Source organism: Colius striatus, chromosome 2, assembly GCF_028858725.1.
Source record: "Colius striatus isolate bColStr4 chromosome 2, bColStr4.1.hap1, whole genome shotgun sequence".
Taxonomy (NCBI): Eukaryota; Metazoa; Chordata; class Aves; order Coliiformes; family Coliidae; genus Colius; species Colius striatus.
The window spans coordinates 66,878,857-67,013,791 of record NC_084760.1 but is presented as its reverse complement, the minus strand read 5'-3'; the positions used below and the strand labels follow the sequence as shown (position 1 = coordinate 67,013,791).

The window sequence follows — 134,935 nt, the reverse complement described above, 5'->3', positions numbered from 1 at the left end:
TTTGAGTTCAACAGCCTCAGCACTTGCAACCAGTGCTCAGTTCCAAAGCCCTTTTACCTACAGCTGCTCCATTTTTGTGTGGCACATGGTTTCTTCCCATGCGTAGTCACTGAAGGAGACAGCAGGGTTCAGAATCAGTGGTGGTTGTAGGGAAAGGGTGTTCGTGGTCCTCAAGGGCAGCAAGGGTTGGCTGGATGCAAACAAATAGATATGTATTTTGTTTTAAATTCAAGAAATTGGGGCTTAGAAAAGCTCACCCTTGGTAACAGCAGTTGAAACACTGGAAATCTGCCAGTGTTTCCCCTTTCTACAAAACTCTGAGGGTCTAGGCCAGCTCCATCTGTCACGTTGTTTCCAGAACAGACTGCAGCACAGGCCTTTTGGCAGCAGGGCTCAGCTTCCACCCTGAAGCGCTTCCTCCTGCTCCACTGCCAAAAGGGTGAGCTGGGATGCGAGAGGCAGACAGCCAAGCTGCAGCAGTTGAGGCATTGCTGAGGGATACCTCTCCTCAAGGCTTTGCCTGCAAACTCAGTGTGACCTCAGATCACTCGCTTCACCTCGAGATGCCCTCATGGGTTGTCCTGCGAGGATACCGGTCCTCTTGTGTGTAGAGCACATATGAGCCTAAGGACAGTTGACATTTCATGTCATCTTCTGAGGACCCGCTAGATGAAGACCATGGGTGAGTTTGCATATGAAATAGCAAATGGAAATAGAAAATGAAAACTTCCTGCCCAAAGGAGTTGGAAATAATCATTATTAGTTGTGGAATCTCCTTCCTTGGAGGTCTTCAAGACCTGCCTGGACACGTTCCTATGCGACCTGATCTAGGTGGACCTGCTTCTGCAGGGGTGTTGGACTAAATGATCTCTAAAGGTCCCTTCCAACCCCTACCATTCTATGATGCTATGATTCTATGATAGGTATTGCTCATGTCCCTCATGGCCCACCTCAGCCTCAGTGAGACTGGTGATAATGGCATTTTCCCTTTCCAAATTACTCGCAGCCCACAGTTCTTTACCATGAAGAGCGCCCCTTTCTCTGTTAACTGTGTGAGCTGTAACCCAATGAAAGAACTCACAAATCTTGTTATTACAGGACATCATCTTGTTCAGTGTTTAAGTTATTCCAAAGAGCTTTTCTACACTGAGGATATTCTCTTGATAACAGGAAGTACATTGAGACTCCTGTTCTGAGACTTCCAATGGAAGCAGGAGGCTCTGATCATGGTATCAAGTGGTGTCATTCACCTCAGGTTGAATCATGGAATCATAGAATGTGAGCACACAGCTCAAAGCATCATTTTAACCTCCTGAAAAGCTGCAAAAAGCATCAGCTGAAGTCACTTGGAAGCAGCATCATGGTGAGAAGTGCAAGAAACAGATCTACGTAAGTCACTTGAGATGTTGGCAAAGACGTCAGTGTGTCCACTTGCCAAAGGCATGGGCTAGCAGTGGAGTAAATGGTCCCACACTTTGATAGGCTTCATGGTGGGGCCTTCACAGGGATGCTGCCATGGGACAGTGTTGCAGCCAGACAGTTTACCACCAGCAATCCATAAGGGTTTCCTATGCTGAGGTGTCCTGCAGAGGTGGCACCCACCAGTACACAACAGTGTTTGCTGGAGCAAGTAATTCCCAGTGCAGTTTCTGGAGAAACTTAAGTTCAAAATACATTAACAAACAGAAAACACCTTCTCCATTGCCAAACATGCCTGGAAAGGAGCGTTCTGCAGCCCACAGGTGTTTCAGGACACTCACACATAACCGGAACAGGATTGATGGGGGATGGGACACATCCCAGCTGTGCGTATGTGAGCTTCCTGACTCTCAGCAAGGGCAGCAACAGGGAGCTTCTCTTGCTGGTATTTCTGTGCATGGTGTTCCTGGCAGGTGGCTGCTGCTCTGAGATCCTGCCCTTGGACCACAGGAAGGCAGACACCATGTTTCATCTGTGCTCATGCTGATGGCTGACAGGAGGATGCAGCACTTACCAAATGCCTGCCACAGTGCACGCCTGGGGACAGCCTTAGAGCTGGTTTGGAATGCACTTTCTGTTCATGGATCTACAGCTTTTTGTTGGTTTCATTTTTCACTTCTTTTGGAAATGTAGCTAAATATCCCACCTCCATCCCCAGAGAGGGGCATGAGGCTTCTTCGCTGATGATGTCCCACCGAAGGCTAGTTTTGTGGCTTCCCAGGTCACTTGCAGGGCAGACCCACTTAATTCAAGGGGCACTGCTGGGCTCTGGGAGTCACCTCCCAGCCAAGCATCCCGCTCCGGTGTGACAGCTGGAGGGGCCAGCTGGAGCAGAGGAGGGCACCAAGCACTGCCAATGTCGAGACACAGCTGGCACCCTGAGGAGCACTGAAAGCCCTCTTGAGTCACAACATCCCGTGATAAGTCACCTCAATGGACGCTATTCAGCCTAAAGCTGGCTCTCAGATGGGAAAAGCTAAATGCTGAATTTTAAACACAATTTTTACTGAAGCTGAAGGCATCTGCAAGTTACACAGGGTGTCTGAGGGACTGGGAATCAAGGGAGATAGAAAGAAGAGGCAAATATGCCTGCAGCATTTTTGTTTTGCTGTCTAATGCAAATCTGAGGATATATCTGCACACACAATGTATAGGCAAGATGAAAGCTAGAAGCATGGAAATAAGCACCCTTCAGGTCTATGGATGGGCACCAGAGGCAGCTGGTTCCTTGTTCCAGGAAGGCCAAGCACATTGTAGAGTTTTCATCAAACTACACAGGTGTCCAACTGGAAAAAAAAAAAAAGAGGCATTTTTGCTCTAAGTTCTGTGTTTGCTATTGCCTGCTTGCCCAAGCCACTTGGCCAATATTTAGAGTTTCAAAGGCTGGCTCACATTTAGAGGCCAAAGAGGTGATGTAAGTTTGATAGGGCCTTTAGAATAAAGGGGTTTGTTGATGGAGAATACCCACAACATCCAGCTCCCCACTTGCCGTAGGCACAGGCCACAATGGGCTCCCCTTCATAGCCACCATGTCCAAGTTCCCCATGTAGGCTGTATGTGCCTACATCTTTCCCTTCAGGGATCCATGAAACACATGGAGTATTTTTGTTGGCTTTTCAAGCTCAAGATGTTACTGTCTGGAGAAACTCAACTCTTCCCCTGGGACAGAGGTGGGTCTGTGGTCATAGGCAATTGTCTGTACAGAGCAGGCTTAGGTCTTTGATACTCTTTCCCAGTTAACTGTGAAACTGGCCAATCCATGCATGGCAAATCAAAAGCTGTCTGTCAGTACCTTCAGGGGATCCACTGCTACACCAACAGTTGTTACAGAAGCCTAGTACACAAGCTGTCCTATATGAATATCTATAAAAGAATCATTATATATTTTACATATTGTATATAAAAATATATACACGTAACAATCTACATATTAATATGCCTCTGAAATGGTGTTTTTCTACATCTCCCTTTTTTGGGCATCTCAGAGATGCTCAAGAACATAGAGGCTATGGGAAGTAAAGGAATACTGCTTAGTTGAACAATGCAGCATTAGAAAAATGATGTTAAGTCTTCAAAGGTCTTTAAACCACTAATTCTTGCTCTTGCGGTAGTTTGGTGTTAATGTTTTTCAAGAGCTGTTTGTTAGTGATCAGGGAAACTACTAAATTAACAACTCTGGAGACTTAATTATCTGAACACTTTCAATCATTTATTAGGGAAGGAAATCCCTGCCTGTAAACAAAGCCAGCATAGGGTTATTTCATGTCAGGAGCAGGAACAACACATCCAGACATTCACAAGCCAAGAGTTAGGGCCGCTAAAATTATCCACAGGGTTTAGACTTAAAAGAAATAATAAATTGGGGTTGATCTTTATTTGTATGCTGGTTTCTGAACTTCCAAGGCCTGCTCAAATGTCATTTTCTACATATTCTCTGTAATCATAAAAGCTGAAACTTCCAGTCAAAAAGCTGGCAGTTCTCACTTTCTCAGAGGCTTCTGGAGAATGTGAAATTCTGTGACACCAACAGTGCAGCAGTAAAGGCTGACAGCAGGGAAGGTGCCTTTCTCATGCAGATTGACATTCTGAGCAACAGTGGAGTGATTTCCACCCCACATGAGGCACAGAGCATCTTTTCAGTGAGCCCATAAGACGAGCCATGTCCTCCTACCTCAACCAAGACAGGGAAGTGCCTTGTCTGGTGCCTCCTGACCTGTTTTAGGTCCCAGGTGTTGTGTGGCAATGGTACTTTGTTGGAGAGATTTCCTGTGGTCTCTGAAGGGAGATAAGAACAGGGATATGTTTGCCTTACACAGGTGTAGTGTCCCTGCATATATTGTGGGTTCATCCCTGTGTCTTCCCACAGCAGAGAGGCCCAGCCACTGCCTATCTGGCCCCTCCTGACAATGCCATCGCGGCCTTCGAGGTGCAACCTGGCTGCAAAGCTGCTCTGTGTGCACAGCTCTTCAAATGGTCTTGGACATCATGAGAGGGATTTTTTTTACTCCCAGATAGGCATTTGGTTCTAGGTAGTGCAGAAGTTAGATGACTGCCCTCTAGGATATGCCTGGGAGAGCGTGAGGTCAGCTTGAATGCAAAATGTACACACAACTGGGAAAATTTCTTTCCAGTGCTGTCCTTATGTGTTTGATTATTCATGTTAAATGGTTTTACTGGAGATCTTTATAGGCTAAAATAACAGACAAGTGTCCCATCCTCAGCAACTGCATAAAGCCTCTCCTTTTCCCAGGAGGACTCTTCCCATCTGTGGTTCCTCAATGTCCATGGGCTCTGTAAGACCCTCAGTTCCCCTGACAAACAGATTCCTTTTCCTCAGGCCCTACAGGGTGGGGGATAGAGCCTTTGCTTCTTGTTCCCAAGATCCACTGTTGTGGCTGTTTATAGCTCACTTTCATTGCACTGGCAGAAGGGAGCAGCACATCTACTCCTTAGCAGGCAAACTGGACTGCCACCCAGTTAAGCCAGACTCGAAATGACATGTCTGTGGACCACTATGTGAGCTGCTGATGGAGCCACAGCTCCCCAGCTCCTCACAGGCTCGCCATGTCACACAACCACTTATAGGCTTTTCCTCACATAGAGCACGTGCCATTGCCCCAGGGGTTATGCAAAAAGCACTGTGACTCTTTTTCTCAGCTAGTCAGCCAGCTGTGCACCTGTTTTCCATCAAAATTTTTCTACTGTAGCTCTTGTTGGCTCAGAAAAGTGCTTTGACAAGCTTGAAGTTTCCTGCCTCAGGAAGGAATAACACCTTGCTGAAAGAGCTCCAATGGTTCCATTGACAAGTCGTTACCCATGAGCTGCAGAGAAAGTTGCACTTAAAAGGATCTGAAATTGAAGAAACCCTTGTGGTATCAGTACTAAAGTTGACCCAGAGCTCTTGGCTCCGGCGTAGGACATAGCTTGGGTCACTGCCACTGTAGCACCTTATTCATAAAGACACTTCTCAACCTCTGTGTGTTGTGCTCAAATGTTTGCCTACCGCAGTTCCAGAAAATGAAATACAGCATATATGATGTCCTTGTGAGGAACAAAGGCAGACACCCTTCATCTGAGCCTGGTGGAGCTGAAAACTGAGCTGAGGCTGTACCTGATTACGATTCACTCACTCCCCTTTCTCCCATGACATGAAGAAACCCTCTCTGACACAAGAGAAGTGGTTTTGCATGTTGTCACACTGGAGAAGAAATCTGTGAGGGTGGTAGTTTCTACACAACAGCCCCTTGAGTTTTATCTCCACTCTCCTTGACCTGTGTCCTGCTAAAACTTTCAGTAAGCTATTTATCAGGTAAATATGTAAACCAGCCATCATCATATCAACATACGGTGACAGTGGCTGAGAGCTACCCTGTTAATTGCTGACCCCATTTCTATTTCAATCCCTTGGCACGTCCTCTAGGAAATGAATGGCAGTGGTCATGATAAATCCACTCTCTGCAGCACCAGATAATCCGTTTTCAAGCTGGAGCAGATGCTGAGGCTCCCATCCTGGCAGCTTGCTGCTAGATGACTAAAGGGGTTGTGTCTGCATCTCTAAAGGGGTTGGTGCTCCCTTGTACAATATATGGTTTTGCTACACATTATTGCCTGCTCAAATGTCCTCTGAGGCAGGGCACATCCCACTCTTGCATCTTGCACAGAGAGAGGCTGCATCTTTCTAAAGATCCCACAGATGAATTCCTGGATGGTTGACAGCCTTTGATTTGGGTATTAAACTGATGCAGAAAGGCCGAATGTCTGACAACTAGAGGACATGAGAAAAAGGTAAATGTTATTTGAATTGCTCAAGGGTTTAGAGCTCAGACCTCCTGTTTCTGCTCTAACCATTGTCATAAAAAATGGGCATAAGCTGGAACACAAAAAGTTGCACTTAAACACAAGGAAAAACTTCTTTGGTGTTGAGGTGAGGGAGCCCTGGTACAGGCTGCCCAAGGAGGGTGTGGAGTCTCCTCCTCTGGAGGTTTCCAAACCTGCCTGGACATGTTCCTGTGTGACCTGATGGAGGGGAACCTGCTTTAGCAGGGGGATTGGACTAGATGAACTCTGGAGGTCCCTTCCAACCCCTACCATTCTGTGATTTTATGATTCTGTGATATGAGACATTGTGGTATGATGTAGGGGTCTTTTCAGCTCCCTTTGCACTAAAACAAAGTAGTCCTTTGAGAGGTCAGGGATGGTGAAGTACGTAAGTATTTATGATTTTCTGGTCCTGTGAAGCACTAACCATCGAGAGGAGCAGAAGCAGCATCCCAGCAGTGGGTGCTGTGAGTGCTGGGCTGGAGAGTTGGACACAGCTTTGCCCTCTGGCCCTAGCATTGCTTAATGCTGCCCTGGTCAGGCACAGCCACAGTGAGACAGGAAGGCTGGAAGAACCAGGTCTGTGTCCTCAGCGTTCTGCAGGCAACCCCTTGAGCAGAGAAGACAGCTCAGTTTGGATCCTGAGTGCCAAAGCCCCTTCCCAAAGCCTTGCACATGCCATCAGCCTTGCTCGGGTCCTGGGACAGACCCCAGCACAGAAGACACGGTGTTGGAAGCAGGGAGTGGCCTCCCAAAGCAGTGCAGTCCTTTTCCCTTGGGACAGTTTGTTTTCACTATATTTGTGTCCCTGTGACCCAGCTGCTTAGCAACTGGATAAAATTGTCACCAAATGCTGGCAGTGCCCTCCTTACCACTGCAAGCAAGGTATGGAGGCAGCTCCTTCCTGCCCCAGGGAGCAGATGGAACACGGACACTCCTGATCACCGTACCTTGTTGGATCTGAGTGGAAAAGTGCTTCTTCCTCTCTGAAAGACCAGGGGAAAAAAATTGCACTTGGAGTATTCTCATGAAAGATCTGAAAATGAAAATGTTCACCATTCCTGACTGTTTTGGGGGAAGGTGGAGATGAATACACTGACTTACTTCAGTTCAGAGCTCGTTAAATAAAAACCAAATTTAAAATGATACTGAAGAGCTATGGCTATCTATGAATTGGTCTGGAAGAAGAACAAGCGTGTAGCTGGTGCCTGCTGCTGCCCTTGCCCTGTTTGAACCACACAAAGGGCAAGGGATGAAAATAAATTAGAGCTTTTAGGAGAGCAGTTTGTAACACACTTGCCCTTATAAGTGGCTGACGTGCAAAGGACAGTTGTTGGCAATTGCTGACAGCTTGTGTGTTTACCTCAATCAGCAAGTATTTGTAATTAATTTTTTAAATGTTGAAGTTCCAGCCTCGCTGGGAACACTATGAACTGCCCTCAGCACTCTGATGTGCTTCCAAAACAGATGCTGCCACAAGACAGAAAGCACGAAGGCTCGGATATTCCGGGGGAGAAGTGGGGAGATGATGCAGTTGAAATGAAAATGTTTCTGATAACTTGGTATCTATTCACAAGTATTTAATTTTCATGTGAAAGCAACTACAGCTGTTATAAATGGGGTGAAATGCCACATCACTGGAAGCATCTCCCCTGCCTGATGCCACAGCACCTCAATATGGGGGCTTTGTCAGCAGCAGGGCGGCTACACTACACTTTTTTTCCTTTCTCCCTTTCTCTACCCCTACAATGCCTCATGCACCCCCTATGCTGACACACGAGTCTGTGGGCCTCCCCAAAAGTCTAGTGAGGATTAAAATAGGCCTGTGGGGAAAAAAAGAAAAAAAATAACTATTGTCTGAGGTAAGTCTTGCTGTTGAAGACTCAGCATTGCTGAGCCACTCTCAAGGAGCTTTTTGAAGAAGCATGAGATACTTCTGGCCACATTTGTGCTCAAAATGTTTACTGACAGTTTCTGTCTCTGTTCACACTGAGAAATGGCAGAATGCAATTTCATTATTTTTCAATTTCTTGAAGTTTTGATGGCAGTTGTTCAGGGTAGTTTTCCCTGATTATATCCCTTCTGGTCTCAGCAACATGTTGGGAGGGAAATTTTCTTCATGACAAGGAAAATGCCATTGCCAAATCTAACATCAGGTTGGTGGAGGTGGCTGAGCTTGGGACCAATTGAAAACCTCAGGCTCTCAAAAGGCTGACTCCTTGAGTTGATTTGTTCCTTTAAACTCAGCACTGAGCACTGCCTAACATCTTGGGGAGCTGAGGCTGCTGAGAGGACACAGAGGAGACACCATCAACACCAGGGCAGCAGCCATTCCCTGCTAACATCTGGCTTAAGGCTTCGGCAGCAGGTTTCAGAGAGTGATTTTGGGTTCTGTAATGGGGTGGGAGAGCACAGACAGATCGCAGCTAAGAGGTTTGTGGTTTTTTGTTTCCAGAGGTATAATTACGAAAAATGCCTCCCATGTTCCACATTAACATCGCTATTAGCTGACAGGCTCCCAGCATAAGCCAGTTCTTGCTAACAAGACCTGTGTGTAGCACAACAGGGAGTGTACCACTCACACAGCTTTCAGAGCACTGTGATTGACTAGAGCTCCTGTAATAATACAGAGGCAAATATATCTACATCTCATGTCAGAGAAGACAGCAAGGTCCAGCTTTAAATTCAAGATCTTTGATTAAAAGCAGACCAGCAAGCCCAAAACCCTGCTCCTGGTCACTGAGTTGCCCTCCCGCTCAAACATTGAGTGGATGCAGTGGTGAGGAGGACTATCATATTTGGATGGGCCTGTGAAGTCAAATGTCTCTCACTCACTCAGTCACCCACAGGAGCAGTATAATAGATTAAAAAAAACATTACCAGGGATCATATAATCCTCCACCTTCACATCTGCTTACTTCTGATGTTAGTTTACCCCTTATTTTTCAGATGGGCCTTATTCCAAAGCTGAAAGAAAAGGGTGTAGCAGATAGGAAAAGGGGAAGCAGCTGCTGTCCTTCACCTTGATTTTAGCAGGGCTTTCAGGACAGGCACCCATAATATCCTTAGACCCAAAGTGATGAGATAGACTGTGCTACACCCATCTTGATCTCTCCAGGTAGATGAGGATGTGGGGTGGGTATGCTGCTGTCCTGGAGGCTGAGGCACCATGGGTGCTGGCAATCACCTCTCCCAGCCTTGTGAGAGCCACTGGACCCTGTGTGTTTCTGTCAAGTGCTGGTCAGGTTGGGCTGTATGTCCTAGGAGTGTTCAAAGAGCCAAAGCTCCAGGTGGTGTTACTGACGCAGGGAAAAGCTGCAGAGGGGATGGGATGGACAGGCACTGCTGGTTGTGTGTGGCAGCATGGCCCAGCAGCTGCTCCAGAGTCTCCCCATGCTGAACATAGATGGGAGATGGCTCCTGAAATGCTGAGTGCAATGTGCTACAAAAACATGGGTTTTAATTGGAAGTTTAATAATTTCTTCCCTAAGTATTTCTACTGCCTGGCCAAAAATGGTGTCTAAAATTAGCTTCTCCAGATAAAGACATTTTTGTCATATTTGGTGCATTCCTGTCTGAACACGGAAAGCCAGCTGTTTTGGGCTGGGTTACCAAGTCAAATCTGTTTGTAACTGTACTGATCTGGCATTGTAAGTTCTGGAATTAATGGCTTTTTTTATCTGTCCACATCCTATGCTCATTTTTTCCATCCTAAGAGAGCGCCAGAGGAAGCATTATAAGGCCTATATAATTAAAACCAGAAGTGCCTCCCTGTGAACTGAACAGTAAACGCTAATGGCATTTCTAGCAAAAGTAATGTCCTAGGGGACTCATTGCAAATGAACTAAGAAGGACTCAGTGTTGCTGCTTTTATGGGTCTTAACTGAATCTGTATGGTTGAAAGGAGTTGGGATTTGGATTTTTATCCTGTCAGTTGGAGTCGTCTGTAACTGCGGTTACCGACTGCTGGGTAAAACCTGTGAGACCACATTCAGAAGCCACCTCTGATTCTGTTGCTTATCATGGCATAACTTCCCTTGCTAGGACATGGCCATCACAACCCAGTTTTTCCATCTGCTTTTCTGGCTCTACACTGGTGAAAGTCGTTTGACTTCAAGGAGCGATGATGGAGCTGAGCTCTGGCAGACAGAAAGGGCAGTGGGAGGCTGGTGACCTTGAGCTCCCTAATGTCCACTTCTGGGCTGATGCCAGCAAAGGGACCAAGGGCTGGCTCTGCACATTTCAGGGCCCTGCACCTTTTAGGGTGGAAAAAGTGATCTTGACTGAGACAAAAATAACACGTTTAAAGAATGCCCACAAAAATCCAGCGGTTTCATAATGGCCATGCTTTGCAAATACTTCTGTGTTTGATTTTCCAGGCATGTGTGAGAGGTTTGCACAGGGAGTTTTAAACTGAGTGTTCTAGGAGACTCTACTGTGACTGGTGAAGCCTTCCTGTAGCCTGGCCACCAAGGTAATTGCTGCAGGGATGGGGGCTTCAGCAGAAAGAAAATTGGGAAGTGGATAACAGCTCAAGACGAAGTGCTTTTCTGCACTGAGGGTCATGAGGTGGGCTGAAAACAGGCTCTGGCTTACATGAGAGTGAAGTGCCTCAAAGGGAGAGCGTCCAGGCCTGGCACAGGGCCTTTCACTAAGCTGCTTCTGCACTAACAAACCATGCTGCTGGGGAGCAAGCTGGCAGCCCAGGAGGGCAAACCTGCCTTTTAAAAGGGCAAGCCCAGTGCTGGAGTAGGCTGGGCTGGAGGACGACAAGCTAGAGCCCACCTTGCTAACTCCCAGTTTCTGCTCCGTCAACACCAACACTCCCCCATGAGCCCTGGAGAGCCCAGGCAGCTGGGTTGCCTGCTAGAAGTGACCAAAACCAGTGACTGTCTGGGCAGGGAGAGATCTCAGTCACTGGAGCACAGTTGTAGGACTGAGGAATCTGGCTTGGTGCTTGGGCAAGTTTGTGCCATGCTGGGAATGGGGGGAGCAAAAAGACGCTGGACACATCAGTGATGAGGGACCAAATGGGTCTACAGGGCAGAAGCTGATTCATTTAGGTCATAAGCAAGCTTTGCTTGCTCCCAGCCAGCATAGGTTTTGAACCAGATAGTGGAAGGACCATACAAGAGTGTATGGTCCCTCTTTGCTAAGCTGGATCATTATCATCCGTGCTTGTGCAAAACTTAGTGATAAGAAGCTTCCCTGGGGCTGTTTTGGGACTTCCACACAGTCAGTTGAGCAGATACCACAATTAAAGGGTTGACCTAAAGCTGAGTCAAGGCCAGTGGGAGAGATACGGTTTTACTTGACCAAAGATTGGGCACTGAAAATGGTTTATCTGGGACTTCTTTTCCTCCTTCCTCAACTCCTTTTAGCAGTTTCTGGAGGAAACACAGCCAGGATCTGCATGAAATTTAATACACCAGGAGTGTGTCAGTGAAAGCAAGTACCTGACACCTAGCTATGTTATTAAAGTATCTTGCAACTTTACATCTTCTTGCTAAGATGACACTGCCTAACTTCAGTGACAAAAAGACCACTCTCTCAGTGAAATGAGAGCCAGAGAGCACATGATAGAGGACAAGCAATAAGCAGTACCCCTATGTTGGCAGGGCAGGGGGCCAAGAAACTCTCATCTATTGGTATTTTTGCTGTGACTTTGGGCAGACTCAGTTTCTGGAGGCAGCTCAGTGTGTCTCAGACTGCAGGTCTCAGAGGCAGCTGTGCAGCCCTTTCCACCACCGCCAGTCCTGCTTGCACTGCTGCCAGCCTGGCAGGAGATCCCAGCTTGCCCTGAATCACCAGCAGCATCTCAGTTTCTCCAGGAGAGAGAGGTAAAAATAAAGTTGTAATTACTGGCCACAAGCGTTTGCAGCATTCTGTGCTCTAGAGGGACTGCGCTGTAGCCAAATAGGGGTGAAAGCCAAAGAGCTGGGTACAATGTGTGGGTCAGAGCAGTTTCTTAAACATAAGCTTGTAGGCACACACCAAAATTTTCCTTTTTGGCAGATATAAGCTCTGAAAAAAATGTGGCAAGGAGAGCAAGATGTTCAGTCAATCCTTTAATTAAAAAACAGCTGTAACAGCTGTAACAAAGTCTGGTCTTCCCACAAGTCCAAGTAAAATTTGCCACTGAGCTAAGTGGAGCCAGTGCTTGACTTCATGTAGCTCGGAAATGTGAGGGTGGAGAGGGCCCACGCCATGAATCTTTTCCTCTCATTTGAACTTTGTTCCTTCTTCTGTTGCCTTTCTTTCCTCTCCTATCTCAGTTGCAATGCATAAATCACAGAATCACAGAATGGTAGGAGTTGGAAGGGACCTCTAGAGATCATTCAGTCCAACCTTCCTGCTAAAGCAGGTTCCCCTCCATCAGGTCACACAGGAACGTGTGCAGGTGGGTTTGGAAACCTCCAGAGAAGGAGACTCCACACCCTCCCTGTGCAGCCTGTGCCAGGGCTCCCTCACCTGAACAGTGAAATAGTTTTTCCTTATGTTTAGAGTGGAACTTTTTGTGTTTCAGCTTCTTTCCATTACCCCTTGTCCTGTCACTAAGGACAACAGGAAAAAGGGATGCCCCAACCTCCTGACACCCACCATTTGATATTTATAAATGTTAATAGGATCTCCCCTCAGTCTCCCCTTCTCCAGACTAAACAGCCCCAGTTCCCGCAGCCTTTTCTCGTTTGAAAGATGTTCCAGTCCCCTGATCATCTTGGTGGCCCTGTGCTGGACTCTCTCCAGAAGTTCTCTGTCCCTCTTGAGCTGAGGAGCCCAGAACTGGACACAGGGCTCCAGATGAGGCCTCACCAGGGCAGAGTAGAGGGGAAGCAGAACCTCCCTTGACCTGTTGCCCACATTCTTGATGCATCCCAGGATGCCATTGGCCTTCTTGGCCACGAGGGCACATTGCTGGCTCATGTTTAGCTTATTATCAACCAGCACTCCCAGGTCTCTCTGCAGAGCTGCTCTCCAGCAAGTCAATCCCCAGCCTGTACTGGTGCATGGGGTTGTTCCTCCCCAGGTGCAGGACTCTGTGATTGCCCTTGCTTAACCTCATGAGGTTCCTCTGTGCCCAATTCTCAAGCCGGTCGAGATCCTGCTGGATGGCAGCACAGCCTTCTGGGGAATCAGCCAGTCCTCCCAGCTTTGTGTCATCTGCCTCTTTCCATAGCAGCTGGTATTTTACAGCAACAAAACCAATCCTTGTAACACACTTTGTATCTAGCTACAAGCAGGCTATTTCCCAAGGCTGCCTTCACTCTGGTTGGTGGACTTGAGAGAATAAGCCCAAGAGATGGATGGCTGCTGAACTTCAAGGTCACTGGCACTCTTGCTACTTTTGGTAAGGAGGGAAGCTAAGGCCGAGGTCAGGCCCTTGTGTAAACCACTGGTTGGTCATTGAAATCATCAAAAGATCCAAAACCCACAAAACTCTCTTCCTCCTCCACCATTTTTTTTTCATTCCCTCATTCGTTTTGGAGACAAGCATTATAGGAAAATTGCAGTAAGCTATTTTCAGGGCAGCTACATGTTTTTTGATCTGTTAGCATCCCAGTAAAATCCTGATCTGCCAAGTGCATTTAGGCCTGTAGCTTGGTCCAAATTTTGCAGCCATTAGGCAGCAGAGCTGATAAATGCTATGATTTAGAGGTTGCCTAATATATTTTTTTTGTCCCCAAAAGACATTCAGAGTGAAAATCCACAGTGATGCTTACAGAAAAATGGTAAGCTTTAAAAGTAATGTGTTGGGCTGCAGATGAGCAGAGACAGAGCTGCCAGGCTTCAGCCCCACCCAGCTCTGGGGTAACAGGTGGATGTCCACCCTAGCAGCAGCCCTAAGAGAAGGTGCTTTTATTGTGCTGAACACATGAACTTGTGCTGGTGAGATCATCAGGCTGCTGAGGAGCAGGATAAACTGCAGCCTGTCCCTTAGCGTCTTCTGCTCAAAGAGCAGTGAGGAGAACAGGAAGGAGCAACACCCCTGGGGAGAGGATCCTGGGGTGTATTGAAGGAGAGAGATGAGCTAATTGTGAGATTTCCTTCTCTGCTCCATTGGAATGGAATAAAAAAAAGGATCAGCATCCTTCAGGTAGAGTTCAGTACCCCTGGGAAAGTGCTGGATTAGGGATGCAAACAAATCTTGTGATCATCTCCCACCTCACATTCCTTGCTGGCTGGGCTTAAATCCTGACAGGCAGCTTTCCAATATTGATCCAGATACTGCTTTGAATTACCTGCAGATATTGATTGTAGACCAGATCATTCTTGGCTGCCTCTCAGGGAGATGCAGGATGCTCCAAACAACTCCAAAGGCACTGAGGAAAAAAGGGTATAAAGGACACTACACAAAGCGGCATTGAACGTTGTATTTAAAGTGACTTTATTAAAACATTGTTAATATAAAATGTGGCCAAGTACAATTTTTTTTTTTCCTGTAAGAATGTTTAATAAAAACATATTAAAGAAAGAAGGAGCATCAACTCTTGTCAAAGCACAGAAAAAACCTACCAGGATAAGTAAAAAGTTCTGCAGCATGTTCTACCAGCTGGTCCCAATGTGTACTAGGGTCGAGTTAGCTGATGGAAGAGACAGGCAGCCCAGGTTCTTCCCTAAGAAGCTTTAAGGTATTTAGCAGAGGTTTAAAATAACACTCCTCAACAGTAGGAGACTTTGCTTTCAGATCTCCCCATATCAAAGTAAGATTAGAAAGTGCAACTTCACACTGGATTTGTAACTTTTCAGCAGCTGGATGTACAGAAAATTAGATTCACTGGGGACTGTAGCACCCAGGGTTAACATTTGTCAGCTTTGGAAAGAAGGTGCAAGTCAATACTAATTCTACACCTGAAGAATTTGTGCTCAAGTTGTTCTAAGCTGTATTACTGCTGGATGCCTGGAGCAAATGCTAAAAAAGGTCAGCTAAGAAAAAAACTAGCAGTAAAGTCCAAGCTGGTAGAAAAACCAACTATTTTCTGAAGTGCTGAATGCAGAGACAATATCCACAAACTGCAGGAGTTTGTACATCTCAGGAAGCTTACAAAGAAGCTTTCAGAAGTCTATAAATAAGGCTACACAATGACTTGCACTCTGGCAATCTTCTCCTTTAGCTAAGAAAACTTTTAAGAAAATGCTAGAAAAACTGGAGGTTTAGGGCTTGGTGGTTCTATTTTTTGTAGCACACTTGGAGGTGGGGGGAAGGGGGCAGCTTACAAGCGTTTCCCTTGAAAGGGAAAGAAGTTTTAATGCTCTGTCAGCATCCCCTGCAAGCATCACACTAATTAGATAGTCAGGGGTTCTTCTGGGACAACTCCCAGCTCTTCCTGTGACAGGAGAGGAAAATCCTGCAGCATCCAGTTCTGCACATTGAACTGCCCCTGGCACTGAACCAAATGTCAAGTGCTGATCCATGAGAAGCCTAGCACAGTTACGGCCTAGGAGATGGTGACCTTCTTACAGCCTTGGCTGGGACCCTTTAGACCCATTAGAGCCCTACGTTTTGCCTTCTACCCCAAACAAATGCTATGGGACTATTGCTGAGGTAAAGGGAAAGGTCAAACCTTTGGCATTGGAGTAGAGCAGCCACTGGCTGCGTGTAGGGGGAGTTAAGGCTTCAAGGTGAGGTAAACACAGTGAGAGTCAGTGTGTAAATCATGCTGCATTTCAGAGACGACAGGTTCAAACGACAGCTACTCTTGTTCTCTACATTTTAAACACCAAACAAAGGTCATTCGAAAGCAGAATGAGAAGCAGGTCTGCTGAGGGCCACCTTGAGATGCCTCTCTGCACCTCGGGAACAAACGTAACCCAGATGCTGAACACCGAAAAGAACGTACCCACCAAGGAGGAGAAAAAAGCACCAAAGTTGATGAGTCCTTGAGACGATAAGCTGCTTTAAAAATCAAAGAAGCCTTACACTGCTGTGACCTCTCATGAACATAGTGGTTTCCTGAGAGAGGTGATCCATACTCCAGCAATTCCCAGTGCTGTACTTCCAGCACTGCTACTATGAAGAGTTATGGAGGCAGTGAAATCCTTAGGCTTGTGTTCCCTGAAGACGGTTTCTCCCATTCATGAGGTGTTGGCCCATTCTCCTCCACACACCCCCAAGTCTTTAATCCAAAGACCAGAAATACTTGTAAATTCCCCAGGTCCTTTTTCTAACGCTCTCAGGTTATTTTAGCAGATTTGTAGGATACAAACACAAGTGCTTCTCTGGATCCATCATTTTGGCAATGCCTTTGCCCTCTTCAAAAGAACAGTGTTTTCGAATAAGTGGTACAAAAGTTACTGTCAAACTAAATGAAACACAGAAATCAATGGAATTCTTCTGTATGCATATTTTCCATACTGTTTTTTTGCTAGTTATCTGAAGGAAGGAACTATTTGCTTACTTGGAACCATTGCATGTGCAATGCTATTTCTTACAAGCCATGCTAGCAAGGTTTCAGTTGAGAATAGCAACCTGGTCCAGTAGGTTCCATTTCTAGGATATGGAGACTCTCCTTTGTTTTTAATTTCACACATGTATGGTAATTTCTCCCACCCTCTTGATACAGTAGCTACCAAAAATGTTAACAGATATTAAAAGAAATACCCAAATGAAACCACACTTCTATCACTGTTTAAAAACCAAAACCACTTACAGTATTACAAAAGTTTATACAAAGGCAACATTTAAGAGTCTGAAAGTTACTTCTAGAAAAGACACAAATGCTAGTAAATTAACATACAAGGAGAAAAGGTAATTCCACTCCTTCCCCAAAATTGGTTTGCTCTGTTGTGAAGTATCTTTTACCAGTTGTCTAGAAAATCAAACCCAGTCTTCAAGATAATGTTGCTTGTACTCGTCTGCAAGGATAAAGAAAGAAATAAGATGTCATGTGGTTGTGAATTATAGTATTACAGACTCAGTAACTGACTGTATAGCTACACAAAGAAAGTTTAAAATCTTGTCTGCCAATGTTTCAAGTTCTTCACCTTCCCTCTAGGATACTGAAGAAGCAATCCCAGGAAAAGCTAGACATGAAGAAATACTCACAATGGCCAAAAAGACAGCTCCAGATAAAAAAGAAAAGTCTTGCAGTGTTCTGCAGGCAAAATGTTCTCTTTTTTTTTTTCCCCATCATAAAGGTCAAGTTTTAGACTGAGGTGAGAGTTGCAGAGAATGAAACAGAATGTGAGCATCACTGATTCAATCGACTGGCTGTTGCAATGACAGTCAGCTGTTTGCAGACAACTACATAGTTTTAGACTTTGTTGACGAGTTATTTACTAGGGTGTCAAGAACAGTCTCACTCCCACAGTGCTGCCCCTCTAGTCAGGATGTTTTAAGGTGATTTTAGTGTTCAGAAAGACTAGCCAAGGGACACAGCTGAGTCTCTGCATTATTTTCCTGGAGCACAGTTCCCTTCTCCAGAAAAGAGGACACAAAAAAATCCTATCATACTATTTCCTCTGAGGCTGTGTTGACAATTTGATGTGGGAGGCTTGTTTCTCCACTGAGAGAAAAATCAGATTTTTCAAACTGCTTCAGTTAGCCAGAAAATATTCACAATGGAATTAAAATTGTAACAAGCTATTCATTTGTAGGAAAACATAAGGCCTTTAACTAAAACTGAAGGACTACTGCATTCACAATTTGTAGCTTAACAGCTCAAGAAGCATTATGTCTCAGCTTCAGAAAAAAAGTAACTGAACACGGGGCTCCAAATACTGAAGTGCCCTAAGAACTGTTTCCTCCTAAGTGCTACCACTTACTTCTCTTGCAAGTATTTACTTCATCCTGCATCCTTCTGATCTTACATCATTTTTTTTTTTTAAATTTAAAACAGTCAGTGTTGGGAAAATATGGTAGAGAAAAAGCTGTGTGATGTGCTCAAGGCACACCATAAAATACCAGGGTTATGCCAGAGCAATGCTACAGATGCCAAACAGAACTGCACAGCTCTGTGTGAAGAAAAACCCTCTTCTCTACTTCACAGCTTTCAGATCTCTTCCTTTTCTTTCGCTCACCATGTCATATCCTGTTGTTCCCTTTCTCTTCTCACAGATCAGCATCTGCTTTTTAAATAGCCTCAACTGGCTACTGAACTGCTTATGGTTATTTTTTGTCGTTGGGTTGTTTGGATTTTTTAATGAAATAAAAACATTGAGAAGGCTAATTCTGGAAGCTCATTCCATTTCCATTTTGGACTTTTAAGAAAAAACACATCCGAAAGTAGCCCAGCTGCCTGGGACAAAGCACTGGGAAGTGGTGTTTCTGGTGCTCTATTTAAATTATGCCTTTATCCTACACACTATACTATATCCAAAACCACTTGACTGAAACAAACAATAGCAGGTAACATGTTGGTTAAATAGACTTCTTTAAATTTGCATGAGCTATGGCTTAATGCTTTAGGGAGTTCCTAATCTTCCAGAGCAGCCTTGTCAGATTTGAACGTGCCATATAGTTTTTAAATCTAAGGACAGTGGATATCGCAGTCCTTACCTGTCCAGGCATTTGTGCATCTGTAAGTATAGTACCATCGGTATCTTCCTTGTTTGTCCTAGAAGATGCCAGGTCCTGTGATGGATCAGGAAGAAAGAATTCATCTAGAGAACTAGCAGGGAGTTGAGTGGGTCGAGGTTTCTCCCATTCGAGAGATACAGCAGGTAGGCTGGGGGTAACAGACTTCTCTGGTTTAGTTACGCTGGGCTTCTCAGCTTTTGCCATCTCCTTTGGAGTAGACTCTTGTCTGTAAAAGGAGGGAAGGGGTTTCTCTCCTTTCTCCATGGACTTGATCTGGCTGGGGGTCAGGGACTGGAACTCAGACTTGTCTCCTTCAAACTTTGAGCGCTCTGCATTTATCTTCCAGAAAGAGGACTCCTCTTCCTTTCTGGATGCTATCAACCCATCTGAGATGGGGTTCTTATTGGCCTGAGAAGATTTAGGGACTTGGATACCAGATGCTGCTTTAACAGGCTGCCTCTGTTCATTTTGCAACTGGGCACCACCTTGCTCTTGTATGGATAGAGATGCAACGCTGAACTCCATCTGACTCTGTTCGGGGTTAAAGAAAAACAGGATTTCAAACCCCTTCACAAAGACACAGTTTTGAACTTTGGATCTTGATGCACATAGATAATGCCTCTGCCCAAGGCTAGGCACCTCCCTGACAGCAGATACCACAGCTAAGCTCACATTTGCTCTAAAAATATCTGTCATCTTTGTAGCTACATAAAAATAATACATTTTAAAAGGCTGAACTGCAAGCAAACCTAAGAGACCCAGACCTGCTGCAGAAGAGTCAGAGAAAGCCATTGTATTTGAGTTACTCAGTGCCATCCAAGATGGCAATGCACAGCACACACAGCACTGAAACATTAGAACAGTAGACACATTTTGTAATCCATAGATGTTTTCCATGAAAATATAAAGCAATAAAAACAGTTTTACAGTGCAGTTTAAAAGGCAACCTTCCATTAGAGTCTTTGGAATTCTGCTTCCAAGATAAAGGATTAGATGTAATGGGTATGCATAGATAAGTGCTTTTTGCAACTCTAATGGCCCTTCTCTGAAGGAAGGGAAGCAACTCCAGCAGGCCCGTGTCTTCACTTACCCCAGAGCCTTGTTTTGTTTTCCCTTGCAATGCAGATAGCTCTTATTTCTGAGAAGTAGCAGTGGGTCAAGGAAGCAAGTCACCAGTTAAAGCATAACACAGATCTTGTGAAAGCCATCCAAAAGTCAACAGTACTTCAAAACGTTCATTTTACTTACCACCACTTCAGTCATCTTGATTGTCAATGAGCTGGACACTTCTGGGCTAATGAAATTATAGAATCACAGAATGGTTTGGGTTGGAAGGGACCTTTAAAGATTGCCTAGTTCCAATCCCTTTGCCACGGAGAGGGCCATCTTCCTCTAGAGCAGGTTGCTCAATGTCCCATCCAGCCTGGCCTTGAACACTTCCAAGGATGAGGCATCCACAACTCCTCTGGACAACCTGTGCCTCACCACCCTCACACGGAAGAACTTCTAATACCTAACCTAAATCTACCCTCTCTCAGTTTAAAGTTAAGCCTTACTTCCCTTTGAGGAACACAGAAGTGTTATGTTATGTAGGAGCACAGCACCATATCAAGTGTCAGAAAACAACAACCGAATGTCTAGACTTTTGTTTGTAAAATAGAACAAACAACAACAATAATTTTAAAACTGTCTCTCCTGTTAGAGCTCTGCTGTCAACACGTTGGGCCTGATTAGTTCTGAAAGACTTCCAAGGACATTTCAAATGCCAGCATTTGCCACAAGAAGTTAATAGATACCTTTGAAGTGCGTTACAGATTGGTGATGTTTTCCCCATTCCACTTCATTACCTGGCCTTTCCTGAATAAAAGTGCAACAGCATCTGCGGGCCTGAGCGTAAACCATATCCTACTTGCATTTCATCTTCACCAGAAGTGTTTGATCTTGAATCCCACATTATTGAGCATGTTAAGTTCAAAGGGACTCTAGATCTAGGAGGTCTCGCATGCCTGGTATTTAATATGCAGATGCTTCTCATCAAAGTGCAAATGTTAACTCAGCAACTGATTATTTATAAAGCTTTCCCACATATATAAACTTTTATATTTATAAAACAGTTAGCAGCTGACTACACAGAATTTGATTCATGGACTAACACCTGGCCTTTCTAAAGATTAGATATTTATTAAAGATTAGATATTTTCCCAAGGTCATGTGCTAGTAAGCACCAAGTTCCGTGTTTTCCTTACGAATATTCTGTGTTATCCAAAGACAGAGAAGAGAATATAAACACCGCGTAAGTAATCAGAGCTCAGCTGGAATAAGGTGAGTGCAAGGATACAAGCAACTCTTACCAAACAGCTCAACATCCCACCTTGCCTGTACAAATCTAAGGCAAAACCTTAGTGCTCCAATTTGGGTGTTGTTTTTTTTAAAACCAACCAAAAGTCATGACATAAAGTTAAGAGCAGGAGATTTTTCCTTTAATAGATTCTGAATAAACTAACTATAGAGGCAACAGTGTTAAGGATTATTTAGTGACTGCCAATCCCTATATTAAAATACAGGGATTTATTTCCCTAAGCTCATTTGGCAATACCTGAATAGAGATTTACCACCCTCAAGGTTAAGATGCTTTAAGAACTGGTAAAATCCCTGATTAAAAAATCCACAACACAATATAAAATAGACCTGCTCTTCCCCAATATCCCAGGGGGAAAGGGGAAGAAGAAAGAAAAATTCCATTTTGGAAGACTTCAGTAACTTCTCATGTAGGAATTAAAACACTACTACTTTCTATCCTTCAGTATTCTTCCATCTTCTGAGTAGCCTGTCCCAGGGCTCACACTAGAGATGACAGTAGCTAAAGGCCACCACACAGTAGAAGTCAGTTTCAGTGAAATGATTCCTTTACCCTCCAGCCCAAGAGAGAGGGAAGGTCAGTGCCCAGAAGGGCCATCACAGCCCTAGATCCACCAGAACACTGTTGGAAACAAAATCCAGGACAAATACTGATTGAAGGGAAGCAGGGGTCTGTTAGAACAAAGGTTAGAAAAAGGAAAACTAACAAGATGGCTCTGCCTTTCAATGGCACCAAGACAGACAAGCAAAGCCAGGCTTCCTGGGAAGTTCTTCTGCTGTGGAGCAAAAGCTACTGCTGTGGTCCTGTTCTTTTGCGTGAGTCCAACTATCAACTGGTTCTGGCGTGGAAGAAGCAAACTGCTTCTAATGCAGAGAAGAGCGTGGCACTGCAGTACAACTTCAGGCAGTCGAACCCTTTCCAACCCACTCGTGGGTGTATGTGCTGGAGAGGACGCCCTCTTTGTCCTTTTAGGACAGAGACCATGAAGTGTACCTTTCCATTTCAGTAGACATGACTATCTGACATTTATGATTACATATTTGTATCATGGTATGCCTTGGAGATCAAACAGTTCATAATCTGACATTAAATAATCAGAATGAAAATTCTTCTTCAGGAGTTTGCTTACTCCACTTGAGAAGGCAAAGAAGATAAGAGTACCCTGACAGGTTCTGAAAGCACTTCATCTTAGCATGATGTAAACACAGCCCCAAGAGGCCAGATTCTGCTTCTGGCATTTAGCTCAAGAAGTCAAGAACTTCTGTAGACCAGTCACAAGTTACTCTCTTTTCCTTGAAATATATAATGCTTCTATTTGAGTTTCAAGGTTACTTGAGACATCTGAACTCCTAAGCTATGGAGCTCGTGAAAAAAATGATTCCTAAGCAATATCTTTCAAGTCACAAAATTGTCAATAAAATACTACAAACCCTCTCCCCACCCCTCATCCTGAAAAAAACCTCAACAGAGCAGCAGTGTAAGCAGGCAGACAATTTTACATGAAGATGGAAGATGCGTGGAACATTCCATGACGACAAGTAAGTTTTGATAAGTCATTAGACACTAGAAATGTGAGTTTTATTAGTGATCTCCTCTCAATTTCTTACATCAGTTTGCAAATTGGCAATTGATTGGATCAGCAGGAGAGAGAAGAAAACTACAGTTAAAAGAGAATTATTCCCCCCTCAAAGCATTTCCTTTTCCTTTATATTTGTCAGCCATGAGAATACCTTGATGCACACCAGGCAGCAGTGTGTGCTCACGTTCCTCAGGATGAGGCAAAGCTGCCATGAGCTGCAGTCATGCACTTGGGCATTCAGCAGCAGGACCACACTTGAGGCACTCCACAGGCTGTTGTCTCAGGGAAGGAAACACTGAACGTGGAAGTAGGATAGGACAGTCCAAAGTGAATTGCCATTTAGGCACAGTTTGGGATTCTAGAGATAGGGTTCCAGTCCCCAGCTGCTTTCATAGACTTTGCATGACTTTGAAGGAAGTGTAGGTTCTGTACCTTCAATTCCCTATCTAAAGGACTAAAATAAAACCACTTTCTTTTTCCTATAATTTGGCCAAATTGTATTTCTGGGAACTGTTCAGCCCATAAAAGCCTCAGACAGAAGGTTTACAGACTAGTACAGTCTCAACTGCAATTTCTAGAAGTTGTCAGGATTCAAATAAAAGCTATCAACAGCAGTAGTATTTTCAAGGTATTCCAGGAACAATCATTGTCAACACATTAAGCAGGGGTAGGTGCAGAGAAAGCATGTGAAAGCAGGCACACAGCAGTAGCAAACTTACAAGTCTCTGTTCTTTTCAGTCTTATCCCTCTGGTTCCAAACCACTGCAAGGGTTAAAATACAGGAGGACTAGGTCTCATCTTTCTATCTAATACAAGGAACATCTAAAATTGCAGGTTTAAGGAAGTTGTGTGACCATCTTTCCATAAAAACACAACATTAAGGTATTTAGGAGTTTTATTTATTGGGTTAAAAAATTTAGACTAAATTGAGTCTTAAGAAAGGGATAATACAGGGAATCATACTACTGGCTGTAGGTACCCATGGAAAACAATGTATTAAACTTAACAATACTGTATAGAAATCTGGTCTCAGTCCATAAGTCTGTATTAAAAACAAGATGACCACAAAAGAACCTCGTTTGGTTTTTTTTAAAGCATCTTATTCACTCATCAGGAATGTGTAGTATTTTACTAAACAGTCAAGCAAACACAGCCAAAACAAATTGTTTTGCTTGGCAGTCTAAAAAAATCTAAATTGTTGAGACAAAGATTGCAAAAACAATGTCAAAAGCAACTTGTTTTAAGCCCGGACTGATATATGCAGAGGTAAGAAAGCCAAGTTTAAAATGATTTAGAAGATGACTTTGCTTTGCTGAATGGACAAACTCAAAATAAATATGGGCCCCAAAGTAGCTGCAGTTTTTGCTTTGTTTCCTGTGCACACTGTGGAGTGTTTTCAGGATGCTTTCAGAGTTAGAAAGAAACCCTTAGGTCAGCAGAGACCAATTGGAAGGGCAAAATTAGAGCCAAGCACTCATACACAACCTAAGTCATCCCGGTCCATGCAGAAAGACAATGCCAAAGAGATACATAGCTTGGAGCTCCAGAGGAAATTTCCCAAGTTACTTTTTGGTGTATGAACACCATTTCAGTTTGCCAGAGTTACTGGTTAGCCTGAGCAAACTCACACTGACAGTATCCGGTATGTGCATGGTTTTACACTCAAAACCAGCTGTCTAAAGATTGACGCATCCTTAGCTGATGAATCCTTAGCTGGGAACATCTGACCATACAGATTAAAATAAAACTTGAACACAAGTACTGGTACAACTTGAGGGGTTTTTTCTGAACAACTAATAGTTAACAGTAGTCTTACAGCACTGTGTTTTAAACATCTGTAGCCTAGATGAAAATGGGAAGGGAAAACCCAAACCCTCAGGCATGGCTCTTCTTTCCTTCCAAGGAAGCACTGCCGTTTCTGCTAGCTTGATGAGAACAATCACACTGAAATAGTTTCTAACAAATAATTCTAGTACCAGGCTGCTAAGCAAGGAGAAGGCTTTGCTGCCACTTTCTTCCTATTTTAATAAACCACCACCACAACTAGGACTTGTACAAAGAAGGATATTGATGACTCTTCTTTTACTTTTAGATAAAGGAAACAGTTCACAAACCACATGTTTTAAATGCAATATTATTTTCTTTCTAAATCATAGCTGGGATTAGATCACTTCTGTAGCAGTATAACTAAGGAATTCAGACAAGGAGGCAGCAATATGACTGTTGAAAGGATTGAATCTCAACAGTTTTGCTTTTTGTTTTTTGAGGACTTGTTTTTAAGCACACCTCAAAAGCTTCTTTTTAACTCCTGGCTTTTTCCTCCTTCAGCTCTCTCCTGCTTCCATCAAGTCCTCAGATATTTGTTGAAAAGATAAAAAAAGTAGAAAAAGGAAAAATCAAAGCTACCTTCACAACTGTTCTACCTGTATGAAGATTTTTAGATAAGCATGTGTCAATTTAAAGCATTTGGATTAAGACATGTTTTAGTTAACAGAATGAATTCGAAACAGATTCCAATCTATTTCCATGCTGCCCTGTGTTTTCTGCCCACTACAAAATTAATTTAAAAAAAAAACCAAAACCACCAAGAACTAAAACCAAACCCACACCAAAACCACAAAGTTCTGAGTTCAGGAGGAGTTGCAGGGAAATTTCATTTCCAAACCCAGTCATGATTCTTGTTTTCCGTTTATATCTCAAGGTCCGTGCTGAGATTCCCTGAATTTGTTCTTCAAACAAACCAAGAAACCTCAAAGGCTAACTCAGCCAAAATATCAGCTTTCATCTCACTTAAACCTGAAGCCATAAATAGAATGCCCTGAATTCGTAAACCTGGCTTTAGCTCCAGTTAAAAACGTAACTCATGCTTCAGGATGTGTTATATTCATGAGGGCTCCACCCATGGCACAAGTCATTCCCTCTAATTTAATCTCTGGTTTTAAAATGTCAGCTTATTTGCAGTGCCATGAGAACTTGTTGCTTCTTGAGCAGGTTTTCTTCCTACGGTTTTCTATCAAAAATATTGGCATTTTAAATGCTAACAGCTAACTGTGATTTACACTGTACTTTGCATTGTTTGCCTTGCTCGAGAGTTTAAAAATAAAGGGGTGAGAGAAGAATTCTAAATATACTTCAAACAGCTATAATGGTTGAGAGATTCATGCAAGTGTTTGGTGCGATGTGAGTGATTTCAGCCATATCACATGTTTGTGTTAAATACAGGAAGGCAGGCAGCTCCCTTCTGATAGAGGTGAGGTTATCAAGCCTTTCAACAGTGTTCTGCCCAAAACGACAGCAATTCAGTGCACTGTTCTCTGGGTAAGTTTGGCAGCCATGGAATTAGGGCATCCATTGCCCTAGCTACCATGAGAAAAAACTTGTCCATACCTAATCAACTGAATCAACATTGGCATCACTGAAACAGTTAAGAGATGCTCCAGCTTGCAGAAGATACATCCTCCCTTCAACTCTTCTTACCACCCTTTCAGTTTTCCTGAAGTTAGTTACAGACAAATACTGATTTTGCTGCTTTATTTTTCTCAGTCTCAATGTTAAAAAAAAACCCTACAAATCACCATCCCATTGGGTTTTACCGATTTACATCTCTACTACTTCCTTCTCTGCAAAAGCAGAAAGTGAACACCACAACCCCTTCCTTCAGTAAGTCACAGCCTATTCGTGCAATGCTGCAAAAGAACAAAGGAATTTCCTCATCACAGCAGTAACACACAAAAAACCAAACCAAATCAAAAACTCTGCATTGAAGGGAGATCAGGGAAAAGAATATTATGGAAAGAATAACCCGTTGTGGGGTAGAGCTCATGGAATGGAAACAGTCTGACAGTCTGAAATCACAATAGAACAGATCTGGCTCACAAGACACTCAACGTGCATTACAACGTGTCAACCTTATTAAACAGCTCATTTAGGTGTCTTCATTGTTTCCCCACGCTGGATTGACTGGGCAAGGACACTTATTCCTCAGCTAATACCTCATGGAGTAATTGCCTTCCAACAGTACTTTAATAAAGTAAGAGTTAGGAAGGAGATTAAAGAGTAAGCACGAAGTAACATCTCCACCTTTAGAAATGGAAGACTCAGCAGCTGAAGGATTTGGCCGAAAGGCTGACAGAACATGAGGCACTGTCGAAAAACCAAAAGGAAGAACTCACACAGATGAATCAACTCACATCTGGCAAAGCTGGAAAACAGGGATTCTTCAGAGTCCTGCTAATGGAAAATATCACACAACTTTTCAACCTACAGCCGAGGTATAGCTTTTATCTCTGGTTAGCAAGAAGGGAAGGGAGCAAAGAGGAAAGCACAGCTTGATTGGCTGAGACAATAATTTGTAAAGCAATTTCCTGCCCACCTGACTTTTCTTCAGCAGTCACACGAGTATCCCCATATCTATGATCCTCCATTCATTACAGAAGAGCATGAAACAAGAGCATCTATCCATTGCAGTCCCTCATTTTGAGACACTAGTTAGGCAAAATTCTGAGGCAAAACCTTAGTGCTCTAATCTTAATCAGCAAGGCATAAACCACAGGTTGGGTTGAAAAATCACTTCACTAGACATGCAAGGATTTAAAAAAAAGACAACTATCAGTTAGAGAGAAAAATCCATTTGAGTGCAGATGCATCTCATCATGGATCACTAGTCAGTGCACTACATGAAGCACTATCTCCAGAAAGTTCAAGCATTCAGAATTTATAAAATCCTATCATGACAGAGCTTAGAAACAGAATTACGTGTTCCCAAAACTGAGCTTTAGGGTTTGAAGCAAAAAATAGGGGAGACACAACACTGTTGCCTCCAACATAGGATTTATTTTGTCTTAACATCAATGAGGCCCACACTCTTGTAGCTACTTTTCTTGACAGCTTCACTCAAGTACACCCATGCTAAAAGCCACTTTAGTATTATGCTAAAAGTCACTTTAGTATCATACTAAAAGCCAGTGGCTTCTTCTGAGACTGCTGAAAGACAGGAGGGCTCGTCTGAGCTACCAGGCTTCCACTGCAGGAAATCCTGCACTGGATCCTGAAGCTTATAGGGGGTGTTTAAGAAAGTGAAAACAGGCAAAGGTTTCTCTTAAGCACTGTAGGATGCAGGGACTCAGGAGTCAGATCAAGCTATAGGTTAATCAGCATCTGTAAAGCACAGATGGGATTCTGGCTACAGGCAGTGACCTTGAGCAGAGTAGGCTGACAACAAGTCTAAGGTCAACCAGATTAATTTAGTATTCACTGGCATTTCCAAATAATTACTTGGCATTAGGCTAAGATTATATTCATAAGCTCATACATGAGTATCTCCATAGTTCAAGGGCAAAAAATGGACAAAACCAGGGAGAAGCAGCTTTCTCTGGCAGACAAAGCCTGAAAACAGGACATCTGAAACGTGACTAAATTAACGTACCCACTGTACCCAGTTGAGAAAGGCAACCATCCATGTTTTAGCTCCCAGATTTTCTTCAACATGAATAATTAAACTTGATTTCCCACCACAAATATGGAGCAACTGTATTTCCTCACGTTGCAGATCATAAAGATAATTAAACAGAGCTCTGGCTCTGTTTTAGCCTCATGAGAAGCCCATTGTAAGCAACACTTGAACAAAATACTAGAGGTAAGGTGCAGCAAAAACCCAACCCAACTCAAAATCGATCCACCGCAGAAAAATATGGGTTTTTTTGAAGGAGATGGTTTTTGGAGATAAAATAACACAATGCTCTAGCATAGCCCCAGGTTAACAAATTTCATTACATTCTAGTACATAACAAAAAAATAAAGTATAAGACAGGCTTTAAGAAACAATTCAGTGAGATTACTAGAAATCTGTACCTTTCACACCCCATTTCCTACCTACTTTACTCCTGTCTTCAAAAGTCAAATATACTCACGTCTATCTAATATCTGAGACACTCACCTTGTTAAACATGGAAAGTGATTTTAAAAGTTTACAGTGAAAAAGGATTTGCAATGAATCAGTTTTACACCTTCACCTGAAGCCAGAACATTTTGTACTTCTGGAGATGTAAATCGAAGCACACCAGTCCCATTTCATTTGCAGGACGGTCACTTTACAGTCCTCTCATAGAATAAAGGTGACGCTAGTCTATCACGTCTCAAAATGAAGAAAATATCAAGGCACTAGGAAGAGTATAAAATGACAAACCAATATTAAAAATAGAATTGCTGCATATTTACCTTTGTTTCCCAGGAGAACGGAGCCGAGTGTTCATCTTGCCAAGTTATGTCCTGAAATAAAATTAAAAAATGACTAAAAATCAGAAGAGCTGCTTGATACCTGGAGTATCATACAGGTGACATGATACAGGAGTATCATACAAGTGACATTATGTTGCACTCACAGGAGGCATAACAACCACTACCACTGTAGGATTTGCTAAGAAGTGAGAGGACTACTTAGAGATGGCACTCATTACTTTTTAAGGCTGACTGAAAGCAAGTCCTCTGAAGGGAAGATTATCAATTAGTATACCAATTTAACCTACAAATTACATAAAGGTTTAACCTGATCTAAACGTCTTTAAACAGTTTTTCTATACAGAGCTTTAACTTTTGTTATATTTTCAGTTTTCTAGTAGGCATTTTCTTTGGTAGCCACTAGCAACAGTGACAGAAACAAGAAGAGGAGCAAGTGCCTTAGGGAAACGAAGTCTCACTTCCTTCCCTCCACAGACCAAAGAGCACACGTGTCACCAGGCAGTCATGTGGCAGTGGAACTGCTGGGCATCCATCGAGCCAAGCCACGACTGGAGCCAGCCCTGACAAGACACAACATTTTGCCACTTCAGTGACCATCAGGCTGAAATAAGCACACAGTGCTGTTGAAAGAACCACATGATGTAAAATCCCAACCCACTGCTTGGTGACTCCAATGTATCAGAGAGGAACTGTAGTCAGAAAGGCGAGTGGAAGGAGAAAGGCCAGGAGTAACCATGAACAGAGAAGGAAAGGAGAGCACAAGGCCCAGAGCACGTCTCACGCTCCTGCTGTTCAAAGAACAACAGAACTAAATCATGGGTTTACCTAACACAGGAACTTCACATCTTACGACTGCCCTTTTCCTCTTATTTCTGGCCTCCACCTTTATAGAAATACTTTTCTCAGGCATCTGATAGCATTGTCCCAATCTGCCATTTCTTGTTTCAACCCTAGGCAGATTTTGCTTGCCAAGGGTTATGAAATCACAACTACTGAAACCATCTCCTAAAGATGAAAACATGTCATTCTGCAACTATTACTCATCTGTGAAACATGGTTTCTAGCAGTAAAGTATTTGTGGTATACATGAGGGTGATCCCACGGTCTGAGATAGAACTGGTCTGACAGAGACCATCTAAAAGGAAAAGTCTGGGCTCTGCTGAACCATACATTCTAGAGAAAAAGGAAATGTGGTACAGTAAACTTTTGCCAAGAACACAAGTGTAATACCAGGTTCCCTCATCGCAGGAAATTGATACTCCTATTTATAAACATTTAAAGGAAACAAAGGGAGTAAAAGTGTACCTTTTAGTATCTGCTGTACTTCTATCAGTATTTGCACTGAGGAGCACTGCTGACCACATGGGAATGCCACACCACTTAGGTGGGATGCCTCGCAGCAAGTGAGTGTCAGATTATTTCAAAATCATTTTAGGACCATATCCTTTCCCTCTGAAACACTCCTACATGCTGTCACAGCACTTTAAAGCTTCAGACACATAGGTATAGCTGTCACGAGGAAGGCAGAGTGAAGGTATGAGGTTGTCTTGCACCAGGATACATCATTCCCTACTAGACAAAGCAAGTTAAGTTTCCCACTTGGTAGAATCTGATGTCTCCACAATCACCACTGCACTTGTTGACACCTCAACCTGTAACTTCAACCTCCAGCTCAGGCACACGAAAAGCTCATGAAATTAATTAACGGTATTATGTGGTGCCAGTCATTAAAAAGTTCTTGTCAGAGGCAAAATCTAAGCCTTTCATAGATGATTTCAAAAGATGAAACTAGTAGACACTTGTTTGGCAAGAGTAGTTCCCTGAAAGACAAGGCTATAGATTTTTTTCTTCTTAAAAGGATGGCTCATGGTATCTCAGGCTGCAGAGCTCACCAAACCTCAGAGTCAGTTAAGTCTGAGGAGCTTTGCCTTCAGACTTCAAGTTTCAAGAGATCTCCCATGGGATCAATCAAAGGATAAAATGGGATAAGATGTGGTTTGAGGATACAAAACTTCAAGGAGTTGATGCCTGTGGTTATTTGAAGTATACTAGAATCCAAGATGAAGCAGACAGTTGTCAGGTTCTGTTTGCTGTCAGAGAAGGGAAGGAAGTTTGTGGCTTCAGCCAGTCCCTTGTGCCCTCACACGGACGACGTGCAGAGGACCAAGTGAGAAGCAGGACAATAACACAGTTCTACAGTTTCCTGTCTGATGTGCCTGATTCACGTTTAACACCGACAAAATCTGAGATATAACTCTGCTTTCTGGATAATAAACAAGTTCTCACACGCTTGAAAAAACGGGAGCAAAAGCATCAAGTATTTCAACATTCACAAAAGTTATGAGTGGAAATTCTAGAGAGAAAAGCTTCAAGGCTATTTATCATCAACACAGACTAGAAGAGATCCATATCTGATCAGCTTTTGTCTTCAGCACACAACAAAGCCTTCTTCCAGAAAGAAGGCAAATACACAAACTTTTGTTCACCAGAGTTAAAGAACCTATTTGTAAGAAACGAGGCCTCACACAACATATTCCATAGCTAAAAGAAAAAAAGAGGCAAAAATCTGGCCATCAACAACCAGCTGCAGAATACATAAAAAAAGAACCACAAACTACATTTGGTTTATGTAGGCAGCTTGATGCAAAACAGCATCTGACTTTCAAAATGGAAGTCACTGGTAGAAACATGCCAGAGTATCTGACAATGGCATTGCTCAGAGCAGCTGAAAGTACCCAGGCAGTCACAAATTCATCTCAGAAGTGTTACCTGAACAAGACTTGCTGGTTACTGGGGTTGAACCGCACTCAAAAGCTGCCCTGCCTTTTGCATTCTTTAAAACAACACAAATCTGCAGCAGGCTCAACGTAAAAGTTACTGCTGTAGAGTATTCGTTGCTTTAAAGCATTTTTAAGCAGGAGATAAAAGGGTTGAACCTTTGGCTTGGTGTCAAAGTTCTTAAGGCTAAACAAATTAAATACCACATGTGGCTTCAGGTAGGTAAGTCAAGCTTCCTTATTAAAAGATGATGAATGAAGCTAACTGACCTCTTTTACCTGTCTCTCCTCCACATAACATGTTTACCACTTCCTAAAGCACATGCCTTCTTCTTCAATGGAAAGTTTAGTTACTTGAAGCCCAATTCTTTGACCTGCTGACTACCACTCACATACTCAACACACCTTAAAAAAAGAATAAAAAGAACCTAAAAAAGGAGAAAAATCAGCCCTTAATGCCACGTGTATGTCACATTATGTCACACACTTGTGGATAAAGAAGGCAGTATTAAGAGATGAGAACTTGTTGAAAACCTCATATCAATCTTTCGTTGAACCAAACAAGGAGTATCCAGTGGCATCAATTAACATCAAATCAGATGCTTAACATGAGCTGACCACTACAGTGGTCAAATGGTGGTAGCCTCTCAGGCACTGCTGGCTTTCCACCTATTCCCCTCATGATGGGTCACAATTTATGGCTATTCCAAAAAAAACCCCAAACCATTTATATTACTTTTATATTACATCTTGGATTCTGTTTCCAGATTTTCCTCTGCTCAACTAACCTTATTTTCTGCCACTACGAGCATTAGCCATAAATGGAGAAATGCCAGCAATTGGAGGCTTGTTGGGAAAGACAAAGCTCTGCTTGAAGGCTGAAGCCTCCAGAAGCCCTCAGCCAGATGGCCTAAGCTATCTAGACACAGAAAATGGTGGTGAAGCAACAAATAGTACTGGGTCCATGTGCCATGATAACTAGCCAATCTTCAGCAAACAGGACTAAACTTCTTTCATGTGGGTGCTAAAGGGCCCTGTTAGCCTGGGAAGAGATGAAAAATATGTGCGTGACCTAGACCACATAACTTCAGAAAACAGAACAAGATAAGAGAGGCAAAAGATGTTGAGTTTTGCTAAAAGGAAGTGTTGGAAAACACCAAGGCTTACGATATCATCAAGATTATTGAGCCTTGGAGTCTGTTCCAACTAGAAAATCAACTTGACACCGTGAGGCTGACAGTGGACATGGAATGGTTGGTGTTAGCAGCTGTGTGCATCCTCACCATGACATCTAGCAGAGGGGCACACTGCTAGATGCCAAGTGAGCTGGGTGCCATCCAACCCAACTCCATGCTTCTAGAGAAAAATGCTGTTTTGGGGAATCAAGGAGCTCGATCCCTATACTTTCACTTATTTCATCAAGCTTTTTGAGACTTTTCAAAATACCTTCAGTTCTTTAAGAGCAAAATGGGAGATCAAAAAAGCAGCTTGACATCCTGGCACAGATCCTCTTTAGGAACTGCATTCACAGTGCATGTACAGCTTTAGTTATTAACTCCATGTCTGGCAATGCTCCAGTGAGGATAAGAGAAGGAGCAGTGGCACTCAGCTGACTCCAGGCGTTTGCTAAGAGTCACACATGGTGCTGCAGTGCTCTAGCACTACGAAATGACAGCTACAGGATGCCATGGTCCTGCTACTGCACATCTACTTTCTGTCACAGTCTTCCCACACAGCTAACATACTGAAAGGTGTTTTGAAAATGTTTTTAGATGCTTATGCTTTGAGAACTTACAGTCCTGGGCTACAAGTCTGGGAGACGAGTTTGGTGTTAGAAAAGAGATCTGGGAAACTGTGGGGGTAAGAAGGAGGGAACCAATTGCTCAGAAATACAAGAGCATTATATATATCCTCTGGATCAATCACCTTATCAAAGTGGTCACATCCATGAAAGTGGGACTGAAACCGTGAGGGTCCTGCCTAAGTAAATCAGTACCTTCAACATTCATCCTTGTTTTGCTTTCTCTCAAGTCCTCCAAGCAACATGAGGTGAAAGAGATCAACTTTCCATGCTTAAGCACAGGTAGATCACTACAGATTTCAACATCAGCTAACAGGGAAGATGAGCTGTGGCTGGAAACATGATGCTTTTGGAGCAGGTGTCAGCAAGAACATCATCAGACCAAAACACTCACACTGGAAGTGCTGCAACATCAACAAGTACTTCTGAGGTAGGCAGACTACTGTTTCCTTGACTCAGGATACCATACACTGTGAGATGGAGAGCAGCCAGGACCGACCTTATTGCCCTGAGCAAGGGCTGGGTGACCATGGTGTGTGCAGCAGTCATGTCTCACAAAGGCAATAGTAGTACAGCTCAGTAAGCTGGCAGACCAGAAGACAGCAAGACAATAAAGCTCTGTAGGCAAAGCGTTTGCAAGTCTGGAAAGTTGAACCAAAATGGCAAAAAAACTGGCGTCAGTGGCTCTGTAAAAGCAGGACAAGGAGAAACAATTAAGTGAGCCAGGGAAAGTGTCCAAGAATCAGGTTGAATGCCAGCAAGGGAATGGAGGGAGAGGAAGCTATCAGATAGGGAGCCAGGAAAGACTCCAAGGCTCTATAGTGCAGTTGGAAGAACTAAAATGGAAATGCAGGATGCCAAAATGAGTGGAATCACTTTTCCTCAAAATACAATTTATATTAACTTCAGAGGGGAAGGCAAGGAGGAAGTCAGGTGAGGCAGATGCGTCCAAAATTAAACACTTTGCATCAGTATTTTGATGAACCATGCTTTTTTGGGTTAATGGCTACACAAATGCTAATGACAACATTATTTATATCATAGCTGTATTTTGGGGGAAGAGGGGAAAGAAAACAACTTGCCAAATTTCAAATGGACTCTCTAGCTGTTTTGTCGAGTAGGAAATGATTATTTCCACACAGCACAGCACGACAACCTACAATGTGCTTGCTCTCCCTCTAGATCCACACAGTTCAAAGTAGAAAGCACAGCAGAGCTGTCTGAAACTGGTAAAGCTGAACACATTCACTTTCCACAGCCATTAACCTAAATCCTTCTGCAACTTCAGGTTTAGGTTTCCTTACAGACTGCTTGCACATTTGCTCTCTTACGTCCTCCTATATCGCTTTTTCCACCAGGAGTTAAGCTCTTTTGGTAGCAAATATTTACCCAGAATTTAGGGTATCACAGACTAAACAAAACTGAATTTGACCATATGTTTTCTACCTCCAGACAGATCTGTGCACAGCATATGGTCACACCTTCCTGACAGGTGTGACACAGGCAGGCAGTCCTCTAGCTCAAAGATGGTCAGGAACCATGATGCTGAGTGTCTATGTGCTTCAGATACTTCTTACAAATCCCACTGTGTGGGGTATTGGTGAGGAGGCTAAAAGCAGCACTGTTCTCTCTAAATTGCATTGATGACTACAAATGCAGAACCAGATTTTTTTTTTTTCCAGTAGAAGCCACATAAGTCAGTTATAGGTAACTTCAAGATATTACATGAACACAGCAAAAGCTATCTGCTCTGTAATCACACTAGGATATAAAAGAAAACAAAACAAAGGGAAACTTCATACACGGAATGAGTGATCCAATATCTGAAGAGCACCATCAGGTCTTTGAAAGCATCATTAGACCTTCCTCTGAAGGGATCACGCTCAGTAACACGATCCACTGCTCTGGACCAGGTACCCTTATACGTAAGGATTTCTACAAAGGCTGTCATGCTTTGCCATTAGATAGCTAGCTCTCAGTAGCTTAAAAATCTATACATCTGTCTTTCCACACCCTTGTTTTTCCTGGCATGTGACACAGAACAGGCTGCATTTTTTTAAGGTGTCAAAAATACCAGGAGCTGGAATGTCTTCAGTGTTTTATTTTTAACTGTGTCTAAAAATAGAAACAAAAGGAAGAGATTTAACGCAGTGTAAACATTCTCTACAGCCTATTTTCAGCGAGGGGCTATTTCCAGAGCTAGCCACAGCCATGCCTCACTTTTAGGGGCAGCTGCTACCGGCCACTTCTGTAAGTCTCCTTTTTACAGCATCCCCTCCAGTTACTTCAGCTCTATGTCTAGACGCAGATGCGCTTGGTGCCTTTGCCACTTTTACGCTCTGACCAGGTCTTCTTGCTTACAGCGTAACCCCCCGCACGATCACGCACGGAGGGAAATAAATCAATCTCATCACCAGGGCAACTCCTGCCCCCGCCCCCCCCGCCCTGTTGCCAACGTCTAGACGCGCCCGCTACTCTTCACGGTCGAGCACCGTCTCGAGAAGCAGCAGCCACGAAGCCGGAGCAAGGCTACGGCCACCCCACCCGCCCCGACTGCGCGGTGGCGGCGCCGGCAAGCGCCCGCCGCCCCCAGGCTCCCCTTTAGGCCGAGCCTCCTCAGCCGGCCGCACCCCCGCCGCTCGGTACCTCGTCGCCGAAGTGCACCACCTTCTGTCCCGTGTTGAGGCGGAGGCTGGGGTAGGAGGCGGGCGGCGCGGCGGGCCGGGAGGCACCGCGGTGGGCGGCGTAGCGGGCCTGAATGTGCGGCTCCACCAGGCACTTGTCGATGATCTCGTCCTGCTGGCGGGGCGGCAGCCGCTCCCACTCCGGGCCGTAGCGCTCGCGGATCCGCTCCTTCTCCGCCATGATCTTCCGTGCCATAGGGCTCAGCGAGGAGAAGTAGCTGAACCGCTTGCGCTCCCGCTCGTCCAGCGGCCGGTTGCCGTTCATCACCGCCGTACGGGAGGCGGCGATTGCCGCCGCCATGGAGGCCATGGCCACCCCGCCGCGGCCAGCCCCGCACACACCGAGCTGGGCGCTCTCGCACGGCGGGAATGGGAACCGCCTTCTCCGCCCTCCTCCTTTCCCTTCCCTCCCCTCGCTCCCTATAAAGGAGCCGCCACCCCGCCTCCCGCACGCCCAGCGCCCGCCGCAGCCCCCGCCGGCCTCCCTCGCGGCGCCGCCCGCCGCTCTCGGGCTGGAGGAGGCGACGGCCGCCCCGCGTCTGGGACCCGCTACTGAGAGAAGGAGGGAGGGAGGGAGGCCGCCGCCCCCCTTCGCTTCGGTGTCGCCACCGGGGGTAGCGTGCGGCCGACCCACGCAGCCATAGCCATCTCCGCGGCCCTCAGCACCCCTGTCCCTGCCGCTCCTCTCTCCTCCTTCAGCCCTTCCCCTCCTGCCCAGAAGAGGCAAGCAATACTGTCCCCACGGAGCCGGGGCCAGAAGCACCAAAAAGAACGTCCTGGAGCTAGTTGAGAAGCACGGGAACCCAGAGCCTGCCTTGCCTAACTCCTAAATAAGTGTTTCTTAACAGAGTCAGAAGGTCCGTCAGCTCCTGGCAGAAGAGACTGCCTGTCCCAAACACCAGTGTCTGAGGAAATGTAAGGGCTCTGTATTTTGGTAAAGTGAAACTATTGCACCCGTGCTGTAACAAGTTCATGCAGTAGTAAAACAGTTATTTCAGCCTTTAGAAAGGTAGGAGGGGGGCTGTAGGAGAAGGTTTTCTTCGCAATGGTCATTTCATTACAAAAGTGAGGAGGAGAAAGTAAGTTGCAATTATTCTTCACCAGCTAACACCAGCTTCCTGAAATCAAGGCGCCAGCTTTAGGACCAGCTTGGGCACAGAGCTGGGTTCACTTCAGCCTTAATTAGTTTCTTTAGTTTTCTGACTAATGTACGCAGAGGGAGAAATTAAATTAACTTTCCCTCCAGAACCCTGCTCCTTCTCTCGGCCCTTCTTGCCTGGTGCTATCCAAAGTCATCTTTATGGGCCACGGGTGGCTGGAGTTGTCAGAACTCACCCGCCGCAGTAATGCAGAGATCAGCCCAACAGTGCTGTGCAACACCTGAAAAAACGTTGACTAAGACTACCCTTCAGGCCTAGGTGAGGGTTTCTAGCTGCCCTTTCCACAGGCACCTGAGCATAGCAAATGTTACTAGTTGCAACCCAAACTTGCCACACAGTATTCGAAAATCACAAGATACTTGGGATGAAGTTGTATTCAATAAAGTAATTTCTGTCCCTTTCCAGTGCTGAGTTCTCCCTGCTTGCTTTTCTGTGCCTCATGTATACACCTAAACCTTCCGTAGCCTGCAAATTTTGTTGACAATTGCACTAACCTTAGCATGCCTGGCAGCCCACCACCTTGTTTCTCCCTTCCAGATAACTCCTCCTTCACCATACAAACGCTCTCCTCTCCCAGATCAAGACCTAACTTTGTGTGACACCTCAGCAAACTCTTTGCCAAATTCCCAAAAGACTGCCAAAGCCTCCTGGCGGAGTGGGGAGAGGAAAGCATAGTTCCTTTCCCCCAAAACAAAGCAAGTTTTGCCAAGGACAGGTAAGTATGTCAGAAGATTTATCTGAGACAAAAGCTGTTTTGCCTTTTGTCCTAGGTAGTCGCATGGGAATTTTTATCTTCAAAAATATATTACACACAAAGATCAAGGCTCAGATTAATGGGTTTTCTTGGCTTAGACTATTTCTTCCTCGCTTTCTGCTTTAATATTATTCTGAATAGATAAAATGGTTGGAGCTGCGATATATATATGTTCCCATTTGAGTTCAAATGGTATCACTAGACCAGCTGTCTCAGATGACAGAGAAGAGGATGGAAAATGATAATTAGATTCCTCCACATATTTGGTTCTTAGGAGGTAATTGCAGTTCTCCAAGTCATCGCATACCAGCCCAGTTATATAATCCTGTTTTGTTTGTTAAACTTGTTTGAGAGCATTCGACTTGAGCTTGCTTTCTTAGTCATCTGTATCACGCCCAGAGAAAGCAGCTTTTGAAATGTACACACACTCTCAAAGAGATGCAATATATGATATTAATGGGAGATCAAGGGAGGGAAGGAGTAACATCTTTTTGTCTCTCAGCAGGGGGATGGGCATGAAGTCAGTCACAGGAGTAAGAGAAATGAGGAGAATGAAATCCAGACAGTTTGTATATGGTTGGTTTGTCCAGGGAATCTTCTCCTCCAGCACCCTTGCTTCACTGCCCCTCATCTAAATCCTACAACAAGAAGCCTCTGATTTCACAGTTGCAAGAATGGTCTTGGCCAGTGCCAAAATCGGTTTCCCCTTTCTCAGCAAATAATACAAGGTATGACAAAACTTACAAGCTTAAAGGGAAGATCATAATATTAGAACACAATTAAGGCATAAAAAGTTAGGCATCTCCTCCTGGCTACTGTACCTGTCTCTCCATTAGGGAGGCAGAAAGTAACAACTCCTTTGCTCAATACTGAAATCTAGTAGAGGTTTGCAAAATTTGTAAAGCTTTAAATAGAAGACATCATAGAAGCAAATAATGTTTCCTTCTAGTGGGATAGGGAAAAGCACTCAAGGAAGAGGATGGTGGGAAAATAACTTTGTCGCAATCGGACAGCAACTTGATTCTTTCAATGAAAACTCACAAGCCTCCTTTATCCTTACTTGGAAAGAAACAAAGCCTGCTTTCATCCTTTACAAAAATTCAGATCAAGAAAGTTTAAAATGCATGTTCGTTCATACCAGCCAGACAGGTGGTCAAATTTGCCTTCATGATGAAGTTAATGAACCTTAGGTCTGTATATGAAAGAATTATTTTTTTCTGATGAATTGTATGTACTTAGAATGACCTTAACTATCCTTCAAATGCTTAGCAACATTACAAAGTGTATTGGTCCTCACTAATGGCTAACAACTTGGAATCCAAACAGGTGTTTCCCCAGCTTCCTAGATTTTCTTGCACTTTGGGCACTCATCTGTTATGCATTCCCTGATTGGACATATGTACCTGAAGTTGTTGCATAATTTACCCTGCTAACAAGCAAAAGAGAAAAACTGGCTTTAAGGGAAAAAGGCCCAGGCAGTGGGCATGCCATTTGCTTTCTGGTATTTGCAAAACAAACATTGCTCACTACATTCAAAATATTACACATAGGTCATTCTCCTCTGGTCTGGCACTTGGGTCACTTTTTTTTTTAATCAAATCTAACCGTGTTATCACTGTAGCTCCAGTACAGTCCATGCAAATATTGAAACAGATTCTCAACCTACTCTCAGACATACCAGAATTAGGACTTAAAGCATCTAACAACAACAAAAGATCTGCTTCCTATTCTTTTCCCTGCTTTCGTACATACATAACTTCTGCTGTGCTTACAAGTCTGGTAACAGTACCATAAGTTAATATTCCGACTTCTTGCTATACTAACAGCTTTTTTTCTTAGGGAGGAAGACACAGACAGCAACAGTTTTTTCAGCAATAGATTGCAAAAGGTATTCCATGGAAGGCAGGCACATCCTTTCCCTACCCATGAATTTTCAACATACAATCTTAGAATATAAAAAAAGTTCATGAAAAAAAGTTCCCATGGGTATATGTATGCACCACTGGCTTAATCTGAATTGGGAACACACCGTTGGAGTGACTCTGCTCATATTCACCACTTACAACATTGTGGTTCACAGCACAGAGGTTTCACAATACAAGTTGTTGCACCCAAAAGACATCCAAACTGGAAGATGCATTGCTAACACACACTCCAAACACAGTAATGGCCAGTTCATGAACTAGACAAGCAGACAGAAGTAAAACCTCTGAAATGAGTATAATGTGGGAAGTGAGCTACTCATCCTGGGAGGATGCACTGATTGTTAAGGTAGATATCGTATGCATCTGCTTTCTGGGGTTCATCTTCTGTGCTTCTGAAAATCCTTCATATATAGAAACACTTGGGTCTCTAGCTACCCAGCTGTCCTGTTCTGCTAGTGATCAAGGTAATAAATAGTGAAATCTAACGTTCAATCAACAGGGCTTTTCTTATAATGGATGTCAGTATATGCAGCAGCTTCTAACTTACCTTGTGGCACTTCCCTACCCCCCAAACTTAAAAGACACGCATGCAGAGTTCACTTTGAATCTGATAATTACTTGTGGGGAATAATGAAGAAAAGACCCTCCATTCAATAAATTCACTCTGTTTTCAGTGCCACTATTACAGCAGGTCACCTGTATCAATATTCCTGGTGCTTTGCTGTACTTCCGTCTTCAAAAAAGAAGACAATTGTGCTGCACTCGGAGAAAAACAACCACACCATTGCTACTCATGTGCTTGGGGTATGCAGGATGTCTTCCCCTGTAGTTGACAGCTAAGGTTAAACAAATCAGTATAGTTCAGCTAGGTCTCACCAGGAACAATACCCTGTCTTTCCAGAATGCTGCCAGGCCCTTCAACAAAAACAGCCCAAGGAGCCCTAGCTGGCTCTTCCCAATATACTGTCAATCCGTGGATAGCTTTTGCAAAGAGGTATTTGGAAAAGAAGACTGATGCAGAGTCACTGCGTGAGTCTGTCACGTCAAACATTTACTCACCAGGAGCCAAACTCCAAATATGTCACTCGTTTGTTTTTCTTTCCAAATGATATTTTCCTGAAACTCCTTTTTTAAAGCTGACATCTGTTCCTTCATTGGATTGCATTACATGAAATGCCTGTGTATTTACCAATCAGTCACACATGGACAGCTTATGAAGTTTTCCAGGCAGAAGACAAAGGCTTTGAAAAAAAAAACCACAAAGGGGAAGTAACATAGTGGTATTTGCAATACATATTACCTTTTCTCTCTTTTTTTTTTTTAAATAAATTTTCACTTGCAGTATGTTCAGATCATAACTGTAATCAGGTTTCTTAATGCTCTTTGGTTTGGCCTTTGAACACCTATATTTCCTGTTAGAGTATATCTCAAGATAATAAATCAGCTGTTCTGCTTTTTTTTCCTTTTCAATAATATTTGTGACTGAAAGATTCCGTTTATTCTGATGACAACTAGTCAATTAAGTTTTAAAAAAAATCCCAACCAAACCATTTTGACCATAACTTCCCCTTCAAAATAATTTATGAAGCAGTACCTCTTGGCCTTTTATTTACATAAATTATACAACAACTATAGTTTTTTTTAGACAATGAGATGAGTCTGTATTTAGTACTTCAATCATTGTTCTCAGCGTTGGAAAAGTCTCTGATACTGACGGTAGGCTCTTGTAAGCAGGTGAAATACTGAAAGAGGAGAAAACAAAGAAAAATTGTCTTTTGCTGAGTTTTATGATTTACCTGGAAGTTAACACATTAGCTTTTACTTCTCCATCCAATTCTCCCAAAAATTTGGGAACTGAAGAATCTGTTTCCTACAACCAGTTCTTGCTTCTCATGACTCCCCACTCACTTTACAGAATGAAAATAATGACTACTTAAAAAAGCCTTCAGAAGGGGCTGAAGTTAAAGCAAAATTTTATTGCTCTAAGTCTTCAAGCCTTATTTACCTTACTCACTATTATTATTCTACCATAGACAAATTAGCCGCTTCCGTTAATCACCTTGATGTTACAAGTTCTTTAGGCTGTGGTTCTACAGATACTTTTCTCTTGCTTCATCAAGCAACGCTAACTTCAGCATCTTCTCCACTCTGGCTCATTCCTCACCCATTATTTATCTCTCATTTGAGCCAGCAGTATTATTGGTGGGACTCTGCTACAACACGGTCTCAGTTAAAAAAATTAGTTTGGGTTTTGGCAAGGTTATTTTTAACACAAATGATTTCTCTGCTATGGATCCCCACAAATTTCCACAGTACACAGAAGGGTTAGAAACAAATAGGTAGAGTTGAAAAGGCTTAAGCTAACTTTGCTCCCAAGAGAGGAATTCCCTTGGCAAATTCCTTTGGTAAAGATATATCTTAAAGGAAAAAAAAGAAAGACATGAGCAGAGGATTAAGAAGTAAGCTGAGTATGTAAATCTGGATATTTACAGTTAAAAATTGTGGGTTCCATAAATATTTTATATTTCCAAGACAACCAAGTCACGGTATTTGTGCAGACTACTTTTAATAAAAGCCACAACGTGCTACACTAGTTTAAAAATGTCACTCTAAGAAATGCTGAATATGACTGCATTTACATGTAGATTTTTAGCCTAATAAAGATGTCCTTGAGTCTTCTTAATAGCCTTCTTCATTTAGGAAGAGATTTTAGAATCTAATGAAATTTGCCAGGCTGAGAACCACTGATAATGAAGTTAAACAACACTAATCAGTATAAGATACTAATCGCTAACAACTGCTGCAGAGTTCCTCAGGATCTCAGAATAACTCAGGTTGCACCAGACCTCCGGAGGTCTGTGATCTTACACTCTGCTCAAAGCAAGGTCAACTGTAAAGTCAAACCAGGGTTTCAGGCCTTTATCCTGTCAGGTCCTGAAAATCTGCAAGGAAGGAGCCTGCACAGCCTCTCTGGGCAGCCTGCTGTGCTGTTTGATAACCCTCAGGGTGAAAAAACTATGCTAAGTATGAGCCTTGTGTCAACTCATGTTGCCTTATACCCTCCCACTGCCCAGCTCTATTTTTGAAATACTCACAGGAGCTACAAAGCTGCTCTTAGGTTAAAGCCTTCTCTTCTCCAGGCTCCCGTTAAAGGGACATGCTCCAGTCTCCTGACCATCTTGGTGGCTTGCTACTGAATTTGCTTCAGTTTATCATAGTCTTTATGGCAGCTGCCCCTAAACTGGATGCAGTAATCTAGGTATGGTCTGAAGTGCTGAGTAACCCCCTAAATCCGATTACCCAAACAGCTTTTTACTCGTCTATCTGTCCATAATGTAACATCTTGTGCAGCTGTGGGAGTCCTTGCTGCAGTAAAAATAAACAGCATCAACTGCTGTCTTTACATCCCAAAATCTAGTCATTTTATCACAGAAAGCAAACATCTTGGGTCATGCAACATTTGCTAAACCCACATTGACTGTCCCCAGTCACCTCCTCCATATACCCTGAAATGTATTCCTAGAGGACTCACTTCATGACTTTCCCAAATACCAAAATAGTTTCCCTGGGTTGTCCTTCTGGCCTTGAAGATGGATGCAAGACTTCCTTTCCTGCAGTCACTAAGAACGTTCCCTGATGTACAACCTTTCAGAGATTACAGACGGCCCTTGTAAGGGCATCAGCCAGTTCTCTCAGGACCCTTTAAAGTCTATTGATCCTGACTTGAAGGATCCTATAACTGACTTTGTCTCTAGCCCAGTTCTTAATTTTGTATGGAGAATAACCATTAAGGGACACAAATGCACCAGATTAATAATATTGATGAGGAATTAACATGTTTTGTATTAAAAAATAAACTAATATGAAAATCAAAACTTTTAAATGTTACACAAAAATTACACAATTATACTAAGTAATAAACCTGTATATTCAAAACTTCAATATATTATGAAATACATGTTCTCCAAATTAAAATAGCACTAAAGAGTAAGTAATGACTCAAAATATATAGCTTGAAGAGATCTATAATAATGGAAAAAAATCCCTCACCAACCAAGTTAAAATTTTCCTCTGCTTTGTTCACTCAATCACCAGATTTACTAATGATTTTTAAAAAAGCAATAAAAAGGCAGATTTGACAACTGGACCAAAGAAAGAAAATAGTAACCCATTTAATTTTCTCAGAGGACAACACTCACATAACTAAATGCTGGTAGTCTGTTGGACTAGAAATACACTACTGTGCATCTAAGTTCAAATCTTGTCTTATCAATTCCTAAACCGTGCTAAAGAACACTGAATCATACTCAACTAATAATTTCTAAGTAACACTTTTCATAACAGTTTAAATTTTACACAAAGTCTTGAATGTTTGATTTTCCCATCCCCGATCAACAAAAAGACTTACCTTTTTAGATTCATCCAGCTCCTTGCTATTTTGCTAAAAGCTTCAGACCCTGGTGCTGTCATTGCTTCAAAATCAACCAGCTGAAAAGGCAACAAAATAAAAAAGATCTTAAGAAATTATTGAAACTGAAATTCTCCACTTTTAGGAAATTAATCCTCCAATATTCTTAACATATAAATTCAACTTTGAAAACATATCCCTTCCTTTTGTGACAACATCCAGTTATCCATTTTTTTATCTCTTAACAGGATGTTTATAGTAATGAGTCAGTATCAGAAAATATTGTATTCAGTCCTTTGTTACAATGTCCAAATAAAAGGGTGACAGTTCTCATTTCTACATACTGTCTTCTGCAAATTATTGTATCACCTGATAGGTAGATTTATATTGGACTTCTTAGACGTTCTGTATTACTTCTTTCCACAGTGGGTCTTCAGACAAATTTGACTACAGATTGCCAAGAACTGTGTGCAACTTTGCCTGAATTCAAGGAGGGGTTCTGAGAAAATGCTGCCTGTATTCTTGGTAAGAAACAAGTATGCTTACTGTGCCCAGAATACTTCATCACTCTTTACCAGTGTGGAAGTCAGCATGCGTGCCAGGCACTAAAACACTCTGTGGGTTTGCACATCCCACCACAACCAATACTGAAAGATACAAGGGCTGTGGCTACTAACTGCCTTACACTATCAGGACTCTTGACTACTGAGCATCTTTGTTTTCACAACAATTTTATAATGCATGCTATCATAAGCTTGGGACTAGAAATGCCCTTCTAAGCAATCTGGCAAAAAAAACCCAAACAACCCAAAAATAAAAATCGCTGTTTCATTCAACTGGGGAAAACAATTTGCTTCAATTGGTGAAAACTTTTCTAAAACATATGGTTTGTTCCAACTCAGGTATTCTGTTTCAGGGAAAACCCCTCAAAATGTGTCCCCAAAGCTTCCTGTTAAATCAGAAATCCTGCTTTTTAGTAATCCTGAAACTGTGTTTGCCTGTATAAAAATCAGTCAACAAAATATACTGCACTGTTAAAGTCTTACAAAGATGCATAAGAAAACCCATATGAGTCTTTTGGCTTAGCTTGAACTCCCACAGAATGGTGACATACCAGCTTAATGGCATACCAAAAAGAAAGCTTTCTTGCTACTAGGCAAGTGCAGTTTGCTCTTAAAAGCTACTGGGAGTTCATTGTACTGAAAGGACAAACTTCATTGTTTTCAGAGCTTTCTAGAACAAAAGAGAAAGTTGCTCTTCTGTTATCTATGCAGAATATTTTCTACAACAGCTTTGATTCTCACTGGAATTTCACTGATTCTTTTTCCAATACATTGAAGAGGGTTGCTGTCACTCCTTTCTTACTGAAAAGGTACCACAGCTAACAGATCAACAGTTAATAAAGGGTTTCCCTTTCATTATTGGTATAATGCTGAAATGTAGTCACTTAAAACCTAGGACTTATTTTAAATTCAACAGAATATTGAGGGAAAGGAGAAATCAAGAGAAGTTGCAAATCTATTTCTACTTACCAAGCCCTAAATGCTCTAGAATACTTTGAGAGCAAACATGGAAAGTTTCTGCTGGATGCCAGAAGAGCCATTAATTCTGCCCAAGGATTCTCTGAATCCTTCTTAAAAGAAAGCTGGAAAGACCAGCGCAGCACACTAGAAATGCTTCAGTTACAAATATGGAATTACTATGGAACAAAACCTGCTACAATATGACTAACAGAATTATTGTACATACTACCTCTATACCTCACTTGCTGCCAGAACAGCAATGAAATTTTCAAAACTCTCAGGCTGCAAGACCTCATAGTTTACTGAAGACATGTTAGCTGTATACAAGTGTGCAACTTCTCATTATTCTACAGCTCCTTCCTCACATTTACAAGTATTACTTCCTCCATTGAAGCCAAACTACTGTTATTTTCATACTTGCCTTGCCTTTAGGGATTTTTCCTGCTACTTCTTTTCCACTTGCCATTAGTGCTCCCATGACCACTGAATAAGCTATCACACTATGAAAAACAAAAAGAAAAAAAAAACCAAACCAAATAAAGTCTTTCCATAATGCTATTTTAAACCACTAACAGAATATAGTATTGTTTTTCACAGAACACTAGTAAAAATTACTGTTCTAGTTATAAGCAGAAACAAGAATCAAACACTTGAAAGGTGAAAACACTTATTTTCCAACACCACTGACATGAAGTTATGATGCTATGGAGTTTAACTATTGAAGAGCACCGTTCCTGAACAGAATCATAATTTAAGGCTTACAAATTCTTACAGACTCCAGGGAGCTTAAAAGAAAGCAAACTCTTGTTCCCAAGAAGCTTAACTGTGGCCCAGAAGAGTTGCAGCAGAACTAGAGGCATTGTAAAGCTGTCCAATTACTATCAAATTTAATTAACTCAGAATTTCTGTTAATTTTTACACTGAGAAAAAGGCAAAGTCTGATTATAAAAATGAAGTCTCAGGATGTATTAAATTTTGTTTTCCACTGAACTGTGTTTAATAATAAGCTTAAGATCTTTAAGTGCTTTGTGGAACGGAGATTCATGGTAATCTTAGATGGAGCCAAGCATGAATTCAACTAGAATTTAGGTTCAAGAGACCTTTGAAATACAGGGTTTCATGTGATGTCCCTAACAGTTGCAGTAACTAAATAAAATAATATTGACGTTATCTTAAAGTATATTTAAATCTTAAATACATGTTTCAGTGAAGTTTCTTGAATGAAGCTAGAGTGGTTAACATAATATGCATTAGGAACTCAAACAGTACAGCTTTTAAATTGACACTCTTCAATCCGTAAGCTGAAGGCTCTAAAGAGACAACTCATCAGCTATAAATAGTTACAATCAGCAATTATAATCTAGCTTTTAAAACAGTACTAAGTCAGTATCCATTGTCATGGCAGCACAAAATGAGACTGTGCAGGACACACAGCTCAACCTAGAGCTTTTTTAGCTTTTCTATATTAAAAATACTGCAACTCATTTTACACCATCGCATCCAATACAGGCATGACAATCACTAACCTAGATCCTCTTGAAAGTGGCATTAAGTTATAGAAGTAATAAACTAAGGACAGGATCAAGTTGCAAACAGCATCTACTTCCTAAGCAAGAGAAAAAAAAAAAAAGTGAGTTAAAGATAATTTAATAGCCAGGTAGTATCATATAAAGGAGATAAAGGAGCACATTATTGGAAAGTCTTACGATATTGTCATTAGAAGTTTATTAAAAGAGCCATTTCAAATGTGAGAAATGTCAAGCTGAGAAGTAGAAGTCTGATTAACAGATGTTTAAGCAAATTATTTTGTTATATCTTTAAATTTTAAGTGAAACATAGTTCATCTACTCCGTGTTAAAAGATGAAAAATTAGAAGCAAACACTCATAGTCAGGTTCTCTTTGCAATATGAATCAACACAAACTAGTGCTTCTTATGACCTTGTGTTAGTTCTCCTCTTGATGTGTATCTGCCATAAGCCAAATCCTAAGCACTGCTTATGAAGTTAGTCAAGGGGATGGGACAGTCCTTTTTTCTGTAGTGTCTAGTGATAGGACTAGGGGTAAGGGACAAAAGCTGGAACACAAAAAGTTCCATTTAAACACAAGGAGAAACTTCTTTGCTGTTCAGGTGAGGGGGTCCTGGCACAGGCTGCCCAGGGAGAGTGTGGAGTCTCCTTCTCTGGAGGTTTCCAAACCCTCCTGGACATGTTCCTGTGTGACCTGATCTAGGTGGACCTGCTTTATCAGGGGAGTTGGACTGGATAATCCCTAGAGGTCCCTTCTAACCCCTACCATTCTGTGATTTTGTGAAACAGTTAACACAGACCCATGAGAAAACATCAAGAAAATAAGAAGGGGAAAAAAGAAAACAAACAAACAAAAACCTAATGCACGGATATTGAGACTGTGTCCAGACTATCTCTGTTACTGCAGCAAATCATAGCAAATTTTAATGTAACAAATTGAATTACGGCATCTTATTATGGTATTTGTCATAACTGTGTTGAAGTAATAAAAATGACTACCTACTTAAGATCTCTGTCAAAAATTACTAGAACAGTTTCTGTTAAACAAAAGGTATAAAAACATAACAGAATCTTATCAAGGAATATTTTCCACTAAAACAGTCTTACCCCCAGTTCTGCAGACAGAATTAGAATTTTTCCTTTAGCTGTTAGGTCCTTATATAGTGCATCTATTTCTGCATGATACAGCTGTGTTCTCTCTTCTGTTGTCTGAGTTTCTACTGAAAATAGTATGTTCCCCACTCTATCAAGCAGGTGAAAGAAAAAAGACAGTTTTTGAACAGAACTTGATACATAATGTAATATCCAGTGTAAATTACATATGTACTACAGTTAAATATCACATCATAACCTTTTTGCTATAATTTTTCCTTAAGCAGAAGATTATGTGCATTTCCCCTCTTTTAGTTAAAAATAATGCCAAAATTTTTAAAATATATAAGTCGCTGAATGAAGAACATTTGGACATGTTATAAGTTTGCCTGAAACAATGTCCTCAAATGTGCAAATTATTTACAAAAATGCCACTAGTGAAAACCAAAACCCACTTTACTCCAGGAGAAATTACATCTGTGATTAATTGTTAATGCTTCACCATCCCTTAATCTATCTGAACCCCTGAAAATGGCAAACATACTTATCTCCCGTTATGGTAATTGTGAATCCATCATATTCTTTCCCTTGGTCTTTGAGGCTGGGGACTTTTGTGTTCACAGTAAACCCATCTCTTGTTTTACTGTTAAACTGCTTTCAAAAGGAAAAAAAAGTTAGAGTGAACAGAGGCCTAGCTATTGTTTTGAAACACTTAAATGGTGCAGAATTGAAGACAGACAAATTAAGAAAACAGGAGAAAGTTGTACAGATCTCTCCCCAAGTTGCACGTTGATAGTAACCTCCTGGTGTAACAATGGGAAATGCAAAAATGGCAATTTGAGAGCCCGTTTTACGTTTAGATTAAGACGTGGCTGCACTAATCTAAGTGTGGATTCAAGAACACAGCTCATGACAATAGCTTCTTAACTGTCATCCAGTTCAAATGAAAGTTTATCCTCATCAGAAAGAAAAATATGACAAAGTTAAAATAATGTAGCTTTGTAAGATTCTTAAAGTGCAATACTATAGCCAACTCATTGTATAAACTAGGCAAAACTGTATTTAAGCAAAGTCAAAAATCCCTGCTTTTGACATACAACATTCCCCAGCTACCCGAATAACCAAACTACACTGATCTTAGCAGACATTCATTTTATGCAGGCACTATTAACAACTATTTTGCAACAGTGTTGAATAAATTACTTGAGCAATTATTTAAGATAGAACTTTTGATTCAGGAGGTTTTGTTTAAAGAGACTCTGCATTTATTTTAAAGAAACCAATACAAATGCCTCTAATGAGAAACAGCATTGCACTTCAATACAATTCAGAACATGATACAGGAGACTGAAATCAGAGCTAAATATACAGGTTATAAAAACCAGGAAGAATATTTGCTGCCAGTTGAGACATTTATTTTTATCTAAGTCACATATAGTCCACTATGTTTATATATTTTTATCATCCTCTTGGAGGAACTTAACACTTTTAGGTCCACTAATAGCACTTTTTCTGGCCTAGAATTCACCCACCAGTAGTCAGGTTATCTACAGGGCCCTATTTGCATATTTGTGTGTCAGTAGGCAACTTACTATCATCTTAAGTTTAAAATTCTGAAACTTGACTGTCTCTTCACCCAAATATCTACTACTTCTTCATCACAAGTTTTTGTTTAAGTTCAAGGCCAAGAACAACAGGATATGTGAAGGACCTCCAAAATTGTAGTGTGTTCTTTGAAGACATTTATATTAGTACTGCATATTAAAAACACCATGGAAAAGTTTAGTGCTTGAGTCATGTAGCTTCTGTACAGATGTCTACAGTACACAAGTGAGTGCTACTACTGTTAACAAATCCAAACCCAGACAGTCTATTAGCAGCAGCAATATATCTTCAAAGAGCTCTGTTCTAAAGCAATTCATCAGCTTTTCTTAGATATGGAATTGCAACGTGGACATATACAATAACAAACAAATGAGTTAGTCTTTATTTACAGTGATTGCTTCTTCCCAAATGTTATTCTACTGTAAATAAAATCCAGTCCAATTCTTTAAAAAAGAAATACTTTGTAACGGTGCTTCCCCAAACCCAAATACTTAAATGCTGCTCATCCTTGATTAATTTGAGGCAGAGGGGGAAGACCTTTTACTTAAGCCCAGGTGAACCCTTATTACTTAAATTGAGGTAAGGCCACAAATAATTTTGCATGCCACATAACCAAAGCATTTCTACAAAGACCACCACCAGCACCACTAGTTTCCCCAGTCCTTCTCTGACAGTCTTCCAAAGCACAAGAATATAAACCAACATTTCATTTTGGATTAGCTGTCAGTCACTAAGGGTAACTATTCACTGTTTCCCCGTGCCAGCCCTACCACCTACTGACCTGTACCAATAAACATAAGGTAAAGAAAGCTTCCATGTTCCTAATCTTTCAGACATGCATTCTCAATTTTTTCCTTCATAATGTATAGGCCTACTGTGAGCCCATTATGGTGGATCTGACCGTACACCCTTGCAGGTCCTAAGGCCAGCTTCAAAGAATTACATATCATACATCAGTAGATATCAAAGGGAAGGCCATACCCTACGTATCCAGTTTTTAAATAGCATGAGTTTGTGTGTCCAGTTATTCATTTTAAGCTTATATACAATGGTTATATTCTGAGGAACTGTACACACGTCCCAGAATGTATTTTAATATTTTTATCATATTTTGAAGTTTTTCTTTAATTTACCTTCATTATGGGAAGAAGATCTTCTACTTTATGCACCTTTTCCAAAGCTTCTCGAACCTCTAGTAGTCCTTTTGGATTATTGGCACTGGGAAAATAAAAAAGGAATCAAAATGGCTGAACACATGTAGCAATTCTGGATATCCATCTACCTTTAACCTAATGGAACAAAGTTTTGAAGGTTTAGTTATTTCTTCTGAAAATGAGTTCCTTCAGACTTGGCCATATGCTCTCCTGTTCTTCAAAAAGCAATTTCCTCCTATATCAGCTCGGCTTATTTTTGTTAGCTGAAAAACCTCAAACATTAGGTTTATTTTATTCATTTGCCGTAGGCCACTCTAAAGCATTCAGCGGTGTTTGGCTGAGAGGCTGTGGGCATGGGGAGGCTGGTGAGGAAAGATGGAAGAATAGAATTAGTGTTAAACTATTCTTCTCAAAATATAAGCATCTGTGTAGCCTCAAAAATATGTGAATACTACAGACGTAGGCACAGCTGGAGAGTGAATTGTTTGAATGATAGTTCGAATCTGTTGAACTAATGTTCTAATATTTATTAGTTAGTTTAAGAGCAGATTTTAAAAATCATAGCAGAAATTGCTCAGGTTTAATGTCAAATGCTTCTTGTTTTGCTTTGAAGAAACTTTCTCCTAATAGAAGATAGACTTCCCAATTACTACAGAACTTATATGTCGTCAAAACTACCATACGTTTTCTAAAACCTAAGTGTTTTCAACTGTTTTAAGGGATATTTAGGTAGCATAATGCGAATGAAAAACAGAACTTGGTATTTACTAATTGTTACCAGACCAAAGAAAAAATAGAAGGTTTAAAGCTAGAAGAGTTTCTTAATTGACATTGTCAGAATACTGTTGCCCCAAGTAAGCCACAAGTTTGAAAGAGATGCCAAGATCAATTTTCAGATTACATTGAGTTGCATTTTTTCATTCAAGATTCTACAAATGTCTTCTGTTCCATGACAAAGTCTACCAACCTATAAACACAACAGGTAGTAAAGCTACTCTGTTCCCTTAAAACTACTTGTCAAACCACAGTTTCAGTTAAAATTACCTTCCATATCTTCTCTTTTTTTCCTCACTCCTACTACCTAATAAATGAATCTCAATATTCAGAGAAACTGTACTCTACCAGGAGGAAACCCAACAACTTTAATAAATCATATATTTAGAATTAATTGAGACTCCCTCTTGCCAAAACTGTGGGTACAAATTCAACACCATTACTAGTTTCTATGTATACTGCAATTCACAATGTTTTTTCCTATTTAAGTTTCTTTATCTGGCAACGAATACAGTTTTGCATTTCTGATAGGAAACAAGACAACAATAAATACTAAGAAAACTAGACCTTACTGAAGTGAAAATATTCCTTCCCAAAATGAAGATTGTGTAAATTTCAAATCAGTATTACCAGGTAAGTGAAGTAGGGAAAAAAAAAAGTTAGTAGTTTACCCATGGTAAACAAGGATCCTGTCTTTGATGAAATGAAGAATTTTCTCAAAATATTCCAGGTACCGCATGTTAATGACCTGTCCCCTACAAAGAAAATAAAAGGTTTTTTAAAGCTTTGGTTTTCAATATACCATTCCTGGGCTGAGAAAAAAAATATTACTCATTAATATTTGACAGAATTTTATCCACAAATCTTTTGTAAGTTAAAGGAATGACCTAGAGGTTTGCCTGAAGTGGTGAATTGCCCATCCTCTATTTTGAGTATAGAGTCCACAGTGAAATCGCAAAAGCTCATGTATTGTTAGCATTTTGTTCTCTGATAAAACTACATTTCATGCCTGTTTCCACATTTTGATTGTGTCCATGTCCAGTAAACCTTATCTATAAGATAAGTTTGTACAAGGATATCATCTTAGACAGTTATTTATACTCATAGCTATTGCAGAAGTAGGAGAGAATTCTCAGTCTGCACACTGATTTACTTTGAGAACCAACACTCTCCAGTTCGCATATTTACCTATATATGCTGATATGCTCTGACAGTCTACATATGTTTTTCTTTATTCATCTACGTCCTTCTATATTGAATAATTTTGCTTTGACTCCTAAAAGTTACAAGTAGCAACTGAAAGGATCAAAAAGGTGGTGGTTTTTCCCCTTGGACTACTAAGGAAAAAAAAAAAACCAAACATTAAAAACATGGTAGAAACCTGCTAGGATTATAACCACTCATAGGAAAAATTACATACCATTATTGCATTTGTAGGAGTCCTCCTTCTTCTCCCAGTCTACAAAACAAGATTTTATAAAGCAAACGTTATCGCTCTCTGAGGAAGCAAAACCACTGTCAATCACAGGAAGGTGTGTACACCTAGCTTTTTTCCATTCTAAGTGATTTTTGGCAGCTTAAGTACCTGTCTAATGTCTCACTCAGCCTCACGCTTTAATAACCCTAGTCTCAAAATAGCAGCAGAATTGGTCTTTTAAAAAATGAACAGGTTTAGAACACATTTACATATCTCTACATAGGAAAGGGAGGTAGGGAAAGCAGAAGGATAAAGACAAATCTGTATAACGTTATTTGCCCTTGTTGTACGTCCCATCATTTTCCATCTGTATTAAAATAGTATCTGTACAACAGGCAGAAGCCATCTAGAAACACTAGGACCAAGAAAGGCTTTTGGTGGGTGGTCAGAAGTGATTTTTTGTTTACTCCCACTCTTTCTCCTTGTTTAATAAACACTACCACCAAGAATTCAAAGTAGAGGTGTTCCAGAGAGTATCTTCATTTCTTGGTAAAAATATTAGGCAGTGCAGTTATGTTTAGCCGATTCCAAATCCTTGCTTTGCCTACGAAAATAACTTAAGTTTCCAAAAACATTTCTGCACTTTAAATGAAACTCAGTAGCTCTTTACCATTTAAGCCATAAAGAAGATAAGCCAAAGTCACACTTGTCTATAGACCAACGAAGAAGTAGTGACAGCTGATGTATCTGCATCTTGAGAACATTAAGATTCAGCAATCTATTGAACACAGCTCAGTGTAAGATGTTTCTTATATAACTTTTAACAAAAGCTTTCCAGACTGACTCAAAACAAAGAATGTTTTTGTTTTCTCACAATCGCTAAACATTTTGCCACTCTGGAAAAGAATCTGTAATTCAGCAATCACTGAATGCTAGTGCCTCTAGCCTAAGACACATTTGACAGGAGTCACTGAACAACATGGACTTCAAATGCAAAGAATTCTCAGTAAAGAAGACAGTTATGTTAACAGATGCCTAATCCAAATGTTTTTGCACACAGAAATTACTGATACACAATTCATAGCAAACAAAATCCAGAGACACCTTGAGTTCAGCATGTCTAGATCCTTTACAAATACTCAGAGAAGACCCAAATGCTACTGTTAAATTTCTTATTTGTCTGAACAGCTTATGTCTTTGTATACTGAATAACCATGAGGCTGCCGTTTCTCAGCCTAAACAATGTTACACCTGGTTTTCAGGTAGCCATGCTATAGAAAAAATTCAGCCTTAGTCATTCAGTTACAAGAATAACTTTCAAATCATAAGCCAAATATACAGCAATATATGCCTTCCTGAAAATAGTCAAAGGACCATAAAGTGATCTCAGTTATCAGTGAAAAGGTGTTAGCTCTGCAGCCTATTAACATCTTTAATCAGTAGCTGTTTTACAGTTGAGTAATGCAAGATTATGCATATCTGCATGATCCATTAGTATAATCCATTAAGAGTAAATTGTCCTTTAGAAATCATAATGGACTAGAACATGCTTCAGAAGAAAAAGAAAATCAATTTAAACCCCCAAACTATTACCAGTTAATACATTAATTTATTTTATCTTGCATCTCACATGAAATCATCAGGAGGGAATCCAAAAGCAGAAAAAAAACTTCTTTGGAAAGCTAACCAACACAAGCAGCTATTTCTTGAGATGCAGAATGATTGAACAAATATAGGCTTTGAGTATCAAAAAGGATGCAATCACCATCCAGTACTGAAGTATGGTCAACATTTAGGCTGCTTCAAGTCTATTATTAATTCCAAATTAGTTGCCAAATCAGTTTTCAGAAAACCACTACTGAGCTATCAAGAGCATGACCAAAATGCTGATGACATCCCAAAAGTCAAGACTGAGCTAAATACAAAGTGGTTAGAATTAGGTTCCCAGTGAGCCTACTATTCTGAATGTTTGTCAAGCTTGTTTTAGATTTCTGTTCAATAACCAAAACAGCAAGTCAAAAGTTTTGCTAGTATTCTCTAATGAGAAGAAAATAATTAAAGTACTTTGGCCAGTGAAAAACAGAATTGCTGACAAAGAGGTCCCGTACAGGGACACATTTCCCCAGATTAAATATTCAATGTTACTTTCAGCATGGCAACCAAGTGTTGTTACATGAAAGCCCTTCTGCCAGCAGAGAGCACCTAGAAATTAAGTTTTTACTCTCTTATTTAAAATAAACACAGGAAGAAACAGATGAAGTATGGAACACATTCTTGTCTTGAAGTACAGATGGTTGTAGTTTCTGCTGCGTTGTACACGTGAGAAAATGCAGTAACAGCAAAAAATGGACAGAGCTTGGAGGCCAAGTGTACCACATGAGTAGCAAGAAGATAGATGCCTGAGCGTAAAAGTGTTCAAGAAGCAGCACATCCAGTAAGCCAACTACTCATCTGCATTGCAGTGTTAATACTGCATTGTAACCACTCCTTAAAGCAAGGCAGAGGCTGACAGGGTCCATTCTGTAGAACAGAAGGAAGAGTGTGGACAAATTCTCATTAGCCTCTGTATGTTTCTCTCTGCCTGAAATAATTCTTGACAAGGTTTCGGTTCCCTTCCCTTCCTTCTTGTTCCACATAGCTTCTTAAAAAAGAAAAGAATAGAGATGAAGGCAGAATGACAGATCAAAGACTCAATGCCTCACATAGGGGGCAGAAATAAGATGAAATCTGGCTAAATATTTACTTACACAAACACACTCTGCTCCTGTGATTGACAGTGATGTTGCCACATTGAGTTTCTCACATTTCTACCATTTCATGGAAGGTAGCACTGTCACGACTACAATACAAGTCTTGCAGCATGGGAGAAGATGGAACGTACAACAGTGGTTGAATGTTTTAAATTTTACCTTTGTTGAAAGTGCAACTGTTACCTTTGACAAGTTACTCATCTTGTAATTTTTGCTTTACTTTGTCCTGCTTTGAAAATAACTAAAAGAACCGTGATTTTCCTCTCTATTGTAAATTAATATTAAAGCTAATAAATCAATATTATTTCAGTACTGCTGGCATTATCTTTGAGAAGCAGCATTTGCAAAAATTACTGTGATGTACTTGATCTAGTTTAAGGTAATTTGACAATTAGAGCACATAAAAATATGCATCTTCTGGATCCTAGTTAAATCTCGTATAGTTCAGTTGTACAAGTGAGATTCAGGAAAAAGAGGAAATGTCACAAGGGAAAAATTTTGCACATGCCCCAAATGTTCCATTATAAAATATAAAATGAACATTAAAGCAAAAACTATAAGCACATATGCATTCAATAGTGTAACATGCTGCTTCATGAACAGCTAGTCAGTTTTGGTAAAATCTTTTAGTACATAGGGGAAAGGCTATTTGGTAAAACTCACATACCTGATTAAGTTAATGTGATTATTGAAACCTCTGCTAAGGCTTCGGGCAGGCATTTGGTCCAACCAAAGCACAGGCTGGTCAGGATCTGCTATCCTACAAAGACAAAGGACATTAACACTGGCACACACTTCAGTCCATGTAATATTTTTAACTGAGCTTTGCTCACACAGAGAATAATTTTAGGCAAAAGCTGAAATTCAGAGGTCCCAAAAAAGAACTTTTCATTAAAATGCATGGATGATTTTCATAAGAAAAAAACCCATCTTATAAGCATTTAATGTTGCTTGAGTTCAAAACTGTTAGGTTTTTTTAGCTTATGCTGCAATGTGTCCTATGGTCCTTCACTGCTTTGCCTCAAGCAGAAAATGCTATTCCTAACTCTTTCTGTCTTTTAAAAAAGAAGAAACGTGGAGTCTTTTCAGAAGCGTGCTCTTTGTACCTGAATCATTCTTTTATCACAACTCTTTCTAGTCACAGAGTGGGAGCAAGCACCATTTTCTCCTCTGACTTCAGCCCTTTGGTTAAGTAAAGCATGCATCATTATTCCAAACAACAAAAAGTTTGTTCTCTCTCTTCTTTTACCATTACCTTCGCCACTTCACAGCAATGTCAAACATATCTCTCCACTGCATCAGTCTGGTTTTCCCATTCATCCGAACTTTTGAGTTTGCCCAAGTCCGCTGCACTGCCTGCATTACCTCCAGAGTGGCCAATCCCATTGCTGAGGAGGGGTGAGGAGGAGAGAGGAACACAACAGAAACAGAAAACCAATTGAAGCCAAACACTCTTTTTGTGGCTAAGAAAACTGAAGCAGAGAAGTGATATATTTCTAGGAAAACAATTGCCCATATCAATAAAGTCTGGGAGATCATGATTTCCTCTCCCACATTAGGTCAAGAAACTGCTGACATCATGATTATTTTCATTTCAAACCTTTTGTCTGATTTGAAAGGGACAGAGTATAAACCTAATTTGCAGATAGCAAAAGTATAGCGTTAAATTATCACCACATTGATTCCCCCTATCCCCCAAATTTACAGAGCATTTTCAGTGTACCTCTATGTATTCTTTTATTTGGAAGAAATCCTGGTGTCTCATACTGCATCATGGAACCCAGATGATCAGCTACACATATGAGTTCTTGCACATCAGGCTTATAGCTTTCAAAATTCTGAAATAACACATCCCTTACAGAAGAGAGAAGACATGTATTAGACATCACTTGGCAACAACAGTCCTGAAAGTTGGAAAACACTTTTTTTTTGTCGATAATCAAACATTGTTCCTGTGAGAAATACTCAGAAGCAGTAAAAAGAATACTTCAAAAAAAAAGTTCACCCTGCTGAACATACATTCAGTATCTCAAATGAAATCCTGGTCTTGTTACTTATTACTGTCACAATCAGTATTTCACTTTCAGACTTGTTTATAATAAATGACAGCAAATAAAGTTCACAGTATTACACCACTACATTACACTCACTCTGAGGAACTTCAACACTAAGGAAGAACTGAGGATGTATAGAAATTGGAAGCCTTATTCTGTCACTTTTCTCATAGTTTCTGTAAAAGCTTCTTGTGCTAAAAGGGTCAATTCTATTCCATAGAAACAAAAGTCAGAAATTTTTAACTCAGTTGGCTTTTTACATAGATATACATATAGATATGTATATCTACAGACATATAGATATATAAAAAATATATATATTTACATCTAGAAACTAGTTTGGAGCAGGAGAATTTGCTGTCTTTCATTTAGCTACATATTTTTGAAGCCTGTTCTAATAAATCCCCTGCTTTGAGTGGCATCACCCTTCCTCTGAAGTATTGGTTATCTAAATTACTCTAGGAAATATTTTTCCCCAGTGAAAGCCACCTGCAATTAAAAAAAAAAAGTCAACTACCTGCTAAATTACACCTATAAACAAAATTAAAACCTAGCACACCACAAAAAACTGTAGTAAGGGTGCCACAGAGTGCTAACACTGAGCATCTCAAAGAGCAGTGGATCAGTATGGCCATAGAACATAAAACAACATTATGGGACTATTATTATGTGAAAACAGAAGTGAAGAAAATCAACTTAAGTTTCATTCTTCCTTTTATGAGCTAAACCAACTCCAACTCCTGGGATTTTGAAAAGGATTTACACACTGAGTGGAAATCCACTTTCGTATAGCATTAAACATTTATGCCATTATTATGCCTTGGGATAGCACTTTGACTTTTTAAAGTGAGAAAACGTTTGGAGCAGGCTTTAAAAAAAAAACCAAATTACTCACTTTATATGTGGTTGTAACCCTGGCTGTTCTTCATAATTTTCTATAAGAAAAGGAAGATTTTTGGCCCAGTGGTCTTTGAAATTTCCAGGAAGATCTATATCAATATTATACTCTGTCAGAGGGATATCCAAGTGCGCATGCAAGTATCTAGAATACTCTGGAGGAAAGAAAGAAAATTAAATACTGTTTGCATAAGCAGCCTACTTATTTAATTACATAAAACCAAATACCAAATTATACCTTTGTCAGTTATCCAATATGACTTTAAGGAAAAATTATTCTTAGATAATTTCATTTTGATATTAGCTAATTTCCAAGACAGAAATAGTTGAAATACAACTGAGTATCACAACACCCTTTACCATTGTACAGAAATGTACAATGTATACGTACATGCCCTAGTTTTTAAGTCTATGAACAAATAAGAATTAGTATACATTTCTTTAAACAGATATACTCAACAATGCTCATGAGAATGTACAACCATTTCTCTAAAATGGCTACAACTACAGGCATGCTTGTACTTTTAGGGTTCTCAAAGGACTTAAGGAAAATAAAACCAATTCCAACTTACCTCGGAGGTATTTCACTTTCAGATATTCCGGGCTGGCCTTTTGACCTGGTAGTGGATCATTTAACATAACTTTAGTCTGAGCTTTTATGCCTTCATAAAACTGTCCCATTGCAACATGGCTGAGACCTTTCATGTATTGGCATACTTCATTGTATGGTTCTAGCTGTAGACATCTCTAGGAGATTAAAGGAACAAAACATCCATAAATCAAGAGAAAATGTGTCTTCAAATCTAACCTGTTTGTGCAGAAGATGTCATGAAAAACATTTACTCATCATTAAAATCCACTTCCATCACAACTTTCTTTCAAATGATGCTGAGAACTGAAATTGCTCAGAAAAAACAAATTTCAGCTTCATTAAAGGTAAAAAAAAAAGAACTGTAATTAAAAATAGACTTTTGATCACAATTTAATTGTTATTAAAATAGATCACATTTGCTCTAATGATACTAGCACTACAGAAGTTTCAGTGCTAGTTGAGTGTAGTTAGACAAGACGTAACAATATTAGTAACAAATCATTTTTAGCTAAACATGTATTTCTTCCATCAATATCTTCACTAGTTCATGCATTAGTTCACTTCGTTAGTCAGCTATGTACGTAAATAGCAAATTCATATTTATCATTTAAAAATTACTGCTCTGATTCTTCTAGCAATTACATATCTTCAGAAGAGCATCTTCATCTTAAAAACTGGAATATCTTTTCAATTATACCAGTATCTACAAAATGTGTTATAGGCGGTGAATAAGTAATAATGCACATGAAGTGTTCTCCTTCGGATAAGCACAGAAAAGTATGTAAACATTTCCATATCTTAATTCATTCTTTGTTTTCAGGATACAGACATACAATTTAAACACGTGCCTTTCATGTTCTGTCACAAAATGAGGCTGCTTTCTAATGCCAGTGAAGAGAGATTTTTGTGGAGTTGTCTATGCAAACATTTTCACTTTTACAAGCTCAAGGAATTGCAACATATTTTCTTTTGAAGAAAACCTCGGAATATCTCAGAAAAAAGTAGATCCATGTTGGAACTTTTTATGCTTATTTTAAAATTGCAAAGGAGAATATGTTACTACTTTTGTCAGATGTGAGAAAAAACTTTAGGTTTCGACCCAAACTAAAATATTAGCAAGAACGTAATTATCATTTAAAACAACAAACAAATAACACAGAGAAAACATTTCAACTATAGCTTGGTTTCAGAAATTCATAAAACAGAGAAACTACTTTACTTTTGGCAAAATTCCATTGTTAATTAAAAACCTATGATGTTAAGATAGACTTCACCAAAAAATTGTAGCTCAAATGCACATACACATTCCAAATTAAATCCTTTGACATTTGTCTATTTTTTTGCACTTGTTGAATACTAGTCTTTATTAGGATACTTTAATTTTGTACTTATACTTAGGTCCTGCTTACCTTAAAATTCTTTAGTGCTTCATCTAAGCTACCGTGATGATAAAGCATCATTCCTTTGAGCTGCAACGTCTGAACGTGATTTTGATTTAGCATCAAAGCCTTCTGGAAGCTCTCTGTAGCAGCATCAAAGTTGCCAAGTTCTCTAGGAAAGTGAAGAATACATAAGGCAACAGTGACAATGGAATTACTCACTAAAAGTTGTTTAAATGTGTCCAAAGGGGATATCATTCAAGAGAAACAAAGTACTAATGGATTTTTTTTTTTAACAAAAGCAGTGGTAATAACAAAACAGCTGCAAAAAATTTTTCACTCCCAACAAGTGTGTACTCTAAAATACCAACCCACACGAACCCAAACCTTTGCAATCCCCAGTGGACATGAACCATAAAGAACATATACCTAAGGTATTTCTTCAGAAAGTAAAAGAAACAAAATTCCACCAGAAACATTCTTGGAAAACAATATCTATGACAAGTCTTTTTAAATTCTAAATGTAAACAAGTTCTTTGAAAAACATACTAACTGCTTAAGTGTTGAATATGAAGAAATCATGTGGTGTTTGAAAGCTGAAACTAACTAAAAACGTATTGACTGGAAACACTCCATGTGCAAGACATCTTTCAGTAAAAATGAAAATAGAAATAGGACACTTTTTTTCTTTTTTTAATTCCAGTAAGCTAATCTTAAATTAAGATCATCAAATTCTTTCCACATAAAATAATTAGATGAAATTAATATGAACAATGACAGAAAAAAACAAACAAGACTTACTAGTTTTGAAGACATTTGCCAAAAAGAAATTTTAGACAGAACAGTGATTAACTGCAGCTCTTCAGTTTCAAATAAATGCCCAGTCACTAAAGTCACTAGATTTTAAGCAGGAGTTAATAGGTAAAGTGCTACAACTCACACTGTACAGAAAGATAAATCAGACTGAGAACTGACTACTTCCACTAGAAAAATAATTATTTCAAAGGCATTTTTGAGAATTGTATTTGAAACTTATTTGATGCAGAAGAAAGCAAGCATCAGTTTACAACACCAGATTTTCAAAAGAAGGAAGATTTTCATAGCTGAAGTTAACAGTGTCCTGGAGAACTGAGATTATTTCTGCCTGTTTTAAGACCTGAGTGTTCATGGGGAAGTAATTCAGACTTCTCATAGCTGATCACTAGCTACAGTGTCCTCAGTTGTTAAGCAATATTTCAAAAGCTCCTGGACTTTGAAATAATGTCTACATTAAAAATATGCTTAACAGGAAATTAAATTCTCAGAAATGTAAGTCTCTCTGCTGAGATTAATTGATATAGGATCTAGTAGTTCTATAAAATGATACACACGATGCAATGAGTTCTTAGTAAATTTAAGCTGCGCAGTAACTTCAGATAGCAACTAATGAGTATGTTAACCAACAGCTTATATTAAACATTTCCATTATTTAACAGACATATAGCATATCTGAAACATGTCTTACTGAAAACTGCCATTTACCTAACCTTTGAGTCTGTGATACTCCAAGAGCAACTAGAGAGTGATTTAAAAATAAAAAAGAAACCTAGACATTATTTATATTGAATATATCCTGACATAACCATACTGGCTGTAAGAGCTAACAAACACACATATTCTGCACAGTTTTGTAACAAATAAGTGAAACTTAAAGAGTGCATTTTAAAGAAGCGAGAGAGATAAAAACTTCAAACCTGCTTCTGAATGCAATTACCTGTAGGCCTGTCCCAGACTTTTATATGCATCTATGAAGTCTGCTTTCTGCTTCAGAGCTTCTTTGAACGATTCAATGGCTTCCTATAGAAGGACACCAAGAGAAAAAACTGTCACCTACTGATTTGGTTTAACTGTAACACTCTCAGGAGTTACTAGCCATGGATTTACAGTTATTTGTCAAAACCTTTAGAAGGAACAAACAAGGCATGAATTTATTACAAGATCTATAGAGTAATAACCATCATATAACAAAAGAAAAATTGCAATATTTTTACATTCATGACAGATTTAGCTGGAATTCCTTTGTCTAATATGCTATGGGAATAAGTTATTCTTTTAGCATTTTAATAGAATTCTAAATGAAAGCCCTTCAGAGTTTTCTTTCATAGCTCAGTCTAGTCTTTATGGCAAAGAAGTCTCTCCTTACAGTCTTGCTTTTTCATAGACAATACACCTCCACTTCTGCAATCCAAAAGACTCCTTCAAATCTGTACTCTGTCTTTCATTGTTTTATTGTGCTCTGTTAGTTACGCAGGTAGCATACACCCTCTTGGTGGATTATGAAGTAAGGGATCATTTTCACACAGTAGCATGTGTTGCTGTCATGATGAATATAATGTAATAAAAATGAAATAGCTAGAATAATCATATGCATATGTTCAAACAAATCTTCCTCTTGAAAGGATGGGATTAAGAACTCAAGTTTCTACACTGGAATAGCTATATAAATTAGCAAATGCAATACTGAAATGTAGAATTTAAGGACAGAATGCTGTAAGACAAGAATCATAAATACCCTCAGTCAATTGAGAGATTCTTATTCAGAAAAACTATCAAGTACATTCTGTGCACTACACTATGCACAAAAACATAAGACAATCATCTATCATTACTGACAGGTCCATGGCCTCTAGGTAAGTTTTAAATACAAGAAGATTATTCTCAAAAGCAATGATCCAAAAGCAAAAATCTCTTTTCACTCAAAAATTAACACTGCCACACTCACTCCAAATCTCAAGTTTTCAGCAAGTCTAGTAGAACCTAACAGATGACATGTATAGTCTTCCTTTAAGAGGCAGTCCTTTTAAACATAAGAAAAAACTATTTTACTGTGAGGGTGAGGGAGCAGTGGCACAGGCTGCCCAGGGAGTGTGTGGAGTCTCCTTCCTCAGAGGCCTTCAAGACCTGCCTGGACACGTTTCTGTGCGACCTGATCTAGGTGAACTTGCTTCTGCAGGGGTGTTGGACTAGATGATCTCTAAAGGTCTCTTCCAACCCTACCATTCTATGATTCTGATTTCCACCATCACCTTCTGGGCTCTCTGCTGCCTACACTCAAAATCATAAATTCAAAACAGACTATCATCTGCCAGTAACTGATTTGACTGCAATAAGATACAGACAGTAAGTTCAATGACAGCCTGAAGTTCTCCCAGAATGCACTAAGAGTGTGGGCCCAAAAAAAACCCCAAAAAATCCACAGTACTTTGGGTGCCAAGAAAGTGGAGAACTAGTCTGTTACTGTAAAAAACATCCCCAAAATATGCAGTGATTGACTATGAAAGATACTAGTCTGAAACTCAGGAGTCCTGGGTTCTGTCACGATTTCTTCATACAACCCTTAGTGAATTACAAACTGTTGACAGAAGTTAAAAAAAACCCTTCCATATTCTTGGAATTAAAGAATCACACAGTTGCATCCTTTTCAAATTGAAGATGTTTGTCATCTTGTCTAATTACTCCTCCCTCAGGAAGAAAAAAAAACCCGCATCAGAATTTCCAAATACAATACAAATAAGAAACAGGTGCAATATTACTACACCTAGACAAAGTTTAGAGACAGAAGACAGTGAAACATTAAAGAAGGCATAGGAAGAACTTGCTTCCCTGCTGATTTTATAATCTGAGGGAGCAAGTATATTCCCTCAATTTAGATATGAGCACTTCAGAATCAACATATAACTGAAATACACAGATGCAGGGCTCTCTATCAGCAGCTTCCTTGATTATCTTCCAGCTCATTTGAGGAATAATCTGAAGTTATTTCCTCTTCCTTCTCTTCCCTGTCACAAAACCTAGGGAGCCTCCATTTCATGCAAAGCAATTTTTAATATAACCATATAAACAGAGGTGCCAAATACAAACACTTTTCAAAACACTTCATTAACACATCAGCTATCACTGATTTACCAGGATCAAGCAACATCAGCAGTATTTACATGTCATACCGTGAAGTATTACAGTCAACAATGGCACCTTTTCATTTTACTTGCACTCTTTTACCTTAAAAACTTTTCCTTTACGCAAGAGAAAATATGGATATCAACATCTATATTTCTACTACTTCACAGAAGCAACTTCAAATAGAGGGTACTGCTTTACATGAACTATTACTTAACATAACTTTACCTTCAAAAGTCCTCTATGAAAAAAGGTCAAGCCTTTATAAAGCATAGCTATAGGCTGATTTTTGTTCAGTTCCAAAGAGTGCTGAAAATCTTCATGGGCTGTTGCATAATCCTGTGATAAAGCAGATTTTAGATGACAGAGGAAACATCATACATACAAAGAGGAATACATACATACTTCTATTTTCATAAAAGTAATCCACAAAATTTTGTTTAATATATGAAGTCACTCTCATGGCTAAACAGCAATGATTCTTATGTGTCAGTCAGAATACCAAAGAACATGGAACACACAATATACTTCCAACTTTGACAGCACATGCTATACATAACATATCAGTAAGTGGGAAAATAGCTGAAAACATAGTAACATCAAAAGAATAAAGCATGAGATAACTATTTAGTATTGACACAATCTTTGAAGATAAGTTACTTGTTTTACATTTAAGTGTAAGATCACTACACACAGATTACATAGCAAAAGAGGATGTTAGCATTTTTGTAGTTTTTTTGGTATGCTGTGGTGTAGTGTGGGTTTTTTAAGTATATGGGGCAGTTACTGTCTTGGCCATAACTGTTTTCCTTTTTAGACTGGCATTTAATAAGATTACTTAAATGCCGTTGTAGATTATAAATCAAGACAAATTCTTTATCCATTTACTACCCCTTAAACACGCAAAACAATCAGACTTGCATGCAAGGTACTTGCCCTCAGGGTCTCTGCATTAAATAGATATGCAGAGGAAATACTTGAAGAATACCTTTGAACTGTCAGGTCAACTACAGGAAAAATCATGTCTTTCATTGTTATTTTTTTATTTAAACAGGAAAGAAGCTCTTGAACAAAAGTAACAAACTGGCAAAAACAACAACAAAAGGAATCAATGTCATTGACACAACCAAAACCAAACAGAATCCCCCAAATCCACTAACCTCAGATATGAAGTAAAGAGTACCTCTGTGCCTGTAGAGCCGTGCTGATGGTTGTAGCTGAATAGCTTTGGTGAGATCAGATAATGCTTCACTGATTCGTCCTAGTGGGGACAATATCTGAGTATAAAAAAAAAAAACACAGCTTGGAGCAAACAAGTCAAACAGATTTGTTTTACAAACACAAAGTTTATTCTTTTTCATGTTCAGCTGTAAGAGTAACTGTTATTTGCTAAAACATCCTAGAAAGTTCTACTATCAATTTCAGTCCTTATTGCTTTTAAATACCACTAATAGGAAAATCTGAAAGCATTTTTCTCATAAAAAACAGTGTACCTAAACATCACCAGAATATCTGCAGATATGCAGCATTTCAAATAAAATCTAGTCAAACAAAGCAAAATACTCTTATTTCAACACATGCAACTGAAAATGTAATTAAGGTATTCTCATAAACCTTTTTTACAAAATACTCCCCCCAATAGAAAATGGTCTATTTTCCAATTATTTGAACATCTTTCATATTTTTAGGTCATGACTATTAACAAATTATTAAAATCAGGAAAATAGTGAATTATAATTTCATATTATGGCAATTATTATACAACGTGATGACATGAATAAATATTCATGCTTTTGATTTGTCTGAAAATTTGCTGCTTGAAATCCATTTTCTGTAATGTAATTGGCAAAGTGTTACAGGATTTTCAAAATTAAAAGTATCTCTGTATCTGAATTATATTTAACTTATATGCATTATTATAAACAAAAATATTTGATTAAAAACTCCTTCTTTAAGTTTGGCTTATTACCAGCTAGTTCCAACAATAAATTTATCAAAGTGATGCTAAGTGCAAAGAGCAAGGTTGAAGTGATACATTCATTCCTTATATTAAAAACATATCAAAACCATCCACTGTCTTGATATATAGTATGTCAAAACCTAACCACTTAGACACAACATACGCTATTCTACTGGCTGTAATAAATCCATACTGTGTATGTTTTATTTAAAAAAATAAACAGTAAATTACATTGTTTGAGAGCAAATACGTGTGTTTTGGCAGAAGGGAGGAATGTTCACAGAGAAACACAGGTAAGAGCTTTAGTCATTAGATCAGTGAAGCAATACTTGAAAACACTGTATAATAACTGCAACTTGTCAAAACATCTGAAGAGACAAAAAATACTCACTTCTGCTCGCTGTTCAAATACTTCAGGATGGTCTGGTTCTAGACTAATCACCCTGCTGAGCTCAAAGAGAGCAAGCTCAGCATTTTTCATGTCCTGAAAAGAAGAAAAATAAACAAGGTAACTGTACATACATAGTGTAATATACTCTGAAGAATGAAAGACAACTGGATTGGCCAGGTTCCTGAAAGTGTATCGGTTTATATTAAAAGCCCTTCACATCTTTGCTAGTAACATTTAAGATGCAGTGTTCAACAAATAGCTGAAAGAAACACCATCAATCTGCTACAAACAAGAAAAATAAACTTTGCTTGTACATATCAGCTTTGTGCTGTACCTGTTAATAATTGATGAATAGAACTTTGTGAATAAACATTAAGTTTACAGCTCCATAGGCATCTTTCTTGCCAGCAAAGCTGGCTCAAGTTCTCATGTGAACTCCAATACACACATATGCCCTAAGCCACCAGTGTTTTCATTGTCTGTAGCTTAATCCAAGTAGCACTGGTGAATGTGTTGATGCCATCAGTATCTTGTCTATCTATCTACATTTTTATCTTGTCCTCAATAAATTGTAGAGTGGAAGCAGTTAATTTAAAAAAAGAAAACAAACTAAACTGGTTATACAGAAAGTTTTGGTTAGATTTCATTGAACTTTTTCTTGAATATGCTTAACATCATCTTTGTGTCTTGAAAACGTCACTCACAGAAGCTTTTATGAAGTGAAGCTGTCTCAACATCTAGTAAAAATGAGAAAACAAACTCATGCTAGTGTTACAAACATGCAAATATGAGGGATTTCAAGCTCCTGTCCACTAGAGAAGTAAATATTCTGCACAAAAGAAATTTTCAGGGAGTTATTTAACTATTATTTCTCTAGAATTCCAGCAATCATTCAATCAAAATTCAACAGGCTACAAACTCAAACCAGAAAGACTATAGTCTACTTTTAAACTTACATTTCCTCAGGAAATTGCTTAAGCAGTCACCTGTAACTGTAAGTAATTTAACTTCAGTGGTTTTTTAACATATAACATTAACATGTATCATGAAGCATGGGCAATCAAAAAAGCTATATAAAGCTTACTGGACTGCAAGAGTTGATGATGTTTCTAAGCTGTAATAAAAGACTTTTTCATTTTCCAATACAGACTGGATACGGAGATAAGTTAAATAAGACTTCACACACTTGCCTCTCAGAGGCAAGATACTACCTCTTATCTTATTGGATAACAATTGTGCCTATGCTCTCCTATGGCACTTTTGTTTCATACTCTTTACTTCCAGTTCCCCAAAGCAAATGTACCCATGGCTTGAGCAGTATGATCCACTAGATTTTTTCTATGTTATGGAGCACCTACCAAGGGATGGACACATCATTATAGTAGCGTAGCACAAAGACTTTGGGACATATCTATCAAATTCTAATCAGTCTAGCTTCTCCTGTTAACAGGCCTTAATTCAGTCAGATATTAAATTAATAATCTACTCACATGTAGTCCTTTTTTTCCATATGCTATCCCTCGTCCGTAAATTGCGCTAACCAGCTCTGGTTCTTCCTGTTAAGATTAAAAAATGAAAACAATAATCAGTTGTGGTTTGATTTGGGGCATTTGTGATGAAATCGATCTTTCTTCAATATGCATTTAGTTCTTGCTGATCCTAAGTGGTAAACAATGAAAAATCACAGTTGTCAGTCAAATATATTGATTATATTATAGTCCATGCTTCCACATGCTCCCAACTTACAACTCAATTTACTGGAATTGTTCTGCAGTATTTGTCTAGAAAATGAGCTAAGCAGAGTGCAGTTATAGTGTCAGTGTCCACCTGTCAGAACCTTTGTACACATTAGTATAGTCTGTTGTCCAAACTTCACTACCTGTAACCTTCTTGGTAGTTACATGATTTTTTGTCTAGCATTGCTAAAGTAATAATAAGCAAACACAATTCAGCCATTCAAAGCTTGGTTTTTTTGCAATTGAAAATTTAAAATTAGGAAGCAAGAAATTATGACATCCTGATGAAATTTGTGTTCAGGCAGCAACTAAAACTAGAGGTATTCTGCCAAAATAGTTCTGTAAATCTCAAACCTTCCTTGGGTTAGATTTAAGTCCCTGGCTTTCCAACTTAGGCACTTCAGGAGATACAACTTACATAGTGAATCTACTTCTGGTTCAATGTTATTTACTCCAAATTTGGATGGGAAACCATGGTTGAAGAACTACAACAACAAAACCATTTTTCTTGGCATAACAATGCCTATGCAATCAGTTTCCTTGAAACTCAGTTAGGAATTGAGCATCTTCACACCTGCAACCAGCACAGCTGTGCCTCAGAAGTGTGTAGCATAGGACTGGTCTCATTTAATTGGGACAACTGCCAAGAAACAAAATTATTTCCTTGACAAAATAACAGATACAAGGGCACACCAGTGCTGGCAGCTTACCAGACTTGAGCTGATTCCAAGTGTACACCTACCAATGTCAACTTCAGGTAGCTTCCCTGTTTTTAGTACAGTGGCTAAGCAAGGCTGCTTTGTTCAGTTAAATGTTAAATACATACTAAGTGAGCATTAAAAAGTTGTCTTACAGAAGACAGAGTGAACGATCATAATTACTTGACAGCCTTTAAAGCATGAAATAAGCATGATAATCATTTGAAACAAGACGTGTGCATTGGAAAGGTATTCTATTATATACAGACTCCCACAGTGTCTTTCCTACAGTCACCATGTTTAGCTTATCTTCACTTATATTAAGCTTCCTTCTTAAAAACAAGAAGGTAGGAAACATTATGTAAAGTCCACTGGCCTTTGAAGCAGGGTTTCTCATTAGGATTAAAAAAAAAAAAATAAACCACTACTCACATTAAAAACTTTAAATCAAATACAGAACACTAAACACCTAAAACCAATCAAAAAAACCCCACCAAAACATAAACTGAAACCAAAAACCATTGTTGTCCTCTAACCTACTTATTCCAGGAAATTTATCATATTGCCACACTTTCACTCAAGTAAAAGCCATATGACACTTCAATTAGAAAAGATAGATGCTAATATTTGCAGTATTACTTTCAGCTTACATTTGTGGACTACAACTTGTTTAGACCAAAAAACAGGGGCATGCTTCTAGTAATCCCAGGTTCTCAGGCATAAAAATACAGTACATTGAAATCAGCTTTAGTTGAAGATTTATAGAATCTCAAGAGCTGGAAGGGACTTCAAAAGACCATTTAGTCCAACCCCCCCCACCAGAGCAGGATCACCTAGAATAGGTCACACAGGAACTCTTCCAGGTGGGTTTTGAATGTCCCCGGAGAAGGAGACTCCACAGCCCATCTGGGCAGCCTGTTCCAGTGCTCCATCACCTGAACAGTGAAGAAATTCTTCCTTGTATTTCTTTGGAACCTCTTATGTTCCAGGTTATACCCATCACCTCTTATCCTACCATTGGACACCACTGAGAAGATCCTGGCTCCATCCTCCTGACACCTGCCCTTTACATATTTATAAACATTAATGAGGCCACCACTCAGTCTCCTCCAATCTCAAGAGTCCCAGCTCCCTCAGCCTTTCATCATCAGGGAGATATTCCACTCCATCATCCTTATTGCTCTGTGCTGAACACTCTGCAGCAGCTCCCTGTCCTTCTTGAGCTGAGGGGCCCAGAACTGGACACAATATTCCAGGTATGGTCTCATGAGGGCAGAGTAGATGAGGAGAACTGCTCTTGACCTATTGCCCACAACCCTTCTAATGCCATTGGCCTTCTTGGCCACAAGGGCACATTGCTGGCTCATGCTTATCCTGCTGTCCACCAGGACCCCCAGGTCCCTTCCCCTTCCACTACTCTCTTAAGAGAGTTCATTCCCCAACCTGTACTGGTACCTGGGGTTCTTCTTTCCCAGATGCAAGACTCTACACTTGCCCTTGTTGAATTTCATTAGATTTCTCCCCACCCAACTCTCCAGCCTGTCTAGGTCTCGTTGAAGGGCAGCACAGCCTTCTGGTGTGTCAGCTACTCCCCTCAGTTTAGCATCATCAGCAAACTTGCTGACAGTGCCCTCTGTTCCCTCATCAAGGTCATTAATGAATAGACTGAACTGTACCAGTCCCAGCACTGACCTCTGAAGGACTCCACTGGACACAGGCCTCCAACTTGACCGTGCCCCATCAATCACAACTCTCTGCCTTCTTCCCTTCAACTTGTTAACAATCCACCTCACTACCTGATCATCCAGCCCACACATTCTCAGTTTTGCCGTGAGGATGCTGTGGGAGACGGCGTTGCTTTAAAACTGTTGGAGTTGATTTGGTTTTAAAAAATTTGGCTACCTTTCTACTTCATTGCAAAAGATTGCGAATTCTTTACCTTGGTTAGAAAAAAAATGATCTTGAAGTATTACATATTGAGTAAAACATAACTAAACTCATCAAATGCCTTTACACCAGAGACAAACTCAAACATGTAAAATCATCATGAAAGTAATGCTGTACTTGCCACTGGCAATAAGTGATCTGTGTCTCATTTTTTTTCTGATGTTACTGGCAACATGCTAACTGTCACTCAAAAAAAAAAAAAAAAAAAATCAATCTCAAAATATCTCAGCCCACACATTAAATGAAGTTCAATTTAGCACAGGTCAGGTTTCTGAAGATGCCTTTTTTTTTGTGTGTCAGAAAGTTATTTTTTTAAGGGTCCAAACAGAAAAAACTTACCTGCAGCATTGTTGAAAAATGTCGTATGGCTTCGTCATACAAGCCGTTGCCAATCAACACATAAGCTATTGCTAATGAGAAAACGACAAATAAAACAGAATAAATCTTTTCATTTTAATACATTTTACAATTTGATTATGTTTATTACAAGTTCCTACATTGCAATGAAGATTTAAGTAGTCAAATGACTTCTGAACTGTCACTGAGATGACTTCCATTACCTAGCAGTCATTAAATTACTCAGTTCATACTGTGTTTGTCAGAACTGGTTTGAGGTTTTGTGGTTTGTTCGGAGTTTTCTGTCTCCTTTCGGCAAGTTGTTCAGGAAATGGTCCATGTTCCTTTCTAAAGTACTTAGGACCAGAAAAGGTAGCAAAATTATCCCAATTAGTAGCCCTAGATGCTTTCTCAATAAGTGAGTCTAGCTAGCACTGGATAACATTTTTTGATAATTCCACTAGAGAAAATCTCATTGTACTTGTTTGTACACATTTTGCTAAAACAGTGAGTTCTTCCTTCATACGAATTACCTAGAAAAAACCCTAAAGTGACTCCATTGTTTACAAAAATAAGATTGAAAAAACTACAGAATATTTCCTCATGTTAAAATTATGAAAAGCTTTAAAGTTCTTACACATATCACTCACTCTGGAGCAGAAGCCAAGTGTTTGAAAAAGAAACAGACCACTGTTTTAGAAACATGTTCCTGTCATCTCCACAAGATATAAAAAACCCAGTCAAGTCACAAGACAACTTTTCCCCAGGCAGTTCACACTAACAGTTGACAGCAGAACTAAGAACAGAAATTCACCTTTCCCCATACTTCTAATTATTCCAAACAGAATGGAAGAGGCACGTATTGGCTTAATTATTTACTCAAACATGAGAAGAGATAAATAAGCCCAGCTAGAACAAAGGTATTTTTAATAGGACACAGACACCTATCTTTCATGCAAGCAGAGTCACGTTGTTTTGGCAGTGTCGCTAAGCACTGTTCATTAAAGGAGGAAAAAGTTACATGAAAGGGAAATAAGAGATGTATTAAATCCAGAGCTTGCCTCATTCTTGGAGTATTTGTGTTACCCAGAAGGGAGTATTTGTATGCAATAGAAGCATTTTCCTCAACATATAAAAAGCTTCAGTTGGTACAGATACATAGCATTCCCAAAAAAGGAAAGAAAATTTGCAGAGTGAAGGACAGGTTAGAGAACTCTTGAATTTTCCTCATTTCATTCTCCTCCAAGACTACACAGTACTCAATATAATCTTCATGGTTCCAATCTCAGAACACAGAACAGTTGGCACATAAAATCAGCTCAGCCATGCCACTATTAAGGAAAAAAAGTAGAAGCAGCAAGATAACAAAGACTTGTCTTGCTGATAATGAGTCTGTTTATCCAAGACTCTTAGCAAAATGCAGGAGGTTGTAGCCTATGTCTTGTAAAACTATGGCAAGTGAGTGGCAGCAAGTAGTTGATATCAACATTTTAAAAAAAAAAAAAAATCTCTTTCACATTGCTTTTCCTCAGAACAGTTGAAAGTAACATGCACAAACAATAAGGACTCAGGCTCCTCACACCATGACATACTTGAAACAAAGCGGGTAGGTAGGTGGCAGCCTACAGGCCAAACATGAGGATAGGGACCTTCTGGTCTTCCAGGTCTACAGAACAGACACTAAAAGTATCAAATATTTCCTGCTGGATGGAAGTTCAGCATTCCCTGCAGGATTCTATGGAAAGAGTTAGGCGTGCTAGGAATATGAAAAAAGACCAAGTCCTCAAATTTTCCTAGATAAATCCATGAAGGTGGAAATAAAACAAAAAAATCGTTTTAATTTTATTAGACAAATTATGATTAAAGAGTGCCTTTGCTCTTCTACAAAAGACAAGCTTGCTGCCTGTCTTGACATCCTCAGTAATATCTTTGCTGCATCATAATACCTCTGCTTTAAAGAGAATACTAGTTTGGAAAAGCAGTATCTCCTTCCTCAAGTCCTTTGAGAAAAGTATTTCCTCTTGCTTTATTTGAAATGTCTCCATTTTCTGCACTGACTGCTTTGAAAAAAAACATCAAGTAGCAGCTTGTATAAGGATATAATTCATAAAGCCTTCTGCTGGTTATAAATGTTGATGAGAAGAGCGTGTGGAGACAGGAACACAGATCCACATTCTATGTCTGATAGAAAGCATATTCCATTGGTAAAATTTTTGAATGTTTGAATAGTTTCAGTCATCAATAATGACAGAGAAAGAGAAGCAGGAGGTAACAAACTGTTTAACAGGATTTCATAAAAATGCTTTCTGAACTGATGCTTAAACAGACAAGAGGAAGAGTTTTAGTGAGCAAAGCAGGAAAGATTTTTAGGAAGAGATATATGTATTTTCTTTGTATGATCAGAGAAAACTCACTGTGTTTTTAGGCTTATTAGGATCACTTTAAAATTAATGCATCTCTAAGGAATCATCAGTTTACTTTCAAAACATTCAGTGCTAATAAATAGCATGTAATTCACCTGCACAAATCTTACATAAGGCACCTTACCCAATTCTTCATTTGTGTTGTCATTATCAGTAGCAAATGGAAATCTTTTTTGCTCTGCGAGCAACTTTGCTTGACTCTGTAAAACAACATAATTTTTAAGTGTTCAGCAAACAACAGTAAAGAATTTAATAAAAAACCCGTGTCTTAAATCCTTAAGAGAATAAAGTTAAGACTAATGCAAATGCCTTAAGGTAACTGAAAACATATTGATTCCCCATCTTCCATCGGGAGAAAAATTTCTCTTCAGCCAGAAGCTGCAGTTATCCTCTCTAACATAAGGCTAACTAAATCTTTCAGATGAAAGGAGATTGTTAGCATTTTACCAGTGTCTGATGTTTCTCTATTACATCTGATTAACGTGAACTTTGGGAAGACACATGCTACTTCCTAAAGACAATACTCTTTACCCCATTAATTGCTCCTCTGTCTCCTGCAAAGGAAACGGTACTACAGAAGAGTAGAATACTGGAAATGAAACACTGAAAACAGTATCGCTCCAGTAACAAGTTACCAGTGCCATACGAAAGTTAAAAGGCTGCCGTTTTACAATGACTGTCTACCAGACACAGACTTTGTTCAGACAATTAAAATCTCACTGAAGATTTCTGTTCCCCAAATAATTGGCCTACACAATCCAATACTTTGAAAGATAAACCCTCAGAAATATAGAAATACTCTACTCTGCTCATTTTTGCATTAGAAAAATATAAAATGCTCATTCAATTAATAGGTCTTCCAAACTGTTTTAGGAAGCATGAAGGGAAAAAAACATAACTTCCCTCACTGCTTAATTCTCTTCTTTTGCTCCAGCTAAACAGCATATATGTACATCTTTAACTTCAGACAAGATAGTTAATACCTGAAACTTCAGAGAACATATTTATCTTACTATTTTCTCTACTGAGACAACTGTACTTTGCTCTTCTCCCTTCCACTTTTGGCTTGTTCAATCAAAAGCAGCCTTGCTCCTTGTGCTCATGACACACTTTTTAATGATATACAAAGTGCAGAAGTAACTGGCCAAATCTCATCGCAGTTTCTGCCCCAACAATATAACAATCTTAGGAATGAGAAGAAAGTTTGGTTTGCTTTAAATAAAACTTGAGTATTTTGGAGGATATAGACAATTAGCAAAACAAGTTTTACAAACCTTATTTTTACTGAAATTAGAGATCATATATAAGCTAAACTGTATAATGTTCTAAGAATTATGATTCCACCTACAGCTAAAACTACAGTAAAAGAATGGAAAAAATATTTTCCTCATAGAAAAAAGTCATTAAAAAGCAGCACAAGAATGAGCAAGTATATCAATTAGAAAACTAAATCTACATTGCGGACCATACATATTCACATATCACACACCTCTGAACCCAATCTTTTTATACCATCAATGGCCTTCAGGTAATTTCCAGAAAACCTACTTTAGAACATGAACTTCAATACTTAACTCAGCAAAACATTATTATTCTATAAGTTAAGCTAGTGATCTGCTACTTCAACAGCCTACTAAAAACTGGTTTGTATATTATATTCTTGATAGCATACCAGAATTTTTTCAGTGTTGAGAGAAAGCACAGATTCACAAGATGAAGATCCTCCTATGTCACAATCCGATTCATAGAAGTGCAAAAATGATGAATCTGGGGGAAAGAGAGAAAATATCTTCAGGAACTCAAAGATTATCCCGTTTCACATTTCCTCATGTTCATCTGAACGTCTTTTCCATTGGGCACTCCACAGGGCAGAACTTTCATAAAGTCTTTTCTGCCCACAGCTCTATATCCACACAGTCAGGGAAGCAATAGTCAATATGAATGCTTTTATATAATTACTCATATCTCTACTTCTGCTTATGTTTCTAGTTAAAAATATTTTTTAAACAAAGAGTGTTAAAAAAAGGAGGAGGTAGAGGCAAATAAAAGAAAGAAGCTGGATGCAAATTAAAAAGCTCGGGGTAGACATGTCTCCATTTGGCATTATGATTCCATTCTCTGGAGTAACATTCTGAAGACAGAATTATTCCAATCCCAGAGAGGAAAATAAATTAAATTGATCATACAGAGGCAGGGAAAGAGCTGCTGCTAGAAATCTAGGGAACGGAGGTATTAAGACTATAAAAAGATGACAAAGTAGTAAACAGTAATTGACCAAACAAAGGTCCTTACAAGTATATCAGTCGGAAAGTCATAACAAAAAGTGTAAAATTGATTCAAATCTATGGAAAGTCAAACACAGCTTGTTGGTGTAGCAGAGAAAAAGTTTAATGAAGGAAACAAAAAAGTATGAACATTAATCAACAACTGCCCCCCTAGACTGATGGTCTACAGAAGTCACTGCGTCACCTACGTGGTGCTTTAAATGTTATCCCAACAGAATTGTTAGAAACTTCATGATCTGAAGATTTAAAAGCTAACTTGAAGTATTTCAAGAGTGAACAAGAAAAAATAAACAGTATTATGGCTTTGATTGCATGTCACAAGCACATATCATCTCCCCTAATGTTTGCAAATATAAGCTTGATGTTAAGCTTAAAAGGCTTAAAAGGGTGCAGCGGGTGTTTCTAGTTCATTTCTACAGGCCATGTTATTATTATATTTTTATTTTGTAAGTGTTGCACTTAACTAACTCCTCATTTCTCACAAATACAGTGCTAAAAGAGAAAAGGAAATGGTCTTCTTATAAAGAGAAGTCAAAATAGCACCTAAAATAATTCCGTGTAAATATAAACTTGGAACTAAGTTCAGCCATAAACGGTATCTGATGGGTGAAGTTTTACAACAGAAGCAACAGTGGGGAAAAGCAGAAGGTCAAAGTTTAGAGTCAGATGGTCCTGCTGTAAGAACAGTGGCTCACTACCCATAGTTTCCAGGAAAAATATTGACAGTAAGAAGTTTCAACTTTTGTTCTTCACAACATGAATTAATGTGCCATGCACATTACTTATTCTGTGTTGTTGCTTTTAAGTCATTGCTGTGGACTCAGCAAGCAGTATTTGCTTCACAAACAAAAACAAAGCGGTGCAGGCATAGGCTACATCCAGAATAACTTTCTGCACAACAGCAAGAATTTATTGAAGGAATTCTTTAGTAAGGTGGCAAGGAATAAGAATAGCCTATCTGTTACAACATATAGAGGTTAAAGGACCCTTCAAATCTCGCAAGTCTTGAGGCAACACAATGCTTTACTCATAGGGAAGAATGGATCTGCCTTTGTAAGTTAGACACAAACCTGTACCATGCTGCCTCATTAACAACTTTTTCGTAAAGCAGAAACGTAACCAGAGAAACTACCCTGGGCCTTGTAGGAGGCTACAAGATAAACTACTTGAGATAAAAAGATTCAGCTTCTGGGAAAGTTGTACTAAAACAAAAAATGAGCGCTTAAGGGAACTGGAATTTTCCAACTGACAATTCATTTAGTCACAGGACTTAAATAGCAAGGAGTCAATTGGTATGCAATTATTTTTGGGGTAAGTATACTGTTCTGTAATTAAGGGCTATCTTATTATCAGTATATGCAAAGTACCTCAGGTGCTTGATCATTTAAGCAGAATTCCTTTATATCAATCCCAGTTACACTGGTCTCTTTAAATAGCATCCACATTAAAAAAAAAACCCTAATCTTCCAAATATATCTCTGAAGGAGTCTCCCAAGTCAATCATTCCTAGTCCAAGTCAATGATCCCATGTCCTAGTAACAAGTGATGTAACCAAATGCTTTGCAGTTTATTACCTTGTATGGTATACAGATATTACCTCAACACCAGGTGAAAGTCTTTTTGGTTTTATGCTTAAGCTTGAATGATTTGGAGAAATGGTCACCTGAGATAACTTTCACAAACTGATTTAGTGTTTACATACTGCAGCTCTCAGCCACTGTAGCCACTTTAAAAGAAAGAAAGAAAAAAAAACTGATGTGAAATAACTTCACACAGCTGATACAGAACTTTAAGCTGTGATGACAGAGGCACATGCTTAGAAGAAAAAAAACCCAACAGATATGTGAAATTCATAACAAGGTATTCTTGAAAGTTTGTAGTTTTGACTGGCTCACGCTAGCCGGATGTTGTCTTCAGGGACCACAGCAATTGTTGAGATGATCATAGACTTTATGAAATTAGGAGGAAAAAAAAAAGAAACAACCCTGGAGACAATTAAACAGTTGTGACACAACACTGCTTCTTATATAAATAACTGAGTCTCTACATTGCATTGAATTGATAAAACCTTTCTCTTCATCTGTATTACATTGATTTGATTCAGAGTGGCATTTTTTGTGTAGCACATCCACACTATGCTCACGATCAAAGATCGTAACAGATTACTTGTCAATTGATCTTGACACAACAGATATTTAAGCACACAAAAACAGTTTTAACTGTGCTTGTATTATCAATCACCCTGAAAAAGACCTGAAGATCTGCTCGTAAAGAAAAGCATTCAGTTCACTAGAAAAATATACTCATAACCAAAAATTACTGAATCAATCCATCTTCAAATCAGCAATACGAGCATAAGGTGTTGGTATGTCTATGTACTACTGAATGTGAAGGTGAAAAAACACGCAGAGCCCTGCACTTAGACTTGCTGGTGAGAGAGACAACGGGAATCCTCCCGCCTGATACTACAATGCCCTACCGCTTACGGATTCAGGGGCGAGAACTTTACCTCCGCTCAAAGCCAAGCGGTAGCCTCTGCTCCGCACTACGCAACGACACAACACTACTCGGGGCTGTAGTTTACACTGAAGATGCCTCAGGATGAGTCAGCTAAACAGCAACAACGCCCGTCCTCCCGCCGCCGGGGCCCCGTACTGCCCGAAATCACCGTCCCCTGGGCAACTCGCGGCGTCTCAGTGGGACGCGAGGCCCGGCCGCGCCTTGTTCTGCTCTCGCCGCTTTCCCTCGGAGCCCTCAGGCTAGAGATGGTGGCGGGGTCCAGAGCGCTCCGCGGTGCCGCCTGGCTAACAGCCTCCTCACCCTCGCCAGTAGCTGGTCACCACGGCAACGCCCCCGACTCACCACACTCGGAAGAGTACTGCTCTGCCCACTCTCCCGCCGAGGCGCAGCCCCCCACTGGGCCCTGGTGCTGCCGGTGCAGCTCCTGCTTTAGCAAGGACAAGGCCGGGTACTGCTCGGTCAGGGCCAGCGCGGCCCATGCCAGCGCCAGTAGGGCCAACGGTACCCACAGCCCCCTCACGACTCCAGAGCCGCCGGCAGGTGCCATCTTCACAGGACGCATGCGCAGCGCTTCCGCCTCGGCTAGGGACAGAGGGCACCTCATCGCCCCACCCGCAGGAGCGGCGGGAAGGAGAGCGCCGCGCGCTGCCCCCTGGGACGAGGAGTTCCGAGGCGCGCGACTCCGGCCCACGGCAACCGACAGAAAACCACAAATCCTGGCATGCCCCGCGGCACCCGTCCGGCGCGGCTCCGCCCCCGAACGCGGAAGCGAGGCGCTTCGAAGCGCTGACAGGCCGGGGCGTGCTTTCGGGCGCCATGGCGGCGCCTGGCGCCTACCGCTGCATCGAGTGCAACAGGGAGGCGGCGGAGCTCTACAGGGACTATCAGCGCGGCGTGCTCCGTATCTCCATCTGCGTGAGTCGAGGCAGCGGTGGAGGCGGGGGACAGGACGGCCGAGCAGCGGGCGAGGGAGACCTGAGGGGTCCGGGGCAAGTGGGAGGCTTCGACGTCAGCAGGCGGTGCGTGGCGGCGCGGCCGGCGGCACGCGGGCGTCCGTGTTCCGCCGCTCCCGGACCCACGGGACGCGTTTCTTCGCGGCTCCAGAGCCCGCAGTTTGGCCGCTTTCTCTCGGTCTGAGTGTAGATTTCACATTTGCCGTACTTTCTGCCACCCTATTCTCCTTTCTCTCGAAGGCAACTGTGTGACAGCTGTCAGGGTGTGCCTGTGGGCTCCCATGCAGGCTGCTGCAGCGGGCATGTCACCTGTCCACGTCTTCTGCTCGCTGGAAGTTAGATCTGGGTGCAGCTCCGTGGTCAGGATGATACCAAGCTTAAGAGATTTCTCATTTATAGGCCCTAAATCCTTATCTTTGCTTGTTATCTTATACAAAGCAGGATTTGGACTCTGAGTTGTATGATGAGAAAATTGCAAGCAAGGAGTTAAAAGTGTCTAAAAGCACCAGTACTCACGTACCTGTTGTGCAGACACTTGTTAGCGAGAGGCCTTTGAAATCCACCTGAAAAGAGGCTGAGGGAGAGAGCTTGATAACAGCACAGTTATATTTTGGCTATAAATTGTGGGACCAAGCAGAAAAACAACTTCAAAACAGTTCCAGTAAGGCCACAGTGTTCAAAAGAAGATAATTGCTTCATTTCTCTATAAGGTATGTAACGAGCGTTCTTTCATTTTTTTATATGCACATTAGATGGAGTGATCCCCTGTGCACCCAGTGCTGCAATAAAGGGATGTTTGCTTCTTAACGATACACATTAAGCGTATTCCCAATTTTGGTGACAAGGCAACTTAGGAAGCAGCTGGACCTAAATGTCAGGCTTTGACAAATGATTATTCAATATACATGCAAGAACTTTTGCATTATTTATCCCAAATGGTACCAGCATGCTTCAGGCTGTTTACCGCTCTCCCTTCCTACTCTGCCTACCACAGGGTTCCTTTTTTTTCCCCCACAGTGTTTTCATAATTTTAAATAATTTAAAATTAATTTCCTTCTCTTCTGAGGCATCTCTTATGTTTTCTTCAAGATTTTGTAGCCACAGAAAAAAAAAATACCTGTTATGCAATGCTTTCAACTGTTTCAAAATTACTAGCTTGAATTTTTGATAGAGTTTATGTAGACTTGTCTCCAGGTTTTACTTTTGACTTAATGTTTTTTCTGTTGTGTGTAAAAAAAAAAAAAAAAAAAAAATCACTTAGCACCCTCTGTTTCAGTGGAGGAAGTCTTTAGTTTTATCTGTGATTGTGTTTTCACAACATCCTGTCTGTTCCTTATAAAACTGGAAAACCTCATATTTGAACCAATTGGTTGAATATTTTATTTTATGTGTCATGGTTTGACATGAAGCCATTTCTGGTAAGAGGGAAAGTATTGTAAAGATGGCTCCTGTTAGAAGTTGCTTAAAACTCTTCCCAGCTCTGAGCCAGACCCACTTCTGGGGCTGAGCCAGTTAGACACCTCCATGATCACTTTTTAAGAAGAAGAAGCCGGAAGACAAGGGTTTTTCCTGTTTCTTCTTCCTTCTTTTTCTGTCTGGTGGTTGTGCAAGGAGTTGGAAGAGAGAGAAGTGAGCATGCAGACCCCAAGGTCAGTGAGGGAAGAGAGGAGGAGGTGTGCTGGAGCTGAGACCCCCCTGCATTCTGTGGAGAGGATTTGTTCATACTTCTTTAAAGAACCCATGCCGGGGCAGTGACTATGCCTAGAGAAGGCCATGTCCCGTGTGAGGGACCCTGTATTGGCAGAAGCCGTAGCTGTTGGGAAGAGCCCACACCAGAGATGTTCATTAAGGACTGTGTTGTGTGGGAGGGACTCTGTATTAGAGCAGGGGGAGAATGCAAGGAGTCATCTCCTCTGAGAAGAGAGAAGTGGCAAAAACCATCTGTGAGAGACTGACCACATTCCCCATTCCCTGCCCCGCTGTGCTGTTGAGAGGGGAGGAGATGGAGATATGGGGAGCAGTGAGCTGGGCCTGGGAAAAAAGGAGGGATGGGGGAGGGAGATCTTAAAATGCTGGTTGTAATTTTCTCATCATCCTGTTCTCTTTTTGCTTTTATTCTGTTTCTTGTAGGTAGTGGAATAAACTTTCCTACTTTCCTCTCTAAGTACTGGAGTCTGTTTTGCCCAGAAGTGTAATTGGCAGTGAGCCCTCCCTGCCCTTGTCTTAATCCACAACCACTTTGCTTTATCCTTTTTCCTCCCATGTCGCTGGGGCCTCCGTTGTCCTAAAGAGGCTGGGAGTGGATGGGGGGCACCGAGCAAGAGACTGTCATGCTGCATTGCTGGCTGGGCAAAACCACAACAATAAGAAATTAATTGTGTATCATTCAAATATCCTTCATGGTTGCTTCAGCCAGTTTTGTAGCCATTGGCATTTTGAGAATGCTTATAGAAGATGAGTTAATTTACCATGTTAGTAACCGTGAAGCAACAAACATAACAGAGGACCAGAAAGCTTTTAGGAAACCTGTGATATATTCATTCATGACACTTGAAATTTTGAGTCATTCAAGCGTTTCTTAGATCAAAAACAGAGATTGCAGGCAACCAGATCAGAGTATTCTGTTGACAATTTATGTTTGGGGAAACAGTGGTTAGCTCATGTTGAAAGATGTATGTATTTATTCTTAGCTTCTCTTATCAACAGGAGGCTGTGAAAACAAGATAGGTACAAATTACTGATGATAGCAAAAAGAGCTGATTTACCTCCTTCTCTCCCAGCCTAACAGTCAGTTAAAGTGGGGTTTTTTTTGCCGTAGAGCATAAATCAGATGAAAATGCACACAAAATTCTCTGCAGATATTTAAAACACTGGAGAGATCAGTGGTTTTCTTAAGTAAAAGATGAAGTAATAGAGATTGATTTCTGCTGACTTCACACATGCACACTACAAGACAATTGATTTTTAGTTGTTTTTTGTGTTAGTATAATGTATCATGTTTATTAGTGGATATAAACTACATGAAATCATTGGTAATCAAATCATGTCAAAATTCATCACTGATACGTGATATAAATATAAATTATTTTCTCTGGAGCTCCTTCATGTGGAACTTCAAACTCGTCTTTCAAAGCAAGGACGAGTTGGATACAGAAGGACAAGTATAAAGCTTATGCCTGCAGGCATATCAGATCAGATTTAGCACATCTTGTAAACCCAGGTAATCAATTATAGGTTTTAATTTTGCTATGATAATCTCTAAAGCAAAGTAGGAGCCAGGAGATGGCACTTATTCCTCTCGGCATTTAACCATTCGAGGACTCAGGATCCTTGTCTTCAAAAGCTGTGGCATCCCATGTAGAAATCAAAGACTTGAGTCCCAGGTACTACGTTCATCAAAAACCCCAAACTCTTACAAAATAAGTAAAGATCAGAGTAATAGAAAAAATGAATAATTACATCTTTCTAGCAAATCGAAAATTCTGTCTAACTTTCTTCATGGAGGTGCAGATTGGTCCAGTTTTTCACTTACTCCTACCTACCTGTATGTTTTCTCTGTTTATGTCGTGGGTTATCATGGCTCAGTTTCAGTCCCAGTTGCTCTTACGTGATACGTGTCATATCATCCCTAAACCATGCTCTGCATTTCTGGCCATCCAGGAAGCGCTGAGAGTAGAAGCAGTCCACATGAGGAACAGGCACATTAGTACAAAGCACATTAGTAAGAAAAGTGTTAGCTCACAGTTTATAAAGAGATGAGAGAGTTAGAAGATTGACAGGATAAAAAGATTCCTTTGGTTGAACTGATCTGAATTCAGCTTGGTCTGCGTATTACAGGAAAGCACCATTGTCACCAGCGTTGTCTCCAGCTACCAAGACCTCATGGTTTCTAACAGGACAATTTTTGGTTTACTTTTTCCTTTCAATCTAAAAACTTAGGGAAAGCTGAAGGTGTTTAAAGAAAATTGGAGGTCTGAGGGGAGATGGGAAGGTGTGATCACTCATCCTGAGAACAGTTTCATCTGTCTTTGTGGCGTTAGACCCCCGAGCACTGCTACTTCATCATAGAAAGAAAACAAAGAGTACATAGAAAGGTTGTATAATGATACTCAAAAGGGAGGCCAGTAGACATTGTCTAGGTAATTTTTTTTGTTAAAAAGCTTTAGGATAGCTTTGTTTCGCTCCCATTTTCAAGTAGTACATGAAAATACGGATATATTAAGAAAAAAAAACCCCAAACAACAACCCAACATTTGTTCCATATGGTATATAACATGAAAGGCCTCAGAATATTAGGACAAGCAGAACATTGCGAAGGTCATCATTGGTTTATTCTGGTCTACAGACTTGCTGCAATCCTAGTTTAAAGTTGTCCTTGATAAATTAATGAAACTGCATCTAAAATATTTTTGCCGTTCTCAGAAAGTTCATGTCATTTAACATCTTTGGAACATCATCTTGAGGTTAAAGAACAGTTTTCCCAACAGCATCTTCTGTCTAGTCCTAACTTTTTTTTAGGATGCATTTACCCTTATCTGGATTTTTCAGGTGGAAGATTTAAATTTGAATGCCTAAGCAAAATACCATGGTTTTGTATTCTGTTATTAGTCTTTTGAAGAGAAGAATGGGTATTTTCCAGCAGCAAATGGAAAAAAAAGCTTCCATTGGGAAACATCTGTTTCCAGCCCACAGTATTAAAGTGCAATTTTGGCTGAATATTCAGAATGTTAGTTTAGTTCCTGCGGCATTTGTTATTGCTCTTGAGATAATTAAAAGTTTCTTTGAGCTCCATATTGTAATTTTTGGGTGAGCATTAAAGACCTCAGAAGTTTTAGAATCCACTCTGAAACTTAAGTTTTCGATGCATACTGAAGAAACTAAGGCTATCTCCTATTATGAAACATACAAGTCCATACAGTACTATGAAACGCTTGGTGGAAAAGTCATGTCTTTTCTTAAGATAGCTGCAAGGTGGCTGACTGCCACAAATTCCTCAAGTTCTGGTTTTTTTTAGTCTATTTTGTGATTCTCATTTAGTGAATGAACTTTTTCCTTGTCCTGCATACATTTTGCTGTGAAATGGCCATTACAAGAGACAAGTGGGCTACTGCTCATTAGAAAGATCTTGAAGCTACTTGAAAATGGATAATAAAATTCTGAGGAAACTCACCTCTTCAGGGAGACATGTTCAATATGCTTTTTCATCAGCATGGTGACTTGAGGGATGGTGGTGGGGAAAGTGCAGGCATGTTAAGATAGCCTCCAACAAAGGTGGCTTCTGGTGGTTGCTTTGGAACTCACGGGTCTGGTTCTGGTCCCATGCTGTGAACATGCGGTTAGTTTTCCATATTCCAAACTAGGAGTGATGGTGAAAGCAGCCTAGGTGGTTCTTTGTAGATATTTTTGTTAATTATTTTGAGATCTTTAAAACTGAAATAATTTCTAAATAATACAGCAAGTCATCAGTGAACCAACCATTAATAACAGTAACAAAAAGTACAGTCCAGATAGCATTGCCACTGTAGTACTAATGCTATGGTGGGGGAAACCTCCCTCCCACATTTAGCTAACCTGGAATAAATTCCACAGTCAAAGTGCAGTGAGTATAAAAACAAGTTTGTTTTTTTAAAATGGTTTTAAATTACATATATGTTGTTGTGTTTAAAAATAAAATTTTAAATATGTTAATTGTTCCAGACCCTAACAAAGGGAAAGAAATTATTCATTGCAATGTGTAAAGCTCTGTCAGGATCCCCCTCGTGTTTTATAATAAGAAAGCCAAATTGCCTGAGCAGTGCACACTTCATTTAGCTTTGCTGCAATTAAAACATAATTGAAAAGCTGTTTTATTGAGGCAAGGCAGAGAGACTGTAAACGCTTTGAATGCAAAGCACTTATGTGGTAACATAAAGAATCTGTCAAGGGTACAAAGATCATCCTGGAAAATAAAGTATACTATTTTTATTGTTTACATAACTCAGTCTACACACCAACTCACTGCTGGAAAACATATCATATAGGAAAAAAATATAAACCAATAAGTTTTATTTTCTGAAATGGAACGCATCTGAAACTGGGTTGCTTTGATTTTCAGCTCATTATGACATTTAGCCACATCCCTAATAAAGAACCCCTTCCCAAAAGCAGTGCAGCTAATTACACTTTAAAGGTGCAACTGGGATTAAGAGCACTCTCATAAGATGATGGGTCTGTGTTAGTTTATCCTATGAACCTATGTAAATTGGCCTATGTTCATGTTCAAGCTATGTAAATGTTAAAATCTGCTGTATACGTAGTCCAGCAAAACATTGTAGATTAATTTTTGCAAACTCCAAACCCTGGAGAAAACTAAAATGAGACTGTTTCACTTGTTTCTAATGTCCCGAGATTTGCAAATGTATTCCTAGTGTGATCTTCATGGTATTTTTGGGTCCAGATAGAGCTTGGTTATTCAATGTATATTTTTACTTTCTGTCATGTCTTATGGCTGCTTCTTCTATTACATTTTTTGCCTTCCACCATTCCCACCCCAAAACACTTAAAAACTCAGTTACATTTATTGTTGGAGAGAGCACTCTGAAAAAGTCATGTTCGTATACTTCAGGAACTTTGCCCTTCACTGACATTAGGTATTTCCTCAAATATTTGTGCACTATTTTATTTGGCTTATGTTTGTGAACTGTGTTCACAGTTTGAGTGTCTGTAATGAACAAAAAAGAGGTATGTCTTTGGGTGGTGTTTTATTAAAGGCTGATAAATGTGCAGTCAGAATTAACATTTCTTTGCTTTTTTTGTCTTATTTAGTGTGAGATATTAAAACATGTTATTTTCCTTAACTGTTTTGGATTGCTCTGATCAGAAAGAATCTGAAATTCTATTCTATAAAGAACAGGCTTGTACTAGCTTTTGATTCTCTTTTTTTTCTCAAAGCTGCCTTTATGGTTTGTTTTGGGTTTTTTTTTTTGAAGATAACTAAGCAAATTTTTACGTTATCAAAATGGAAGCTCTTTTTTTTTTTAATTTGCAACAACAGACAAGCAATAATCAAATATTCCTAAATGTTTGACTCGTGAAACAATTCCTAAATCAATACCCTTTTAAATTTGTTACAATATTGAAATACATTATTTACAAATATCTAAATGGTGGACATCCCTGTTTTCTATAGTAGCTAGCAACAGGACAAGGGGTAATGGGATGAAGCTGGAACACAAAAAGTTCCACTTAAACATAAGAAAAAACTATTTCACTGTTCAGGTGAGGGAGCCCTGGCACAGGCTGCCCAGAGAGGCTGTGGAGTCTACTTCCTTGGAGGTCTTCAAGACCCTCCTGGACATATTCCTATATGACCTGATCTAGGTGGACCTGCTTCTGCAGGGCGGTTGGACTAGATGATCTCTAAAGGTCCCTTCCAACTCCTACCATTCTATGATTCAACTCCCCTTTTTTAGGGTAGCTCAGTATCTGACTCTGTGTGTCAGTATTAAACAGTTGCAATTTTCCTTAAATATTTCAATTTAGAAGATGTGTAAATAAAATTTATGGTGTCAAGTTTGACGTTTCTCTTTTGCAGCATAATCTGAAAGTACCTTTTCATCAAAATATTGCCTATTTTTTAAAGGAAAGATAAGATTTCTTTCCTCTTTCTGATGTCAGTTACATATTTATAAAATAAATTAAAAAATGGTTAAAAACATAGAGAAATCCAGTTACTTCTTTCTGTTGTTTTATAACTGGCTGTGATAACTGAGGCATTTCATTGAGAAAGCCCAGGATTGCAAAACTTTGGTTTTGTTGGAGATGCGCTTTTGTCAGTCAAGCTGAACAGGCCATTGACTGTGTCCCAAAAGAACATTTGCTACCCAGTATGCAACTTGTCAATAACTGCACACTCAGGAGAGACACTGATTATTTATTTCAGGTTTGTGCAATCCTGAGTGCTTGGTGGTAATTCCACACATCAAGCACACCCCATGGAACTTTCTGTGCCATATTTATGCACAAAAGCATAAATTACCTTAACTAGAAAAAGCTATCTAGTTAAACCTCTGTGCATTTAAACTGCATTAACTCTTGCTTGAAGTGATTTTGCTGAAGTCAGGCTCCAGCCCCAAGTTTCCTTCCTAGACATTTAAGGTCAGTGTCAAATGTTTTAGTAGTACTACTGAAAAAAACCCCAACAACAAAGAAGTCAAACATGGAGGAAATTTCATCCTAGAAGGTGCGTTAGTTCTTTAATGTTCATCTTCATTTTGTCCAATTCTCTGTGGCAGTGCACACACAAGTCTTTTGCAGTAAGGTGGTTTGTAGGTCTCACAAGTCCCTGAATGAGCTGTCACTGGCTGGATAAGCACAGAGGACTCTTCCTTCATACAGCTGAGACTCAAATAGAAATAAGCATATTAAGAATAGGGTTCTCATCTAGCTCTAGAAGACAGGAAAAAATGAATTAATGTATGTCTGTGTGTGGAAAGATCCTTGAAGATGCCTGCTTTGCATGAAGTTTAACAAGGCCAAGTGCTGTCCTCTGCACTTGGGCCATCACAACCCCATACAACACTACAGGCTTGGTGAAGAGTAGCTGGAAAGCTGCCTGGAGGAAAAGGACATGGGAGTGTTGGTTGACAGCAACTGAACATGAGCCAGCAGTGTGCCCAGGTGTCCAAGAAAGCCAATGGCATCCTGGTTTGTTTTAGAAATAATGTGACCAGCAGGGCAAAGGAAAGGGATTGTCCCCCTGTACTCAACGCTGGTGAGGTCGCAGGTTGAGTGCTGTGTTCAGTTTTGGCCCTCCTTCTACAAGAAAGACATTAAGATACTGGAGCGAGTCCTCATCTCAGGAGATGTTTAAAAGCTTTGCTGCTGAGGTGCTGAGGGACACGGTTTAGTGGTGAGCTTGGCAGTGTGAGGTTAGTGATTGAACTTCATCTTAAAGATCTTTTCCACCTGAAATGGAATTCTATGATTCCATGCTCTTCTATGGTACCGAAAAATTTCATTCCTGTTGAAGTAACACAAGACAAGTGAGACTCTTAAATGTTTGCTGGTGGTGGTGGTATGCTGAAATAATGAATTAAACATCATGCTCACTGCTGCAGAAGAATTGGTTGTAGCTGCCAGAAGCTGTGTAGTTGAAGATCCATTCGTATGGATAACACCACTATTTGTGTATTAATTTGTAGCAGTCTTCTTATATATCTGAAGAAGAATTTCTGTATCACTGGTTTTGTCTGGAGGATTATCTGATACATTTTAATTGTCTAAAATTCATGTCAGCTGTCAAGTGAAACTTTTCTAGTACCTCTCAACTGCAAGATTTGTGATCGGTGCTTGGTTGGGATCCCCTGCTTGAAAAGATCCATCTTTACTCAGAAAGGTTTTTAACCTTGATCAAAAAATGTTCTATTGTAGGAAAATGTGAGAGCATAATAAATCCTGGGATATGTAGAATATCCTTCATCTAACCTTATGACACCTATTGTGTCCAAGAATATCTTTTTGTATATGCTTGTGTGAATAAGCCTATAAAACAAATTGGAGTTTTCCTGTGCTACATCAACCCAGAGATTTGACATATGCAAATTACTACCTATAAAAATATCTATTCATGATTTCCCTGTAGAAAGACATCAAGCAAGATGCTGCTTTGAATTATAGTTGCAATTTCTTTTTCACTCTATTAAATCCTGTGGCTGTGGTCTTCTGTTAATTGTGTCCTTTCTTCCATCTCATCCACTGTAATTTTAGACCTATCAAACTGTTGGGTGAGTCAATTTTTTAATTCATTAGTTTTTAACTTGGTTACTGTCATACACAGTATTTTCTAATCCAAATGAGTTAATGTTTTTTCTTGAGCTGTACCAAGAAACACTGATTAGTAGTAGCAACATTCCTTAGATACTTGTACTCAAGTTGCATGTTTGAGTGTTTTAATTGATATGGATGCTGGACTTTTGAGTCAATTTGCTAGTGAAATTTTTCTCAGATTCTCCAGTAATAATTCTGGTAAACAGGCAGGCAAACTTAACTTTGTAGGAAAGGAATCCCTGTGAAACTGAAGAAAAGATTTTTTATTTTTCTGGGAGTTTGTCTATAGGTGTGTGTTGCCTAATGCTGCATTTTTTACTGTTGGAGCATTTCAGAGAGCTGTGTGCATGGATTTCTCTTACGACAGTGCACAGTCTTGCACTTACCAAAATGGAAATAGAGATCATTTCTTTGACCATTCTACTCTAAGCGTGGCAGCTCAAGTGAAGGCTCAGGGTAATGGGTCTATCTGAGGACATGTTGGAGGAGACAAGTAGCTGAACTGGAGAACTGTCACCAATGGAAAGCTGACCTGCAGACAAGCACCTTCCTGCAAGTGCACTTCTTTGAGCTGGAGTGATCGCTATGATCAACTGCTGCTGCTCCTCAGTGCTCTGCTAGTAGTAATTTCCCCCTCAGGTCTGCTAGATTATACAGTTAGTATAATAGCCTTTTGTTAGCCTTTCTCATTTAACTCAATTCAAAGAGTGATTATCCATGCAGATGGGTTAATAAATCTGAAGGAGGTCGAGGACAAGCAGTTCCCAGTGGCCTGGGTGAAATAACCTCTCTAGTAGGCACAGCAGCAACCAGCAGATATATTGGAGAAGCAATGCAATACTACTGCCTTACTACTATTCACTAGTTTTCTTGAAAGGAAGAAAAAGGTAGGATAGGAGGATAAAGTGTCTCTGAAGAAATTAATAGAAGTTATTTTTCTTTCCAAGAAAAAAACAAACAAAAATTCCAATAGACAAGCCATGATCAGTTATGCTTTAACAAGATACTGGTGCACTTCTTGAGTCTTGGGAAGGTAGTTTTGGGGGGGAAGGGGTTGTCTTTGTAGCGTAACTAAGTACATCCTTGCATAATTTATTATCAGTGTTAATCTGAAGCCTGTAAAACTTGATGAAGTATCTTTATGTTTTATAACAGAAGTCTGTATATTAACTGTAGTGTCGGGGAGAGCAAGCTGTTTTTCAGGGTGGATTAAAAAACAACTGAAAATGAAGATGGGGCTAAAAAAAGACTAATAAGAATTGAATTGCTGGTTTGTATTTGTGCAGTTGGGCTGAGACTAGAGGAAGGTTTCAAAAATGCTTCCTTGTTTTCTTTTTTCCTAATTCTTGTTGTTTTGTGACTTTCAGAAATCCTGCCAGAAACCTGTAGACAAATACATCGAGTATGATCCTGTTATCATCTTGATTAATGCTATTTTATGTAAAGCACAAGCCTACAGGCACATCCTTTTCAATACAAAGATAAATGTAAGTTGCTTTGCCCCTACTCTGTGACTGTTTTTAGTTAAAGGTATATTTAGATTTGGTAAATTGATTCTAATTGTTGTAAAATTTTAGAGAGTGTTCTTCTCCTGCCCTTCTACAGGTTCCAGCAAGCCAAACTAGTTATGTCACAAATAGAACACATGAAATCTCAAACTCAACTGTTATTAAGAACTATCTCCACAGTAGTAATGGCACAATACCAACAAATAAAGTAGTCATCTTGTATGTTAAGAGAACGAACTGCATCAGACTGTTCATGCACTTTCTTCACCCTCTAATTTGTCTGTCATGTTAATTTATGTTAAAAGGATGATGTGATAAGCTACACTGGAAGCGAAATATCTAATTTCACATCATTTTCCAAATTAATTTTCTGTTGGAAGCATTTTTTTCTGAAATGAGCTATACAACATACCATATTAATGAGTTTCTTCCTAAATAATTAACCATGTCCTCAAAACTATAGCAAAAGATTGTAGTTTTCATATGAAGTGTCATTGATGCAAAGCTATGTAGTAAACCGAGTTGTGCTGGCCAGGCTGGAGAGCAGAGGTGTAGCTTTTCTGACAGAAGTGCATATTACTTAACAATAGATTTCACAGGAGAAGGAAGCTAATCTAGAGGAAACTGTCCAACCGTAAGTGCTCTCTGTTCATGCTGATACCTCTTGGCTAGTCCAGTGTTAAGCAATGTAGATATATTTGCCTTGTCAAGCATAAATCTGACTAAAGATTTTTAATTCATTCAGTGCTTCTGGAGACTGGTAGTGATGTTTTCCATGAGGCTTCTGGAAGCCATCTATTCCATCTGTGGAAAATTCAAATAAATTGAGTTGAATTTCAAATTGGCTTAGTCTGTGCGTGTATGTGCAATTGGCATAACTAGACTCTAATGGAAAAAGTAGAATCCATGCACAGAAGTTGCATCTGTATATAATCAGTATTCACCCCACATACAGCTCTGGCTTATTGACTGTTTAATGTGGAAACACACTAACTGTGGGCCCCCATGACATCATTTTGGCAGTCACTTCAGAGGATATTTTTTAGTTTTGTTGGTTATATTGCTCCCTTTCTTTTTGCTACTTTACTCTTAGCTGAAGTAAAAAAATTATTTTTGGTATAACTACACTACCAGTTTCTTCTAATGGAGATTGTCCCAGGGGAAAAGAGAAACAAGGCTATTTAAACCAGTTCACTGAATAGAGTAGTTATCGTTCAACTCAAATTTTTTATAGCACAATTCTACTAGCTATGGCACAATTTTATTTTTATATTTGTAAGTGATGAAACGGCCTTCCCAATTAAAAAAAAAAATCTAGATCAGGCTTTAGAAACCACAGTTGTATGCTGCCTTCTGTATGGAACTGTTTATGCAATTTCCTATGCTGTCTAATTCTCCCATCATGTTAATTGGTGTTAAAAGGATGATATGCAAAACTAGTGGCTTAACAGAAGTAATTTGCTTATATTTCTAAACAAACACAATAAAACCACAGAGCTTGTTTTGTAGAGATGTTGAAATGTATTTTAAATACCAATTTCATACTAATGCTATAATTTATGCTGGTTTAATAACGCTTTTATCATTCTTTCATTTACCAGATCCATGGCAAGCTCTGCATATTTTGTTTGCTCTGTGAAGCTTATCTCAGGTGGTTGCAACTACAAGATTCAAACCAAAACATAGATCCTGATGACTTAATCAGATATGCCAAGGAATGGGATTTTTATAGAATGTTTGGCATAGCTTTTTTAGGTAAGGTCAATAATGAGTTGTGCCACTATCTACTCTTTAAGCATTGAATAACTCCATGAATTTTTAGCAAGCCTGTATTGCAAAAGTTAATACAGATGTGTGTCATGTCCAGCCCAGTATGATTAAATGATTATACACATACTCTCTAATTTGCCTTCATTTAATGCAAATGCATAGTTTGATCATGATTACAGTTCAGACTGATATGATCAGCATTAGATATTAAAACACTTAAAATTTGCAACACTCAGAAATCTTTGTCTGAATCCATTTACATAGTTTGAAGACCAATGTAGAGGTCTGCTTTACTGTATATTTCATGTTGACTTCAAGATTTGTTATTCATTGAGATGATACAACATTAAGGATGGTTCTTACAGAAGTAAAAAATACTTGGGAAAAGCTGTATCAATTTGAGTTTTTGAAATGAATATACAAAAATACAGAGCAGTATCACCACTGGGAAAGAGAAAGTACTTCTGTGCTCTATGACTACATTTGAAGACAGGGAAGGGGTTTTGTTTTATTTTGGCTAGTACTTTTATTCTTAGACTTCTTCTGGTGATAGCGTTTCAATCAAGCCTGCAGATTAAAACTAGTATTCCTCTTAAATATTCAGAGTTTAACTTAAGTCATTTATTGTCTAATGTTGCTCTAAGTAGCTTTTCATAACATGTCAGTAAAAATACTGAGACTCATGCTTCCAGTAGTAATTCATCTATTACAGCTGTTGTGAAGCTTGCTTTGACATGTGCACTAATTCCAGTGTTACCCAGGGACGTGGTGTCAAAAAGGTGTCTAATAGCTCAATGATAGCTTCAATGTAGTGTTCTTTCTCATCCTGGATGAAAAAGTTTCATTGCTGGTGACCTTTTCAAAGATGACAAGCATTGATTTTGTTGTACAGGCTAACAAGACAGTTGAAAAAAACCTCTCCTTTTGTTAAGGACACGTAAAGAGGTTCTTAAACTTCCTGTGCTCTATGGTGTCAGAAATGATGAATATGACAATCCTACGAGAATTATTCTGAATGTCATGATACTGAATTAGTTGAAGTAATACTAATAATTGCCTATTAAAGTGACTACAGGAGAATGGAGGACATCTTCATATTTGAGTATGTCTCTTAAATAGCAGTGGCTCAGTTGCATTTGGGACATGTCATGTCACTGAAATTTGTCTAAAAAGGATTTGATTTGGGCACTTCATTCTCTCTTTCCAACTCCTCTTATTTCCTCCTAGAGCAAACTTCATTTTTGGTTGGCATTTTTCTTACCTTATGGTGGATGAGACCTGAGATGATGAAAACAAAGTCTGACTTCATTTTACTTTTCAAAGCACTGCTGTTATCCAGCTATGGAAAGCTTTTGCTAATTCCAGCTGTTATTTGGGAACATGACTACACGCCTTTATGCCTTGCATTTATAAAAGTATTTGTCTTGATATCAAACTCTCAGGCAATTCGAGGTATGATTTTGCTTTTTTATTACAACGTTATTTGTATAGAATGTGAGAGAATGCAGCTTAGAGAAGCCATTGTTACTGTTGTTATATTTTAAAATCAGATTCAGACATGTAACTGAAATAGCTCTATCTTAAAAGTATGTTGCTTATACTTTAATAGAAAAGTGAATGAAACAAAAAACTTCATTAAAAAAACACAAAAAGCACCTTTTATCATCTTTTTGTGTATGCTGTCTCATCATGGATCATTGAAACATAAAATAGAATTCTTTATGTGTCTGGAAAATTAATATTTCATGTTAATTTTATGCATGACTTTGGAATGCAGACTTTTAAAGGATTTCTGTGATTTCTTATACATACAAATTTATAGGAATTCTCACATGGTTTCTGTGATCTTCTTAAATGATAGATTTGTTCTTCTTTCTTTTGCAGTTACATTGAACTTGAACCGAATGCTGCCTTGGTTAGCGATATTATTCGGATTAGTTTTGGAAAATGGTGTGGTCAGCTTGTTCCAGAAAATGGGATGGGATGTTTGAAATGTCAGCCCAGGTCTGAAGAAATACTGACAACATGATGATCGTTTCTTAAGAATGATCTCTGCCAGGAGCCTCCAAAACCACCGTTTTCATAGTGATAAAGAAGGTAATAGACAATGAAAAACTTTCATTAGTGGTGAGCTAATGAGTGTTGACTGTTTCAGGATGAGTTAAAATGAGAAACTTCAGAAGTTTGTCTGTTTAATGTGGTAAGCAATGAAACTTCAGCCTTAGTTTATTTATTAATTTTCCCATTAAAAATATGAATGTGTCACTGTCTTGCTAGTGTTATGAATCTGGCTGCATAGCTATGACTGTAAGAAAAAAGGTACACTAAAAAAATTCAGCACTTCTACCAGTCACTGCATTTTGGCAGAAAGAGAAGGATTAATTGTTCTCTTAAGAGGAAGGGAGTCAGTGGAAAAATGTAAAAGCATCACTTTTCAAAGAGCGAAGTGAACATATGCAAACAGTTTATTAGAGAAAAGGCAAGTTTTATAGGGTAAAACTACAGTGAGAAAACTAGGTTGCTTTCTCTGGAATGTTTATGTAACAATCCAAAATAATAAAATATCTAGTTTTAGAGTAATCTCTAGGAACTACAGTTTTAACTGGCTTGAAATTTTCTGTTCTCATAAACACTGCTACTTTGTTCTGAAAGCTGACAAGAGAGTGAAAGGAGTCTGATCCCCAGTATACAAAGTTGTTTGAGATACTGCTTCTTCTGCATTTAATATTAAGCCACATCCCCCACACCCAGCCCTCAAATGGCAGCAAGTTTAGTGGAAGCAATAAGTGCTGTTCAGCAGTAGCGTACTTACAAAAATAAAACAAAACAACAACAACAAAAAACCCTAAAACACATTTAGGTCTAAATTAGTGAAGAAACATTTTGAGAAGTTCTGCACTTTTTCCCCAGAAAGCAAAGAGAGGGCCTGATGGCCCACAAAGGAACTGGTAGATTTTGTTTCCACAAGACAATAATTAGGACACAAACTTACTTCTTTTCTGCAGAGCAGTTTCCATTATGTTCCATCCAAAGTCTCAATTCTCCTGGTTCAGTTCTAGAAGACTGTATTATCTACAGGTACAACTTCCAGTCTTCATTTTCCTCAGATGCAGTCTCTTGTGTGTATTTAGCAAAATGCATCAAATAATATTTTGCAACATCTTCAAGTTGATTGTAAACAGGTTTAGAGTAATCATAGATTATGACCACAGAAGACATCAGACTTGTTTGTCTGTTACTGCTTGCCTATGCCACAGCAAATTATTCAGTCAGAAAAGCAACTGGTTGGTGATCCTGTTTTAATAAGGCAGAGGCTAACACCACTGATCAGCCATCCATGTTATACTTTATATCTTTCTGAGCATGTAGGAAAGGCAAAAAAAATGCAATCTGCAACCCCTTTAAGTACATGAAGCAGTTTAACTCTGCAGCTGTCCCAGCAAGCACATAGTTGTCAAGGTATAGGAGGGATCCACCTTGTTACTGGTGTGAGTCGGTGACCAGACAGTTGAGTGTACGTGTGTGGTTGTTCACTGTCTTAGCAGAAGCTTTGGCAGCACAGTACCTAGAACATGCTTTGTTTCACTGCAGTGGCTTTGCCTGGGCCAGGTTATTTGGTTCATTAACAAATTAAACTCTTTTCTCCCCAGGTTGAGTCTGTTTTGCCTGTGATGCTAATTGCTGAGCAATCTCCCTGTCCTTACATCAACTCACAAACCTCTCATATTTGTCTCTGTCCTGTCCAGTTTAGGAGAGGTAGTGATATTATGACTTTGTAGGCACCTGGAACCCAGCCAGGGCTAAACCACCACATTCACATAATTAGATTTGGGTAGATAGTGTTTTTAAAAAGTTTTTAAGGGCAGAGGATGTTGCTAAAGGTGCTTTGAGTGGTGCTCATCTTCCTCCCACAACACCAGCACACGGTGTTGCAACACAGGCTTCACAGTGAGGTTGTGCAAGGGAAAAGAGCAGTAGATCTTTTAGAAAAGCGCCAAGGATGCTGATCTTGCCCATTTTTATTTGCCTCCTCTCCTTGAATTTAAGAGGGAATGAAGTTGTGCTCCAGCAGAGAGGATGACAGAAGAATATGAACTAGGAAAATGCTGGTGCTTGCTGAACCAAACCCTCCTTTATTGTTGTAGCTGTCATTGAGCTTTTACTCAGCTTTCAGTTCATCATAGCACAACCAATCATCATTGCAGCTGATAAAGTTTCTCACCACTCTGTTATGTCCTTCCACTGGAAATGTACATTCCTTGTACCACCAGTTTTGTTTTTCTAATGATGTAACATGGTGCTTTGGTTTGTTCCTCTTAGATTAGATTTTTTTTCATGATTATACAAAGAAGATGGTTTTTTTTCTCATAAATTTCTCTCTTGTCTGTTCTGTTCGCTGATTTGAGTCAAAAGGCTAAGTGGAGCACATTTAAGTGTGACTAATGCAAGGGGAAGATTTTGCATTACATGTGATGTAAATATTACCTAGTGAGCAGCAAAATTGTAAATACAGTGTGTATACATTTTATTTGGGGACAGTTTTCTCAAAGTTTATTTTGCATTTTGAAAAATTTTTTCAGGATGTTTTCTGAGTTTTATTCAGAAGACCTAGAGTAGACATGGACACATCCTGAAAGAAGAAATGATTTTCTATTTTGTCACATTTGGTAGTAACATATCACTTTGTAATGCTCTCAGGAGACACCACTGTACTTAAGTGTCTTTGAGGATGGAAAAGAAAATTATGAACTAAAGAGCAGTGGAACAAAAGCAGGTCTTGTACATGTTCTCAGTCTTTAGAGCCATCATTATTGCCCAGTAATGTAGGGCATTGGCTTGTGTGTTTTTATGGCTACTCATTTACCAGAACTAACATGACAAATACAGTAGTATTTCATAAATCCAGGAGGAACTTAAGGATGTCCTTCGTGTGGGGAGGCAGGTGTGTTGTGCATTTTTTATACCTTTGGAAAAGGGTTCCATATGGTGCTTCAGAGAGCAGCAAGACTATTTTAAGGTCCTGCCTGTTTAAAACAATCATCTCTCACTTTTATTCCTTTTTGTCTTTTGAGCTCCTCTTCTTTCCTAAACTCTTTGTAATGAAGTAGTCATCTGTGCTGGAAGATGTATGACAAATAGCCTGCTTTTTATATATTGTTGCATTAACTTTATGGGAAAGGATTTACTTGGATTAAAAAACTATAACAGCCTGCAAATGAACCCAAGTAAACTCTTTGGCTTTTGCTTGGAAACAAAAAGGATGTCATGGCCCTTAGGAAATCATAGGCCTATGGAGCAAACTCCAGAATTCTGTCAGATGAAATGCACGAAGAACCAGTGATGTTATTCAGACTTGGGTTGAGCAATGGTTTAGTGATCCTGCAGTGAGAGCTGGGAACTTTAGGTCCATAGGTCAGGTAACAAGTATTTATAAATTACTGGATACAAAGTTGGAGAATGACAGTGTAAGCTGGGAAGGGTTAAAAGAGAATGTAGGTGCCAGGCAGACTTCTTCAAAATTGGCCACCAGGGCACATTGCTGGCTCATGTTTAGTTTTTTATCAATCAGTACTCCCAGATCTCTCCAGCAGTTCGACCCCCAGCCTGTACTGGTACATGGGGTTGTTCTTCCTGAGGTACAGGACTCAGCACTTTTCCTTGTTGAAACTCATGAGATTCCTTCTCACCCAACTCTCAAGCTGGTTGACATGTCACTGAGTGGCAGCACAGACTGTGAGTGGACAGTGAGGTGGATCAAGAACTGGCTGAGTGACAGAACACAGAGGGTGGTGATCAGTGGCACAGAATCAAGTTGGAGCCCTGTGGCTGGTGTAGTTCCACAGGGATTGATTCTGGGGCCAGTCTTGTTCAACACCTTCAAAACAACCTGGATGAGGGGACAGAGTGTACCCTCAGCAAGTTTGCTGATGACACCAAACTGGGATGACTGTCTGATTCCCCAGAAGGCTGGAATGTGAGTATATGATTAAGCAAACATATGTATGTCCTCCTAAGTTTTCAAGGGGTGAACATGAAGGAAAAATAACATTTATTGTGGACATTTTTGTAATAGTCTAAGTGATACCATGAAATGGCAAAGGATGTCTTCCAACAGGGAAGTTGCTGGGTCTCATAGACATGTTACCGATAACCTCGTTACTTCAATGGTTTGTCCTCCATCCTTGAAAATACCATTTTATGAGCAGAATTACCAATTGTAGAGATACAGAATTAGTCACTCTGCTTGTTGCACAGCTTCTCCCTTCATTCTGCATTGCTGTGTATTGCGTTACATTATGCTGGTGGAGGCAAGGGCTACTACTCTTGTGACCTCGTGCGAGCACAGACAAGCAAGTCCTTTCTTCCATGACACATCGTATCTCAGGCATATAAACTGCCGTTTGTTAGACCAGTCTTCACCGAAATGAAAGTAAAATAGGACATCTGCACTGAAAAACTATTAGCAGCTGATTCCACATAAAACAAGAAAGTCATTGTTTTTCAGGAGCTTGCATGCTTGTGCAATCCATAGGCTCTCCCAGAGTTGGGTCGCGTTAAGCACCACAGTGCCACCTGGAGTTGCAAAGTTAAAGCAGTACTGTTTCCAAAGCTGAAAGGAGCGTGAAAGCACTAGAAGGTACATATGCTTTGATTAACTTTTGTTTTGTAAAATCACAAATTCAAGTTTTAAAAATTAATGTTCACTATCAGTTTGGAGAAATGTTTAGAGTGAAGTTAGGGATGAAAATCAGGTCACAAAATACTTGTTTTGGTGACTTGGTATCAAGATCAACTCAATATCTACACTATGAAAGCCATAAAATGCAAATTATTTTAGCACAGCATTTTAAGAAATGAGCAGTCTTGCAAACTGGGATTATTCTGAGTAGCCTTGCTAAGCTCAGAGAGAATTCATGTGACAAAAGACAAAACAAATGCATTCTTTCACTGCTAAAAATCAATAGGAATTTTGTTGCTGAAGTAACTTGAAACCTGGGCTGCTGTCATCAGAATTTGAAGGAAAGTGTATGTAACGAGATTCCTGCTTTCCCTTCTGCCTCTTATAAGGCTGTTTTGACCTTCTTAGCCTTTCCAGTAATGCTTACTGTATTACAGAGGGGACTAGAAAGAAGATCTGAACATGAGGAGCTTTGTAAAATCTTTTTTCCTAAACATCATCTGCTGTCCTAAATTTGTAAAGCTCTTCTGAGCCCTGCATAGATAAATGGCAGGCCTGCAAAGCAGCTAGGAAATAACTGCCGGTGTTTTAAGTGCTGTTCACTAGGATAATAGATCCTGTTTGGGTTTGTTTTGGTTTGGTTTTTTCCCACTGGGTAAAAATGTGGTTTGAATTCCTTTGTGTAGTTGCATAAGAGTGTGAATTCAGTTTGTGCATGTGCTGGCTCCTGCAGAAATAAATCCAGATGGCCCCCACAATTTCTTATAATCTCTAACTGTAATTCTGAGTACATTTTTAGTCAAAAGAACTGTTGTCTATAAGCTGCACACAAGTGCCTGCCACAACTATTTGAGCAGGAGAGTGGGGACCTGAATTAAGACCTGAATCCTAATCCTGCCTATAAGACTGCCTTACTACTTCAACCTTGACTAAATCACATGTGTGCTTCCATAAAATGATCCTACCTCCACCATCACAGGATTTGGAGGATAATTAATTAGTCCATGTGTGCTTAAAAAGATGAAAAACATTAAGACTTTTCAGCTGCAGGTTGCTAGGAGCTAGTCAACACCATATTGAAACATATCACATATTGAAACAGCCAGAGAGTGTGAGTACTGAAAGCGACACGTTTAAAGTCTTTGTTAAGCTTTAATTCTGACCCTTGTTGAGATACAGTTCTGTAACATACATATCTGAAGACTTTCAAGGGAATATACAGCAAATCATTAATGCCTTATCATGAATAGGGCAGCTGCTGTGTGGCAAAATAAATGTGAAATTGGTTAAAAAATTTGGAGAGGAGGGAGCTGGCACACTAATCAATCTTACTTTCAGTATCTTAAAGGCAAATTAAGTTATCTTATTTGACAGTTTGAGGCTTTGAGGCAGAAAGCCCAGGGAAGTATTGCATAAAAATTGGTTTTACAGAAAATACTACAAACCATTCGTATCTTTTCAGTAAATGAATCCAGTAACGTTGCACAAATTTAAACAAGAACACAGTATCTCAGGAACACAGAAGTGCCTCTACTCACCTTGTACTCTCTTCTCAAGTGCGCTAATTCGCTCTGTAAGCCTCTGTGGGTGTTACCTTTATAGTGATTCCCTGCCATGCAAGCCGTAGTGCATCCGATGCTGTCATAGAGGCATCACTCCTAAACTTTGATCCCTTCTTTGGTCTCTCACTTTGCTTCTGGTAGAAAGCTTTGTTTCTAACCTTCAAAGCCACTGCCACGTGGTGTCTTGGCTACAGGAGAGATAGCATCTTTTTCCTCTCAGTAGGACTACAGCATTCTTTTGATGACCAGAAATCAAAAGCCAACAAAAGTGTAATAATAACTAGGAAGAAAATATTCTCCATGGGGAGCATCCACTCCATAATGAAGTGCCAAATACCAGCACCAGAAAAAATGGCTTCAACTTGCAAGAGAAGGAGCAAAAGTGAACGTGTTGCTTTGAGTGTACTTCTTATCGATTTTTTCAACATCAGGAATCTATTTCCCTATGAGGATGTTTCTCCTGCTTAGTGTGGAAATGACAAGTGAGTTGCACAGCAAAGAAAACATAATCTATGTCTTACTTATTCTGTCCCAGGAAACAGCAAAATGAAAATAAGACACTGGTTAGTGAAGACTTTTTTTTTATCAAGGATGGTCAGATTATTCAAAACCTTTCGTTGGTTGCTTTACATAACCACATGACAAGACTTAGTTTGTATTAAAACTCGCATCTTTTCAAACTTTATTTTACACTTAGTTCAAGTGCATTTTTCCCTAAAAACATTCTTGCTCAATGGGATTGTGCAGTTTATCTAAATGGTGTGTGGTATATGTGTGTAGATGGAGAGAGAAGGAAGATTAATCCTGTTCTTAGAGCCTGTGCATTTTCTGCCTTATGTCTGTAATTGTGCAGCTCCTGACAATACAAAGGTCCTGCACAGAAAGAAAAGGCCACCTGGGAGAAAGGCACTTTATCTTCACAATAGTTTGACTATACAGGACAGATTGTATCAGTTTTAAAAGGAAAAGAAAAGACTGTCATGTCTCTGATAAAACAGCATCACAAACACATACAGATCATGTCTCCCTTTCCTCATTGTTACTCATCTGCTTTCATTTTTAAAAATGCCAGCCTGATGTTGCTAATGTAATTCAGCTGCAGGAGTGCTTTGAGAGAATGTTCAAAGAGGCGTTTTTAATCCTCTACAATATGCCCTGACAGGACAGCAAAACAGGAAGCCCTCATGTGCAGATCCTTCCTTGCTATAATGGCAGGGGGGAAGGCGCTGTCTGTAATTTCATGCTATTCTACTGAAAAGTGCTGGCTCCTCTAAACTCCTCGCAGCAGCTGCTCCTGAAGGCTCAGACCTTTGTCCTGAGCTGGCAGCTGCCTCTGCTGCCGCCGTTGGGAACAGTTTTCTTTTCATGGGATTGGATGGGCCAAAAGTGAACCCGGAGGTCATTTGGTCCTTCCTCCAGCTGTTAGGCTGGATGGACACTCTTGACAGATGTTTTCACTGGCAGGCAGAGATCCTGGCTCTGAGAGACCAAAGCTAAGCTGCCTTTCCCAAATTAGGAGAGCTCTCACCTCTTACTGTGTGCAGTGGCAGTTTGACGCCCAGTTGCTTTTCAGTTATGAACATTTATTCAAGTAATGAGATTTAATTAAAATGTAAGACTTTAATTGAGAAGATAGTGAAGATAGTGGCTTCATCTTTTACTAAGTTTGTGTCCGATACTTTTATTCTCCAGGTTGCATACTTCTAATTCCCTCCTGCCCCCTGCAACAGCCTTGCTAAGCCAGCAACAGGTTCCTTGGCAGTAGGACTGCAAAACATTTAAGACTTTTTAATAAACAACGCTGACTCTAGCTCTTCAGATCTACTACAGGCTTTGTGTAAGGAGTTACACGCTGGATGAAACACTGAACAAAAATGTAATCACTGCCTACAAATGAAAGCAGTTCACTGTAGCAGAAATGAAAGCCTGTGGCAGGGGGGCTGGACTAGATGATCTTTAAGGTTTCTTTCAACCCCAACCATTCCATGATTCTGTAATCCTATGAATTCTGAGAATGAGAGAATGGTTATGGTAAATTGAGATCTCTGTTCCTGGAGAATGAACACATCTGTACCAACTCCCTTCTAATTTGCCAAAGAAATTGTAGTGTTAATTTCCATAGTCGTCACACTTTTAAGCTGACAGTCCTACAAATTAATGTCTGCGGTAAGAGTGAGATATGCTTGGCTTCTCTAATAGTGATTGATGCATTCTGTCCCTACACACCTGCATTTGAGAGCACAGAAGATAGTTATATTCTCAGTGAGAAGGAGTGACACTGAAAGCACAGAACAGTTTGGCATTTGCAACAGAAACAGAAAGGACTTTTTGAATGACTGGCTGGTGATAAGTGGTGCAAGGGGAAAAAAAGTCCTATTGTGTAACCACATAAAGCACTGGAGACAAGACAAATCTATTTACATATGAAAACTCAGACATCAAGCAAATCCTAGGGAAAAGGACTTGAGATAGGGTAAAAGACAGGCATAAAACCGAATTCCTTCTTCCCCACAGAGATCACCTAAATTTCTACCTCTCATTTATCATTACATTTAATCCCTTATGCAAGCGCAATGGCTGTGCAATGATGGACCCCAAAATACACTAAGGCTTTGTTCATAAATGTCTTTCCTCTTCTAAAAATGCTCAGAGGTATAAATTATACAGTGAATAGGTGCTATATATCCCATTTCTCTCTACAGGTTATCTTGTATTATGCAAAGCATTTAAGGAAATGCTTCTCCAGTTTGAGCAACATGACCTAGTATCAGTCAGAAAGAGCAAAGGTAATTCCAATGTACAAGCCAAGACTTTGTAATTGTACAACAGTAAACAGAAGAAAAAGGAATATTGAGATTCTTGGAGAGAATATAGACATGCTGTGCTTGTACAGGATAAAACCCAAATGGTAACAGGACTTTGCTATTCTAGTGCTGTGAGAAGTTAATTTTCACTCTGATTTGATGTATTATTTTTCTTTGATTTGATTCTAACAAAATGTCCTTCCCTGACACCAAGCAACTATTTTAATATTTCAGTAGTTTAGCTTTTGTCTCATGTAGCATATAAAAAACAATTGCATTCCATTATATGAGCAGCCTGTGACGTTATTTAGTAGTAATGGCACAAATCAGAACTATGGTCCTGTTTAAGCTTGTACTTTACCTGTATAAAACTTTGCATCACTCCTTGATAATTAGCCTCCGTATGCCCTGCTTGAAATTTGTAGTTCAAGCTTGAGCAACACTAACAAAATTGTAGGCTGTGAGGGCTTTCAGTACAAATAATTAGTGCTACAGGCTTTTGTTAAATTCCAGATTTCACTTAAACCAAAGACACCGAGATCGTAAAGGGTTGAGAGGAAAACCAACAAAATGTACTCTCCCTATTGTCTTAGTGCTTTTACAGCTGAAGTAATGACCTTATTATGTTGCCTTTTTGTAAATGATTTAAAAGGTTCTGGTGTTTGACAAGTCAGACGAATTTAAGCAAGAGCTGTAAGGTTCAGACAGGCAGCTTTATTGTTTGTGACAGTGCCTGGTATCCTGAGACAAAATGAGCTCTCACACTCTTACTCATGTGTCTAGCCAGATAATCACAGGGACATTTCTGACCCATGGAGGAAACGCCTGTGATTTCTGAAAGAGCAGTTAGCACTATGAGGAGGACTGAACTACTTCTGCTAGCATGAATTGAAGGCAGTGGTTTGACACAGAAGTGAACTGTCTTTGCACTAATAATTCTAAGCAGTCTGCCTTGGTCACATTTTTTCGTATTCCAGTAATCCTCGATTTGAATAGAATTTCTCGTCTCATTTTAAATTAAGGAATTCTCAAGGATTACATTCCTTGACGACATTATCTTAATAATGTCTTAGCATGAAGGCATTTAAAACCCGTGGCACAAGTTCAGTGAAGAGCTGAAATAATCACAAGCCTGTGTATTTCAATAGCAAATGGATTTGTCTCCAAATTGCATACCAACCTTATCTGAAAAATGTACATTCTACTGCTAAAAGCACATTCCTCTGAAATCAGATGCGGGCTTCATTACTCAGGGCTGGATGCTTCCACATTCATCTAATGAATTTTCCTGAATAGAAAGGATGAAAGGCTGCTAAAACAGTAAGGGAGACAGACTTCTGCAATGAATATTCATCCCCTACAAGCTCCTCTGTTACAAATGACAAACTGTTACAGAAGACCATTTGTCCATCTGTAGTGAGAACTCCTTCCTGATCCCACTGCTTCCTTGCACACATTGAGCCTCACCTATGGTCTAACCCATCATACCTGCCCTGGAGCACATCTGACTTTTGTGGGGCAACCTCAGCTCTTCCAGATCACCTCAGCTTGGGAGGGTTTGTCACTGTGCACAGACAGGTCTGCAGAGACCCCCAGGTTCTTCTTCAGAGCAGAAGATAGTCCTTGCAGCAGACCCTGGATGTTTGCAAAGCTACTTGTGGAGTTGGAGTTGCTAGGATCATTGAACAGCCGGTTAGAAAACTAGCACATAGTTTAGGGAGCTTCGAAACTATCAGAAAATGTTAAACCAGCATGAGATGAGTTTGCAAGTAAGACAGAACTTTTAACTGGTTTGCTAAGAACACAATCAAGTAATTTCCTTAATTCATGCAAGTGTTGTCTAGAGTTAAATTTAGTAAATTCACATAAACCAAAGGTAACAATGGATGGAAAAATGTACTTCTGTGGAGTTGTTTTCCAAGAAAATGTATGCAGTACATGAAAAGGAGTATGAACTGCTTTGGTAATGTATGCTCACAAGCAGGCATCCCAAAACCAGGAGAAGACAAAGCTGCACATTGGAGAAGAAAAGCCCTGTTGATAGGGTTCTCTTTGGCACATACCCGTTTAATCATCCTATTTCACATTCCTCCCCAGCAGTCAGCTGAACTAGAGAGTGGGGGAATGAGTTCTCCTTGCCCTCAGAGCAACCTGATCCCACAGGCAAAATGAATGACTTCAGCTAGGCAGCAAGGCAAATAAAACATGTTCTCTCCAGTCAAGCAAAACTGTGCAACTCCAACAAATGACTGTAAGGATAAAAATACATGACAAGTGGCGCATACCCAGACTCTAAAACAGGTTGAAGAAGGCCATAAAAAACAACCCCAAGCTGTCTGCAGTAGAACTAATGAAACATGGGATCTTAATCAACATATATCTCAAGACCTCAGCACCTCCTTCCGAATTGTACCAAGCTCCAGCCTCCAGAAACTGTGACATACCTCAACCCTTCCAGCATCCCATTTAGTCCCAAAGGCAACACCCAGGATCTTCATGAGGCCCCTTGTGCACTTCTCATCTTCACTCACCAGAAGTGCTGAAGACTCTCACCTCCTCCTCCTCACGCCACCCACTGGCACCCAGCATCGCATCGTGGAAGATATGGTGACCGCCCAGCTTTTGCTTTCTGGCTGATGGGTGGCCAAGCAGAAATCAAGATGTGAGTTTTACCCATGATCCTGTCCCTGGGAGCGGCAGTAAGTCTCTCTCCTCCTCCAGATGCTACTTTTTACATGGTCTGTAAAAACAGACCAGCTTTCCGACTTCTATCAGATGTGGTTTGTAGCAGACTGACAGAAAATGTGTGGATAGTCACCACAGAGTCTTTGTTTCCCTTAGGAACCAGACTAAATGTGAGGCAAGACCTTAGGTTTACAAATAGGTACTAAGTGGATCACTGTTTTAAAGATGCTGGGGTTTTGCTACTCTTTTTTGTTGCATTTAATGTTTTACAAATCATCTTCTTTACAAGAAAATGTAATTTTTTTTTAAAAAGGTCACTCAAAATGATCTGGTTACCTATGATTAGGAACTAAATTCATTACAAATACTATGTTTTTGCATAACCTTTCTCCTAGTCTTCCAATTTCACAGGACTAATGTTTATATTAAAAAACTCAACTTCAGTGAGCACCCAAGTCCAAGCGACCCATAAACAGCATATTTTTACCACACCTTTATTGGAAAACTGTTGCTTTGAATCAAAACCCATCTTTTTTATGAGTTATTTGAATGATGATTGAGCATTTCACAGCATGACAAAACAGTACCTTTGAAAACATTTGTAGTGTGTATTTGAATACCTCTTCTATCTCAGGGTAGATACTGTGCAACTCTTAAAGAGACGAGGCAGCCATTATGATTTCAGGGACAAGATTCCTGCTTCAAAGTCCATCCCCACTAAAATCAATAGGGCCAACTGGGAGCTGAAGCTGAACCTAAATGCGCATCTGTTAGAGCTGTCAGAGTGCCAGCCATCCATTTTTTATGACACCCACTTTCTCCAAAGTGGAGCACTTCTTCCAGACACTCCTCTTTTTGTAGGCTAAGAGCATTTTCAAGGGAGTAGACTGTAATGTAATGACTGTATAGTAGTCATAGCAGTAAAATGAGGGTTGTTAAAAAAAATAATTTAATAGAAATAAGGTATTATTAGGTCTGTGCTAGCTCTAACAGCTTTGCCACATTGCAGGCTCTCTAGAGAAAGGCCAGAGAAGAATTACCCATGGTAGGGAAGCTTTCAAGAAGTTTTTTCCTTATACTCTGAAAAGATATCCTTAAAATTTATGTGTAATTTAAGTTGGGGTTATGGAGTAAAAATGGGAAAGGGATTGTTGTTGGTATGTGGTTTGGACCAAGGGCAGCAACTTTTTTATAGTAACACAGCTTGTTCTGTCATGCACACAACCAAACCTTGACTTGAAGCTGCATGTAACAATTACTCAGTATCTAAGCTACGCTTTCTCAACAAGCACCTCTTTCAGTGCAGTTTCCTCACTTCATGTTGTCATAATGTGGTAAAGAGGTACAGCTCACAGCTGAAGCACCAGGCAGAGAAATCTGCCTCTGAAACAACTGCTTACTGACTTAATAATACATATACTGGTTTTAACACCTTTGTCTAGGCTAGTCAGCCTTCACAACGTTTGAATTTGCCTTAGATAGACTCCTTGCATGGAGAGAAGTTATTAAAAGGGACAAAGTACTGAAAACTTAGCAAGTCCTAATCCATCCTTTTTTTTTAGTGTAGACAACGTTGTGGAGTGATGCCTTAAGACTTTTATGCTTCTCTTGATACAGCAAATACCAGACAAACATTCCACGTTCCCCAACACACAGGCATGCTGCATAAAAACTTGAAACATAACAAATTTTGCATTTTAAGTGTCATTTATGTAAGAGAAAGTCCTGTGAATTCTGCCCAAGTCCTTTCTCACTGCCAGGACTGTGAATGAATGGCACTGTGTAAGGAAAACAGAATCTTTAGTTCTTTTAGAGACGGGATTTTCTCTGTTGAATTCGAAAACAAGTTAAATCCAATTAACACACAACTTCTAAATTCCAATTCCAAACATAGGCAGGCAGCACCTTTTTCACTGTAATACAAGAAATGCTTGCTTCAGTCCAGAGGCCACGACTACTTCTGGGTTTTTTAGGGGGAAGGGGGTTTCAGAAGGGCAGAGGATTTGGATTCAGAGAAATGGTAAATTAAAATCCACACAACATAAAAAAGTTATGCCAAACATCATGCTTTTTATTTTTTGAGGAAAGAGCAAGAAAATAGCAGTACTTCAACAGGCTAGAAAAAGCCTCATCTAAATACCAGAAGCACAGCAAATAATATTCAGAGCTGATACATTCTTAAGTCAAAGCATAAAGTTGTATGTACATGTGTGTATATATACTCATACATATCTACACATGTACGCACACAACTTTTTAAGTATCAATGTAGCCGTTTGGATTATTTGTGTTTGCTTTATCATTCATTTTAGTTTTGAGTGAGTGAAGTAATTAGATCAGAATTAACTTTAAAGAAAAAAATCCAACCATTGCCACAGACTAGATTAAGAACTCCTACACATGCACAATTACAGCACAGTCTATACTCTTGTGGCCTTCAAACTCCACTAAAATAAGTCAGTTTTAGAGGGAATGCACAAAAACTCCATCCTGGAAGTCTCTTGGCTTTTATCACTGCAACGTCCTAGCCTTTGCTAAAAATTCAGAGAGGAGCTACCCGAGAATGTGATCTTTCTGTATGCATGCCAGACATGAACCATGCAAAAACCCTTTGAGATTTAAGCCCTTAATTATTAGCTGTGTCAAGATTCAGGCACTGTGCTTTACAGCAATCTTTAGAATTCAAGTTAAGAAATTAAAATCGCGTTGGGAGCTGATTTTACTTAAAACAGAGAAAGGTGAAGACTCAGGTAGTTGGCAATTCTTATTTTCCAAGCTGATTTAAGCATTACATGTACACGCTATGAAATAATGACTTAACCAAGTGCTTTAGTAAGTTCTGAAACCGAAAATAAGTTATAGTTCAAAGAACAAGTTAGTATAAAAAGTTTTAACATATGCAAAGTACGTGCTCAAAATACTTATTTTGCGTTTTTAAAAAGAGCTGTGGTCTACCTTACAGAAACAAAGTTCACCCCGTATAAAATATTGCAGTTTGTCCCATTGTGTCATATGAGAGGTTTCCTTATTCTTCATATGATGTAGAACACTTACACAAGAGTTCGTGTTATTCCGAGCCACATAGTGGCAGACAGACTATGTTTGAATCTGTGCTTTTACTACGCAGTACAGTAAAAGCTGAGCAACCCATTTCAGAACAGAATTTAGCAGGTCAAAGAGCTACACTGAGGCAAGAAATCCAGGCAACCGTATAAAAGTTAATGCCGAGTGGCAGTACCAAGGAAGTGAATTGGATCAACAGAAAAAAAACCCTGCTGATAACATTCACTATCACATGTACAGCTTGTAAGCTGGGACAAAATTAGCTTAAGGAGGAAAAAAAAACATATTCAACTGTGTAAACAATCCACCCAGTGCAAAACTGGATGCAGCTGGTAAAAGCAGAAGCAGGCTTAGTAGCGCTGAGGATGTGCGTGCATCCAGATGCCTGTTCCAAATGCATTTATCAATACTGTTGACCAAAAAAGCTATTTACACCACAGCAGAGGCTTCCCTCCCCCCTTACAAAGTTATTACAACTCAGGAAGTCACTGCTGTCTTATACGATCGAAATTCCAGTTATAAGCTACCAACTTAAGTTTGTAAGTTGAAAACACCCACCTTGCAAATTAAATTGAAAACTTCTGTCAAGCATGTCTGAGGACTCTTCAAAAGTTAAGAGTACAGCACTTTACTCAAGTGGTTATTTGCATGAGTAACTTGTACTGACAGCCTGTTAAAATAAGTGAATTTAACACATGTCGGGGTAGCTGTGGTGTTCCTCCTCAGAGAGAGGGATCCACAGAGATTCCAGTTGTTCTCGCTGAGGTGCGCTACAGGGAGAGAAGGGCAGAAGAACCTCGGGCAGCCTGGAGGTGAATCTTCCTGCTTCTAGAAGTATTCCTCCTCTTCATCAAAAAACCCGTTTTCCAGAGCGTACGAGCAGTCTGCGTTAGAGTCAGCTTGGCAGGCACCTTTGTATTCTTGAATTGATTCATACAGGGAGTAGAGCTGACACAGTAATGACATATCTAGCTGCCGAAGGCCAACCTGAGGGGGGAAGAATTCACACAAAAACAAACAGTGTTACAATTGTGATTTCACTGGCAGCGTAATGCAATATCTCTTTTGTTGCTGAACAAGAGGCTCAAGCTTCTTTCTACCTTCAACAGTTATGAAATACAGAAGTGTAAGTCATTTTCTAAAGTGACAGACTCCCCGTGGGATAAACTGGAAAAGGAACAAGAAACAAATACAGCACAACTTGAGCAAAGCATTCTTCAAGATTCTGTCGTATTACAACACCCTTCCAATAAGCAGTTCCATTCCTATCCAGATAAATTTATGAACTCTGCATTCCCCATTATGCAAGAGAGACATTTTTCAAGTAGTACCTGTGTGTCTTTCACATGTCGTTATCACAAAGGATCACATACTCTCTGGTTTTGTTTAAACCAGCCTGGATTAAAAGGTACAAATGGAGCTCTGTCTGGTTTTCCATTTCCTGGCTAAGTATCTTCTATCATTTTCTGTATCAACATCGATAGCCATCTGACAAGGCTTCGTATGTCTAGCACAACTCAGCACGCTACTTGAAGGCAGCAAAACTAGAGCAGAAGTGAGATAAGGACATACACTGCAGCCTGCAAATCTCACAGATACTTTCCTGTGCTACTCAGGCATAGGCTTGATTTATAATTAAGTGCCTAATATTTTGGTCCCCAAACATCCAAAATATTAGTTCCAGAGCTAATTAAAGATTTGGAGCAACATGTTAAAAAGGTTACCTTGTAGCTTGCATCTTTATGTCACATAGAAAACCAGTACCTTACACCACAAAGCAAAATACAACCAGTCGCTCATCACAAAACAGTTTCCCTCTCTGGCAACAAAATGCAGAGTTCATTTCGTATTGTCACCTATCCAACTCAGATCAAATTAAATCTAGGTTTTGTCTTGCAGTAAATTAAAACAACTATCCAATTTAACATTTTCACGCAGCCTTTTCTGCCTAAATTTTCAAATAAGTGTTGACAGGCTGTTCCTACTGAGCCTCAGTTTCATCAAGTGAAAGTATTTGCTACATTCATGTTCAGAGAGAAACAAACAAAAAAAGAAAGTAGCCTCTACCACAGCCTCAATGCCAGGCTACATTTTACCTGGAATGAGAACTCTTACCTCAAAAAAAAAAAAAGAAAAGATCTCTCTTTACATGTCTAAAGTCTCAGAACAGATACACTCCGCACAGAAGAAAACTGTAAGAAGCTGCCATGAAGATATTCCTTTGGCATTGCTGAACCAACTCCTTTTTCTGAAGGTGGAAGGATAAGATGAAAATCATAAAAAGGTATCATGCACCACAACTCCACTCCAACTCAGAAAAACAGGATACAGCATCTTTCAGGACCAGCACAAATTGGTAAGGTCACGAAGCAGAGACATGACGTCCTGTACAGACTGAACATGAGGATTTTAGGATGACACATGGGACAAGACCTAGAAGGCTGTGCTGGCTGCCAGGAGCTTAAGACAAGCCTTTCCACCACCTTGTATCTATGCTGCTTTTCTTACCCATCTCCTTTTTCCTCTGTAATGAACACAACTTCCTCTCCCTTTCTTGCTTAAGCATGCGGTCCGCAGGAAGCATATACCACTCTTCCTTGCTCTCTATTCTGTAAGGGGAAACCAGTACTTGCCCAGGTCTTCTTCTGAAAAAATGTGTAAAACAAAAACCAGCCAACCAGACTGCAGGAGGGAAAATAAAAGGGAGGCACTGTACCATTTCCAGACTCCTCCATCTAGCCCTGCTGAAGTAATTTCTTCAGACCTGTTAAGCTAATGACCGCTTACCTGCTCAAGAATGGTCTGAACATCAACTTTTGGAGGTGGCAGTTGATGAAGTTTGGCTTGCCTGACCTAAACAAGCTGCTTGTCCCAGGTGAGAAAAGATGCTGTGAAGCTGAACTTAATGCCATCACATGTGAACACGAGGTCCACCAGGAAGACTTGCATCAGTGCTAAATGTTTGAAGGACAGATTGTAATTAAGAAGTGTCCAGAGAGCAATCTGGAGGGGGTTGAACCAGAAAACTCAACCTAGAGACCAGCATTTTTAATCCTCAACCAGCATTTTTACCAGCAGCTCTCCTGTTTCAGCTCCCTAAATCACTGCTCTCTATTAGGATCTTTTGTACACCAAGCACAATCTCCAAGATAGAAATTGCTCAGCAGAATTTAGCAGGCCTTGGCACCAAATAGCTATGTTCAACACAATATTTTTTTTCTGTTGCTGCCCCCAGTGTCAATCAAACAAGAACAGTAAGTCTACTGAGAAAAATGCAGCCTCTAGCTCTTCACAGCTGTCAGCTTTGATCCCCAAGGTAGCAAAAGCCTGAAATGTCCCAGCTGGCTAGCACAAATATGAAGTTCTGAATCCCAGACAATCTACATTTAACTCTAGAGTTTTATCATAGCACTTGCAAGACAACCTATAATGCATAGTCCCATGCAATCCTCAGGATCACAGTTCTGAGGTGATCTCTCCTTTCCTTCTCCCCCTCCCCAAAGCATCTAAATCCATCACTTTCTCATTTTCAAAAACATATACAAAGTACTTTGCTTGATCACATAGGGGAAGATACTGTAAGCATTTCTTCCTCATTCACTATTGAAGCCTTCAAGAAAGCTCATCACTCAAGAGCAATGCTATCTTTGATGCAACAAAGAGTGTTCAATAAAGTGCTATTATCTCCTATCTGATGAAAGGCAGTCTGTTAGCACGCAAGAGGCTCTCTAATTTGTATGGACCACAAAAAAGTACACCTGGAACCAAGGAGGCTGTTGCTTAAAAGTCTTTGATGTGTTCAGAGGTATTTTTTTCTTTAGAAGTGTTTTATCAAATTATCATCAAGGATAAGAGTATCAAAGGGGAAGTCTAGTCATCAAATGACTTTAACAAGCACCTCATTCGATTTTCGTTTAAGAAAAAAAAGATGTTTGTAACAAGTTCTCTTTACTTTTTCGGAAAGGACTAAAAGAACTAAAGTCCTATCCTTGTTTCCCCTTACAACACTACAGAGGAAAAAAAGCCTTGGTGGCCAACAGCCACTTGTGCTTCCCTGCATACTGGCAATTCCAATACATGGTTTTAAGAATGAGTCTTAAACTGTATTGAACTACTTGTTGAAACACCAGTGATGGACTAATATTGCAGCACTCTGCATTGTCCTAAATCCACAGAAAGGTCTTTCAGGGGTTTATTGTGCCCTAACACTTTTCTACCATGAGAAAACTGGCCTTAAACCAGGCAATTTTCTGTGTTTCAAAACAGTAAGTGCACAATCCTAAGGTTATTATTAGTCATTTCAGCTGCATCTGGCACCAGCAAAGCACCAACACCCACGGTGTTTAATCAAAAGGTGTGCCAGGTCGCCAGAGGCATTTCACTCATAACACCATCCTACCACCATCCTACAGAATCAAAGTCCTGAAGAAGACTATGTTTAATTGCACTTCACTTGAACGGAATGAATCGGTGTTGACACTTTCTTTGTTTGGTTGTTTTTAAGACAGCCTTTTCAAGTGGATGTCAGGTTCCAATAGATGGATATTAGATCATCGGCCCCCACCCCAACGCCGGAGCAGGCTCCCCATGAGGCTCCTTAAGCCTAACGGTGGAGCCCCCCCAGGCTGCCGGGGCCGAGAGGCCTGACTCTCCCCCGGGGCCGCTGCACCGGAGCGCGCCGCGGTACCTGCGCCCCGCAGCCGCCGCGCCGAGCCCCGTGGGGCGGCACCAGCCCAGGCCCGCGCCCCGGCCCGCCCCGCCGCCGGCACACGGGCGCCCTTCCGGGCCCGGGGCGCGGCCGGGCGGCGGCAGCGGCCCCCCACCGCCGCTCGCCACGTCCGCCGCCCCCGCCGCGGCGCGGCCCAGCCCACCCCACTCACCATCTCCTTGCGGAGCAGGGCCAGCGCCGCGTCCAGGTTAGGAGGCTTGGGCGGTCGCGGCGAGCCTCGGCCGCCGCCGTTCAGCTCGTCCTGGATGCGGGACTTCTGCGCGTAGAGCCGCTCCAGGTCCCGCCAGCGCCCGCCCTGGCCGCCGCCGCCGGAGGAGGAAGAGTTGAGGAGCCCGCTCAGGCTCTTGGGCAGCGGCGGCAGCCCCGCGCCGCCACCGGGCCCCAGCAGCCCTGGACCGCTCATGCTGCGGCGACGGCAGCGACCGACGGAAAGAGCCGCTTCGGCCCTACTGCAGTAGACGCCGCCTGGAGCCCGCCCCGCCTACGGACCGGGGCGGGGGGGAGAGGCCCTGCGGGCGGGGCGGGGGCAGGAAGGGAAGAGACGAGACGGGGGGCGGCCGGCCGGCGGTGGGGAGGTCGTGTTGCAGGTGCCCGAGGCTCCCGGACGCGGCGGGGGCGGGTCCGGACTCGGGCCCGGCCGCTGCACTGCACCTCGCCTTTGTGTGAGGCGGGGCGAGGCCCGGCAGCTCGTGGCTCCTCAGGCGAGGTGGGGCCTGGCTTTCGCCCCGCCGGCCTCTCGTCTGAGCCCGCGGGCTCGGGTCACAGCCCAGGGGCTTGTGCCCCGCGGACAGCGGCCCGCGGCAGCCGGCAGCCCTGGGGCCGGGAGAGGCGAAAGGCCGCTGCGAGGACGGAGCTGAGCTGAGCTGAGTCTCCGGCCTCGGCCCTAAGGTGCCAGGATGAGGTTGGGGGCTGGGGATAAAATGCAGTGAAAGCAAGTGGGAAAGCTGATTAAATGCTCGAGGCGTAGGGCAGGCAGTTCTCCTGTAGCGATGATGTTATTTCAGTTACCCGATGGCACAAAAGTGCTCTCCTCTTCACATCAAGGTGATTCCCTTCACATCCTCACAGCCAAGCCTTGCAACAAAAGTCTTTATCTCTAAGGGTTGCAGCTGAACAAACTAAAGTGTATGTGCTCTGTGACTCAAATATCTTAATCTGAGAGAGAGCTCTCTCTTCCTTCATACCAGGTTTATTCAGAGAGTGCTTTATTGCTCTCACTGATTGCAGAAATACCCCCACGTTTTCAACAGAAGGCGATGGAAAGGGTGCTACACTGCAGGACAGAGTAGTTTGGGCAAAGAGAATGCAGCACAGGAATCACTGAAACTACCTGTACCACCGCAGTTCAGGAATACCACCTCAGTGTGTGAACTCTGCCAGTTGTCATTTCCCCTTTTTCCTTCATGTGTTTGTACCTCTGAAGTCTCCTGAGTAAACTACGGCACTTTTGGATCATTCAGAATCCAAACCGAAGCAGGATATAAAATTGGAGTTCTGGAAGGTGCTGCCATTACAAAGCGGGATTGTTTAAAGGTGCAGTTCTATTGACACAATCCAGCTTTGTTTGTGGGATTTTCCCTTCAAGAAATCACCACCTTTGCATTATTTCCAGTTCTGTTCCTAGATCAACATAGCTTTTTCACAGTTTAAATGTCGTCAGACTCTGTGACAATTGTTTTAAACCCTCTTACAGTGGAGGAAGCTTTTGCCAGTCTTTATTCATGTCTACGTGCTACTCTGGGGACTGACTTTTTCACCCAGCCTGATGTGCATGTTAATGCTTTGTGCATTGGAATCAAGAAGATAACTTTGTGTCTTGGTTGTCATGATGCCACTTCTGCCCAGGTTGACTGTGAAAAATAAAGCAGGACTGACAGCTTTTATGAAAACAAAGGCATTTAAAAACACCCCTAGTGTAAATTCAAAGCATCAACAAACCCCGTGTCCTTTCAGGCCAAGGGTGCCCGACAGCAAAAATTCAGTTTGCTAAGGATGTAGGCACTGGATTATCTTCCTTCTTCTTAGTGAATACATTTATTTGTTCCTCTTCCAATCCACCCCTGTTTTGGTTTGGGTTTTTTTTTTTCCAGATGAGAGCTATTTGGAAAAGCTTTTGAATATTCTTATTTTATCTAAACCAGCTTATCTTAATTATTTTTTTCAGCTTGCCTGATCTCATTAGGTTGCAAGTACATTTTCTTCACGCTTGAATCCTTTAGGCACCTTGTTGCTGTATCTTTCGTAGTGCAAAAACCTTCGTGCTGGCTTGCTGTTTAACTTTGGCATCTGAAAAATATAATACTTTTTGGGTTCCCAGAGACCCTTCTTTCAGTTGGCAACCTTATCTGGCCTTCAATCGTATTAAATTCATAACTACCTTTGAAAATCTAAATCTGCTGCTTTATTTAGTCTGACCTAGTTATAACGTGGTGATAGTGGAAGCTGGAGTCCTCTGCAGTTAGTATTTTGGTTATTGAGTAAGCTTTTGTTAGCTGTATAAACCTCTTCATTTGTTCCTAGGACTGGATTACAGAAACATATCACTTGTCTAAACTGTCTTTTGCTAAGGACATGACCTAAAAAAAACCCCACGTTAAAAATACATGTAGTTTATGTCATAAAGAATTAGAAAGTGCCAGATGAGGAGTGCTTCATACCGTTCCCTTACGCAGATGCATTCTGGTATGTTTCTAGTTTACTTATTCACAAGCAATGTTTTCTCCTTTCCTCATTCATTAAGAGGATACATGATGCCTGTGTGTCATATATACATCATTGACTAGCATTCTTCTTTCCAGATGGGGTGATCTGTGTGCATTACAGTGTTCCTTGAGCTGATAATGATACATTAAGACTCTTTCCTACAGCCTTTTCTATGATGCTTTCCCCTCTCATAACTGACTTACCTACAAACGTTAATGAATTCTTTGTGACAAGCCTGTAATAAAGGTGATATTGTTATCCACACTGGAAGCAGGACACGGGGAGCTAAAGGTAGGTCATGGTAAAAAAACATTTACTAATTTTAAGTGCCTGGTTTGTGGTTCCTAAGGGATGCTTTTCCACCCAACAGAACTGACAGAAGGACATTTGCAGAGCAGCACCTTGGCTTAAAGCCACCTTCGTTAGAGGTGTGAAGTAAGACTCCAGGTTTTGCAGTGATATAACATGTCACGTTTTGTCCCCTCTGCAGTGAGGATGCCTTAAAACTTGTCAGATAAGGTGCACCAGAGCTCATCCTTCAGTGCTGTCGGTCTTATGTCTCCCATTGGCTTAAGCTGCAGTCAGCATTGCTTGTCAAGGATGGATCAGGATGCAGCTATCACAAGTTGGGCATACGCAGAACAAATTAGTGATGAGAGACACATGCTTTTATGCTTCCATTTGCTCCTGCCATCACCATGCCTGAGCAAACTCTTTGTTTCTTACGAGGCTCATGGGTTTTTTACCACAAATGTGGAAAAGCAGAGATCACACTGTTCCGTGTGGCTCTGGGAATGACATGAAATTCAGTCCTTTGGCTGAGGAGAATTTAGAAGCCGCTGGGTATAATTGGCACCTGATATATGATGCCACATAATGACATATCCAAACAGAAATGAAGTTTTCAGCTAAAGATCAAGTCTTAGCCATCATTTTCCATCAGAGAAGTGGTTTTAAATAAAAGTGGTTGAGTCGTAATTTTGCCACTTTTTTTCCCCCAAGTATATATTTAATATCTATGCCTTAAAGATGAAAATACAAGTTTCTGTGTGTTTCTCAAACACACAGAGATCACGGTGGCTTCCAGCAAAGTGGTGGCCTTGGATCTAGAGCAGAGATCCTCCTGTTTGTTACCCGAAGAAACAGGAGCAATGGTCAACTCTTACATTTCTGTAGGTTGGCTACCACATAAATACCCAAGAAGGACACCTCAGACTGTGGGATTCAGAACTAACTGCTAGAAACACAGAAATATGGAGATTTGGGGATCCAGACTTCATTTTCAACTTCTTGATGAAATGTATTTTTTCAGTTATAAACCTTTGTGTGTGCCACTTGCTCTCCCAGCCTGTTCCTCTTGCTCTTGTTGCTGGTTTTTCGCCAGTTCCTTGTGTGAACTGTGTTCCAGACCAATGTCCCGTACCTGTGGTCTCTGCTGCCTTAATTTCTACCCCTGCCTTTTGCTTTTGTCCCTCTTGCTTCAGCTGCCACATTGTGCTCTCACTGCTGCTTTCAGAGGATCACAGAATTTTCTGGGTTGGAAAAGACCTTTAAGATCATTGAGTCCTTAAGCATTTCTTTGATATCTAATGCTGTCTTAAGCCCTCTGTAGTGAAGTCAGGCTGCTACTTCTTCCTTTTGCATGGAGAACCAGAAAAGGCCAAATGTTGACAACAGGAGAGGAAGAATGTGTCTAGGGCATGGGGAGTAGGTATGATAGAAAGACCATTAGGACTGGGCAGAGCAAAGGCAATGGATTCAGAAGGGAAGCAAGAATCAGAAGTTACATGGAGGGATTGGTCTGTAGAGATCTATAAGCAGGTGTGAGTAACAGTTTCACCACTGAAAGCATCTTCCAGCCAGCAATAACACACATTTAGAGTTACGATTTTCCCCTTTTTGTTTACGAGTGGCAGCTGCTTAAAGCTGAGCTCTGTTCCCCCTCTCCTTTCAGCAATGAGAGTGGTATGGATTTTGGAAGCAATTTATGGCCAATGTAAAGCAGCGAGAAGCAGTATGGAAATCACGTTCATGTGGCAAATAGGCAGCTACATTTCTGCAATGACAAGAGGTCTAATCCCCCTCGTGCTGTGGATTTTTACCAAGTGCTGCTGCTTTGTGTTGTGAAGGGGGAAAAAAAATATCAAAGTCTATATTTTCATGTCAGAAATTCTGGTTCAGGATTATAGGAAGGCTCATGCCCAGGAGAAGTAAGGACGTGATTTGATAGTAAAGTTGATGGGACTTACGGTTAGGTAACCAACCATTTGTTTTTCTAATCATAGAGTCATAGAATGGTAGGGTTGGAAGGGACCTTTAGAGATCATCTAGTCCAAAATCTGGCTTGTTCACATCTCTGTTTAATGTTAGATCAAACTGTAAGTCTTCTCCACAGTACATCACTAAATGCTCTGCAACATTGATTTTAAAATCTCCTCTCTCTGTTCTCTGACTTTATTAAATTAGATGTAGTGGTATTAGTCTATTTTTCCTGCCTTTCCAGTCTCATAGATTCTTCCCCACTATGTGACACTTAGCAGAAAAAAAAAGAGTTGCTGTTGAGATGACATCAAATCCGTATTCCTGCAACAGGTCCTTGTCTTCAGGGTTTCTGTTGTAATTAAGAAAGCAAGCCATTTTAGTATTTCATATCAGCTGGTCAAAGCAAATCCCCCAAAACGAAACGAGAAACCACGGTAGGCTGTAGGAATTAATAGATTCAGTATGATGTGAAAATTCATAGCCATGAAAGAACTCAGTGGGGTTTTGTGAGATCATTTTGTAATAAACTAGCCTCATGCTCACAGCTGTTGATGGCTCTGAACATCTTCCCTTCATCTCATAGAGTCACAGAACAGATGATGCCCAACCGTTAACCCAGCACTACCACATCCACTGCTAAGCCATGTCCCTCAACATCACATCTACAGGTCTTTTAAGTATCTCCAGAGATGGTGACTTGATTACCTCCCTGGGCAGCCTCTTCCAGTGCCTGACAGCCATTGTGGTGAAAAAAAATTTCTCCTAATCTCCAATCTAAACCTCCCTGGCACAACCTGAGGCTATTACCTCTTGTCCTGTTGCTTGTAGCTTGGGAGAAGAGACCAACACCCACCCTCACTGCTGCTTCCTTTCAGACAGTTCTAGAGAGTGATCATGTCTCACCCCAAGCTCCTTTTTTCCAGGCTAAAAAACTCCAGTTCCTTCAGCTGCTCCTCATCAGACTTGTGCTCCAGACCCTTTACCTAATTCACTGCTTGTCTCTGGACATGCTTCAGCACCTCAATGTCTTGTAGTGAGGGGCCTAGAACAACACAGCACTTGAGGTGCAGCCTCACCAGTGCCAAGTACAGGGGGGCAATTACTGCCTTGCTTGCCACGCTATTTCTGATATGAGCCAGGATGCCATTGGCCTTCTTGGCTACCTAGGCACACTGATTGCTCATTTTCAGACAGAGACCAATATCTCTAGGTCCTTTACCAGGCAGTTTTCCAGCCACTCTGCTCCAAGCCTGCAGCACTGCCTGGGTTTGTTGTGGCCCAAGAGCAGGAACTGGCACTTGGCATTGTTAAACCTCATACAATTGGCCTCAGCCCATTGCTCGAGCCTGTCCAGGTCCCTCTGAAGAGCCTTCCTGCCTTAAAGCAGATCAACACAAATCAACTATCTCCTTTTACTGTGTCACAAATACAAAAGAAAAGAAGGATTTCAAAGTGCCTTTTGATGTGGGGTTTTTTTACCCCCCTTTCCTTTGACTTCAATATAGTTCTGATAAGCATTTGCCTCTTCAAAAAGACAGCTTGAGGGGGTATTTATTACTGCTGCTTGTTACCCTCACAACACCGTGCTGCTTCCTCTTAACAGTACAGACCTGACTTACAGTAACAGCTTTCCAGAATCTGATTACTGAAAGCAGATAGCCAGGGGATCAGAGCTACAGGCTTTAAGGGTATTTGTCTTACTATCCTAGTGACACTGAGCAGACCCTTTCCTTTAGTGAGATCTGCATCGGGGTCAAATCTGGAGGATGCTGTCTAAGCTGTGCTGAGGTCATTTGAGGTAAAAATGTTGGGAGTCCTAAATCTGCGGGCAAAACTGCACGGCAGAAAGCAAGTGCTGCTCAACAGGGATGGCAGCGAGTGTGCAGAAGAAATAAGAAGGATTTGTGTTTGCAGAGTGCAGATTGTCTAGTTTGATATCTGCCTTGAAGCATTTTTGAGTGAGGAATAGTAGTCAATCATTTCTTAAAACTAATTGTTTAGTTCTCTGCAAAATGATCAGTTGTAAGCAAACATGGAAGTTTCTATATGCTATTATGTTCAACTAATGTTAACAAAGATAGATTTCTTGCTTCTTTCTTCTGTGTTCTCCCTGAATAAAATGTATATATCAGGGGTTTTTTTTCTTCCAGGCTGAATATGGAAATATATTTCCAGATGTAGATTACATGGCTCAGGAGATAAACACTTCTCTTCATCTGTGAATAGCTGTAATGGCTTGCTGGGGAAAGGACCATAGTTTTATATACAGATGTACTTATGTTCTTGAAAAATAACCTTCCTCTCCCAGAATGACAGATTTGTGCCTGAAATAAATTGCTGAAAAAACAAATGCAAAATTGAGACCATTAAAAAACTAGTTCATACCTTCAGTTCACCTGGACCAAATGCCATATCCCATCCTGCCTTCCACCTGCATTTGAGTACTATCTGGTGGGGCAAACAGCCTGTACTCCTATGCAAGCTCTCAGAAGGAGAGAGTGATGAGCAGGTTGCAGCAGGGCCTCTTCCTCCCAGCAGCTGGGGTTGCACAGAGTGGCTGAGGCTATGGCGATGCCTGAGCCAACAGCACCCAGAAGCTGAATCGAGGCCTGGCCAAAGCTTATGTGGAGCATCCTTGTATGGACCTGCATCTCTTTGTCTTGTGCTGAAATTGATCTGCCTCTGAGGTGGGACACAAGCAATAATTCAACAGTGCATAACATTATTTCTAAACAGTTTAGAGGAGAAAAGTACTCTCTGTAATTGAAAGTTCATTTAGGTAGAGGGAATGTAATTACCTGGCATGGTTAGAGGAGAAAAGCTATTGTGAGTCTCTGATGAAAGCTGTCATCAGTTATTTAGTGGCCAACAAGCGATTAGAATTTTTGTTTCATACTTCATACAAGAACAGCACATTCAGCAGCCCAGTGACCCTTAAATTCAGTGCAGGGGCACTCCATAATTACTGACTCAGAGGCAAATGTTCTACTAGCTGAACTGTGATCATTGCTTTTTGCAGCATTTTAGTATGTGGCACCCAAACAGCAACAAGTCTGAGCCTTATTTAGCATGGGAAATCAACTTTTATAATAGTATAGGCAAGAGAATAATTTAAAAATACTGTCATTATATAAAAATAAACACAAAGAAGCAAACATAATGCTCGAAAATAATTTCTTGGTGTAAGTACTTATGATATCAGATTTTTACCTGATGTGAACTTGTCAGAGAAACAAAGCAGTTCACATTTCAAGTAGCACAAAACCAATCCAGTCCTTTGTTCTCCCTTTCTCTCAGAAATGCCTCTCTCAGGCCCTGCAAACTGCATGGTTGCTGCTCTCACTCCTACTAAAGGGCTGTGACTGTACTAGCCAAGAAGGAGGATGCTCCCTCTCGTCATGTGCCGAGCTCTCTTGTGTTTCACAATGCAGTCACTCTTCTCAATTGATTGCAGCCAAACATAATTGTACCAGAGAGACATGGAGACTGAGAGGAACACATCCAGAGCACTGGAGGATCCAAAAGATCAGTTCATCTTCCTTTCCTCAGATCCTTCCAGCTTTTCAGAGTTGTTCTTCCTTTGCAAAGCTGTTGGGGAAGAGCTGTAATGCCAACAGCCATCCCTGTCAGGTGGGAATTGTATTGCAGCGCAACAATCCTTGCATCCACTTTAGGCACCTGTTGTATTGTTGGAGACAACTCACACCTGTGGCAGGACCAAACCATACAATAATCCAGTCATTTCTTTGCCATTTTACAACTTGGTGCAACGTGGAGCATGGCACAGACAGAGCCTAAACCAAAAAGCAATCTGCACCATCTGTCAAAGTTGCAAAAGGAAACAAAATCCTCAAGTAAAACAAAACAAAAGGCTAAAACCTCTGCAGGGGGAAATGCGACAACAAATATCCACAAAGAGGGGAAGCTACAAACCCAAACATCTGTGCTGGAAATGAGATCAGATCAGGCCAATCACTGCAGCCATAATCAGCTGCTGACAGGAACAAACAGGTATACAGACAAGCTGTATAGGAAAGAGCAGAGATTTCTGACGTATTTTTGTCTAGTTGGGAAAACTGCCTGGGCAAATGCAAACTAAAGAACTCTTTGCCTTTCTTTGCTGAATTGGCCAAAGAAGATGGAAACCTATGGAGACTACCTGAATAGGAGCCACCAGAAATATGATTGCTGACAAGTCCATCACTTGCTATGAAAATGAACTTTTGATAACATGACGTTGCACAAGTTTTATTTTCATAGACTCCTGTAACTTTATTTCTGTATGTTTAGTGCATCAGTAACTAGCAACATTGTACTGATGTATAAATATAGGTAATAGTAACAAATCAACCTAAAAGTCAGTTTTAAGGCACATCAATAACTTGATTTCCACTTGCATCCTTAAAAAAGTTCAAATAAGACAAAAGTGGTGGAGATCTTTTGCAGCTCTTGAGTTTACAGGTCTGTCAGGCAAAAGGAACTTGTTCTTTCTTCCTCTCCTTAATCTTTCAGCTTCTCTTTTAGGAACTGTGACAGGGTAAACCAAATGTAATTTATACAAGGCCACAAATCCCTACAGTATGAAGAATAAGATTTGGAGTGCAAGGTATACATGCTTTGAATTCAACTTACCATTATTTGCAAGCTCACTTTTTGAAGTGCAATGGCTTTTTAATTACTTATGAGCTTTCAGAACTTTTTGGATTATCAATGACCTGAAGTAACTTCAAGATATCTCACAGTTCTTGTCCATCCAACAGTAAGCAAAAAATAACAAAACCCAGCTCCTTTATGTTTCAATGATTATGACATTTTTTTAGAATAGAATCAACATAATTCTGTCAGTGCTCTGAAAACAGGATACTTGCATCCTGTCGCACTCACTCTTTTGATGAGGCCACATACTTACCCAGTTTATTCTTGTTGAGTCATTCTTTGCTCTGATACTGCTTTGAGACAGAGAGAGGGGTAAGATGATAGTTTTCTATTCTGTCATAGATCAGAAAATAAACAAGTAATAATTTATAAACACCATTGGTTTTTTTATCATTTCAGAACTTAAATACTTTGCTGTCTCTGCTCTAAACTTGATTCTGAAAACTAATTACTTTTAATTCTCCTTTGTTTAATGAAATACTAGCAAAGGCTTAGCTAGTTAAAACTGCAAGAAGCATGCAATTTAAGATAGCTTCCGAGATTTGTGTAGGAAAATGCTTTCTAATATATTCTGGAGACCCCTGGCATTCCTGAGACAAGCCCCACAAAGCCTGATCTAAACCTTGTAGACAAGTCAGTGACAGTCTGTTCACTGACTTTAGCTGTAGAGGAAAGTGGGTTAGGTCCTAGGACTGAAATAAGCTCTGTACTGAATGTTCCAAAGTTCCTTATCAAGCGTGTCCAGTCATTGAGTAAGTGATACTCAACCTCAAAGATGACCTTATGCAGTTTTTACTGGAGGCAGTAGCTTGGTTCTCAAATGCATCCCAGCAGCAGCAATGACTCTTACAGCTGTATGTAATACATAAACACAGCACAGCATGGAGCCAAATCAATGCATATGGGGCGTTTTTGAAGCCAGCACCAGAGAAGGAAGCTATGTCCTCTTTAGCTTTTCATCCCATACCTCCACACCTCCATAAGCTACAACTTGGACTATTCTTGGGGAAATTGGCTTTGGAGGGCTAGTGGAAACCTGTGACATAACAGCCAGAGGTAGGTTCACGTAGCCCTGCTGAATTGGTGCAGTGATGGGTTTCTTCATCACTTCTGGAAGAAACAGGAGTAGATTGAGCTGGAAATGGCTGGTCTCACAGATCATTGTAATCAACCACTTCTCCCTGCTCTTAAAAAGTGACTGTTTGTCTGTGGTCTCTGAGTGTTGTCTGTTTCAGAAAAAAAGCTGAACAAACTTGCTGTCACTCTTGTCCCTAAGGGACAACACCAATTCACGAAATAGTGCTGGGAGGTGCCTCATAGTCACAGAAACGAGGATCAAGAAAGACGGTGTAATTTGTAGTACTAAGCTTTGTAAAGGATGCCATCAGATAGTTTTATCACAGAAAAGTCAGGGAATTTGAAGACAGATTTCATTTACCTTAATATTAATAGGAATGTTTTATCACCATTCACAAATAGCCACTAAAATATTTTAGCCTTTTTTTTTTTTTCTTTAGCCAAGGGCAAGGATTTGTGTGATTTATAATTGAATTACAGCTCAAATCACTTGTATGATTTAAAATGCTGCTTTCCATACTGGCAGTGATAAGAGACAATTTAAAAGACTGCAGGTGACTGTGCCCTGGATTGCTGGTCTAAGATAACATCATTGTTTTGCTGCCAAATGTCCAAGACGTGCAGGTATTGTGTCTTTAGTCTTGTCCAGATTGGTTTTCATGCCATTACTTCTTCTTGATGATACCATTGAGTGTACTTCAGCCTTTCTCAGTTTTAATCTTCATCTTTCCTCAGGTCTTTATTTATTTTTTTTTGGTTGGTTGGAGTTTTTTTCTAGCTATACAACAAGACATTTTCCATTGCAGACTGGAAAGTCTCATTTGATATAATCACTCCTTTTCCTTAAAACTTCTCCTAGTTCAGTGTGCTGCCACATCCATTTGAACCTCAGCATAGCAGGACTACAGCAGAGCAGTTAGGTTGCATAATGCACTTCATTAAATCAGCTTGAGCAGATGGGAAGGAAAATAGCTTGAGCTAGTAAAGCACAACTCCCCTTGGGCACTTTACAGATGCTAGTGGAAGTACAGCCTGGCAATGCCCTACTGTCTTAATTTTGTCCTCTCGGATGACAGAGGCAGCGTAGCCTGAACAAAGGATTATTCCCCTCTGGCTCTTCCTCTCCTCCCAGTTTACAAAACTGTTCAACTATGTACTTTTAAACACTGCCCTATGGTAATTTTTCCTCAACCATCAGGAATTGTTTTACTTCTACCAGTATTTTGGCAAAAAATAAAATAAAGTATAAATTTAAAAAATTAACAAAAGATAATAAATATATTTTTATTTATGAATTAATTAAAAATTAAACACTCAAGAGAAATATAAACAATACAGGTTAAAAGGGGACTAAAAATAGTAGTATCAGTAAGTCTTGGTTTATGCTTATCAGGTAAGGAGCTCACAGCTGCAAGAAGAAATTAGACCTTGACAGATTCTTAAAAAAACATACTCACAACTGGTTGATTTATCAAAACAAGCAGGAAAGGACCACTACCAAGCAAGGCTAAAACACATCACTTAATTCAACTCCAGTGAAGTCTTTAAAGTCATACTAGCACAAATTTGTGTTCAGCTGCCATCATCTGTTCTCTGGTGTAGAAGCAAGTGGTTCTATAAAAAACAGTGGAAAAAGAAATCTAGCTGTTGCAATGGACCTTTCGAGAAAACATTTAAGACACTTGAAACAGACTCTGATGGTGCTGAGAAAATGTTTCACCTGCAAATTTTCTTAATGCAAAATGAACTGCATACACAAATGTCAGCGGTGGTGTCATGAGTTTTGAAGTCTTGGATCACCTAGTCAATGAAGGATGCATGAGCAGCCTGGAGGTGGAGGTGCCGTTTTTTTAGGCTACCTCATGCTAAAAGGAGCAAGAGCTCAAGTCTGTTTAGCACACTTTACCCCTGAGCAAAGCATGTCTATACCTAAGAACCTGCCCGAAGGGCTATGGAAAGATCAGGGGCTCTTTTTCCTGTCCTCGTTCTTATATGACACAGCAGTACCTGCCTGTTTTTCCTTCTTGCACTTCATTCAAAGATTCGATTCATTTCTAACCCTCTTTCCTCATCTAATTTATTGATGTCAGTGGTTGGGAAATTGCTAAATACTTCAAGCTTTTATAATTTTCAAAATGACTACAGCCCTACGTGCAAGGTTATTCCCTTGTGCTAGTTTAGGATGATGGCACTATGGGCCAAAGAACAGATAAAGTTACAGGGTGTCAAATACTTTATAGTCAAGGGACAAACACTGACAATTAGAGAGGCTGGGGCAGCAAGGTGGCAGGACAGATTTAAGCCTTTCTAAGCCAGCTTGGTCCTGATTGCCTATATGTGCAAGAGCTGAGTTAACTTTGAATTTCCAGGCTATAATTCCTCCTATTTTTTTTTCCTATGAGGTTTTCTAAATTTTATACCACTCTGTTCTGTACCACCCTTGCATCTTAACCCAAAACGTTCCTGCATGTTTCTGAAACTCCTTTAAATCACTCATTCTGCAATGTTTTGCTGTGCTTCCTTGTCTTGCAAAGATTGAATGTATTTATCCTTACCTTTTTGAAGTTTCAGTGTAATGTGAAGCACCAGGGGAGAGCCCTTCTGGCTTTTATTTTCTCTGTGGGAGCCTGTGCTTAGTTTATCATCTTCACAGGACACCATGTGAGCAAGAGAGTTCATGATTGACACAGGAGACTCAAAAGGGCTATCACTATCAGCACAGGTGTGAGTCAATGCATATTTCATCGCTTTGGCAGGGGTTTCTATGGGTCTTGTGATCTTTGCAGGGATCTTTATGGGAAATTCAATGAGGTTCAAAGACAAGAAACATGGAGGCAGCTTTGAGGTGGTTGTGTTAGTGGTGGAAAAGACAGATAATGACATTGACAAAGAGGTGGTGAAATAAGAAAAAGGTAAAGAGGGGAGAACCTCTTGTGAGGTTAAGACCTCTGCAAGGAATAAGGACCTGAGTTTAAAGGTCATAGGGCTAATAGGGAGGAATAAGCAAATTTGAAGTGCATGTTTGGGGGATATTGTCCCAGCAGTAGGGTGAGGTGTGTAACCATGGAGACAAGAAAGAAAAGAATAAAAAGAGGCACGTGGCAAAGGGAAAGAAAAGTTTGCTGGAAACTGTATGAGAAAAAAAATATTACCCGTAGAAATGTTATTAAAATTGTTGGCAAGACAGAAAGGAGAAATCAAAAGGAGAAAAGGAGAAAACCAAGAATGGCTATGCTGAAATGGCTGCAAGGGAGATGGAGCTCTGATTCCCCTGTTTCTTCTCAAATTTCTGTTAGTGTATGTAGTGAAGAGCTCTTATTTTTCCATTCACATCTCTCTGTTGGCACCTTTGCACGTACCTTTTCTATGTTTACCCATATATATGTGACTTACAGGTTTTGCATCACCCCTGAGAGCTTTTGGAGAAGTTACAGCCTCAGCAGAACACAGCTGTCAAAACCTTCTGATGGTTTGCACAGTGAGCAATTTGATGGGCAGTAACTGATGGGCATTTCTGATACCTCATTTCTCTACAATTGTGGGAGTTTCTTGTTTTACTTCTGAATATATCTCAAGATCTGATTTTTGACAGCTAAAGAGTCAAAAAGAGACTTTCATTACAAGGTCTGATGTGTGCACAGGTCATACCTGTGCCTAGGTCTGATGCACCACAGCTATGCAACATTCCCAGCAAAGACCTCGCCTGTGCAATGTCCTAGTCAGGCAAGGACTGTGGAGTGGCATTCAGTGAAAGGTTACCATTCCATCTCTTTTCCCAGGTCTTTGTCTGAAGGAATGTGGAAGGATTAGATAGGTGGGGATTGTGCTTATTTCATGAAATACAGTGTATTTTGTCTCTTAGAGGGAATACATTTGGCAATGTGTTACTGTTAAACTATATACTTGCTCTCTGGAGAGTCTTGTATACAATGTGCTTTGTAAGAAGAATACACAGGTACATGCTGATACAAAGCTGGCATCTGTAACAGGAACTCAGCTTTTCACTGACAAGTAAAGTGCAAGTGCCATTTGGGCATGACTCTGCAGCAGCTTCTGACTCAATATTACATAGGCTGAGAAAAATAAAATCCCTAAAGAAACAGATGAAGGTACATTCCTCAGGGATTACTGTGGGGAGAAACTTCAGCAGCAGAGTGCAGCATCGGTAGCCAACATCCCAAAAGCAATAATAGTCCTCTCACCCAAGGCACTGCCATCACAAGTGGGCAGCCTACCTCTGTAAAGCTAGGGGGAGAGAGAGAGTGTTAAAGGCAAGCCTTGACATTTGGAAATCAGTCAGGCACTCTGTCTCACTCCTGCTTGCCCGCCTGTTTGGCAGCAGAGCGGGCTGGTGAAAATGTTCCTCTGAGCATAGACAGTTTGGAAGCAAACTAGCAGGTCTGCAACTGGAGCATGTGTCAGCACTACCTTCAATCAAAAAAAGGATTCACTTCGGTATCACAAAAAACAAAGGCTTGGCTTAACATTTTTTCCCTCTCTCTTCCTTGTCTTGTTTCTTCCCCTGGGGAAAGGCAGTTCCAAACAAGCTTCTCACAAAATAACTGTACTTGACTCTCAGGACTTGTACTTGCTTCCACCCAGTTCATTCCCATTCTGTAGTTCTCCAATGCACCCAACTGATGTTCAGGATAAATCAATTCCAATCGTAACATCTGGTTTATATCCTCATATAGCCCAAACATGAACTTAAGGTTCTTCTCCAAGTTGTGACACATTCTGTGTCAGATGCTGCCTTTGCATAAATTGCCACCCCAGTTAATCACCTTTCGCTTCTCCCTTCCTGCCCCACTGTTCCTCTCTGCAGTACTACATGTGACTCAGGGTCTTACCATCAGCTCAGCCTCCTTCCCCCCAGAGGTAACAAGTCTTCAGGGTGGAGGAAACTGCTGCTGAGAGGTGAGGAAGAGCCCAGAAGCAGTGAACTCCTTGCAAATGTGAGCTGGAGTGGGCTCTTCTCAGCTTTCTTCTTGCTCTCAGATGTGTTTCTTAACCATCTTGCAGATCTTGGGAGAAAGCAGCAGAAGGACATCTTTATGTCTCAGTTTGGTAGGCAACCAGTCAGGTAGGGCAGAGGGTGCATAGCTACAGGTTTGTTAAGAACCAGATAAATAGCTAAAGTCACTGGAACAAAGTTGCACAAAGCCAGAGAGTGACGGTGAGAGAGAGAGACTTCAGACACCTTTGTTCTATGGTAGCTCTCACCATGTTGGAAAATAAGGTTTTGCCATTGTTGTAAGAGAAGTGCTGGGCTTTGACAAACACATCTTTCATCTGCTTGTTTCTTCTTCCTCTTTCAATAATTCAAACAAATTCTCCTTGGGAGCTGCATTTCTGTCCTGGAATAAGTAAGATCTGAGATTATTCCCCTAAACTGTTAGACAGTGTGGGATCAATCATGTCTGTAAGCAAAACTTACCTCTGCCATAGCAGAAGAACTGTAGGCTCAGCAGTGGCCCGCACACACAAGAGTAGCCACATAGGCAGGGAGACACAGCACTTTTTATTAGACCAAATGATAAACCTGAAGAAAGGGCTGTATATCAAAAGCTGACCATCTTCTCCAATAGTGTGTGCTGTGATAATGAAAAGCAGGATTTCCTCCTGTGTTGTTTACATTACCCATGCTTTGATCAGGGTCTGCAGTTCGTTTCAAATGCATCCCCAGGATGCTTCCTTGTTTTAATCAACACTGGCTATCTCTTTTGTAATCAAAGGAGCTCCTTTTGCAAGCTTTTGATACAGGGAATGCATTACCCTGTTTAACTCATCCCTGAGCATCTGGAAAGAAACCTTGAACAATAGTTATTGGCTAAATGTAAAATACATATCTATTAACAACTGTGCAAGGACATATGTGTCTATAAATATATATATGTATATAATTTGTCATGCTGTATTTGTATTGCTCGAATAAGGAGGCAGCTGCTTTTTTATAGTCCAGATTCGAGGCATACTACCTTTGCTTTTTAGAGATGTAAAAATAATGTGCAAGAAAAATAGTCTGGATTTCTTATTATAGAATACCATTCCATTAAGTGTCTTAGAACATCATAAAACCACACTTTAATACTTACAAGGATGTTGTGATTATCATTGTAATTATTAGTAGTGAACTGACAAATGCCTCAGTATAAATATTTGAATTTTTTAATAGAGGAAGAAGCAAATGGAAAGTAAGTGCCCTTCTGGTCTTACTGGGGTCACCCTAGCAGCCTCTCCAAGAATTCCTGCAGACCTCATTCACCCCTATTCCCATCCACTATCTCTGGGTTGTGGTGGAGCTACAGAAAAGCAGACTTAAATTACTCAGAAATGATAACAGCTGTGTCTTCTGTGCATATACTCACATAAACCAGATTTATATGCATGAAAACAAATTCTGCTACTATTTTGAGACCTCTGTTGTCTGAAATAATGACTTTGATGATGACGCTATGACATGTGGGTCCAGCCTGTGCATCACTCGAGTTTTAGCTTAGAATGTCTTTTGCCTGAGCAGATGTCAGTGGCAGTTGCACCTTAGATTGAAATATAATTATAGCTTTCACTGAGGAAATGGTTGAACACATTTTGTCCTACCTAACAAGGCACAGTGTGAGCCATGCAGGTTTAGTCACAATCTCTGAGAAGAGAAGGAAGACCAGCGGAATGTCCTTGAACACACATAAGAGGTAACAGAGGGAAGCAGTGCCCTCAGTGGTGCCAGGGCTGCAGAAAGGCTGCACAGCCATGCCGCTTCTCCTGGCACCTCAGAGAACCTACACTCACGTTGAACCCCCAGGCAAGACGATGAAGCACTCTCCAGACAAGGCTGCATGGCCTATTTCACTGTATTTATAGCATAGCTCTTTGTTCTGCTCCATGTCCTTGAGGGATAAGGGTCAGTTAAATCTGAATGTCAGAGCTAGCATTGCCACCCACAGTCATCGTATGGACAGAAACAGTTGTTGGCAAGGCCAGAAAGAACCTGAAGGCAGGGCAGTGAGGAGACTAGGCACGTGTGCTACAAACTTGTGTTTAGCCGAAAGAATGATGTTCCCATCTCCTCCAGCATCAGCACCCACAGTACCCCTCCAGCCTGTAGCTGGAGCTGCTACTGACACTTCAGCAGACAAAGTTCCCGGGGACAGCATTTCCCTTATCCAGCTTGACCCCCCTGAAGGGCAAGTGCCAGGTCTAGCCTGGCTGGGTGCCTGCAGTAGTACCTGGGTAAGCCACGCTGTCTGGGTGAAATGAATCTCTCCCCCCAGCCCCATCTCTTGCTCGTGGACTTGTGCTGGGTGTGTTCACATGGGATCACGCACAGGGGATTTATCTTTTTCAAATCAAAACAGATTTAGTGGATCAGAACCCAGCAGTGTTCAAACTGGAGGTATGCCAATCATTGGGAGCAAACAGAAATCACCATGCTCCCCTCGTGCAAATCACTTGTGGCACTGCTAAATGAGCTGCTGCAGATGTTGTAACGTACCACTGATTAATTGTTTTGGGGTCACTCAGCAATTTCTGTGGTGTTTCAGCAGTGAATAGGCTACACCGAGTTTTCCTAGCAGAAAAATAATGAAAGAAAATGGAAAGGTTGAAATGTAGAAAGAGACTGATGACGCTGGTAGCACAGTGGGAGGGAAATGAGCAAAGGGAAGCCTGGCAGTCTGGAAAGGTTAGGTTGCAGGCAGAGCTCCTAGAAAGCAATCAGGGGGTCACTGTTCTATTAGGAGATCAAGGGGAGGCAAGTTGTGAAGCCAAATGGAATCATTTAAAAGAAGGCTAGTGAGAGGAGAGATGAGAACAGCACAGCGTACTACTAGGGCAGAGATCTGCTTAGTTTGAGATGAAGGACTTTGGTAGGACTGTTATAATCTTAATCTTCCCATTAACTGACCAACTACTTAAGATGCCAAAATGCACATAGAAGATGCTGATATGGTGCATACACAGCTCTCTACAAAACTAAGGAAATTATTTTAGTTCCTCCACCTGTCTTAACCTGTTTTTCCTCTTCCTCTAATCCTCCTTAGTGTTTTTTTTCCCCGTCTGTTTTGCTGCACTCTTATTTTGTAGTCTTCCCTCTGTATCCATTACTGGCTACTGTCAAAGATGAGGTGGACCAGGTTCATCATTAGGCTGATGTGATATGGCAGTTTTTCTTTTCTTCTTTGGCTTGCAAAAATAACATCATTTACTAAAAGGACAAACTAAATAATCAGCTAGAGTTCTTTTTTCCTCAGGTATCATGAGGGCATGTATGTTACATTTTAATTAAGGTTATAATCATACACACATTGCTGAGGCTGTTGTGTTTCATAAAGTGGCCTTATTATTTTCCACATATTTTTCTTTGTGCATGGAGGTTTTTTTCTTTCTATGAAATTGCATATCCATAGAGGATTTGGGGGCACTCAGCCAGTCAATCCAATTTGGAGTCGGGTGGTGGTTGTAGTGGGCTAAGTCCCTTATCTGTCCCCTTCAGCTGTTTTACTTCCCTGCTATTGATGGAAACACAAAATTAAAAGTGGAATCAACTCAGAGGCAAGAGCTCAGCAAGAGACTTAGGAGAGAAAAGTTAAGGAGGGAGATTCTGACTAATCTCTTTGCAGCTGGGGTAATGTCAGCACAGGTTCAGTTTTAAATATGCATGCAGTTGATTGGGTATTTCACAAATATTGGCATTTCATTTATCTTTGTGGGTGTCAAAGCAAGTGTAGAAGAAAACTGAAATCAGATTGGTAATGGTTGGGTTTTGGGGTTTTTTTTGAGAAGTGGGATTTCTGGTTTCCCACATGGTGTGTACTGGGAAATAATGAAGCCCAAGGAAAGAATAGGAGGCTTGAAAGTGGATTAACCATTCCTACAGGATGATAGCAAGAGGAACTAGCCCAGGCATATACTCAATTCTGTGGATACTTTATGTTCTGTACACGCTATGGTGAAAAAGCAGTTCAAGGTATTGAAATCGGTGGTTACAATGGTGCAAAATCACCATAAAGAACCTGAATCCGATGGACCAGAGTGTCTGGTGTGTCTGGAGGATTCATAGTTGTCTTTGTACCTTCTGCCTCTGGACCAGAGAAGGCCTTGCATTTCTTCTAGGTCGGTACTTCCCAGTAGGCTAAATGGTGACAGCTTCCTACATCCCTCGATGACCAAATGTAGTGCTGGAGG

The 134,935-nt window shown here is 40.4% G+C and overlaps 4 protein-coding genes across 9 annotated transcripts; 1 reads left to right on the top strand and 3 right to left on the bottom strand.

Annotated features, from left to right (window-relative positions):
* Positions 1-14,666: 14,666 nt before the first annotated feature.
* On the bottom strand, positions 14,667-36,635 carry C2H1orf198 (chromosome 2 C1orf198 homolog). The gene is made up of 4 exons (XM_061990969.1): positions 36,214-36,635; positions 28,969-29,019; positions 18,794-19,345; positions 14,667-17,151 (listed from the first exon to the last, which is right to left on the bottom strand). Exons 1-4 carry the CDS (start codon positions 36,559-36,561, stop codon positions 17,095-17,097), a joined length of 1,008 nt encoding a protein of 335 aa, XP_061846953.1. The 5' UTR covers positions 36,562-36,635; the 3' UTR covers positions 14,667-17,094.
* Positions 36,636-41,679: 5,044 nt separating this feature from the next.
* On the bottom strand, positions 41,680-80,155 carry TTC13 (tetratricopeptide repeat domain 13). Of its 3 annotated transcripts, none has more exons than XM_010206527.2 (23): positions 79,837-80,155; positions 76,362-76,456; positions 74,814-74,889; positions 72,270-72,340; positions 69,040-69,105; positions 67,550-67,642; positions 66,359-66,475; positions 65,427-65,537; positions 63,016-63,098; positions 61,293-61,434; positions 59,864-60,038; positions 59,290-59,446; positions 58,064-58,194; positions 57,596-57,728; positions 57,008-57,100; positions 52,845-52,928; positions 51,379-51,463; positions 49,185-49,294; positions 48,656-48,791; positions 47,548-47,627; positions 46,443-46,521; positions 44,499-44,578; positions 41,680-41,832 (listed from the first exon to the last, which is right to left on the bottom strand). In XM_010206527.2, the coding sequence occupies exons 1-23, from the start codon at positions 80,096-80,098 to the stop codon at positions 41,709-41,711; spliced, it is 2,583 nt and encodes an 860-aa protein (XP_010204829.2). In that variant the 5' UTR covers positions 80,099-80,155; the 3' UTR covers positions 41,680-41,708. The 3 variants fall into 3 exon arrangements, with proteins under 3 accessions (XP_010204829.2, XP_061846922.1, XP_061846924.1); XM_061990938.1 differs by having other exon boundaries at positions 49,185-49,291; XM_061990940.1 differs by lacking the exons at positions 41,680-41,832; positions 47,548-47,627.
* Positions 80,156-80,236: 81 nt separating this feature from the next.
* Positions 80,237-102,437, top strand: ARV1 (ARV1 homolog, fatty acid homeostasis modulator). Of its 4 annotated transcripts, XR_009818253.1 has the most exons (7): positions 80,237-80,409; positions 91,622-91,741; positions 93,364-93,517; positions 94,760-94,984; positions 95,417-95,629; positions 100,038-100,169; positions 101,994-102,437. XR_009818253.1 is itself a non-coding variant. In XM_061990941.1 (5 exons), exons 1-5 carry the CDS (start codon positions 80,311-80,313, stop codon positions 95,521-95,523), a joined length of 705 nt encoding a protein of 234 aa, XP_061846925.1. In that variant the 5' UTR covers positions 80,237-80,310; the 3' UTR covers positions 95,524-99,988. The 4 variants fall into 4 exon arrangements, 1 of the variants encoding a protein (XP_061846925.1); XR_009818252.1 differs by lacking the exons at positions 100,038-100,169; positions 101,994-102,437 and adding an exon at positions 97,580-99,988; XR_009818251.1 differs by lacking the exons at positions 100,038-100,169; positions 101,994-102,437 and adding an exon at positions 97,183-99,988.
* A 6,875-nt stretch (positions 102,438-109,312) lies between these two features.
* On the bottom strand, positions 109,313-115,664 carry FAM89A (family with sequence similarity 89 member A). Its single transcript, XM_061990935.1, has 2 exons — positions 115,206-115,664; positions 109,313-111,312 (listed from the first exon to the last, which is right to left on the bottom strand). Exons 1-2 carry the CDS (start codon positions 115,455-115,457, stop codon positions 111,154-111,156), a joined length of 411 nt encoding a protein of 136 aa, XP_061846919.1. The 5' UTR covers positions 115,458-115,664; the 3' UTR covers positions 109,313-111,153.
* Between the last annotated feature and the right edge of the window lie 19,271 nt (positions 115,665-134,935).

Excerpts from the sequence above, each read along its gene's own strand:
- C2H1orf198 (XM_061990969.1), bottom strand. The coding sequence starts at position 36,561 with ATGGCCTCCATGGCGGCGGCAATCGCCGCCTCCCGTACGGCGGTGATG. Across the intron at positions 29,020-36,213 it reads TGGTGCACTTCGGCGACGAG|GACATAACTTGGCAAGATGA; the intron begins GTACCGAGCGGC and ends ATTTTATTTCAG. Across the intron at positions 17,152-18,793 it reads ATGCACAAATGCCTGGACAG|ACGAGTACAAGCAACATTAT; the intron begins GTAAGGACTGCG and ends TTATCCTTGCAG.
- TTC13 (XM_010206527.2), bottom strand. The coding sequence starts at position 80,098 with ATGAGGTGCCCTCTGTCCCTAGCCGAGGCGGAAGCGCTGCGCATGCGT. Across the intron at positions 65,538-66,358 it reads CTCTTTACTTCATATCTGAG|GATTATGCAACAGCCCATGA; the intron begins GTTAGTGGATTT and ends GCTTTATCACAG. Across the intron at positions 58,195-59,289 it reads GGGTTACAACCACATATAAA|GGATGTGTTATTTCAGAATT; the intron begins GTGAGTAATTTG and ends CTCTTCTGTAAG.
- ARV1 (XM_061990941.1), top strand. The coding sequence starts at position 80,311 with ATGGCGGCGCCTGGCGCCTACCGCTGCATCGAGTGCAACAGGGAGGCG. Across the intron at positions 91,742-93,363 it reads TTTTCAATACAAAGATAAAT|ATCCATGGCAAGCTCTGCAT; the intron begins GTAAGTTGCTTT and ends TTCATTTACCAG. Across the intron at positions 93,518-94,759 it reads GTTTGGCATAGCTTTTTTAG|AGCAAACTTCATTTTTGGTT; the intron begins GTAAGGTCAATA and ends ATTTCCTCCTAG.
- FAM89A (XM_061990935.1), bottom strand. The coding sequence starts at position 115,457 with ATGAGCGGTCCAGGGCTGCTGGGGCCCGGTGGCGGCGCGGGGCTGCCG. Across the intron at positions 111,313-115,205 it reads CCCTGCTCCGCAAGGAGATG|GTTGGCCTTCGGCAGCTAGA; the intron begins GTGAGTGGGGTG and ends TTCCCCCCTCAG.